The sequence below is a fragment of the Micropterus dolomieu genome, linkage group LG18, assembly GCF_021292245.1.
Source record: "Micropterus dolomieu isolate WLL.071019.BEF.003 ecotype Adirondacks linkage group LG18, ASM2129224v1, whole genome shotgun sequence".
Taxonomy (NCBI): Eukaryota; Metazoa; Chordata; class Actinopteri; order Centrarchiformes; family Centrarchidae; genus Micropterus; species Micropterus dolomieu.
Genome location: NC_060167.1, coordinates 31,233,175 through 31,368,058, shown reverse-complemented (window position 1 = coordinate 31,368,058; position 134,884 = coordinate 31,233,175). Strand labels below are relative to the sequence as shown.

Here is a 134,884-nt window from a genome sequence, read left to right as displayed (position 1 = left end):
ATCTTGACAGAAAAAAACAGAAATGTAGAAATTTTTGCAAATTTATTAAAAAAGAAAAACTGAAATATCACATGGTCATAAGTATTCAGACCCTTTGCTCAGTATTTAGTAGAAGCACCATTTTGATCTAATACAGCCATGAGTCGTTTTGGGAAAGATGCAACAAGTTGTTCACATCTGGATTTGGGTATCCTCTGCCATTCCTCCTTGCAGATCCTCTCCAGTTCTGTCAGGTTGGATGGTAAACGTTGGTGGACAGCCATTTTCAGGTCTCTCCAGAGATGCTCAATTGGGTTTAAGTCAGGGCTCTGGCTGGGCCATTCAAGAACAGCCACGGAGTTGTTGTGAAGCCACTCCTTCGTTATTTTAGCGGTGTGCTTAGGGTCATTGTCTTGTTGGAAGGTAAACCTTCGGCTGCAATAAATAATAAATAAAATGGCTGCAATGAAACAGAGTGAAAAATTTAAAGGGGTCTGAATACTTTCCGTACCCACTGTAAGCATACTAAAATGCTTACAATTACAAGGTTGTTCACGTGTTACCATCTTATTTTGGCAACAAATTAAAATTGCAACCTGATGATGCCACTGATTCTCAGTCATCCAGGTCATAGTTATCCGATTCCTGAACAAAGAATCGGACAGCTTACACTACAAACTGGAAACACATCTGCCCGCTAAAGTACTGGAAAAGGTCAGTGATTTCAACAAGAAAGCACAGCTATCTTTTAACCAAGTCCAGTTGCTCATGATTCTGACCTTCCTTGGAGAGATGAAATGTCAAGTTATTACAATTAATCCTCAGGGGAACATGAATATCTATACAAAACGTCATAGCAATCCATCACATAGATGTTGAGACATTTTATTAAAAACTAAAAAAGCGGCTTTAGGAAATGTCAGGGATCACTAAAGCTATTAGGATTCATCCACTGAGAAACATGAATGTCTGTACAAAATTTAATTCCAATTATTGTTGAAATATAATTTACTCTGGACCGAAGTGGTGGCCTGACAGATTGACTTTGCCATCAAAATGTCAAATATAGCAGTTTTTATTTTTGTAGATGTCCCATACATGTGTTTATTCAATACATGTTATTTTTGAGGCTGTAGTTTGTGGTGACGCTGTGCTTGGTTGCATTATATTGTGTCTTTTATTATTAATCAGGTGATACAGCTGATTGTTAACTGATTTTAACAGTCTTTATAGCTTTTACAAGGCAAAAAATAAGTGGTATAAACACACTCAAGTAAAACTGCAAATAATTTTAAAAAGCAGCAGTCCAGTGGCAGAGAGGAGAAAGTGAATTGTGTAAAGGAACATACCGCCCACACGTGGCTGAGCAGTGGCCTGCAGCACTAACATGTCTAAGCTGTGCAACAACACAAGTTGGTGGCCTCTGAGTTGTAACCCAACAAACTCTGACCTCAGCCTGTACATCAGGTGTTGAGAAACGTTCAACTGTCCAATCGCTGTGGGAACCTCCCTTCTGCCTGAATCCCATATGTTTTCACCAGAGATGCTCACAAGTTATTTTTTCTCTCTCTTATGATTGTTATCATCTGCTTCAGGAATTCAAGCACATATTATATTATCATTACTCCTTCATCTATTAGCATTCAGAATCAGCATTGATTACTTGTTTGGTATATGAGCACTTTAAGCAGGCTATTGCAGTGCAATATGAAAAAAACACACAAAGCAACTTTTCCTTTGAAGTTAATAACTGTGTTTCACTTTGTAACCTCATCATACAGCTCCATTATAGGTCAAGTATTGGCTTAAAATGGATATAGACTAACGTAACTTGGGGTAACAGGAAAATATTGCTAATATTATTAGGCATGCTGAAATAATAACGGTACCTATTTTTAAATTACAGTTAGAGTACAACCAAATTGAGTCTCGAACTTATGACATTTTATAATCTTATAAATTAATCTGTAAATGAACACATCCCTCCAGCCTCTCAAACCCAGTGAAATGGTAACCTAATAAGCCTGTAACATAACGGGGTAAACAATAAATCTGTAACCTGCCTGTAGCTGACGTTAATAATTAATGTGTTCCTTCTCTCGGTTTAACATTAGCCAGCAGATAGTGGCATCAGAATGTGGATGATTACGTTACCCGAATATTTTTATAGTCATGGCAAAGCCAGCATGCAAACACTTGTGGTGAGCAAACCATCACTGACTCATCTTTTCAAAATATTCAGCGAACGCCAGTCTAATCAAAATAACCTCCCTTAGCTACAAAGCTAGTAGCAAGCTAACATTAGATAGCTGATGCTAAGCTAAACATATTTGCTAACCGTTCTGGTGACTCACCTGTCTTGATGCGTTTTCAGGTGCCTGATAAAATTTGATGTGGTCGTTCCGGCATCCTTTATTTTGTGCATTTAGAAATTCTTTTGTTTGGATCTTGAGTTATTTTAGGCAATTATGACAAATGGCACAGCAGCTGGTGCGCTAGCCATGCTGTTACGTGCACCAGATGCATAAGGTTATGCATGATAATAAGTGAGGGAATGACAATCAGCTCATCAGACATAACCTAAATGTTAATGCTCAAAAAGAAAAAAAAGAAGATCACTAGTCCCAAATCTGGAGTCCGAGTCAAGTCTCAAGTCTTTTCAGGACGAGTCTCAAGCCATGTCAAGTCTCAAGCAAGCGGGAACCCCCGGTTCTGAAAAGTGAAGCCTTAAACCTGCATTTGTTTCAATGGCCAGCAGGGGGCGACTCAACTGGCTGCAAAAAGGAGTCCGATTCCATTAGAAATAACACTAAAATGACCCTACTTCTCACTTGATTCTTTTACCTATGTAAACACTTTCCTTATGAGTTTATGATCTCAATCGTTAGTTTCAAGTCTTCTTCATGTTCATTTTATAAATTATGGTCCCATTGAGAGGAAAATAGATTTAGGGCAGGACTTTCTTGTGATTGACAAGTCTCCACTGTGGCAATCTGTCAGTCAGGCTAGAGGCCACTCCTTTCCACTGCACTGTGTAAATTTAACCAATCCCATCAGCTGTTGAATTTTTCTGGTAAGTACATTTTGTTTTGCTTGTTTTTCGCTAGCCAAAATTAGCATCCAGGTTAAAATCACATTTAAGGTGAATTACAGATGCACCATGCATTTCTTGCCCAGGTGGCCCACCTAAATCGGTCGGACACCCCTCACCAATACACCATCCTTCCATTTAAGGGCTTAGATTAGGGGTGTGACAAAACACTTAGCCCATGAGATGTTTTTGAGCATTAAAAACTTCATTTCCTGCATTCTGGGGACATTTTTGCACCAGTGAAGCACAAAATTCAGGTGGTAGGTGACAATTCAGAATATAAAAACATAATAGAGTAAAATGCAGTAATCAGTAGCTTGTTATTGTTTTTAGCTTAAGTTACTTCTTTTGGACAACAGTTTTCTCCTATATTTACAATGCATAGCAGGCTTATTGTGCAAATAAACCTTTTTCATAGCATTTTATTTGTTAATTAACAGTTCTTGGTGCAAGCTATTTTTCAAAACATTTTTAACAAATGCTTTCCAAAAGTGGTGGGTAGGGTGTCCCCAGCGTCCCCAGTGTAAATGACCTTACCTCCCTGCCCCCTCCCTACAGGTTAAGCTACTCCATGCTTACCGCTTCACCTCCACTCTCCTCCTGCTCACTTTTCTCACGCAGCCCTGTCACTTTGTCACTCGCTAACACAGCCTCATCCTCTGCCTGGCAGCGGCCACAGCTCTTTTACTCCTTCAAGTGCCTGTGCCTGTGCACTACGCAGGGTACTGCAGCTGATGTTAAAGCTACTGTAGCCCTGGTAGCAAACATAACTTTTTTTTTTTGGCCCGCAATGCAAGCAACAGAGCGCAGAGGGGGTGGGGGCTAGTAAGAGATGTGATTGTGCCGGCCCAGTGTCAGTATAGAAAATTACCCAATGGGCCACTGTCCAAGCTTTATGGGCTGATCGTTGGCCCGTTTTTTATAAACAGTTATTTAAATACATAATTTACGTTACACCGGCCCCAAAGGTGCGTCGGTATGCCAGAGTATCAGTCCAGCTCTGTCCACAAACCAATGGGGGACGTCACAATGACTTCCACTTCTTTAATACAGTCTATTGTCTCCAGTCAGTGTGTGCGCGACGTAAGTCCAAGTTGCATACTTGAGCCCCATCTCTGGTCTTTTAGAGCACAGATGTAACTTCAGACAAAATCAGTGTTAGTCTTTTTAAAATGTGTCTCCGCTTCTGGTGAAAAACATTTAGAGTGAGTATGTCAGCTTGAAGTCTCTTTTGTACAGGCGAGGTCAAAAGGTCACTATAAGTCTGTGAGTGACAGCAGTAATGGTGAGTGGGGCTATATTTAAATCCCGGGGAGAGGAACAGCCTTGACTCATACGTGGACTCTGTGCATCCTCTTTCCACACACAAAAATTGAAACTGCTCTTCTAGTTATGTTGCCCTAAATAAAGCTGCAGCATCCATTTGACTGGATGTCAATAATTATTTTAAGACACAGCTTGTGTAATCTATTGCTGAATTAAAAATATTTTCAAACTGCAACCTTTAACATAACAGGAAGTCCTAAAAGGACATTTAAAAGAAAAGAAATCTGCATTTTGGAAAATGTTCTCATGTCCCCTGATAAGTCAGTAAGTAGGTTGCATATTATTGGAAAGAGTAAAGTATCACTGCCTGGTAACAATAGATTTTATTGAGCAATGTGATAAAGCGAACCTTTGTTTAAAGATTCTTTCCCAATGTCCTGCTGAGGAGTTCAGTTGCTTTGTTGTCTGGATAGATCTGGAGGCTAACTGTTTTGATTCGCCAGTGGCAGCTGAGATGTTTAGTAAAGGCTACTGTGGTTGATTGGTGGAAGGAGTGGAAAACAGGAGCATTGGGCTTTCCCACAGAACCAGAGGAGAAGACTTTGAAATAGGAGCAGCTTCTTCAAAGCTTTATCAAGCACTGATAACCTAATAAATCTGTCAGAAGCTGCAGTCCCTCCATAGGAGCCTGTTATTCATGGTATGTGCTAGTAAAACAAATATTTAAAGAACTAACCCTTTAACTCTCTCTCAGTGGAAGAAACACTTATGTTTGCTGATTTGGGAAGCACTGTTCTCTCGAACAGTGCTTCCTAAATCAGTTTGAAGTGCCACATAAAAGTTTAATGAGGAAAGTGTGGCAGGTGGATTATATGTTGTCCTTTCAGTCATTGTGTTTTCAGACCATTTTACCCCCAGGGCTACTTTGACATGCACATGCATACCTATCTGTGCTGCTATCTCTTTACAGTATATCTGTGTCAGCAGCAGGCTGAGGCAGGAGCATGAGAAATGGAGGCGAGCTCGGTCCTCAGTCCCACAGATAGGGGCTGTGCACTCAGCTATAAACGGTTTCTGTGTGTGTGTGTGTGTGTGTGTGTGTGTGTGTGTGTGTGTGTGTGTGTGTGTGTGTGTGTGTGTGTGTGTGTGTGTGTGTGTGTGTGTGTGTGTGTATGTGTCTCACGAGTCTTTATTTCCTTCTGTTTTCATCACTTCTGGAAAGGTGGCATGACGAGTCTTCCCACAGGAGTGGCGTTGCCATCCCGCATCTTCCTCCTCTCCCCACCTCACTTGATGATATGGGCCTTATCACTGCATCTGCCCGGCCAGTTAGTTATTCCCCTTTGTAGGAGGATTAGGGGATGCTGCTGCACCCATTGTGTGCTTCCGACAAGGACGAGGCACTGATCTCTTCTTTGAGTCTGTATTTACATTCAAACGATTATTTTAGTTAATCATTTGCATAACTGAATAATCTCTGGGGCTGCAATGGTGGACTCTCTCTGGACAGACAGAATTTAAATATGCAAATATCTTCTTTTACTCTACACTGCATTAAATCATCGTACTGTTTGGCCCCAAGCTGTGTGGGAAGAAGGGGCTTGTTTAGATCCACAAGTCTGTGATTTAACTTTGCTCCTATGATATAATAAACTATTAAAATGATTCCTCCATAATATTTCATACCAATATAAGGTCAGAATGTAATACATTTTATTCAGTTTCACTTTAGGAAGACTCAGAAATGTTTCACAAAAGTACTGACAGCGTCTAAGAGGTGATGCCTTCACTCCATAGTGAGCCACCATTACAAAGAGAGGTTGACCTTGCCTTTGGCCTCTTGGCTGTCTGACAAAGCAATCCCCATGCTCTAGTGCAGTACGGCTGTCCTCTAAATGAAAGTAGCTGAGAGGCGAAGGGCAAAGAGGCCTATGGAATATCAATGTGCGATGCTCTCAATTAAGATTAAAGCTTCGAATGGAATCCTATGGAGCCGCTTCCCTAAGAAATGCATGACATTTTACCCTTGCTGACTCTGGATAAAAAAAAAAAAAAGTCCTGCGCCACCAGTACCACCAGCACCGCCACAGCCGCTAACTAGCTGCCCCTCCTCGGCTAACCCTCCATTCGCTGAATTCATTCTGTAGATATTGACTTAGGCTACAGTCACACTTCTAAGAAATAAGTGAAATGGATCATCTTACTGCCAGTGGATGATAAGAATACTGAAATATGAAAAAGCGTCTGAATCAGCAAAAAATGACAAACTGGGGGGGGGTATGAGGCAGTCATGATAAACCCTTAGAGACAAATTCCCTAAAGCTAGACGGAGAAATGAGTAGACGAAAGAGAGGGAAAGAGAGGGAAAGAGAGGTACGAGAGAAAAGAAAAAATACATCTGCGACATGTCCATTTTAAATGTATGTTTCAAGAGAGAGTGCCATTAATATACAATACGTGCATCCCCTCTGAATGCCAAAAACATGACTAACATGGCTTTTAAATGCATTAAACACCAGCCATAGAGTTTTTGATTTAATATACTGGCAAATGTTATCTGATCCGAAACAGATTTATTAAATGGCAACATATGAGAAGTTTAAGGATGTTCTTTCTGTATTGTACTTTCGTTATAATAAATACATCACATCTTTTTCTGACAATAACACACAGTATTGTCTGTATATTTTCAAACCACTAAAAACTCCTCCTCTTCATTCATTAGAAACAGCCAGTTACCAGGCTACAGCTTGGTGCTTTATTCCCTATAATTAATACAGTGTTTGAGATTTATTTAGCTGTTTGTTAAGATTCAGCAGATGTTGTTTCTGGGCCAGTGGCTTCAGTTTGAATATGAAACACGAGTCGGTATTTACTTGGAATATGCGGCACCTTTCCTGGTGATTTACAGAACATGATGTCAGTTGTTTATATCAGATTATGATGATGTATACAGTATGTATCTGCCAGTATTGTCACATCTGAGCTGTGCAAGCATTTCTAGTTGCGTCTTTGGTACAAAAGAAACTGGGAAACACATCATGTGGCCATTTAAATCAAGGTATTAAATTAGTGAGAAACACATATCTGCTCATGTTATTAAACACATGAACCTCCAGGTGGGGCTAAGCTATGTGTATAAAGATTATCTTGTATTTTATTGCTGAAAGTAAGAGAGCAGGGACTTATTATGGATGCGATGTAGAAAATAAGATCAAAATGGAGCCTATCGTGTAAACTCCACCCTTGATAAACAGAATTCCACATCACGCTCCAACTCTGCAGTTAACTGAATCAATGCAATTCCACTTGTGCTGATCTTGCAGACTGAGGCCCTTCCCCCATCCTTCCCCCCTCTCTCTCTCTCTCTCTCGCTCTCTCTCTCTCTCTCTCTCTGTGTCTCTGTGTCTTTCTCACACACACATACTCGTCTCCCTCCCCGTGCAGGTCTACCCATCGTAACACATTAGCAGTAGAAGCCATCACACAATCAAGACAAGGCAGTGTATGAGACGTCAGGCCAATTTGTTTCCTTCTTGGAGCTACATCACATTAGCAGGGTGGCTATACCCTTGAGCTAAATCCAAGTTCACACAGACAGAGCGGGCTGCCGGACAGGAGGGCAGCGATGTCAGCACTTTTCAGACGGCTGCTGACATGTATCCAGCAGACTGACAAGTATGAAAAAAGCTTGATAGTTTGAAATATGGTCCTTTGGATGTTTCTTTCTTTTTTGTAAGCTCATAATGGCATTTCCTGAGACCTGGAGGAGAAAGAACGCTCAGTCAGAAAATTAAACCAAGAAGTTCTTAAGTCAGAGGTCAGGACATCAAATGATTCTGTTGAGTACATAAAAAGGACTGGATTTTATTTCCACTCTCATCAGGATCTCATGCCTCCAAACAAATCTGATATGACTTTAGCTGTGAATCAGAAGACATAAACCAATAGTTCAATTATCTGATCTTGTCTGTCTTGCTTAATTAAACATATAATTGACCACCCAAAGACTAATGATATCCATCCCATTACCCATGAATCCAAAGAATTTGGCGTAACCACAACTTGACCCCGTTGAGGGTCAGGGTGTATCTACTGTTCACTGGTGTGACACTCCTCGAGACTGTATTCCCCGTCGCAGGTCTCAGGATGTGGCTCTCTGCTCTGCCAAAAACAGTTGGAGAGAAAAATGCAATTACTGCAAGATTATCATACTGCTTCCGTTTGACTTTTCTGACTGAATTCATGAATATATATGAATCCATCTTGCATCTCAATCTGGAAACCCCCACATCTATGTTTGGCTGGTGGCATTTTCTTTTGTTTCCTCAAAGTGTGTTCTTACAGGAAGATTAAAGTGTTACCCTAAAGAACCTAGACCATAATTTAAAAAAGTATGAAACATCAAAAATCTGAGCACAATTTATTGTCTGTGTAAAAAAATAATCCCCATAAAATACATTTCCAGAACTGGAATGATGTGTTTCTCTTAAATATCGCTGTTGTCAGGTGAAAACCTCCAAAATGGCAACTTTTCAGGAACTAAGAAAAACAACCTGTTTTTTGTTTTTTGTTTTTTGACTGATGACCAAGCATTTTTAATGTTTATCCAATTGAATTCTAAAAGGTATTTAATAAGCTTTAGGCCTGTAGAATTTCTTCAAACCATCAACAATCACTTAAACTGCTTAAACTGAATTTCGGAAATAAGCCACGTTAGCCAAGAGTTAGATGAGAAGATTGATAGCCTACCACTCTCATATTTGTCATTCGGTATGAAGGTAGAGCCAGGAGACAATTAGCTTAGCTGCAGCAAAGTCACTGCGCTCCGGCCAAAAAATTGTTTCAGCATGTGGCTATGTAGCCCCCTGTTAAACTATAAATCGTTGTTTTATCATATTTCCGTTTGTGTTAAATAAACAACACATAACATGCTAATTAGTGAGTTGTAGGAGTTCTGGTAAATGCATGTTTTAGCTTTTAATGGAGCCAGGAAAGCTGTTTCCCCGCTCTTTAACCGTCTACTTGCTTTAGCTTCATAGTTACCTACCTTTAAAATTAAATAAAAATAGAAAAATCACAGTCACCTTCAAACTCTTTAATAGTGCAGATTTGACGCCCTTTTTAATTTAACAAAATAATTTCACAAAATTAAATAGTCTGAAACTGGCAAAATTTTTATTTAAATCAACTATTAATATTATGAGTCTGACTAGATATTTGATGCCAGCTATCAGTACATGTCAGCTTTATTTTTGATAATTGGTATAATATATATAATGTAACCATAGAAAACAATGGTACAAAATAACTGACTTAAGTTAAATGAAATTAATTTGGACAAATTTGCACTTTTGGCAGAATACTCTACCCTACATTTTGATGATTTTACTTTATAATCACTTGTGTTTATGAGGTCCACACCCATATACACTGTAGATATTATATTACTTTGGAGCACACCTGTAGGCTACCCAGCCCCCAAACACACACACACACACACGCGCACACACACACACACACACACACACACACACACACAGAGTACCCCTCTTGCCCTGAATGTATCAACAACCTTTGGACTTCCCCACGACTCCCCTTAATAGCTCAATCTGACGAATCATTTAAAAGCCAGCTGAAACAGACAGATGGGTAATGGATTGCATGGCAAATCGATGCTGGGATCAATGGAAGACATGCATCAATAAATGGATAGAGAGCAGCTGAAATAGACACCAGAGTCAATGTGGAACAGCGTAGAACTAGAACATCATTGTGTGGAGCACACAGTGGAGAAGGCTAATACGAAGTGCCCCGGCTGATGTGTCCTCTTGAATAACGGAGACAACAAACTGACAGTGATAAGCTAAACCTACGCTTAGCCGCTGTAGTGAGGCTAAGGGGGTTGTGTATTTAGTGCCCATCCCCAACACACACACACACACTCTCTCTCTCTCTCTCTCTCTCTCTCTCTCTCTCTCTCATAAAGGCAGCCACCATCAGGCCAATTTTTCTGCCTACTGTAGCTCCACAGCAGTTTCCTGCCAATTTACACGGCTAGAATCAGTTCTGGCCAAGCAGAGGCTGTGGTGAACTGGACAGTAGATACAGTATCAAGTAGACAGTTAAGGTAGAAAATTAACAAAAGGACAAATCTGTGTTGTTGTTTTTTTGTACAAAACACAAAGTCCTGGGAATCTTTTCTCTGTCCTCACCAGGGACGTATACACAGAGTCACTTTCATTAGGAACAAACTATTTTTACGTTGTTGTTTTTTTCAGATGTAAGACAGTATGCTGAGCCAACATACAGGGACACATGGTGCTGTGGGGGAGCAGCTCACCACAAGTGTTGAACTTGTGTTGGACCCAGGTGGCGTTGTGACCAGAGTCTGACTCATCGCTGCAGCACCGGACGCTCCAGACTTGTGGTTTTAACGTTCAACAGCATGAGTTATCCCACTCACTGATAACTACATTTAATAGTGGTGTCAGCTGTTGTGAATATGCATCATAGTAAACAAAATAAATATAGCCTAATTCTTAACAGAACTCAGCTTGCACTCTTTGGACAAGCAAGTGGCAAGACACTACAGCTGTTTCTTGTGGGCTCACGCCATAAATCTCCGGTGGATTGCTGGTTTAAGGGTGGGTGCTAAGAAGCAGCTGTACTCTTCTATAAATAGAGGCGAGGCTGCTGCCGGACAGCGTGTTAAAGCTCAACGTGCAGTTTAGCACAAAAAGCCTATCAACAATACCTTCCACCTGCATTAGCCTAAGTGCGGCCTGGCATCAGCATTACAACGCAGGAAGTGACTGACTGTTGTACAAACTGAACGTTCGCGCATGTCACTGTGCCTGACTCACACACCCAAACAACGGCTAGATTCCAGCCACATAATTCAGACACACTTTATTTTTCCAATGAGCTGAACATTCATTATCAGTGTGTCGTAGCCTGAGGCAGAACGCACCCTCCTCGGTGTAGTGACAAGCAGCGGCCGCCCTGATGGAAAACAAAGCCAAGATGGCACAGCAAACACGAAATCATTATGACAGGCAGAGTTCAACAAAGTAGGACTCAGCACACTAAGCACATTTTATCAGTGTTTTCTTTTAGTCAGGTTCTTTCTCTGATTTAAATAACAGACTGAAATGCCTACATTCAGCCCTGCTTGTTCAGCTAATAATAAAAGTGTGAGTGTACATACATGCGCCTGTTTGTGTGTGCGCGTGCGTGTATTTGGCCACACGCACCTGTTTGGGTGTACTGTAGGGTAAATGTAATTGCTAAACACAGAGGCTGGCAGCGTTTAGAGATGCCAAATTGCGCCTCTGGGAGTCACTATAGCTCACAATCTGACTAATGAAGGCCAAGTAATCAAGCTTCAAACTCATCAACCATGTTTGCAGTAATTAAAAGGTTTATGTTCAGCAGCAGGAGAGCCGTTTGACTCTGTCAGTCAGTGTCAGAAGCCAAACCTGATGTTTGTTATTTCCAGGAGCCAGAGCCAAAATCTGAACATTTGATACAAATTCCACTGCTCATTCAGTTTATATGAGAATATAATGCCATTACACATATTTAATGTCACAGGTAGACGTCCAGTCTGCGCATTCACATCCAGGCACAGAGGGAGCCTAAATAAATGTACATGGTGATGGATAAATCCATTAATCTGTCTGTATCATCCTGATCCATTCTTTCCTGTGGGACTCTGAGTTAGTGTAAAACACTGCAGTCAGGATGCACAAGTCCTGGCCTTCAAATCTACATTTCATACGTTACAAATTACAGGGTTTTCCAAAGAAAAACACATAATAAGCATACAAACCTGCATGTGCAACGAATACATAACAGTTTTTGCAAAGAAATCCACATTTACATCTTTTTGACATTCAGTGTGTACTATAACCTCCTTAAACAAAACATCACTATTGTTGTCCCCGGTTCTACACACCTGCAATAAAGAGGTTATTTCCAGTCTGGATGGGTGTGATTTGTCATTATGCAAAATAGCATATGCGTGCTGACTTACGGGATTAGGCCTTAACACAATATTTGGTAGGATATAATGTTACACCTTCTATCAGACATGCTGACATCCACAAGGATTTTACCCAGCATGCAGCGGGAAATGTTCTACAAGTCTCTAGGGATTATAAGTGACCTGAAGGGGACACCAGACGGTGTCTCAAAATATGTTCACCCTAAACTTGAAAATAAAGATTTTGCAGTTTAAGACAGTGTGAGGCAGCCATCTGAACTGATACATGATGAACAAATATTTAAAAATACATTCAAAAAAATTATTAAATTGTGATAATCCAGCAAAGTTTTATGTTGCAAAAGACTGATACTGTGCTGTCCCATTCTAAGAAGTAAACCATTGGTATTTCTAGAGTTCCAACACTTCTCCAAAAGGGGAGTAAAGCAGGGTACATGAGAAAAATGAGCCAGCGATCATGTTTTAGCTAAGGAAAGAGCTCTCTCTGGTGGATGAGTCCTGCTAGTGTTGCAGCTAATGCGCATCACAATTGGAATCCCAGTAAACAAGTAAAAATAGGCACTTTCTATCCAGGAACAGAAAACAATTAAAATGTTGATCATAGATATAGTTTTTTAATTGTCACATGTGAAGTGGAATATGTTAGCTTCTCTGTTTACCAGTGAGCCAAGCCTAATAGGTACAGACTGTTCTGTTGTGGATCCCCCGCTGCTTCCTTGATTGCAGCCAGTGGTTGCTTTGCAGCAGCCAATTAAAATCAAATACCATTCTCTCACATATTACCACCATTGTATTTACTTGTAGATCAATTCCCTTCAGCTGCGACATTATACATAATGAATGCAGAGGCTTTTGATGTGTTTGCCTGGTAGGAGATGCACATGCCACAGGAGGAGCCACTGAAGGGCCTGCTGTTCTTACCTTACTGTCATGTAATAGTGAATTGTAGGCTATGTTAAGTCTGGATGGTAATAACGTGGTATCTTGTAAATTAAACAATGATGTTTTTAAACAGTAACAATATATAATTAGGGGTTATAACCATAATTTAGTCTGACCTTTTAGTACATTTCTCTGCAAAACACAGTAATTTTTACACAATATCACACAAAATGGGTGAAACTACAATTAACCAATCAATGAACTGATTTTGGGAAAGACATACATGTGTGGCCCTTAATAGGAACAAGGTAAGGAATAAAACAGTGGTGAAGAAGTTTGTTTCTTTAGTAAAAGTGTATAGCTAAATTAATATTATGAAGGCAGAATGGCTCCTATCAAGATCATTTAACCATCCCCTATCACTCAAGGTGGAGCTAAGTTAACTACTTTATATGCAATAATTTTTTTATTAGATTCTTCACTGTGGTGATTTGCTGCATTATGGACACTGGGAAATTGTAGTGGGTGTTTTTTAAGAAAATGATCTTTAGGTTAATGGGCAATAGACACAATCGTTAGCTGCAACCCTTATTTGTTAAGATCATCTCATATGTTGTATATAAAATCTTAATCTGTAAAGTGACTGTAACTGTAAGATAAATGTACTGGAATAAACATTACAATATTAAGTATAAAGGAGCATACAATTAATATATTCAAAGTAAAGTACAAACACCTCAAAACTGTACTTCACTACGTTATTTGAGTAAATGTACATAGTGATTTTTCACCACTGGAATAAATGAATAAGCCATTATGAATGTAATGACTGACTTGATTTTGAGATGTACACTTAAGTACAAGTACTGCTATACAACATAGCAATAAAGCTTTAATGTTTACACAGTATGAAATATATTAAAAATACATATCCTATATGTTTTTGTAAGTGTCAGCTTTTAGAAAAGCAAGTTTATTTATAATGCAACTCGTCATATATGCAACTATTAGGTTCATCTTAGCTGTCTCTTTATGTCTAAGTTTTACTCCGTGTCTCTACTGTACAATAAATCGAAGAACAGTTCTTTCCCACATTTGAATCCACTTCACTGCAAGAAAGAAACTCATTAGTTAACTCCAGACTTAAGTTGAACATCTGTAAACACAATCCTACTGCTTCCTGCTCTCCATCATAATAACTTTATTATGTATTATTACTATTATCATGTACTGAAACCACATCCAGCAGGTCTCCTTCCATTGTGAATAAAGCTATCAGTACATCTTGGTCTCAGATAGTTACACCTCATCTCCTCAATACAGTTAAACATTAATCACATCAAGCTCAGGGTAATACATTTATAACTCAGGGCCTTCTGAGAACACCTCTCAGTGACATGTTTTGATCATTTACAGTGGGACCTTTGTGCTTCATATCTCGTGTAAATGTGAGATATGAAGACTGGAGCACTGTTTGTGCCAGGCTCAGCAGCACATAGAGCCCATGTAAAACCATGATTCAGTATATGTGTAGATTGTTGCTAATATGGAGCTCTGCACAAATGCCAACCCTCTGCTTCGCTGATGCATAAAAATGTGCAGGTTGTTTTTTTTTGGGCTGTTCAGCCATCTGAAATCCCCATTTCCAAGAATGATGTTGACAGAGTCTGTGTGGAAAATGAATATAAAATGTAATATAACAGCAAGGAATCAGGAGTTGTAAAATCCCATCTGTGTGTGTAAAGAAGCGTTCATTTCATCCTAATCCATGTTTGTAATCTGTGACAGAGCTTCTCCTCCAAATCCACCCTGGATAGCAACTGCGATTGGCTACATAATCAGCGGAGGTGCCAGTATCACAGATGCCGTCTCAACTAATTGCATGAAGGCACCGCAGTGCTTAAGGCGCAGGTGCTCATTCTCTTTGTGAAGTCACTTTGGCTTGGTTTACTTCCTTGTGTATCCTGGAACTTCTAAACAAAATTAGTTTTTAGTTTTTTCACATGGATTTCATTACAGTTGTTAACTGCAATGGAAGAAAACATGAACACAAAGGATGGATAAGTGTTAGAAAAGACCAAAAATAAGCACTTATCTAGCAAACTACTACTTTGTTTATTAGCAAAGCACAGTGAGAGCCAGCTGCTCTCTGGAATGTTGTTAAGATGCAGTTACAGCAGCCAAATGTGATTAAATAACCAAAACAAGCACTTCAATGCATTTTCACTCATACTACAGCAGACATTATCCAGTGTTAACCGCCTCAGCAAATGATATTTATTAAACTGACATGCTCAAAAAATGATTATTGCACCGTGTCTTTGGTTAAAATAATAATTTCTGCAAGATGTTAGTGTCAATTACAATTCTGCATTATTACCATTACATGAAAAACCGCTCTGACATGGAAAGGACCAGCATGAAAAGCACAAAAGTGGGCACTGCAGAAAAGAAGACAAATAGAAGAAAGCTGGAATTCTACAGCATAAGCCAAAACCATTTATTTGAAACAGAGCATTCTGAAGAAACCTTGCCACAGATCTTCCCCCACTGCCCTCCATCAGTGAAATCCCTGAGGACAAACTAGTGTACACATCTGGCTCTTGGCCATGTGCCCATGCCCGCACTTTCAACAAGCAGTCTGGGGTTTGGTTGCTGCCCGCACTCTTTGTGTACCCTCTTCCTGCTGTGAGCGCCAGGCCCCTGAGTCATGTTGGTGACGTCCGCTAACTCTCGCCTCTGGGACAGGGCGGTCACCATGTGCTCCAGTTTGGAGCGGATGGTGGAGTAGTGGTACTGGCGCTCCTGGGCCAGCCTGTGGAAGCAGTCCCTTAAGGTGCCGTCTGGAGCTACCTGGGTGGGCGAGGTCTGCCTGGGAGACGGGTTTGGCACTGTGCTTGTTGGTGCGATGAGGTCGGTGCGTTGTGTGAGCTGGAGGTCAGTCTGGGTGTCACTGTCCATTTCTGACCGGCTGGTCTGAGTGGAGGCGTGGCAGAAGAAGGTGACGGGGGTCACTGGCTCTTTCTCTGCTAGCTGATCTGCAGGGAAACGCTGAGTGGTGCTCCCAGCCAGGATCTCCTCCTGCATGTGCTGCTGCTCCGTCCAGTCCACACCTATGGTGGAGGAGTCGGACACTGGGTCGGTTTTACGACAATCTGGAGATGAGGATTCACATGAGGGCTGGACAGCTGAAGTTTGGGGCTTGCGGCTGGGTGTGCTGGTCAGGCACGCTGGCACCACAGGTCTCTCTCTGGCCAGGCGAGGGGAGGCGGTAACTGAGTGTTTGATCAGGAGATGCTCGTATATGCCACTGTTTCGGACACTCGGAGGTCCTCGAGTGTTTACAGGCAGAGACTGGGCGTAGAGGATGCGGAACTCCTCGTCAAATTTCTCCGTTATCTGACCGGAAAGCTCGATTAGGTTGCTGCTGTTTAGTTTGCCATCAGTCCAGTTGAACCTGCACAGGAACGGGATTTAACAACATGCGTGACTCAAAGTAAGCAGCTGCAATTATCCAAAGCCAGCATGAACAATGTATTACTATTATATAGCTACATAATAGCCAGCTAAGACATTTGAGTTTAGGTAAAATGGTTAGCAGGCTGTTACCTGTAGGAACCTGTAGCCACTCTGTTTCCATCAATCAGCATGAACCTTTCATGAACTTCCCCAGTAATCCTCGCTCCTGATCTCATGTAATACGTTGTACCAGTTATGGTTCGTACTCTCATTTGCTGTGCACATTAAAAAAAGAGAGAAAGAACAGGAGTTAGAGATAAGTGCAGCCCCGCCCGGTCATATCAAGTCTGACAGGACATATTTTAATTTGATGCCATCTGATGTTCGTAATGTGCACACAGAGCCACACCCAGCTTTACTGAACCAAGCACATACCCTGAGGTCATCCAGGTGAACCCCAACATTTCTGCACATACTGAGGAAAGCAGGAGCACACGATTGGTCGAGCAGGATGTAGACAGGGACTTTGCGGTGGGTGCATGCCTCCTGAAGGTCCTTAAAGATATCCAGGTCTGTCAGGGAGTCTGTAACTATGGCAATCACCTGCGGTGGAAAATTACAGAGGTAATATAATACAATTCCTTTTAGGGCTGCAGCCGTGCTCTCCCAGATGTAGCACATGATTGTGTTTTTTATTATTGTCAAATGCAGGGCCTTATTCAGACAGAGCTGTGAATCTCTGTCAGACACGCGCCCAGTAATGTGCGCGCTGATGAGCTTTCTATTGACTGTGGTCTGTTACCATGGCAATCGGCCGTAGCGCTTGGTCAGCAAACAACTTACTTTTATACAGGAGACAAGTAGGTGCACTGTAGGGATTGCCTCCATTTCGGTGAGCTTCGTTTTGCACCGAGATGTCTCTTTTTCACAAGGAGGAATGGAATTTCACATGCTGTGGTAAAGGTTGTGTGTGGAGGATTAGACACGGATGTTTACATATCTCAGATTTATTGCTTCAAACTGGTGTTATCCACATGCAGCTCTGTCAGTAGTTCCCCACCTTATTTGGGCGATAGTGTGTGGGAGCTTGTTTTCTAGGAAAAGATGCAATTTAAAATTTCACTAATATAGATGCATGGTGTATTATTATAGCCAGTGGCGGCGTTATACAATAAAGACCATGTGCAGCAAGCGGTTCAACATTACAAAAGGACAGAGGATCTAATGGTTAAACTCGGATGAAAATATTTTTCTAAAGGTTTCAGCTGGTTGACAGCACACTATGTATACACTACCACCTTTTAGCTATAAACCAGAGAGGAAATCCAGTATTTAAAGCACTCTAATGAAAGAGGGAACGCAAACTTTCATGGAGGAGAGCAAAGCAAGTCGAGCCACATCTGGCATGCAGGCCCTACACAGGCCTGAAGTGCTGCTGAAGCCGCACACTCCCCTTATGCTGGAATGTTTCTTTTCAAAACCCGAGGATGGACTGACAGCTCCCGTCAGGAACATCACCATGAATATTCATGCTCTGTTTTTTTTTTAATCCTTTTCGTCAGCGCTGTCTTTTGGATCAAGATTTCAAAAAGCTGAACTTCCAAATTTTAGACTGATCAAGGGAATTCCATGGGGACAATCTGGCACATGTTTCAAGGTACAAAGAAGATTTCCCCTCCAAAAATGTTTTAAGTGACAATATATGTATACACACACACACAGGCTTTTTTTTTTCTTTGGAATATGACAAGCAGCCAAAACAATAATCCTGTTTCAAGATGATATGACACAAATCCCAGCTGTCATGGTATCACCATGGCCCTTAGGCCTACAACATACTATATGAAACATGTAGTTATATTACAATGACAGTGAATAATGTGGAGCAGAAAATGCAAAAAAATATACCACAACTAGATATTATACAATATGTGCTTTGATGAATATCAAAATGAGAAATAAATACTGACAATCTGAGATACCAGATACACTGATTCTTTAAAGGAAATGATAGAATCAGATGCTAAATAATAAAGAATTATAAAAGGTAATTTACTCGCTGAACCAGTATGCAGCTGTGTTTTTAACAACCTTTCTACTTTCTTTGAGCATACCTCTCTGGCACTTTTAATCATACGCCTCGCAGCCTCCTTGCACCCATATATGCACTCCCCGTAGCTGGGCTGGAAGTGCGCCACGGCCCGCGTGACTCCTCGGTAGGAACCGGCGGTGAAGGCGGGCCAGCCGAGCTCCAGCAGTGGCGGCTCCACGTCCGACAGCTCGGGGAAATAGGTGAGAGAGCAGTCCAGGGAGCTGCCGAGAGACTCCTCCAGTGCCTGGTCCTCCCCGTGGAGGGACACACACCGCGGGGGCACGGCGGCGCTCCTGATCCGCTGGATCTCATCGTCCGACAGAAAGTTGGGGATTCTCTCTTTCCTGAGGAAGTCCAGGAAGTTGTCGTACCCTCCCGAGAGCAGCTCCTCCAGGGCCAGCCGGTGTCTCTCGTTGTACACCTCCTGCAGGTTCAGGTCATCGGCCCCGGTGTGTTTTGGACCCAACCGCAGAGGCGAGTCGTCCAGGAACTGCGACAGAGCCATTGTTGGATAGTTGTTCCCCCACCTTTTCCTCAAACGGACTCTGCCGCTCCTCAGGTGGCAGGTAACGTATCACCCACAGGAAGCCAAATTCGTATTTTGTTTTTTCCCTCCGTTCCTGTCCGTCATGGATCCGTATTGGCTGTCGGACGGTTGTCAAACCAGAATGGCGTCTCCGGGCTCGCCGAGTCAGACTGTCAGTCTAATGTAAAGCCGATTTCATTGGCTCATTTGGAGGCAAACAAGCCTCCTGTACGTCCCTCTGCTCTGCCCTGATCCAGTTTCACCGCAGAGAGCAGGGGAGAGCACAGAGCTCCCACTCTTACGCTTTCACCCGGTATCAAGGACGGTGTCAGTCCTTGGGACCAGTTTCCTCAATCTCAGTAAAATCAAAAACGAAACTAAACACCCGCAAGATTTCTTTAAAAACTCTTGCTTTCTGGCAAGGGTTTCTCTTTCACTTTAGAAGAAAATAAACATGTAGAAAGTGATGTCCCCCCCATCTGTCCAATATGCTGCTGGCAGTTAAGAGGAGCAGCGCGCTTCTGTTTTATGGTGTGGAGCATCTCACTAACTCTGAGCCCTGGTAAAATACACGAAGCCGGGAGCTCGTCAGGAGTTTTGTTTGTTTACAATACTAGAAAAAAACTGTTGCATAATGATTGTGGTTGGTGTTTATATTGTAAAATGTTGCCTACACTCAGGCACAGTAGGCCTAACCATGATGGATTTCAATGTGAACATGTAGGCGTATCACAAGAACAATAGCCTACAAGTCTTTGGGGAGTTATTTGAAAACAAAAATACTTGTGAGACTGTCACTGTCAGCTATGCCAATGTCACAAAAAAAGAGTTTAAATTTAACAGGTAATATCCGGTCCAGTTTACCACCTTTGTAAACCAAAGTGCGCGAGGTGCATACACAGCAGGTAACCATAGCAACATGATGGCCTATACTTCTTAACTTAATCTGAATTCAAACTACAAAAAATGGGTTTTGATTTGAACACTGGCCACCTTGTTTAACGATGGCACAAGTGCGTTACCACACGAGTTGTCCTGATACCTGAGAACAATGGATCCTGCCCGATCAAGAATTCACGCGATTGACACAAAAGCCTGGCACTTGAGGAGCGCTACAGACCATCTAACCCTGAAGAGTGCTCAAGATCTGTCAAGTGGATTTGGAACACCTGTCGTAGCCTTACTGTTGGCCACTCGCATCGAGTGTCCTTATAGCATCTAAACCCTTAGGCCTATCTGTAACATCTAGACGTCCAGAAAATTCAACGCACAGTAGCCTAAATCAACTGTAAACCTACAAACTTAAACAACCCAGCATGCCTTTTTAATTTAGAAGATTCTCAATTGAAAACGTTCTGTGCAATGTCTTGGGAACCTCTAATCTCACACGGATAATGTCAAATACAAATAGCCTTGGCCTATAGGGAAAGACAGACCTGCAAAAGAGGAGATAGTGCCAACAAAACCAGAGGAATCAGACAGACACTTACTCCCCGAGCTGCCCAACAGAGTGCAACCACTGTGCAGCAACAAAAATGCTAAAAAGTAAAAAGTCTTACATTGTATTGAGACATGACTGTTGGGATCCTGTCCTTCACTTGATCACATATCAGCGTAAGTGCACCGAATGTATTGCAAGAAAAGTTACATTTTTGTTATATTTGAGGCAGAGGTCGTTTAACTATTCCAGATCATGCACAACTACACGTCTCATACTCCTGTAAACCGGAACTATGGGCTAGCGTTTTTTGTTTTTTCTGTTGAGTGATTCATCTTCCTGATAGATCATCTTTGTTTCTCCTGACTGTATACAGCCACAGCTACAGGCAACGTCTGAATCCAGGACAAAGTGGGAGGTAGGTTTCCTAAATATCAGAGGCCTAGCCCTATATGTTCATACTTTACACCAGACATCGCGGGTGTTGCATTTACGTTGCATATGCTGTAGGCCTCCAGTTATTGTGTCCTTACCTGTTACACACAATAAAGTGTAGCCTTCACACTAAATCTGTCATATAATTATTTCTAAGGTTATATAATCCATAATACTCAGTGGTTTTAAAGTGACCTTATCTACTTAATGTTGTTTCTGTACTATTTCTACGGTATTCAATGCTATTTGACTAGCGGTTATGTTTTCTCAGTATCCTCCCAACGTACATAGTTATTCTCAGATTATATTTTTTTCTATCAGACCCTCATTCCAAACTGGTCTCTGTCTGCTTTGGGCCTCTGCACTTTTATCAGTGCGCTTTTACGCACAGAAGGCCAGCAAGGTCACGAGGGTCACAGCCATATAGCCCCTATTCTACACAATAAGACATAACTAACATTGGTAACGTGATGAAAGGAAAAATGTCTTCTTATGTTTAACTATAAAAATGGTCATGAACAACTAGGCTACATTTACTGTGCATCTGCGTAAATTGGTCTACCACTATTACGCGTGTGCGTAAGAGTCTATTTTAAGCCGGAAGTCTAATAGGTCTGTGCTTTAAATGACAATTCCCACAACGATTAATATTCATAGAGATTTTTTTTCTAATGACGGAGAGCCATCTACTGAAAAAACATGTGACCTAATTAAGAGGACCTTTTGGGTGATAAAGCTGACTGAAACGGCAGATCACTAAACTCCTGTGAAATCCCAAATGTACACAATACAATCCATCTGTTCAGCCTGCTCCGCGGCGCCATTGTAGCTATGTATAACCCAATCTGTTAGAGCTCTGCCTTACTCCTATAACGACATACCCAAATGTGCACTGGGCTCAGTATACGTACCCCCCCCCCCCCCCCTTCCCCCCCCCCCCCCCCCCCCCCTTCTACTCACTCATGCACGCATACATACACACACACACATCCCCATCTCATCCCCGCCCCTCTCCAAAATTTTAGATGAAAGGGCTTTTGGATTTTGGATGACGCTCCGAATCACGTGTTCATAGGAAATACACTCGCTATAATTTTTTTGGAGCTGCCTCGTCCTGCACCGCCGACCATAGTTGTTTTGCCGTCTCCATACAGTGTGGCAGAGGGGTGGATAGGTAATGTAATGTAATGTACCTTGCCGTGGTCACTGACGGGTTCACGCCAGTTCACCGGGTTCACTTGAGGAGAGCTCCCACCCCCTGCTCGCCTCCTCTTCTTGTTAAAACGCAACGATCGGAGCTAATCCAATATTATTCATTTATATATTAATGTCGGATTCCATTTTTCCCCACCGACTGTTGAGGTAAGGACACATCTACTCTTCCAAAACGCGAATGCTTCGCATTATTGGCGAGGTGCGATCTCCAAAGTTGTTTACTGAAATTATGCCTCGCTATTGAATATTGAATTTTCATCTGCTGTTGTAGTCAAGGCAGTTTATATGAAGTCGCCAATGTATAAAATGGCGACAGTAGGTGGAGGAGGGGGGTGGAGGATTTTTGGGAATATTCATAAGGTTATATAGAGTGCCAGATCGCCTTTGGCAATAGGCTCCGAGGCAGTGTGTTGCCCCACAGCTTTGTGAATGGAGTGAAACGGGTTAACTCGTCAGTTTGTTACAGTTACAACGGATCCTCCGTCTGGCTTAATTTGCGCTCCTTCTCGCGCTATACAATGTGGCGTATCTGCTTATTTTATTGCACAACGCGCTGTATTTCCCCACTGTGTGCTGTGAGCGTGAGTGCTTTTAGTTGTGAAAGACTTCTGAACACAGTGCTATAGCAGGCTTATCGACTGGTATAAGAAGCCTCCGAGTGCATAGATGTTCAAACTGCACGCCAAGTATCAATTTTCATCTATTGATCGCTCACTCTCTACACATTTCTTCCTCTAGCCTGAGCAGAAAGGTAGGCCTTTATGTCTATGCACAGGACTCTTTTTCTTTCATTTCCTCCTCTTCCTCCTGCCAACATGTGCTGCTGCCCTACTCTCACACACACATACACACACACACACATACTGAAACATATACAGTAGGCTACAGAAACAAGAGCTGCTCATTTGAGGAGCACAAAGATATTTTGCAAACTGGATTAACAGTGAGGCATTGTATTAAACATATCAGTTCCTCTATGGTCACATTTTCTATCTGTACATAAATATTGACCGAGCTTTGAATGCCATGTGTATCCCTCTGCCTTTAGGGGAGGGACCTCTGTGCTGACTAATGTTGCCTCTGTGGATCATGTGTGGGCCCATAACACAAGAGACAACCCCATATTATTAAAGCAGCCAGCTAGACGGGCATGAATCATCGTCAATTTTTGGAATGTATTTTAATTATTTAACCGTGTAAGCTTGTTACATATAATGTAGGTCATAGAAATGACTGCGCAACACTTAAGCCATTGAGGTTTTCCTGAGAGAGTAGGTGTACGGAGAGTCACTCCAAGTGTGGAGCAGAGTCCAGTCTCCAGTGGATATTACTGCACTGCAATAGTTAATTTTCAGGCGTTTGTGATGACCGGCTAAACAAAGGTAAATGAGCTCTCGCTGTGCGGATTGGGTTCAGCTTGGCCCAGTGAGTCTAGTGTGTGGAGGTTTTCACTCCAGTAGGACGCTTACACTGGGGGAATGTCAATTCCCTTTGTGGATCCCTGGGAACGGTCTTCCATCTCCCTTCTCTGAACTGCTCTAATGAGGCCAGGCATATTGCCTTTCATCCCTCACTCCCTGCAATTAGGCACAGCTCACAGTTTTGGTTATGGCCACAGCGGAGTGTTTGTATACACAGATACAATGTAGTGGGCCAGGACTGCCCACTCCCCCTCCGCAGAGCAGCAGCGTCTCTGCACATGCCACCCTTCATATACCTGGAAAACGGTACTTTTGAGGATTTAGTGTTCTGTTTTCTAACAGCAGTCACTGTAGATGTTATGTTTGTGTGTGCCTCCCACAGCTCAAAATGAATCCCCTGCCAGAGAATACAGAGGAAGGTCATATGGTCATGATTTGCAGATTTAGCTGACATGGAGTGTATAACATTCCTTGAGTTCAGAGAAGAAAATCTAACTAAACTATCTAATGCCAACCAGATCTATTTTCCAGCCATTTTTATACAAACAAGCATTCATGATAGCAGCATACCTCATGATCCTCACAGAAAATTCTCAGAACCACAACGCAGAGCCCTATTTTTCCCACCGGAAAGCACAGCAGTTCTATACAGGTTCACTTTTATTTGGGTCTTTCGTCCTTTTTGGTATTGCTTTTGTCATCGGACCAATGCCGTATCGAAGCCCAGACCGCTGAAAAGCCTCACTAAAACAGCATGTTTGCACAGTTCCAACCAAAAGAAACGCCTGTGCGCTGACGGGGGGAAAACCTTGGGGCTAGTGGGGAAAGAGCCCCTGCCACTTTCTCTGTCCCATGCAAGAAAGGTTTGGTCAGCAGGAGCTGGCATTTGCCAGGCTTTGGCAGTTAGAGGAGGCTATGATGTCAGCCATTTTAGGATGGACAGTACAATGTGCGGTACGCCGCCATCTTTCTTCTTTTTCTACTTAAGTTGCCAAATGAATGCCTGTAGTCTTGGCTACAGAACTAAAGAAGTTATTCATCAAAAGTGATGTAAAAAGATGCATGACTCAGATTTTTTTCTCTGTGCACCATGGTTTATTTGTCCGTCATTCATCTGGGCCACAGATAGAAGGGTTCGGAGAACAATGTAAGATTTCATCAGTGATCGCTCACCCTAACACAAAACAGGACCACGCAACAAAGATGCTCAGATGGGCAGAGTGCAGTAGGTATGTACTGTACTGCCACAGTCTCCGAGCCTCTGCAGTGATTTAGCAAGACAATAACACTGACAGGAGGTCAGTTGCAGCGTGTACGGCTGCGATATTTCTTTCATCAATATCTATCATAAACAGAAGAACAGTGGAGCTGGGATTTATGTGTTGCTACAACCTGATTGAGAAAGAAAGACCAAAGTCGTTGTTGCGGACCTCACCCAAAGTTATTTGAAAGAGACTTGAACCATGAATGGACTTTTCAAAGATGGCTGGCGGGGCATGTGGATTAAGTTTGTCCTGCACCGGATGCAGTCCAGGGAATTCAGTGTGTATGTCTGAGTGTGTGTGTGTGTCACGAGGTCGGTGGGTGTGGGCGAGTGACTCCACTGTGTGTGTGTGTGCGTGTGTGTGTGTGTGGTGGGCAAAGGGAAGACAGAGGTTGCCATGGCGATGTTAACACATGAGTGGCACCACCGACCGGTCTCCCAGTGGACGAGGCTGCAGTCGTGGAGGTGAGGGGGGGGTGAGGAGGAGGAGGAGGACGAGATGGCTGACAACACCTGCATCTTACACATTCAGACACTAATACGCACACAAACACACCCATGTAGAAAAAAGAAGAGCCCGCCGTGGAGATTGAGACAACACACTGAAGCCACAGCCCGTCCTCAGCTGGACAGGCGGTCAAGACTGGGTGGACCCACGTGCTGTATTATCACAGTGCTAAGGACCCTGATGACTCTGAATTGTTTTTCAGCACACGTAACACTGGAGCCCGACACTTATTCATGCTGGCATGCGTACAGAGCCATTCACGCACAAAGATGTCCCAAAACTGAAACCCGTCCACCCTTGCTGTCAATAAACCCCCCACATTAACCCACACTGGTAGCATGATGGACACAGGAGACACACAGGAAACAGAACAATCGCAATTTGACAGTCAGCCGTCTAAAGGCTCCAAGTGCTGGATCACGTTTCCCTTATAAATGAGGCGCCATTGTTCCCAATCTCTTCTCTGTGCAAGACAGTAATTGCTCTCTGTCTCTGGCTTATATTTGGGTGTCCAGCTGATCCACTCACATGACGTTAATCTATTTAATGGACATTTGGCAGAAAATGTTCCTGCTAAACAGATTTTTCGATCATTCAAATGTATCTGTCAGGAGTTCCCCCTCTCTGCCCCAACCCCCAGCGGATGGCAGGTCATTTTTTGGCAGATTTTTGAAGCAGAATCTCAAGACAGCCGCTGGATCACTGTCATAGCAAATTACATGCAGAATAAATATTGTCATACGTGAGAGAATTTATGCCGGATTTTTTTTGTTTGTTTCTTAGCTTTTGTACGACTGTCGCGTCAAGAGACTCCTTGCCAGTTATTCAGTTCAAAGAGAAAGATTTTCAGAACGGTGCAGGTGCTAAATGTCGCGGAGGTGAGGAGGGAGTGTGTGAGGAGTGTGTGTGGAGATGTGTGCCTACAAGGTGTCAGCGGGGAGGAATATTGAAACTGCAGAGCCTGTCATCATCATCAGTCATCCTCTCACTTCACTCCCAAATGTCTGAGTTTTGTCTTCCTTTGTCCTTCTCCCTCGTCCAGCCTTCACATTCTCATTCATGTGACAGGCAGCGCAACAAAATCACCAATCTCTGTTTGTTAATGTCAACTGTAGGTGACCCGACAATCTGGGAGTGTCTGAATCAGTGGACTGTTTTGAATTAAATTTTAATGTTTTGCAACCACTTTGCAGCCTCGCCTCCCTTTCCGCTGGTAGCAGCTCGCTGTGGATTGGGCATGTTTTTCGTGTTGTAATATTGTAATTACTGCAGCAGTTTATGAGGTGATGAAAGGGAATACATGCTGCTTTCTTTCAATGGGTTTGCTGAAATGGGAGCAGCACACGCTGTTTGCCATGTAAAGTATGGAGAATATAATTAAATATTAATGAGATGTAAATATAATATTGTAATGGAAATAACAGTGTAAGAGCACATAAGGGAGGCCCTCCTGTAAATCTTAAAGCTGCTATTAAATCAAGCGGAACGTATAAACCCCATCAGAATTCAAACCTAGCCTAATCCCATTTGTTTTGAAACGCTTGTTTTTTGAAAAGTTAAATGGTTCAAACGTGGTTTTAGTTCGGCGAACAAGGCCCCTCTGCTTACGCTGAGCGTGGGTGTTCAGAAAGGACGTCTGAGAGCTCTGCCACTTTCCCTCACTTCAGATACGATTCCCCTGGTCCGCTGAGATGAAAAGAGTTTCCTCCCCCCTGTGCCACAGAGCCAGTGCCAGTGCGAGGACATACGGCACACTGGGGGGACAGTGATCGTCTGAGGGTTTTCTACCTTGCTGCTGAAACACGAGGCCTGGCTTTTCAGAGGGAACCATTCAATGGCTCCCTGTCTGGGAAGCCCTTGTCTTGTGTCTGATCGCACGTCTTGCTCACCAGATAAAGCAGCCCATTCTTTTGATAGGTGACCTGATTCTTTATGTAACCTTTGTCAACTTTTGGCTTGTCTTGGGTTTTCTCATGCAGGAAGTAGAGTGTTTTTCTGAGGAGGGGAGCATCTGTACTAGGCCGGCGTCTTTTTCATCACAGACCGGCATCCCCTCTGAGTGCTACTACACCAGACCAAGCCCACCGCCGCGACCAAGTTACCTTCTCCATCACTGTCTTTTCTGAAACATCCTGGCATGCAGTGTGCTGTCTGTGGCACAAACAAAATGAATCACTACAGCACAGCTAAACTAAGCCAAATTTGATTCTGAAAGTTCTATAGCATAGTGTCATCGCTCACACAGAGGTTGCAGATGTGCATGACTACATCCCCCTGTTGCATGAAAGCTGACTTCTAAATCCCTCATTCAGTGGCACAAACTCAATGAACGCCATGTCCTCACCAGGGGTTAATCGAGTGTGCCGTCAGAGGATATCATGACCTCTCTGGCGGCAAAACATACAGCACACGCCTGCGTCTGGATGCAGTGAACCGGGATTACTGCATAAGATGCTGGTGACCTAGTTTTTTTTTGTTGTTTGTTTGTTTTGTTTTGTTTTGGAGAGGGGTGGTGTCTGTCCGAAAGCCGTCAGTAGAAATGGGGGAAAAAAAGGTAGTTACAAGGAGGACGTTACAGTCTGTCTGGGATCAGTGTGTACTGTTGAGCAGTCATTTGAGGGTTTTAATTCTGGAACAGGTTCATCTTTTATTTACCATCCAGCCGGCCATGGTGAACATGCACGTGGATGCAGTAAAATGAAAGTCTGTGAAAGTGCTTTTCCCCGTGTACAAACGCAGCATGACAAAAAGAAAATCTGTTGAAAGTAGGTGAAATTGTTTTCTTTGTAGCTAACAAAATGCAGTATGTTGAGGTATGCTTGACAGTATAGTGGTCGAATTTGTGCAGCTGATGTTCTTTCCAGAAGGAAAAGCTTGTTGGAGAAACTAAAGCCTGAGATATATGGATAGATGATGATAGGATGAGACTAGTTTTCAGCAGCATATCACACATCAATGCTTTCCCAGTCTCAGCTGTGTGTGCGTGTCAGTGTCTGTGTGTGTGTGTGTGTGTCAAAAGTTCATGCAGAGGGCAGAGGGTGCAGAGCTGCATTTACGCTGATATTTTTCTCTCATCGTTTGTTTTGCTTGTTTTGTACTTTCCAGTGTTAAAATAACTATAAAAACCAGCTGTATCCCTAATGAAAGACTGGCGGGAGCGTGTCCATTGTCTTGTCCTACAAACTGTGGTAAATATTTGTGGCTTTGTGAGAGAACAGAGGTATGTTTCACTTCATAATGCACAGAAGAAAGCGGAGAAATGTTGAAGACTGCAGAGACAATCCGTATCTATCCTCACGCCTGGAGTGTCATAGGAAGGGAAAGCTTGTGGATGTGGTGTGCTAATGGATTTGTGCACCCAGTGATCTGTGTATTGTGTTTGTTTGCATGCATCCGACGTCATGCTGCTTGTTGAACACATGTAGGATGAGATGGTTTGAGCCTGCAGCTTGTGAATGGCTTCAAATGTGTTTGTAGTAACCTTCTCCGACCTTATGAGAATGTTTCAGTGCTGTTGTTGGCTGACTGCTGGGACACACACAAACACATTAGTCACTTGATTTCTCCCCTTGACACTACATTATACCAGGAAGGTACACTGTAACGTCCAATGTAAAACATATGGCTCACATCCCAGTGTAGCAGTGAAATGCTCATCCTCACCAGCAAAGCCATTCAACCTTCATAGGTCTGCTTTACAAAATCAAACCAAAAAGGAACAGCACGACAGAGCGTGAGATACATTTTTAACATGTCAAATAAAAAAGGTCCCTATTTCCCCTTTAAAGTGTCACATAATTTAAAATGATAATATCTATACTTACAAGACAGCTTTACAAAATATTGTCTGCAAACACAAACCGGTGTGCATATTTTTGCATATTTGTGATCGCTGCAGACAATGTGAAACAGCTGGTAAGGTTAGATGCATCCAGCACTATCAATTCGGAGTGGTGAAGTGTATCCCACTCAATAGGTATAAAATCCCCAAGGTAGTCTGTGGATGATATTTTTGTACTAATATTACACTTTCCTGGAGGGACACAGGTGGCATCTGGCATCTGGCAACAAATATCCTTACACTGATTCAACACTGCACATCCCATTTATGTGATATTATTCTTTAGCTTTAGTCTTAGTACCAACCAGCATTTTTATTACATGTTTTGTTAAAAGTTAGCACACATGCCCTCAATAATTAGGAGAGCCATGCCTATGGCCACAGTGAAGAAAAACAACAATTATCATAAAGATTAGACATTTCTGGCTCTGTTGGCTCTGTGAAATAAAAAGTGACAGCTAGACAAAAGCCTGTAAATCTAAGTAAATAACCAGAATACTGACAGGTGTGTGTGTGTGTGTGTGTGTGTGTGTGTGTGTGTGTGTGTGTGTGTGTGTGGTGGTTTACTAATGAAAAGCCTTTTTCTTTGCAGATTTGCTTGATGTATTTAATGAAAAATATGTTTCAACATTTAGGAAATGTAATTTTTTTATTTTGTTCATGAACTCTGATGCCAGTTTTAAAATAATGTGTCTTGTGAGCGAGATCCTCTTTTTGTACAGTAATTTAATGTAACCTTCATTTTTGATTATGAGCACAATGCAAAAGGCTTTTTTAAAAGAAAAGACCTAGACCAACTAACTAACATGAATTGCTGATAAATACCACCTACACTTTTCACACTGTATTTCCACCTACACTTATTACCCTGTGTGGGGCTATTAGCTTCCTCTACATCCTGTACTATAATATTTCATGCTAAAAGATTTCATATGTTTTTAATTTTTTCAAAGCAAAGACTATACATCTACTATCCCTTTACGACAGTTTCTCATTTCATTTCATTTTGATGATGTTCAGGTGCCATACTGCCATTTCCTTTTCTATAATCACTAAATTAGTCACAGGTCCCTCTTTTTTTTTTTTTCCTCACAGGTTCCCTGGGAGTTGTTAAATGTGTCCATGTGACAAGAGTCCTAATGTGGCAGAGGGCATGAAGCAACACTGTGATATCATAGTGGCTGGTCCATGACACTAAACTCCATTCAACCCTCTCCACTCTCCATCCGCCCTCTGTTTTCATCATACCGGACAAGCAATCACTCACTCTCCCATCTCCACAAAGCTGCACAATGGCCAGCAAGAGGAAATCCACTGTACCCTGCATGATACCATCCAAATCCAAACACGTGCGTGAGGAAATCATACTGGGCTCCCTACCAGAACTCCTACCAACAATCCCAGAAGATAGCATACTCAGCATCTCTGGAGAACTGTCTGGCCATTTCTCTCACAGCTCCTCCAAATCCGAAAGTGGTATTGAGATGCAGAAAGGAGGTACATACAGCTGTCCAAAGTGCCGTTTTGAGTCCAGAGATCTAAACTACTTTTTGGATCACATGCACAACTGCCACTTAGACTTCAGAGCGCAGCCCACCTTCTACTGCCTGAACTGTGGAGTGTCAGTCGTCCGCTTTGAGGCTCTGGCTCTGCATAATGCTAAAGCCCACCCTAAGATAATGGAGGGCTTGGTCACTGCCTCCCTAACTGTCAACAAGAGGGATGGAGTAACAACAGTGGAGCAAAGCCTCTTCACAGACAGCGGAGAAGACCACAGAGAATCTGGGATCTCCCTCACCAAAACACCGATTGCAAAGATGATGAAAGCCAAGGGGGAGCACAAAAAGATTGTGGTTTCTCACACCGTGGAGGTACGGAAGATAGATACTGGGAAGGACGTAGACCCCAGCATACTGACAAATGTGCCTGAACTCCAAAACGGGGCTCTCAGTGTTTCTGGCGCCCCAGCTATGCCGAGGACCACTGTCACTCATTTGATTACAACAACAGTGTCCAACCAAGTCTTTCACCAGCACACTCCCTCCCTTTACTCTCCCCCTTCCTCCGATTCCAATAAAGACCTTCCAAAGGTGATGATCCCTCTCAGCAGCATCCCCACCTATGATGCCGCCATGGACACCAGCAGCTTTCTCAAGACATCCTTTGGCAAGTTCCCCTACCCGACCAAAGCCGAACTCTGCTACCTAACAGTGGTCTCAGAGTTCCCCGAAGAGCAGATCAAACTGTGGTTTACTGCCCAAAGGCTCAAGCAGGGCATAAGCTGGTCTCCTGAAGAGATCGAAGAGGCCAGAAGGAAGATGTTCAACACCGTGTTCCAGGGTGGAGCGCCTCAAAAGCAACCCGCTACACAACGGCAGGTCAATCACATTGTATCCCACCACACTGTCACTGCCCATTCAGGCTCAAAAGGACCAAACGTTCAGATGGCCAAAGTTCCCTACGGCAGTATAAAAACCAGGCCTGTCGGCGTCATGACCACACAGGGCAGCATGTCAACCAACCCCCATGTCACTAGGGTCTCGTATTCTACTCCAATCGTCCCCCCAAAGTTTCCATCCGCAGTCAGAGCAACAAAGGTACTGGCAAAGAATGCTCAGCCCACTGTGGAGCCGGACAAGAGCAATGGTTTCGGCCTGGACATGGCTGGAAGCAGCGGTTGTGTCAGTAGCACCAGCAGCAGTCGAAGCAGCAGTAGCAGCAGTAGTTGCAGTAGTAGCAGCAGCATCAGCAGCTATTCCAGCAGTAGTAATGGTGGTGAGACTGTCACCAGAAAACCGGTGCCTAACAGCAGCCCGACCAACAGTATCAACAGCATTGCCACTTGCTCTACCAACATTAGCAATAATGATGAGCACTGTGTTGGTGACACCAACGGGAAACCAAATGTCAAAAGCAACAGTTCACCAATTGGATTGGAAGGTTCAGTACCAAGTACCAAGAGTCAAGTGATCATCGATAACACCAGCAAATCCAACATCACCTGTAACAATCATAACAGTGGCATCATCAGTCCACAAGAGCAGGCCCATGCCGCAAAGCCCGACGACGAACGCAACAACTACACCCACAAGACCAACAACAGCAGTATTAGCAACGAATACCCCAGCACTACCTGTAATGACAGCGTCCCTAACCTGAACCATGCCAGCAAATCCCCAACTGAAAGCACCAGCACTACTGTCATTACAAAAAGCAGCTCATCTATTTTAGATGAGCGTAAAGGCAACAAGGACTTTCCCATCAAAGGCATGTCAATCTTACAGCAGCTCATTAAGGAGGAGGATCTGTTTGCCAGGGACAGAAGCTGCCCAGAGCTGAAAGTTGACCCCATGAAGATCAACTTCAAGAGGCTGAAGATGAACGAACCAGAGACTACATCTGAGATTGTACATCAAGAACATAAGTCTGAAATAGCCGAGGTGTCTGCTTCTCAGCCGTCTTTCTCACCCCCCCGAGGCAACAAGACCCCCCAGCAGCTGCACATCCTCCGACAGGTTTTCTCCAATACCCGCTGGCCCAGCAGTCAGCAGTACGAGGACTTAAGCGTCCAGACGGGCCTTCCCAAGTCAGAGGTGGTGCGCTGGTTCAGTGACAGCCGGTACAGCCACAAGAATGGGCAGTTGAAGTGGCTGGAGACCTATCAACGACCGCCCGCAGACTCGGAGGAAGCGAGGGGCCACGAAGACACTGAAGCCGAGTCACTGAAGGACTCTCCAGTGGCCAAAAAGAAACTTGTTGAGCAAGACATGAACAAGCACCTTGAAGGAGAAGCAGGACTGAACTCAGGGCAGCGGGTTGTGTGGCCGGATTCATACTCGCCACTGCTGGGTCTGATGGGGTCCGAGGGGAGCGGCGAGCGTGGCCGAGCTGAGGAGTCAGCGCAGATGGGAGTGCAGGATCCCTGGTCAGAGAGAGCAGAGGACCACCAGCAGCCAGTGGCCAGTCAGTCACTCATTGAACAACAGACTGATGCCAATCAGGCCAGGTACTTCAGTCATAATGCTTGAATTACAAAGTGTGAAAAAAAGCTCCTAAAGTAAGATACACTTCTTATTCAGAGTGCCTTGTGATATTTTACAAGCTTAGTGCTATTTACCAATCAAGAAAACAAAACCAATGAAAGCCAGGTAGAATGATGAAAGCATGACAGCTTGTTGTTTGTTGTCGTTGCTGCATGATGTACAGTAAAAAGGAGGCAGGAGAAGTGTGTACAGGTACTCATGCTGAGTAGCTTATTCAGGCAATCAAAGGTCTGTGTTTAAGAAGCTATTTTTAGATAAGTAGGAGTCTGGGCCATTGAATTATAGATTGAGAGCGCATGCTAATATATGTGAATAAATCATGAGAATTGTCTTTGGTGAGATGGATTTCCAAGAGGCAAGTTAACCTGTACACAGGCATCTTTTTACAGTCCCCCCCCCCCCCCAACAAGAACCTCACTTGTACTATAGTAATACAGCAGGACCTTTCCAATCACATCTTCACAATTTGTGCATGTTGTGTTTGCCTGTTCATGTTTGTGTGTTGCTGATAGGGATCGCCTGAGGATGGAGTTGCTGGAGGTGTGATGAAGCAGGCCCAATCTCGCCAGAGGAACATGATGTTTAAAGGCTGGCTTGCTCCCCTGGCCGTGGTCTAAAAAGAGTGTTCATAATGACAGCAGATGTGATTGTAGCTGGACCGTTGGACTCTGACTGTAACTGTGAATACCCCCCACCCTTCCTCCTCCTCCTTCTCCTCCTCCTTGTCCGCCTCCTCCTCTTCCATCTGCCATCACTTCCTGCCATCGTCAAAAGAAAGAACTTCTCACCTTTGAGTCCTGTGATGTTTAAGCCTTTCATGCTTCTTTGTGGTTGTGTGGGGAGGGTGCACAATGAGGTCAGTACGAGGGATCAAAGAAAAGAAAGAGAAAAGACGCACACTGACTGGAAAACTGACTTGAATGAGCGAAGATAGGATAGGATAGGGCCGAGAGATATTGTTTTGGGGTCAGAGGGAGAAATATATATATATGATTGAAACTGCACTATAAAAGAGGGTTTGTACTGACTGGACAAACAAAAGATGTGTCAAGGAAATGTTATTGTTGGCTTTGTGATATTTTTTACTTTTTTAGCAACCAGTACTTCAGCACTGCCTTGAATTTTACTTTTTCCGTTATTTGGTTTTTCAATTCTATTTACTCCTCTATAGTCACTGTAAGTCCAGATGCAATCAAACATGGTTTATTAAGATCTGTATAAATGTTGGTGATCACTTTGCAGTTCAGCTACACGCAAGAGACTATATACAATGCACTAATGAAGACAGCAATGCTAAAAATCACACTGCCCCACAGTAAAGGTATTGACAGCTCCGTCAAGATCAATACACTACACTGCCCTGCAAACTGAACAGAGAGAAGCCTGTCACGCTAACGTTGCCTTACTCAGCTCTGTCCATGTGTTTATATGACCTGTTTGTCCATCACCTTGCTTTCCAGCTACTGTGCTGTCCTGAAAAAATTAAAAATAGAAAATACATGCCAGTGCATCGATGGTCACTGTTCGTCTATATCTGTGAAAAAAAAAATCTTGTGCTGCTTTCTGTACACTTGGAGATGTTTAACTTTAAGCTGTAATTGTATCAAATATTGTTACTGGCAAAATGTTGTTTAAAGCAAAATTATCAATTTGATCCCTAGACACTGACAGAGTGAGATATTGTGCTAGCTAGAGAGCCAAATGAGGAGATCTTTGCTCTCCTCTGAATTTTCTTGTGTTTATATAAACATACAGTCACTACATGAATCCTATTAAGCTGCATCTTTGTCAAGCTGCTAATAGCTAAGAACGGTGCTATACCATCCAAAGTGAAATTGGAGGTTGATCTCCTACCAGCAGTGTATGCACTTGTGTCGAATGTTACAAATTTATTTTGGTTTGAGATAAATGGAATCTGGACTTACGGTGTTATGATCACTTAAAAACTTTTATGAAATAGTCTGATCATAAAGCACTGTTGTATCATCCTTTCTACACTTCTGAATCTTTACAGAATAAACTGAATACTCACCAAGCAGTAACGTCTAATTATTTGCTCAGTACCCTTACACCAGAAGTGAATATGAATTCTACCAATGATACCAGTCAAATTATTCAGTGGGATGAAGTTAACAATGAATGCGCTGGGATTGGAGAAATGCATACAGCCTCACCTGCTGGAGAGCAGCTGACAATACAGTTTGTGCTGAGATCTGGATTACAAGTTTTCATGGCAGGCAATCATAGCAAAATAGATTATTTTGCCTGCAAGGTGTAATGGGGTGTACTTACTCTTACGGTATGAATGCAAATGGTGACCAGAGCTTCTCTATTAAATGACTGATGTGCAATGAGGGCGAAGAAAAGGGGCACAGGCCTGCCAGATGTTGCCAGAGAAAATAAATCCTTGAGAAGGGCACAAGGGAAGACTCGAGGAACAATACGCAACAGGAATGTACCAGGTTGTAGCGAATCCAGTCACACCATGGTTGCTTTTCCAACAAGAACGGAATTTGTTTTAATTTTTAAGAGATTAGATTTAGACAGTTTTTGGAACTGTTGATTTGTCTTTACCTTTTGTTAAACCTCGCATGTAAGGTGCCACAGGCTGTGAATTTTCAGAGAAAGTCAAAGCTTGTCTTGCGATTAGAGAAGATCAAATGTGTTTGAAGCAAATGTGATGACGCAGAAACTCTGGTAAGACCTCCACCATGGCTGCCAATCCAAAACCAACAGGCAGCTGTGCTACTTGTACTTTGGGGCCACTGCTCAGGGAGCAAGGCTTTTTTTTTTTTTGAAACTGAGAAAAACAAGCCATCAGAATTTCCTAAAAATGTTCGGAGAATAAACAAGAAATTTAATAAAATCACAAGTACACAGTAGAATAACTTGTAGGGTTTTATTCATTTTTCAACCTACAATGAGCATAAACTCAAAAGAAAACATGATCAAAAGCTATGACAAAAAGGTAAAACAGGAATAAGATGTTTACTTTACAGCTACGTACATCAATTTTCCTATCGTAAGAGTGGAATAAAATGAACAGATAATTCACATTAAATGTTACATTACTTAATCCTCAATCTTTACACAATTAAAAACTAGTAACAGATTGGTGATTTTTGGCAAAGTTGATATCCCTCACATACCCTTCTGGGAAGAAAAACATTTTCCATTAACTGACTTTAAATACATCATAGCATTATCTTCAAGTAACAGATACGCAAGGTTTTTTCTTGGAACAATTGTTAAATTAAGTTAAAATCAGATGTAGACAGGGCTATGCAGAGAGATTCAGAGGATGCTTGCAACTCAAAGATACAAATGATTGGTTCACATTTACACTGAAAAAGAAGTCCCTGATGGAGGCTGTAAAACAAAATATTCACATTCCGCTTGCTTAAGTATTGACATGGTAGCAGTATTTTCCCCTTTGCTCGCCCAGGCATCCTCTTTCATGCTAAACAATTCAACACAATCCAGTTTAAAATATTCACCCATACAACTTCCTTGGCTGAGCCTCTCATACGCACGCGCACACACACACACACACACACACACACACACCTCAAAGTCGAGCTCACATTTCCATCTCCTCGAAAGGCGCGTGGGTGTAGTTAAGGAATTCATTCGATTTATCTTTGTCTATCAAAATATAGAATTCATTAATAATACATGGGAGGGCTAAAATACAGAGCAAGTGAACAGAAAACAATAAAAAGCATTTTGTTTTTTGCTGAATACAGTAGCTATAGGACCACAGAGTTCAAAGTTCAGGCATTGTCAGGTTTTGTCCCCAAGGAGGGGGAGAGAAAGATAAAAAGGGTCTTCCATTTAATGGGACTACGCCCTGATTCTCAGTTGTGGGTATAGTTCAGTCTTGATGCCCGATCTCAGATCAGATGTTTAGACTACCCATAACACCCTTCTGCCACTTCATTATGGCCTCATCATCCCATCTTATTATGTCGCTGCTTTTCCGCTCAAACTGTCTGAAATCCCTGGCCAGGTCATCGAGCAAAATTCAGTTAAGCTAAAAAAGAAAAACAAGTATCCGATAAAAATGTGTATCATAGTTAAAACCACAAACTGGGATTTTAAAATTCAAAGTCGTCATCCGTCATGTCGATGGCCCAGGCAAACTTCTCACGCTGGGTTTTGTTGTAGATTTTCTCCACAGGGATGCCCCACTTCTTACACCTAGGAGACAAAAACAGAAAGAAATCAGGATGGGCAAAGTTCATTGTTTGAGCACAACACTCCTCTTTCAATAGCTTTTGCACAAGAAGCAATTCTGTTCTCCCCCCCCCCAAAAAAAATTCTAATATATTTTCAAGAATATTATCCTACCAAGCCACAGAGATGCGAGGGTCCAAATAGTTGAGCTTGGAAGTGCCAAGGGCAATCTGCTTGTTCTCTTCACGGTCAGTCGCCTGCACCTCCAGCTTCATCAGTTGCTCCTCTATCCTCTGAACCGCCTTCTTCTTGGTCTCCACAGCCCTACAGAGGACACATAAGGTTAGACATGTGGTGACCAGGGAGACAACAGTAGTCTATACCAAACCTTTAGATACTTACTTTTTGGATTTTTCATCTCTCCGCACTTTGGCATCAGCCTTGGCGCTCTTCAGTTCTCTCTTGGCATCAGAAAGCTGGTCCCTTTTAGCATCAATCTAAGAAATAAATGACAGCAATTAGTCTAAAGACAAAAGTACAAATGCTGATTATACTTGTGTAACATTAATAATAGGATAATTCAACAGCACCTTTGACATAGTCTGTCAAGTGCTTTCTAATCTGTAAATCATTTTTGGTGAAACCGACATGAAAATCTGGAGTCCGGGCATTTCATGTAAAATTTTTGGCATTGTACCACACTTTTTTTTAATATATATCTACACACACACGGCTACACTTTGTCTTGAATCTCGTTATAGGGAAGTTATTTTGCTTCACACAACGACCAAGATTCAAGAATTTGGAGATGCAACGCCAGTAATCCACTGACTCAGGCTACGGCACGTTACGGCTGCTCCACGGTTTTGATGCGTCCATAGCCCGGCGTCAAAGTCCACTGGAAGCATCTCAGAAGCATTTCTGCAGCGGAGCGTGCAGCCTGCCCCACATTTACTTGTTATTTGTCCTTTTTGTGCATCTACTAACTTCTTCACAGCTCTATGTAACCCCGCTTCGTTCCATCAACTTCAGGCTGCATTTCAGAATCAGAGCATTTGTTTAGATTTTGCTTTTCGTGCTTCTACTACGATTAAGTAGGCTACGTAGTTAAATGATTTGTGTGTGTCTGTTTTAAGTCTCCACAGGGTGTTTTGATTTTAAATTGACTCGATTCTCTACGCTTGATGCGGCTTGCGTCAAAAATAGACCTGCTACCTATTCTCTGCGGAGCGGAGAGTCGCAGCTTCAACCGCGTCTGGTGGACTCAAAAGCATAGACTATAATGGCCGCGATTCGCTCCGGCAAACGCGGTGTAGCCGTAATGTGCCATAGCTTGAGTCAGTGGATTTTAGGGGTAAAAGTCAGCCGAACGAGCACAGCAAACAGGTTACTGACAATTCAACATTAAGTTTTACTTGAACTTAATATTGACATTTCCGAAGCCTACAAATGAAATGTGAGAAAAACCTGAAATGGACGTTAGTTTAACTAAAGAGGAGTTTTCAAAAACAAATGTTCACCTTAGTCTGCAGGTTCTGCATAGACTTCTCAAAGGTCTTCGGTGGAGCCCTCTGATGGTTACACAGGATGGCCACAGCCCTGTTGGCCCTGTTGTAGGACAAGATCTTGGCTGGAATGTTCTCCTCCGCTAGAGAGACGGTGAGTATAATAAGTTGTCTGTATGCAGAATTATTCATTACAGCAGTCCCACATCCAAATGTAATGCAGATGTTTGCATCTTCTACTTAACACTACATGCATAAAAAAAATAAAATAACCAAGCTGGAAGTGAAAATGTGGCGACAGATCCCTTTGACTGCGGGTGTAGACGTACCACTTGTGAGCTCCTTCAGCTGCTGTTGCAGGGTGATTGAGGCATTGTAGGTACGGAAAACTTTGGCTGTCAGACCGTCCATCAGCTCCTGAAGATGCTTGTTCAGAACAGATGTCTGGGGCGAAACAAAGAGCGCAATCATTAAACACTGAAATAAAATGTCATTTCAATTTCCATTCGCATGTTGTGTTTTGCTTACATTCAGGCGATCAAACAGGTCGTCATCAGGCTCCTTGTTCTCCATAAATAACTGAAGGTTCTTAAATACCTACAACAGACAGAACAAATAAATACAGAGGCAGTACACTTACAATAAAATACTGTTGTACAGTCCTTACCCTTTTCTCTACAGGGACTTTGTTGTAGTAGCGGATGGAGTCTTTACCCGGGAAGTCAAACTCCACCACATACTCTTGCCCTTCGTTCTCCGGAAAGAGTTTGATGTGTTCAACTCTCAGCGAGCAGCAGCCCACGGTGTCAGCGGTCTCGCCTTCCTCCTTCTCGTTACCCGCTCTCAGAGCCAGCTAGAGCACATCAGCACATCTGGATTAAAGCCGGCTTACAAAGACATTACCCTCGCTGCAGCTAGTGTTCAAGCACTCACTAAACCCAACTCACAGGTTAGTCATTCTTAAAAAGCAATTACACTACATTAAACTCCCTCAAGCTATCTACACTCGGGACACTACCAATAGCAGTCATGCACCTCACCTTGTCGATGAAGTAGAGTGCCACAGCCCTCTGTCTGATCCTCATCTCCTTAGACTTCCAGTCTTCACGGTACTGATTTCTGATACGGTCCACACATTTCTTCAGTCTACGAGCTGTTTCATACTTCTGCCAATCCTTCTCTCCCTGCAGACAAACAGCATGTGTGAATGAGGCAAGAGTAACTAATGAATTAGATTGAGCTCAGGGGTTTGTCAGAAATGCAGTCATATGAACTCTGATGTTGCATAGTACAGCATGTTCCTGCACAGCAACATACTGTATGTAGCCACTCAACTGTTTGTATTTCAGCGGAGCAACAGATCGGGCCTTGAAATGTCATGATGAAACCAGGAGACAATATGTACAGATGCTACTTCTAGATGAAATTGTCGTCCCCCACACAGGAATGACTAAAGACCCATTTTGTTTTAAACAGGTCAAGAACAGCACATCAGCCTACCTTGATCCTAGAGCTGGGGTTCAGCATGATGTATTTGATGGAGCCTTGAATGTTCTCCGTCCACGACACAAGCCAAGTCACCTTGTTGTCATGACGAACTTCTTTCCACTTAGTGCCTGGAGGAGGCACAGGGTGCTTGGAGTCCCTATGAGGAGCACATTAATAAAACATTTAATCAATATACTCACTTAACACATCATTTCATCAGCATTGTTTTGTTTGTTTTTCCTCCCTAAACAATCATTCACTCACTTGCTGCAGTTGATGATGATGTCTTGAGGCCTGATGCGACGCTTGAGCATGCCCATCTTAGGATGGTCTCCACGGCCACGGAACAGGCCCGGGGGCTCAATGCGGAAGTTAGCAATACGTTCCCTGTGGTTGTCCATGATGCAGAAGCCATACTCCTGCAACAAGCGCTCATTCTCCTCCTTTATTTTCTGCAAAGTGTAGGGGATAAAACAGAACTCCATCTTGTTAGATCAATAACTTGAACAGTGTAAAAACTCTTTCCTGCATCCACTCTGACACCGTTGAGTGCAAAGAGGGTCAAGACTTTTTACAAGTTCTGTACTTAAGTGTGCCAGGTTTTCTTGTGTTGCCAAAAGGCTTTTTGATTGTTATGTACCACGGTTGAATTGCTACTTCAGGGGATCTTCTTTTTGAGTAACTGATTTATTCAGATCCATAATGTGTGGGGATTAGGGAATGTTGAAACGGGGCCTTGGGCTGATGTAGCTCACAAGTGACATTAACCAATGTTGTAAGTTTAATCCTCCTGTGAGGCTGCTAAGTTGGTTTGCAGGTTACATGTAGTAGCTGACCAGTTTATCATCCTTTGTCATGGCCTTCCTGGCTTCAGACTGTGCCTTGAAGTATTCGCTCATCTCAGAAAAGTCGCACTTCTTCAGGTCTGTGATCTTAGCCCTTTCCTCTGAAGTCATTTCCTGCAACAGCAAGCACAGTAAGCTCAGAAACAAATCTTTGAACAATTACTTTACAAGAACACAAAATTTGATATTTGTAGTTGTATCCAGGAAGGTTATTTTCCTACCTTCCGCCAATCTTTAAAGAAGTTTTTGCGGAAGATATCCTTTGTTGTGTACTCATGGTCCAGCATTTTGGCGAAGAACGTGGCCACCTCCTCCGCTTCTGGGCTGAGCTTCATGTGCTTACCTAAAATATGCAAAAACAGATGTTTCGCATGCCGCTGACATGCCATCACGTGGTTCTACAATATAGCCCTTGACTGACGTAAAAGTTGCATGATCCCGTGGGGAAATACAATCTTTACCATCATAGTAAAATTTGACATTGCTAGGAAGAGGCTCGTATGGTGGTGCAAACACCGGTCCTTTGTGTTCCAGAAACTTCCATTTGACACCATCTGTATATCTCTCTTCTTCCCACCTGGAATCAACCAAATAACAATGCCATCCAATGAGTTTGAATATTCCAGAGAAACAAAACATAACTCGATCCAACAATAACACGCAATACATCCATACTCGCCCCATCGCCACACTGATGTACGTGTAGGTATGGTACAACTGGCTGGCACAAATAACTCACCATTTCCACTTCTCCTCTGGCTCTTTCTTTGCTTTCTTTTTTCCATCAGTGACTTCCCCTTTTTTGTTTTTTGTCTTTTTGGACTTCAAGTCCTAAAAAGGGGGAAGAGAAACTATTTGAGTTTCGCTTGCAGGCTGGCAAAAAAAAAAAAAGAGTCAGTATAACAAAAAGAGTCTAGCCTCCCTAGTTCTTCAGGTGCTTCCTCATTTTGTTCTTTCTAAAGTATATTTGAGCGAGGAGGCTTATTGTTTAGAGAAAATCTAAAACCCCAAGTTTGGATTCACCTTACAGCCTTTGCTTACCTCATCTTGTTTCCTTTTCTTGGCCTTCTTGTCATTTTCAGTTTTTATTTTCTTAGGCTTGAATTCAGAGCTGAAAAACACAGTGACCAAAATTGTAGCACAACAACATGGGTTGAGTGAGTACTCTGCTGAAACGAGTATCTGGTACATAAAATGTTTTACGAGTATCAGTAAAATATCCAATTTCTAAACACACACGGGAACCTTAAAGAAAAAAAAAAACGTTCTTACTATTGTAGTCAAAAACATTGCTCTGAAGCTCAATTCTGAGGCTGTTCTGTAAAAAGTTTCTAACAACAAGTGGTGATCAACGGCACCCAATTTCAGGCTTAAATAACTTCCCGTTGGTCCCACCTACGTCCGAGTTACACCCCACCCATTCCGAGTACAGATCATTTAATTTGTTGAACACATAAAGAGAGTGGTTTATTTGTTCATCCCTACTGACAATTATGCAAATACCTTAACCCTATGAAACATAGAAAAAGTGCAATCATATAGGCCACTCACTCATTATCATCATCCCGTTCTCTTTTTAGAGACTTCTCGTGTTTAGGAGAGTGGTAAAAATTATCCTCAGGCTCAGATTTCACATGTGGGGGGCTGCAAAAGAAAATGCACTTAAGATCAGAAACAACTTCATATAAAAATGCAATTGTAGCAACAGTACAGTACTTAATAGAAACGTGGAAGCGAATACATACCTGGCAAAGCCATTTTCCTTTTTGACTTTACCATCAAGGGACTTAATCTGAAATATTTAAACAAAATTGTTAAGGGGGAAAAAAAAATAAAAATGTTAAAGTATAACCTCAATTTGTTATATGAAAGCTCATTGGCAGTCCAGTTGTTGCCAGATATTGTAATTGTGAAGGTTAATAAAAAAATCGTAGCTTTTAAGTATGGGGGGTGGGAGGTACTTTCCTGTAGTCATTTTTTAAATGAGTGGTAGAAGCTAGAGCATCTAAACCATTTATGCATCATAGCCCAGATTGTTGGTCACTCCCATCATACGGTGCTATGCAATAGCTTCGGTCTATGTTATAGACCAGTTGCCCTCAAGATCCACCGTACTTACATACCAGTTGAGTAGACATCAACCCCCCCACCCCAACCCCACAAGCACAGCTTTCTGGCTGCTTGAAGCCATCTGAAGAGATGGAGAAGATGAACCAAAAAAAAGTCAACACATGTAGTGATCCATTTTGTTCCTGTGGTTACGAACATCTCCATGTCCTGATTTTAAAAAGGACAAACCTAACATAAAAATGCATAACCAAAAATGAATAAGCAATACATTTTGCTCGTTCGAATAGATGAGAGCCATGAACATGAGCGCATGATTCAACAGAGTTTATTATTGCAGCTTAATTCATAAAGAACCCCTAAACCACAGCCTTACATGGACAATCATCCTACACAACCACACATGTATTCTTCCACAAATTTGCATGGTAATTCACCTTCTCCTCCTTCCTCTTCTCCTTGTGCTTGTCCTTGTATTTGTCTGTGCTGCCATCTTTGTGCTTCATCTTTTCCTTCTCCTTGTCTCTGTGTTTTTTGTCCGAGGAGTCCCGGTGATCGCTAGAGGGTTAAAAAATAAAATATTAAATTTAGGAGATTTCAGCATTATTATTTATTACAGAAAACACTGCAGTAATCAAGTGGTATGCTTTGTCCACTTTAAGGAAGCCGTACATTTACGAAGATTCTGGAAGCACACACCATACCTGTTGCCATGCTTGGATTTCTCCCGTTCCTTATCCTTCTTGTGGTCCTTATGTTTGTATTCCTTGTCTTTATACTTGTCTTTATGCTTGTGAGAGTCTGTGAAGAAAACAGTGTCACATTCTTAAGTGAACAAGATATTGACTGAAACAATTAATGACTGCCACTTGTGTACAGAATCATACTGAACCTCATGTAGGAATCAAAGACAAAGTGCATTCCCCTCAACCAGGTGATAATGTGGACAGGCTAAGAAAGGCAATGATCCACATAATATAGGAAGTCCACCCACATAATTTTAGTTAAGTCTAGCTTAAGTAAAAACATGACGTAAAATAGCTACACAATGTCTGGCCATGCACCACAATCTGAATGTCATGCCTTGTGTAGACTGAAAATCTATTACACAGTAGCACAGCACCTCCTACTGTCCGTATCAGCCTCATTGTTTGAGACAATACGAAACAAACAGGTTGAAACATGCTAGAGCACAAAGTAGACTTTCACCCTCTTTAAATATGACAGACACAGCTGAAGAGAGAGAGAAAAAGACTAAGTGTATGAAAGAGCAATAACCCAAATTTAAAAGACGACACCTAAATCATTACAACAAACACCAAATCACATCTGTGTGATAAAGTGAGCCCATGGCTATAGACCTGGTCTTAAGCATAGCCGACAGTCCTAGAAACAAGCTGCATGTATTCCCCTGCCAGTGTAAAACACACAACTCTCATATTCACACTGAAAAGGTTCGACTTACTCAAACAATCGCTAAACCCACAACAGGACTTGGAGCTTTACTTTGGTTGTTCCATCACTGTAAACTAGTTGTCTTTGTTCAGCCATGATGACAATTTGATTTGTATTGTCCTCTCACATGTAAGCCGAATCACTGTGCGATACATTTAAATCACCCTGCCCTTTTCCACTCCATTAAGTTACTGAAGACTCAAGTCAGTTAACAGCCTGTTATGTTATTGACTAGTGAACAAGTTGTGCTAAACAGTCCAAAATGTTTGCATATAGTAAAGTATGTGCTAGTTAATGGTTGAGAGTGATGACAAATGCCAATCTTGCTTGTTAATCTTATGGAGTCAGACTGTTCAGTCCAGTCTGAAGGAAATACCACTCGGACATAAAGGGCCTTGGCTTCACTTCCAGTTGTCAATCAGTAAATGTTATCCCATTGCTAAAGAATGGAAACCAAATAAGTGGCCTGGTATAGTTGTCTAGATAATCTTTAACAATATGGATGCACAGGAAGTCAAACTCAGATAATCAACAACAATCATCATCATCTTCCATGCGTGGATACGGAGTATCTTATAAGAAGGCTGAACAATTTGTCTGAAATCTGGCATATTTAAGATTTTGTACTAGGTAGTCAAGTGTTTACAGTGTATATCATAGTAACTGACTTAAACAAAATCTAATTTTTGAGGTATGGATTATTGTCACTGTGTTATATGCTTGATATAGGTTTCTAGAGCTTAAACAGACAAATGATAACTTTGTACTGTCTACTTTTAAGATATTGTCCAGACCCTCTAATATTTAATACCTCGTTTAACTTACAATGTGACAATGAATTAAAGTTAATGACTTGTGTTGACTGTTGAAATGTGGATCCAACTTAAACGGTCCACTTTCTCCTAGCATGTTGAAATGTCAAGTCCCTGTAGCTATAATAAAAAATAACTTTAGCTATGAAAAGGCGTTTAAGACCGCGTATAATAAAATCTTTGTCACCACATGGGATCTTTATGAAGCACTATGCTTTCGCATTTCTCCACCACACAGCCATCTGCACTTCACAGCCTGGGTTCAGCTTGCAGTACAGTCAGGCCGCTACACCGAAAAAGAAAATGGCGCAGAGACTAAGTCCTCAACCCCCAAACCCTCACTTTCAGATGGGAAATGTGGTATTAAATGCGAACCGAAGAGAATTTTTAATACGATAAACTGATAAAACACCTCAAGGTGTGTGCCAGTAATGATTCGAATCGAGAAAATAGTAGGCAGAACAGCTTTTATTAGACCTCCCTTTTGAACAATAGGCGCTTGTGAGTGAGACAGAGGACTTAGTCTCTGGACGCCATTTCTGTCCTCTACTGAGAACTAACGTAACGTTACATTTGAGCAGTGAAGACATGTCAGAGTTAGAGGAAAATCCTCCTGTAAACTTGTTAGCTTCATGTCATAAACTTACCATTGAAACGGGAGCCACAGTCAATCTGAAAAATGAAAAACAGATGAATGTTAAATTTCGCAGTAGCTAACTAGCCGGCTAACTAACTTTGAACTTGCTGGATGGCACAGCGACAGTTTGTTAGCTACCCAGCTAGCTAGGCTAGCTTGCTACGCTGGTAATATGCCTTGGCGACTGATACCGAAGCCGCTACGGCTAACGTTGGCTACAGCTAACGCCAAATTAAATGTAGCGTTACCCCACTTTGTCTTGGAGTTTGTGCTTAGCTAATCAACCCTGAAAGCTAACTAGACATCGCCCTTGCCGTAATAGTACATATACAAATGTAATGAAACGTGTCAGGGGGATGTTAGCAACAAAATTAGTTGAGTTACTGAGTTGGGTTACAAACAGACTCGGCTAACGCGCGCTAGCGGGCACTATTCAGTTAGCCAAGTTACCTTGTCACACCAAGCAAATAAAACGTTAGCAAAAAATGTACCCGTTAACCACCAGTGATGACATGACTAGATAAATTTAATATTACCTGGCCCTCGCTGTTGGAATGGTCCCCACTCATTTCCTACGCGTCTTTGATTAGAAAACCAAAACTGACAAACGTGTAGGGTTACCACACACCGGCTAGGAGATGCAGGCAGAATGAAAAAGACACCGTTGTGTAAGAGATGTTTAAGTCCCAGTTGTACACTAATACGCATGCGCCATAATTTAAATGGAAGCGAGCAGTGTAGCTCCTCCTCTTCACAAAACGTGTTGCTCCGTAGGCCCATGATTTTTATATACAGTCTATGCATGATGAGACACACCGTTCAGTGGGAGGTACACGTTGCTCCAGGATCACTGCAATACTTGTTTATCCGTTTATTTGTATTCACTTAATCTAATAAGTGACTGAGAGCAAAAGGAGAAGCTCGTATATTATTAATAATAATCAGATTTTTTATCATGTCTGAGGAGGTCTGTCCTTTGAGATACAGGCCTATGCTCTTGTGAACTTACCCTTATATCATTTAGTGAATATGCATATCAAGTAATTCGACTGTCTAATGGCATAGCTGAAACAAATAACAGAAATTGACATACATGTTGAGTGAGCTTAGTCAGCCTTCAAGACCTTGGAGTGGTGTTGTGCTTTTAATTATTTCAAAATTGGTGTAGGCCAGAATTTGTGGTTCGTAAGAGACAGGAGCCCATCCAGCCTATCATGAAACAACTCAAAGGCTCAGCCTTAAGTTGATAAGAAAATTCAAAGTAGAATGTATGGTTCAGAATAACCACCTGAAATGTCCTAAAAAGTAGGTTTCTGTCTCATGCCAACTGGCCTTGGTGATTCTTTCTATATCAATAAAAATGTGTAGTCTTTCAAGGGGATTCCCAAGATGGTTGACAGGTGACCACTGAACAACTTAAAATCAAATCTGAAACACAGGAAAGAATCTAATAACAGCAGTGGGTTTTTTTATATGATTCTTGTTATAGGCTATTATTGAACACATTAATATTTCTGAATGTTTTTCCATCAACATATTTTCCTCAGAGGTTATGAGTATAATGTACATACTGGTTGATGGGCATGCATACATACATACATACATACAGGTAATGAGAAAAAAAAAAAAGTATTTCTCAGTTAGGGATGCAAGCGACTTGATGGTAGATCTGATTGAATAATGCTCAAGGCAAACTCATTTTGTCCACAAGAGGGTATCGCAATCCAAAATATTACCTATTAAGATTAACCTGTTCTCACAGAACCCTAAAGCACTACTGTTGACTCAGATATAGTTCTTAAACTTTATCTTAAAGAGTTTAGATGTAGTTGATTAAACAGATCAAAATGCATTATTCCACAATGTAAAAAAAAAAGGCTGCTAAGAAACATGATAGATGGTGGTGTACCGTAAGGAGGTTTCGTGTGATTAAAACTAAAAGAAATATTGTGCCACATCTAAGCTATAATTGTGTTTGCCTGATTGTAGTAAAATACAGTTCTTTTTATTGTATAGTACTATATTATAGATCTAGCAATGTACAACTGACAATCCAGTTAAAATTTTCACCACCACACAAACATGTCACCAAGTGCTTCAGTGGACTTCATTTGTATGTTGCCTGGTAAATTAAATTAAAGACAGGAAAACAAGTGACAGGCTACAATTTCTTTTAAAACTCTTAGTATAAATAATCAGTGTAATAACAGCAAGACATTCAAGAGATAAAGACATTTCTGAACTACAATATTCTTTTGCTCTTCAACAATACTTTACAAACATCCATTTCAGTTCCTGCTGTTTAGATGTCACAAACACAAAATCTTGCTGATTAAGCAGAGATGCAAGGTTACTAAGGCACTGTTATGGGAACATTGTCTCCTCGCCCTCACATGCGTTTAAGACTCCTGATGGTTTGGCTTTGAAAGTGGCGTGGCTGGGTTCTGGTATAAAAACATGTAGGAGTCACACAGCAGCCTGCGCACTAGTTCAGGAGCCTGGGAGGGGTTAGCCCGAGCCAGCTCCTCCTCTGGCTGGGACAGGAAGTCACCCAGCTCCGGGCAAGCTCTGATCTCGGGAATGTTGTAGCCACGTTGATCACCACCTGTAAGGAAGGGTGGCCCTAAAGATTAGACATCAGCTCAAGAAGAGATAAAGACCAGTCATAGACGTCAGAGTGTGGCTTTATCTAATACTGTCGAGGCTTCACAGTTAACACAAACATCAATAAGACTGTTTGATAATGCTATAATGCCATTTAGACTTCTTACTCAAGCCAAGAAACAACCTATCGATTCAAATAAATAAGACAAGGTGAAATCTTTCTTACCACATCTGTCAGCCATGCTGTCAAAGAAGAGCCAGGAGTGAGGATTAAGGCCATATTTGACAAAGGACACATAGTGGCTGGTTTGAATGCAGAGCACAGCAAACAGCTGCATCGTGTGCCTGGGCACAGGATTATCAGAGGATACTTCTGCTGGTACTGCTAGAGGTTTGGGGGAGTGACCCTGCCGCGAGGAATGAGTGTGCACCTTAAAGTTAAAAAAATAAATAAAATAACAATAAAAAATTGTTTTATACTTTAGGTTTAGTCCGCGGGATATTTGACATCTAAAATGGCCATCTGGCTCACCTGTGTGTTGCAGACAGTGCAGTACTGTTTGATTCTCCCTGGCTGCAGTTTGCGATCTGTTAGACACTGAAGACACTCGTATTCTGCCAAATGCCCACAGACGAAGCATTCCCTTGGAGCTGAAAAATAGGTGAGCCGTAAATATCTTTAAGCTCTGCAAAAACAGTGTATTAAAAACAAGTATTCCAATAACAACCAATAGGATTTAAATCAGTGCCGATTATGCCTGTTCCTCACAGTTGTAAAGGAGATCTGTGATGTCTAGCTCAGTGGAGGGAATGATGTGAGAAAACATCTTATACTTGTTCCCAAACCTTGGCATCTGAACCATGAGACAGGACGGCATCTGAGGGACAAACAGGAGAAGCAACAGTGGGATTACATCATTGAACCGAGGAACACTTGGAAAAAAACCCACTAGGGCCTTTTTTTTCCCCCCCTTTTAAGAGGAGCACACGCTCACCTCTTCAAACTTGAGGTCACTCGACAGACAGGATGTGTCCAGCAGCTGTTGCACGGTGGGCATCTGTCCCATTTGTTCTTTTTCCAGAAAGATCTGGAAGGTGTAGGCGCCCTGAGATGTTTCTTGTCCCGATCTAAAAAGAAAAAAAACAAACAAAAACTTAACTTCACACAGCCAAATAGGACAGGATGTTTAATAATGGGTGGCTCAGCGTCTTACCTGAGCTTGAGCAGCGGCTCCACGCAAAGCACCTTCTGAAAGAGGAGCGTGATGAACTCCTCTGGGTCTGCAATGAAGCAAAGCAAATGAAAACATAACTGTAAACTGGGATTCAGTATATTAATGTTGCAATGACTAAAATATCTATTGAAATATATTTTAAACAAAGTATGTTTCAATGTATGGGTGAGCACCTTTTTCCTCTGTTCGGAAGGTGTCGCAGCCGAGCTGTTCACGGAAATTCATCACACTCTGAGCAGGCACAAAGCCTCGTCTGCAATAAATACATTAGCTATCAGTAAGCAAACAAGAACTCATACACTGCATACACCAGAACAATCAAATGTTCAAATAATGTTCTTGATGATAATACAAAGCAGTAGTAAAACAGTCTTGAAGACAGACTTTATACCTGCGTAAACAGTTGACTATTTTTCTAAGACTGCAGGTTATGGGTTTCTCTGTGTCAGCAGGCTTCTGGCAGATATGCTCCAGGGTCACAGATGAGCTGAACAAACTGAAGAGAGACAATCACATTGTTTTATCAACTGAACACTTATCTGAATACAGTTCACTGTGCTCATTTAGTTGTACATGAACTTCCCCAAATAAAATTACTTTAGATAGATAATGTGAGATTAAAGTCAATCGGAGTTGAGTTTTCAGCGGCACTTGAGGAACACATGCCCTGAGGGGACGGGTTTTACCTGAAGAGTGTGGCATCAAGGTAACAGGAGTTGAAGTGACCCTGAATCCCTTTCATTTTTCCCACTAACAAAGACGAGGCCTCTGATTCAGGGATAGGTGGCGTATCTTTGTCTGAGTCCTCAAATGGAGAAACTGAAAACAGCAAGCAAACATCCAAACACAGACATTGCTGTTAAATGATATTAACACATTTCACCTGTAGCATTAGATTTGAGAACCTTTGTATTCTGCAACAGCTTAAATCACACAGGCATTTAAGGATAATGATTAATCTGCTTTTCTAAAGCAGGAAGTTCACAGGACTGTCAGGCATGTTCCTCTGTGTCATAAACCGTGCATTGTTTGAGGTGTCATTGCAAACTTCTCTTCACTAAATCCAGAAGCAGAAGGGTGTGAAAATGAAGTCAGTTAAACTAATTAGAAAGCATGATTTGTGCAAATTTTTTGGCCACTTGTACAAAATCCAAGTGTGACACTTCAACAGGATGCAAAGTTCCTCAAAAGTGATGCAGTGAAGTTGTGTTGAATGAAGGAGTTAAGAGTGTCTTCAGGCAAAGACTTATACCCCCAAGGTGTTCACTGAACGACACAGGAGATAATTCCTGCTGGTGGCAAACTCATCCTCCTTTGTTGGAAATTTACATGTTGTGTAACTTCTGACATATTGCAATACAACCCCCCCCCAAAAAAAGTTCAGATGTTGCAAAATATCCTGTATCAATTCAATTTTGTGCAGTGTACTGCTCAGTCCACCACAGTTCAGAAAAGATCATTCTAAAGTTAAGCTAAATGCTTACTTTTATTTTGTACAAGCAAAATTAACACTGGTAAAAGTTACAAGTTACAATTTTACATGACTGAAAAAAAACACTTCACATTGAGCATTCATTTTTATAAAATGTGTGTAAATTTGAAATGCTTGTGCATGCGCATCCCACAAAACTAGGAGAATTGTCTAACCTGGACCCGCTTCAGTGGGTTGGTGGGTCTCACTTCCTGTAGAGGAGCAGAAGAACCTGCTATCGGGGCTGCACTTTGTGACAGGAACAAACAACCCCCTGTTCCCTTTGCAGGTGAAATACCTCTGGCTTCCGTACTTCCCATCAGAGCAGCCGTTCACATCATAGTCCTGAAACAATGAAAACCAAATCAGATATGGAGGTGTTTTGGATACCTAAAGCAGACACAAAACTTAACTGTACAAAAGATTAGTCACTCACCAATTCAATCCCAGCCCATTCATCTGTCTTCCCTCCAGGGACCCCCAACCACCGGACGACTCCATACACTGTGATCCCTGTGTTGGACACCACCTCCACCATGGATCCCACCTCAAAAGATGCATGAGACGTGCTCGAACTTTGGCTCTGAATGACACTCTGCTCTGTATGGTTCTCTCTCACTTGTCGTGCACGAGATCCTACATTTGGCATGGAGTTGATGCGAGTCACCGCTTTTCTGTTCAGACCTGCGGAGAAGTGTGGAGGGTGTGTGAGGACGGGGAGGTTGGTGGTTAGAAAGTCATGTGACATTTTTTGAGGGTTGTCACATGCATCAGATCAGATTGCAGGTGGCAACATGGCACAGGTGTACACATGAGGTATGTGACAGCTCAGAGAGCACAATGTGCAAAAATCACCATACCATAATATTTTACATTCCAGAGAAATGGGACCAGTTTTTCCAGTTATGTACTAGGACTGCTTCTTCAGCGCCCCCTCCGTAGTCACAAGTGTTTTCTCAGAACTATTATTTGGAGGTTGGAAGGGACGGGGGTTGGAGATTATGTTTTGAACCCCCTCCACCAAAAAAAAAAAAAAAAAAAAAAAAAAAAAGGATTCTCAGTAGGATTTTTTTAAAAGTGATTTAGTTTTCATCAACCTGGGACACCACCACCAAGTACCTTGTGGTTCAGAAATGTCACACGCTGACTTTGAAAGAGGCAGGTGAGCTGTGACTTTGACCTGTTTACTTACTCCCACATTGGCTGTCTTTCCAGTGCAGTCCGAGGGGAACGGAGTAAGATGGGACCACCTGGACGATGTCAGCAGCACTGAACAGGGGCAGAGGAGCAGGTTTCTTGGATGACAAATTGTCATCAATGTCCTACAAGAGAAGACAAAGAAAAACATGTAACTCTATCATGTACTGTAACACAGATAAAAGCTCTTGTGCGTGTGTACATTTTGCCAAGTCACGTATCTCTGTGGCAATCTTTTGACCGATACTGTAAATACACAAAGATCACAGGAGGTGATATGATCACCCTTGTCTGATTTTTTCAGGTTCTATTAGGGTGCATGGGTAATTATTATATAAAAACCTGATAATTGCGCTATGCCACTACTATCTTGTTCTTTACCCTCACCCCCCCACCCACACACACACACTTTGATACTGCAAGAGCCATACAAACAACTCTACCCACCACAAATTCCACCTCAAAGCCAAGCATGTGCAAGTCGTCTTTGTTCTCCTTCCTCCCAATTAGCATCATATTCTTCACCAGCCCGGGCAGGTGTCCCTTCTTGTGCTTGACCACCACCAGGTCATCCTGAGACAGCTCACAGATGGCTGAGAACAGCTGCGGGTTACACAGCAGCTCAAGGCGTTTGCTTGCGGGGGAAACGAAGAGCAGTAGCTGGGCTTGGTGGCGGGTCAGAGGGTACGTGTCCTCCCTCCTCACGATGCCTCCGGTCTTGGGGCTCCCTGCGTTGCTGCAGCCAGAGTACAGCAGCCCCATCAGCTCTCCGCCCTGCGTCTCTGCCTCCACACGGCCGACGCATCCTCGGCAGAAGCCTTTCCTCGCCTTCCCGCGTATCACGATGAAGAACTTCTCCTTTCCCACAGTTTTGGGCTCCATTGAAACCCTTTGTAAACCTTCACCAGTATAGTCTGTTAAGTCGTTTTGAAACAGGTACTGTGCTTATAGAAGCAGTTAACCTGTGGAAATACAACAGGAGCACATTGTTACATTGCGGACTAACAATAGCTCCTCGCGAAGGTTGCTTAATGACAAAGTTGGGAGAAAAGAAATTACACAGGAATTTCGAATAAAAACCTGATTTCCAGTTTAACAGTAGGCTATTCACCATGCCTCACATATATTGCCCACAATTAGCAAAACTGGAGCAACTTTAAGAATGCAGCCAAAAGAATGTGTGTTGTAAAACATAGTTTCCCTTAAGTCCCTGCAAGATATAGTTTCAATATGGAAACTCCCCGTTTAAATAAACACCTGCTATGTAGCAGTACTCTTAACTCATTTTGTAATCATTAACATTCATTAGAGTTGATTTTGCCTTTGAAACAACAGATACTGCATTACTTACTGTTTTTATTCGTCAAGAGCAATAAGCCAGCTCCGCGACCAAACTCCACCGTTTCCACACGTATTAATTGCGCACAAAAGCATGGGATTCCCGCAGCTACAGATTTCTTCCTCTTGAATTCTACTGAATAGGTGAGGTAACCTGCAATCATTTAAATGCTGACCTGCCATGTGACCGACAACGCCCACAAAGTAGCCCAATCTCTCCGCCCTAAAACTGTCCTCCCAGCGAGATTTCCGCATCCACACATAACTGTAGATTTGATAAGAAAAAGGGGAGGCAATTGTTGGCTGTATCACTCAGCTGCAAGTGGAGGGCTAATTTGACATGCAACACCTGCACACCGATAAGACCACTGCACAGTTTAAGAGTAAACTCACGCTAAACTTTAAATTAGGGTCTAGATTAAATTCATTCTTTTTCTTTAACACAGCTCAACATATTCCAAATATCCTCCCTGTGGATTTGTTTAGGAGAATGTATGTAGGTCTCTGCATCAATATTCAGTGTGTATTTACATATCCATATTTGCCTCTAAATCGGTCTGCCTTTTACATTATTGCAGAATATGTAGTGACATGTTAGTATCCATCTCATGACCTTTGACTCGTTTTCATAAACTGCTCTGTGTCATTAGAGGTGACATTAAGCCGATCCTCAGCCTAAAAACTCCTGCGGAGCTTAAATTTCTCAGAATATGGTTTGGTGAATACAACCAGTCTGTTTTCTGCTATTTGAGGCTTCACTGTAATCTTTTAAAAATTACACGCGATGTCTCCATATCCTGATGATCATTTATCCCTGTAATATTACTCACCAGTGGCTGCAAAGAAACTGTATTAACGCATATTTAGCAGAAAGTAGCCAAGGCCTAGAGTGCAACGATTTGAGTGACATGTTTGTCTGCATGCAGTCTTAACACATGTGACAAGTCATACCCTGTGACGCAGTTGGCCTGAATGTCTGGCTTGAGTATCCTGACTGCACATCGGCTTTACATAACAGCCCTTATTTTCTTCAGCATGCATATGCACAGTGGCCATGCATTCTCAACTAGCATGAAACGTTTGTTCTCTCTCCTTTATTAAAAAAACAAAACAAAAAACAACCACATGACAAAATATCAGATCGGAGCTCTATTGTTCATTTAATCAGTTTTAAAGACACTTCATATGAATAAACACGTTTGCCATCTTTACTAGAAGGTACTTGTTGCAGGACTGCCCTCTGTTGGCTGGTGACCACAATAACATGAGCTGCTGGAGAACAACAATCCTAAACATAACTTCATACAGAGCAACAACAGCTCATCCAGATACGACTTTATAATATGCCCTTGAAAGATATTTATGGAAAAAATTCACGAGAACAATAAAACTATCATAAACTTATCAGATTATTCTGGTACTGTTAAGGCCGTGATGCCATCTTTGTTCCTCAGGATCCCGTGGACAACAGAGTTTGTCTTCACTCTTTGAACTACGTGGCCCTTTTCTTGCAAAAACTGCAGACTCTCTTCTGGAAACTCAGCTGACGAGGGAGAATTCAGAAAGCAGGAAATGGCCAATATGAAAGAAAATGACTAATTTAATAGCAATAAATGCAAAGGTCAGCCACTGAATACTGTTTTATACGTACGGTCAACAAGAAGCCTGTTGGGCTGCAGTTGGGGATAGAGTCTTCTCAGGGGGAGGCTGCCATTTTTCTCTTTATGTAAGGACAGCGCAGTGATCAACACCTACGGTAAAACACACAAAACATCTAAATTGTAAATGATTTTGCATTAAAAAAAAAAAAACATCTTCCACTGAATCAGAATCTAAATCTTCATAATGTGAAGTGATCAAACCTGGGTGATCACACCCAAACTCTGTTGTCCATCTGAGCTGCCTAGTGCCATGTGGATCCCACATTTGTGCCACGCTGGCACCACTATTGTGGGCATTAGAGATGATAAAGGCCTCTTTCCTGGCTGGACTCGGTTTCTCTATGGCACAAAGGGCAAGCAGTGAGCAATGTTTAAAAGAAATACTTTGTACCTTGTGTGAGGTTTCTAATGGTACTGCACCTGGTTGGTTTCGAGTTGCCCTCTGGTTTTGTTTGGCCAGGAGAAGTCAAGGATGAGGCTGTTGAGAATAACACCGGACCGAGTTATGATTCTGCTACCAAATGGCCTGCTCAAGGAACTGTGAGATCATAAAGACAAGAGATGAGATAAAATAATGTCAGCATGCCCTGCAGCACATACCATACATATCTTCCTGGTGTGATTATTTCAGACTGCAGGCAGTTACATCATCACCTTGCAACTGATACCACAAGGTCATCTGGTCCCATGACTACTACTTGGCCAGCCATCACGTCTGTCTGTAGGGAGTGGACAACCGAGTAGGACTCGGGTAGAGACGTATGGGAGTAATTGATCCTCTGGCGAAGCACTTCAGCGTGGCTCTTGCTATTTTAGCGAGAGCAGTGAGAAAATAAACAGGACGTTAACTGAAATGCCTGATGTACTGATTAGTTAGTTTGGTGTTGTGCAGTAGAGATGGCAGTCTACTATGAACATGAAAATATGATTTATGATCTCAGTTATCTGTCATGAAGTAGAGATGAAACGCCAAGTTGCTTAATTGAGTAGTTGATGGTCAGAAAACTAATTTTGATCAAACAATTCATCATTTCGGGTTGTTTTTTAAGAAACAAATCCCAAAGTATTCTCCAAGGCTCCAATGTGAGGATTTGATGCTCATCCCTGTCATATATAAAAAGTAAACTGAATATCATTTGGTTTTAGACTGTTGGTCAGATAAAACATGACATTTGGAGGTAGTCTGATTAATCAATAATGAAAATAATCTTTAGTGTCAGCCCTAATCACAAGCGGGATTCTTCAGTGTAGTTTACCTCAGCATGTCAGAGAGCAGCTCACTCACTGAAGAGTTATATTTAGGGTCACCCAAACCACTCGCCATAGCCAGTGCTGCTTTCAGCGCCTTAATAAGGAGAAATGAATCCATTTTATGCAACTACCATTTCAACCAGACCATATTACAATAAGACCATATTTAGGCTTTGCAATCCAGTACCTCAGCAATCCAGTGGTATGTTTGATTATCTGTGTTATTGTTCTCGCTGAGATGGAAGCCTGCCAAAAGGTTGAGCGCTGATATCAATGCTGCACCAGCCGATGGGGGAGGAGGAACTTGAATAATAAATTCTAAGACAAGAGTAACACTACATAGATGAAGGTATCAAGAATACATACGCATTGATTTGGTCTATTGTTAAGTTTAGTTTTTACCATTGAACAAGCCTTCCACCGGCTGCTCCACTTGTACGCTGTAGTTACTGATGTCTTCTGCGCTTAGGACCCCACCATTAGCCCGCACCTTTGTATGAAAGCAGAGGAAAGGCTGTTACATCGTTGCTAAACCCAGACAAAAAGCAACTTTCACCCGATAATTAAAAAAGCCTACTCCATTTAATGTGTGGATGCCATTAACCTCATCCTCCATCTCTTGTGAGACGTTCCCATCGTAGAAGTTCAACAGACCAGCCTCTAGGACGAGAGCCAGACTGGGCATCCTAAGAAATGAGCCAGGAAGCAGAGCCTGGCCATCTGGGAAGAACGTGTCCCGAAAACGTTGCGATAGCTGCTCACCCTTCACCTTTGATATAGCCTCAGCTGTGGCATTAGAATAATGAGTCACATCGTGGTATTTCACCCTCTGGTGACATCATCATGTTATATTGTGAGTGGCTGAATGAGAAAAGCTAAAGAGGGATGGTTTGACTCACCAAGAGTGAAAGACACATTGAAACCTTCTTTGGCAACAGCGGTGGCTCGAGCAACCACATCCTCCCATGGTAGACTGATGGACAGAATTTGTGGTAAGAGGTGTTAAAAGGTAGAAAATAAAGACTAAACACCAGATGAATTGCACTTCAAAAAAACTCTTACCTCCCATACAGGCTGTGAGCATGGTGTAACCCTCTGAACATACCTGGCACTCCCACATGGAGACCTGCCTGATCAAGATTATACATGCTAAATGTTGGTAAAAATGATTCATGATAGCCACCTTCCCACATTTAGATTACCTTTACTTCTGAAACATTTTGCAGCATCTCCTCTTTGAGTGTTTTAGGTGCACTTCCCAGAAAATGTATCACCCTGGTTTCATTCCTATGGATGTCATGGACCAGCATCACCCCACCTCTACAGGAAGAGGAACAAGCAAAGGAGGAATTTATGATCAGACACATCTATGAATATTTTACAGCAAGCATGTCAACATGAAATCAGTCACATACCCACCAATACCGGACACATGTGGATGCACAACACCCAAACACAGGGCGGCCGTGATGGCTGCATCCACACTGGATCCATGATCCTGAAGGACTCTCTGGCCGAGTGCAGTGCAGCGCTCGTGATCCGACACCAACACACCTTTTACAAACACCTGAGAAGTAACTGTAATGAGCATAAATAATGCACTTGTGGTAATCCTTGCATATGTAACATAGCATGACATACCAAACTTTCCCCCAGGTAAATATGCAGGATCAGAGCAATGGTCACTCCAACGGCGAAAGTGATAGGTACAGCACATACAGGTATAGGAGTGTCCTGACTGGAACAGTCCTTGTATGTCACTTTGAGGTTGGACAGGTTTTCGTCCAACACATTTGAGCTACCAGAGGGCAGCTGTTTCAGAGGGACCTCCTTTGGGAGATCTGTGGCAGCAGCAAGGAAACAGAATTTAAACTTTTACCACAGTGTAAATGTTTTAGTTTTGCAAGCCACTGAAGAGTTTTCAGCCCAGGCAATCAAGATTCTGCCTGTTTTCTAACTTTACATCTAACCAGGTGATTTACAACCAAAGTGTTGCAAATTAGCATCATGGCAGGATTAAATCAGGACAGAAATACAGCAGCATCTTGTTTGCTGAGCGCTAGGATTCTAAGCCATTAATGCTAAGTCTGTTTCCTCTCACCGGGGTATTTATTCAAGTCACAGCTGGAGTCACTTGGTGACGAGCCATCAGTCAATTCAGATGAACGAGCAAAGCTTTTGTAACTGAATGTTAACTGCTGGATAAGTTTAGTTTCAGGAGAAACATCCATCCTCACTGTATTCACTCAATGACTAAGTTGTTTCAAGACCACAGTAGGCCTCCTTATTGGGAAAGTCCATAAAGTGCACCCTTCCCTCAGCTTAAGCAATCAAAAACAGCAGGCGCAATTACCTCCCAACCAATGACATCTCAACATTTGTATCCGTCAAAATGTGAGGAGTTCAATGTCATTTGGACATTTTAATTTGACTAATAAATAAAGCACAAGTTGCAATATTTTTTTATTGCCATTAAAAAAGGTTTTAAACCGAGTACATAGAGGTAAATGCATGTCGATACACAAATTACATCACTTTGTCCAAAGTGTTAGAGGATACATTTTGCACAGGCTGCACCACATGCACACACAAACAAGAAAACATGGTGAACATGAGGTGAACATCTTCATACCAAACTCATATACAGTACGAGTTACAGTGTAGCTGCCTATTGCCAGGTAACAGCTGTCAAGTGTTATAATTGGTTACACCAAAATTAGATGTATAGCTTAAATCTCCACGAGACAAAAATGTGTGTATATGTGCGTATTAGAGTATGTGTTTAATAAGTGTGATGCATGTAAGATTATTTCCTGGTTAACATTCGCAGTTGAACAGCCAGAGCCTCAGTGGCTGAGGTTGCGATGTCCTGGCTGTTGGAGGTGGAAGGAATGATGTTGGACTCCTTGGCGAACGCGGTTCTGGCGTTCAATCGCATTGCGAGACGTGTGGTGTCGGTCCGTCCAGGCCTTAGCCTTCTGGATGCAGGTTAACTGTGTCACTTCCGCTGAAGCTTTCGGCTGAGAAAAGGAGCCTGTGATGGCTCGACTGGTGGTGCTGGTGCTGCTGCTCTGAACTGCGGGCTCTGGCTCTAACACACTGGAGAGAAACACAAGAAAGTAAGTGAATCTAACAACCTTAAGTCAGTATTCATCAATATAGGTTTATGTGAAGTTACATGGGATTGGAATAAAGTTGTGCATTCATTTCCCACATTCAAATTTAATATGGTAATGATGTTGAAATTCTACAACATCCCTCACCTTATGTCAGTTTCCATGTTTGCAACTGTGTCCCCATGAAGAGAAGAGTTTGATGGTTGGGTGTCAATCAGCTCTGCACCCTGGTTCTCTGCTGAACCCGCCTCTGTGGACACAAAATGGAGTTTTGTCATATAATTGGGCAATTATTCAAATAAAACATTCTTTTGATATTAGGCTGCACAACAGCTAAACATGATGTATATTAAGCATTACCTTTTTAAAGATGATCATTATTTGTGTTTGTTTAATTTTTTGGCTTAACTGGCTTAAAGGCAGGTCCTCCATCATGAGTCTATCATGACTTCACATTTGATTTGCCCGTGCAGTTCGGTGTACACTTGATTACATGGCATGATTTTCCATACAATGCCAGATTATGATTTATGAATAATTTTAAAACAAAGCAAACTGCCAGTGACCTACTTAGTCAAAAAGAATCTCTACTCATCAACATGGCCAGCAGTGGCAGATTAAAGTTGAAATGATAAAAACACCAGAATGATCAAGAAAATATGCCAGATTTTATAACACTGTATATATGTTGATTGGAGATATCTAAAGGACATGCTCCATGACTGACCTTGATGACCGACAACAAGCCACCCTTCTTCCACAGCTTCTACAGACTTGACATCTTCAGGGGTCTCATCTTCGCCCCCAAAAATCAGACGGCTGATCGTCTTGAACATTACAAAACTTCTCTTTGTCTTCTCTTGAGGTGTTTGTCTTTGTTGCTCCTGACTTCCTTCGCTTCTTTGTTGAGCAGAACGCTAGGGTGTTGTGAGAGTCTTTACCTGCTAAAGACAAGAAAAATGCATACAGCATCACTGCCACCTTCAGTAATGCTAATTAAAAAACCCTCTTTAACTGTTAACTGGGTGATGCCAGTAGACCCTTCCTGCATTATTATTTTTCAAAATTCAAGAAATATGGGTCAGCTGACAAGAATGTCCAATGAGATTTCTTTTAATACAGTGATTTGAATAACGTTGCCCACTCCCCTAGAATTTCATTGTTAGGGTCCATCTGTCTGTCTCTAGACACATGGGGGAGGGGCTCCTTTTATCAAACATCTTGTCAGCGCAAAGCCTGGTCTGCACCTTTCAGTGAACAGAGATGGCTCTATGATAAGCCACTGTATTTAATCAATTATTGACAGTGAACTGTTTCCTGCAGTGCACACTACCGGTGTTATGATGCCGTTTTGTTTTCAGTCACTGTGTGAGGTACACGTCACAGAAGTAGCAATGAGAGAAAGAATATATGTTTAAAAATACCACTACAGCAACATAGATCAACTTTTCACAGACTGTATCCAGTTTGTATGTATTTTATACATGGTTTCAAGGCTTTGGGTCATTCCTCGCTGGTTTGCAGTAATGTCTCGCTAACGTTACGACAGCCAGTAATACACATCAAATCCAATTTTGGGAAAATAATCGAACAAAATTTGTCGCTAATGACCACAACTATAATATAATAATGGTGGCCTGATTATTTTCTAACGTACGCAGTGGCATATCTCTGTAAATTAGCCGTAGATCTGCTGTGACGTACCTGCTCTTAGTGTTTCTCAGTTTCAGCAGCAGACCATGGTGGAGTGTTAATTTGCACAGCTGCAAATGTTGATAAGCCTATGAAAGCGTATAACTGATCCACCCCTGAACAGCAAGAGTTGTTTTTTGTATTTCAAATCTTCAACCGATCAGAGACAACACAAGAACCCGCCCATGTCCCCGCCCCTCCGGGAGTCTACCACCAATCAGAGGCCGCAGACTGAGCCCGTGGTTTGGTTTAATTCTGGGGCGAGTTCAGCGCCGACTAAACGTGGCAAAACGTTTTTTTCCAACAGAAACGGCGATGCCTGGGTGGTGTACGCATGCGCACTGCATTTTCTTGCCTTTAACGCCGTTGAGTTTACAAACTTGTTGCAGCGGATTGGGTTGCACCTGTGACACGCCCACTAAACAGAAGAAAACATACCTCGAAGCCCGTTGCAAGGACACATGTCTTTCTGTCCGAAAACGTTGGAAACCCGATGCAAAACGTTTTGAGCTTGAACTCGCCCCGGTGACGCTTAATTTCAATTAAAACTGTCTTCATAATGACCCTGTCCCTGACAGCAAATCACAACAAAAGACAAAACAGAGCAGTAGGTCAGTGTACTTGCTGTGCTGCTTAGGCAGACTCACTAAAATTACATTTGTGCTCAATGTAGAGAGATTAACCTTTGTTTCTTTGTGAAAACTTGATTCAGACCAACAAACTCAACAAAAATAACCAGGGCAAGAAACTGGACCTTCACTTTCTAGCTTTGATGCCATTGTGATTATTACTGAGCCATTGTGCAGCTTGTATTTCAGCCACACACACACACACACACACTTTTCTCTGGTGATTTCGGAGTTGGCAAGGCGAGAAGGTTTACTATGAGTGGCTGTCAATCAATCACTCCACATCAGACATAATTAAACGGTTGTAACGCGGACAAAAACCGTGTAAATTAGGCCTATAGAAAACATCCGACACAACGCAAAGGAGATGCTGAAAAGTTAAGGGAGAAAAAATACGAGTTTGCTGAAGGCAGCTAAGTGCCTCAATATTACAGACTTTTCTTCTGTGCTGCTGTTATTACAACCTACCTGAAGACAGCAGTGAGGGCGCCTGCAGCAGGGTGGGGAGTAACTTGTTACAAGTAACTTAACGGAAATAAAAATAAGCCATTGCCTTTTCACATTGCTTTATTATTTATATTTTTACTCTTTAATCCAATATTTTCTTTGGGCTAGTAATCTACTCTTAATTCCGCTACATTTTCAATTCATAACTTAACCAGTCTGTGATCTGCATTTTGCTTCATTAACCGAAATGAGCTGTCATCCGGGCTGTGTGCGCTCGGTTACGCAGGAGAGCCCGGTGTAATTTGCTCCTCCTTTTTTTATGATCAGTCATTTCACAGGTGATCGTAAACCTCTGTAATAGCGCTCCCCAGGGTCCATTGGTATGAACTGCTGATATTGCATTACTCACTTTATACCAGGAGATGGTGCAGCTACTCTACGGAAGTTGTCATGAAGAGCTAAGCCTGAGACAGCCTGCGTATCATGGTGTAGCCTTATTAAATAAAGTGTGACACGTCTGGCACACCGGCCAGTCTGAGAGCAGTGCTTTTAATTATAAAAAAAAAAAAGGTCTCGGACAAGCCCCCTTAACTCTGATGTAATGAAAATTAGTGTTTAGGATAAATATTATGCTCATTCATTCATAATGGTTTTGTTTTTAAGGCCATATTCCCTTCCAAATACCGAAATGAGGAAAACACCGGTGACTGGCAGAATGAGAACAAGCCAGTGGCCACTGCCCAAAGTGATCCAAAGACATGCAGATTAGGTTTATTTATCTTTGCTCTGTGGTAGACCTTCTACCTGTCCTGTAGGCTGCAGTGGGCAGTTTGATGGTTGTTTCGCAGCACACATTAGAAGCAGCATGCCGTCAGTATTCACACTAGAAGCTTTCGTGTTTAAAACCTGGATTCAACTACGCCGTAGAACTGGCAAATTATTTTTCTTCACATTTCCAGGTATCTGCCTCTTTGATTATAATTTTGGACACTCACTTAGGCTACATACAGAATTCACAATAATTTGCCATTGTTCCTTCACCTCATCTTGTCTGCAGGTTAACACCAATGGATTCCCGTGTGTGAGCGCTGCGAGGCTCGTGTTTTTGTTGTTGTAAAGTGTGTGAGCATGAAGGCTTCATCCTGAGCATTTGAGCAGTGATTTGGGAGGTGGGGAGGGCCCTAGGGGCGAGCACACCCCTATTGCCTGTGTCAGAGTATTTCAGAACAGAGGCCAGCATTTAGCCATTCTGCATGAAAGCCGTACACACACTTGTCTGCTCAAGTCCACTCTTAACTTGTGGATTTAGGAGGATATTTCTGTGTTTCCTGCGGATCCGAGGACCACGATTTGATTTCCTTTCTTTATTCTTGCTGAAACTGTGCGTCGCGAGGACACTTTTACGCACAGTTTGCACTCACAAGGACAATGCCTCGATCCTTCTTAGTCAAAAAGTACTTCGCTAAACAAAAGCCAAACTACAGTGAACTGGAATGTCAGAATGGTGAGTTGAGAAGATTTTGGTTTCTTGTATGATTTATGAAATCATCCTTAGATGAGTGCGCAAACGAGACAGAAAACCACCTGTTTTCTTACGTGCAGTTGCGACATTTTAGTTAAATATAGCTACATTTCGGAAATACACTGTTTTTGTGCTTCTTCTTTTTTTGCCCCGGTTCAACCACAAACCTGACTACTCCCCGTTCAAGTCGGGGCCCGTTAGTTAGGCTACACGTTCTCCCTTTCTGCAACCAGACAGAGCTCCATTCATGTTACAACCCCTTGTGAATACGTGGGAGGAAACGGCCAATAGAGCATTCCCATGACTTCAGCTTTATGCTCAGTAATTGCTGAGAAAACAAGAATTTATCACCTAAATATAAATACAGATGGTAAAGGTGTAGTTAGTGAAAGCAAAAAACCACACATTTTAAAGGGTGAATTTGTATTGCTCTTTAATTAAATCAAATATCATTGAACTTTTTATGTTCTGTCTGATACTGAGTGTATGTTTGAACCGTCCTCTCCCTTCTGTCTCAGACACTTTACTGGAGAGGTATCCTCTTGCTGAGCTCTCATCAGGAGACAACACCTCCACTGCCACCTGCTTCACAACAGGTCTGGTGTGGGACCTGAGCGTCTTGCCCGCCCTCTACCTGCCCACCTCCCAAACAGAGCCCTCTGCCACACCGGGCCCCCTGGACCTCAGCTCCCCATCCAGCCTCAGCAGCAGCGCCAGCAGTTGTGGAGAGGAGGATGAAGGACGCACCTCAGACCCCCCCAGCCCCGAACCTGTACACACATATGCCCCTCGCCAGCGGATGAAATGCACCGGCGTTATGCCTCACATCAGTCCCCCTGAGGAGGAGGAGGAGGAGGAGAGAGAGGCCCCCGTCACAGCAGCCAGGCCAGCCTTCCTATGCAAACACTGCCCCAAAGAGTACACCAGCCTTGGGGCTCTGAAGATGCACATCCGCTCACACACCCTGCCCTGTGTGTGTACCACCTGTGGAAAGGCTTTCTCCAGGCCGTGGCTGCTGCGCGGCCACATTCGCACACACACAGGTAGGAACCATTTCTACAGACAGTCTACATTATTACACATCTTATGTGCTACATTTCCACTTAAGTGTTGAGTCATGAGTGAAGAAATCAGCATACGTGCTGTAAAACTGCAAATCTCCATTTTAGATGTTGTTATTGTGAGTCAGCAGGTCACTCCTTCGGGCTGTGACGCGAGGGAGCAGGGCATACATGACAATCAGTTTGATGAGCTCAGCACTTGATCAGCAGACATTATCACATAGGGAAGCCCTCTGTAGACCCTGCGCTCATTGATCAGTCATTGTGTTTAATGTCCCAGCAACAATGACTCGTCAGGTAATTATCTTATCACGGCTGCTGGGGAAGACAGCAGATTGGGGACACAGGAGAGACAAAAGGTTTAAAGAATGCCTGAAGGCTCTTTTCTATCACTGAGCACTTAGTACCTGCAGCAACTTGTTAGCAAGCTAATCTCATTTGGCTCTGATTGAATCATGCTAATTCAGTCAGGCTCTGACCCCACCAGCCTACCATGTGCCTCTTCATTATCTTTAGAATGTGTGTGTGTGTGTGTTGTGTGTTTGTGTGAGGTGTTAATGGCAGGCTCTTGTGAACTCAGAGACGCCTGACTGTTGTCACTGAATGAGGACTGCTGTTATAGCCACATCTAAAGTGACTGCCAGTTAAGTTATATGACTTGTGTTTCCTCCTTATCTCTGTCCAGGTGAGCGGCCATTCTCCTGCCCCCACTGTAACCGGGCCTTCGCTGACCGCTCCAACCTGCGGGCTCATCTGCAGACCCACGCCGAGGTGAAGAAGTACCAGTGTGGCATCTGCTCTCGCACCTTCAGTCGCATGTCGTTACTGCAGAAACACAGCTCCTCGGGGTGCTGCTCCACCACGGCGTGAAACAGCACAAAGAGAGACAGAGGGGACCCGCTCAGGGCAGTGGAGGGCTAGTGGCCACGGAGATGGAGGTCTACACAAGCCAAGCCGGCCTGTTGATAACCTGTAAGGCCACAAAGAGCTCGAAATGGCCTGCTTTAAGAAACCTGGAGGGAATCAAGCCTCATTATTGGATCTGACTTTACAAGCATTTTAGCTTCTCTGCTCTGTGAAAAAAACATCTGAGGAGCAGATTTTTTTCTTCCAGTCTAGTTTGAGGTCTTGAGGCTGGATCAAATCTGAACAGTACAATGCCGTCAATCACTTGATATCAGCCCCTTTGTTGCTTTTGTGTCCATTCCAAAGACCAAATATGTAGTGAACTCATTGGGTTAAGAGGTGTTCTTTCCTGTCTCTGTCCTGGTGCCGGCCAGCTCAGGATCATGGCCTAGACACAGCTGCTGAGAGGTAGGGGTGCGTGGGTGGAATAAATCTCTCAGCGTGGCTCAAAACACACACACCACACACACACACACACACACACACACACACACACACACACACACACACACACACACACACACACACACACAAAAGCAAATGCATACACAGCTGTCCCTGGTACTGTGGCGTAGATAGACGAGGTGCTAACAGGTGCTACAGCCATGACCTTCACTAGTTGATAGCAGGTGACTTCCACTGCCCTTGGTTTGCTTAAGAAAAAAGAGGAAGCATGTCATCACAAAAGAATGGCATCAGTTAGTCTTTTCACCAGTGGGGATCATTTTAAGCCTCTATTTTGACTACATCCAAACCTTCTCTTTAATCTGATGATTTATAGAGATAAGAAAAGCCTTTCTGTCTGTTATGTTCCAAAGAAGCCTCACTTTGCAGCACCACTGCAAGGTTGATGACAACGCAAGCCATGCACTCAAGGTTACCACAGTGTTAATAATGACAGCCAAAGCCATATTTTGTAACTTAAATGAATTCGTGCCTTGAAATTTTATTACTTTTGAAACCAAAAATGTGCCTCTTTTACCTCAGTTAGTATTTGTGGATTTAAAATAAGCAGTGATTGCAGTATTAGTAGAAACTATTGCCAAACAATTTGAAAAACAAGAAGGATGGGACCAAAGATTTTTAAGGTTTACGCCATGGAGACATGGTTGCCTATCGTGTGATCAGAACCCTGTAAATGGACAGTACAAAGATGAATTTGTAACTTTCCTAAACATTTTATGGCAGTGTTTATAGTGCAATGATGACGATGTGTTATTTCAATTTTATACCATGCTTGTGTGTTCACTTGTATTTCTTGTATGTTGTAACTGATACATTTTCATTCAATAAAGTAATTTATGTTTATTAAAACTTGCTCCGTCATTTGCACTAGCACAAACTGATCCAGACTGACTTCTTCGATACAATGTGGAAATGGGTGCAGTCGATTTCATTGGCTATAAAAGGTCTGTTTGATCATTAACTGGGATGATTTTTGTTCAGCATCTTGATAATGGGCGTGGAGAGTGAACAGACCATTGCGGTGAAGCTGATTTGCAGATGTGCAGGTGAACACACTGTGATGGACGGGAACAACTGATTGCACCTGCTTCCAGTTTCCACCTGCCATCTACTTCTCACTGTCACTGTGCAAACACTGCTGGACATTTGAATGTGAGTCTCTGTTTGCCGGTACAGTTGAAAGATAACTTGAGTGAAAGTGAACTTTTGGTTTCAATCAAGCCCAAGATTTAACATGACTTCATATGTGCTCACTACAGCTCTTGAAACGATCTTATGGTGGAATTCTAGTAAGCTATATTGTAGGGTGTGTGTGTGTATATTTCTTCCTCCTCAGGGAGAGTATAACATTCTCCTCTTCCTCCGCCTAGACAGTGAGTCAGAGTCTGCCCAGACTCGAGCTTTAGGTTCCCATGGCTCCTCCGCTCTCCGTCAGTAAGTCAGGCCACTAGTCAGTCAGTTAGTTGGTGTGCGTGGGCTGAGGCCCAGCCGGGCCAGCACAGAGTGAGGTAAGCTGTTCCACGGCACAGTTCCTTATTTCCCTCTGAGTCAGGGAAATGTGCTCACAGCTACCAGCCAGGATGGCCACTGCAGCATGTAGCAGTGACTCACCTCACACACTCAGTACTTCAAACTTGCTGTTTACAGATTCTCCAACATCTGTGCACAAACACCAACCAGGTCAAATATGGAACTAATGTGAGAGTCCTTGATTGTGGTTGCTTTGGCCCTCATGTTCTCACATCTTTTACCCAGGATGCTCTTGGATAGAAGGGCTTTTAAAATCTCAGCTGTTGGGAGTTTAGCTCAGGACTATTTTGATGATGTCAGCTGGTATGTCCTGAGGTGGTGTGGGTGTGTTATGCTAGCAAAGACAATTGAAACAAGTCCCTCATTTAAACTTCTCTTTATTCTTGTTTGCTTGTTGTTTGACTTTTTCCGATGGTTTTCATCTACATAGTCTCTCTCATCATCACCTCATTTTTATGGGCCACAATGATGAGATGCTGTGTCTACAGAGTAGGCGAGGGGCTTTACAATTAGTTTTATTTTTAAAAAAGTATTCTATAGATCCACTTTAGCATATCTTGCCTTCTTCGATTTTTCTAGTCTTATGAGGTCACCATTGCTGCGGTGGCACAGCCTCATGTGGCCAGCATAAACTCATACATTTCAGATCTTTGCTGCATCACAAGTTACTGTACTTATTTCTGCCTTTTTATAGAGAAATGAAAACACAACATGCTCCCCTTCTTGTTCCTTGGGGAGAGTGGAGGGCCTGGATCTGAAATCTGAGAGCGTTTTCCTGCTGTGTGCTTTACAGTGCCAGAGCACTCACTGTAATTTACCAAAAGTGGCTGCTATTTATGCCATAAAGCATGTGTTTAACATTCCTGAACCCCACTGTGTTTGTGTATTCCTCGCTCTCTCACTCGCTTGCTCTCTCCCACTCACTCTCTTGCCTGCCTCTATGGCTGTATTTCTATTTATGTGTGTGTGTATGCAGTGAGTGGAAACGGTCCCTACAGAGCAGCAGCCCTTTCCCTCTTCACAGAAGAATCATCTCTCCCCCTCTGAGACAAGGCCAACAGGAAGTGGGAGTTTACATTGGCCTACTTTACCCCCAAAAAAAGCAGCCTGGGTCGAGGAGCTGCAGAGCTCAAGTGCTGTTTCTGCTTCTGCTGCTGCTGCACTTTGCCACTACCAGCGCAATGTCCCATCCCCCATCAGCTGTCCCACCCATGGCTGTTTTTTAGCCAAGTTTTCGGGGAGGAGTTGGGTGGCCAGGAACTACAGAATGGCCTTCGGTCCAGCAGCAGTTTGGGCTCATGGCCTGGGAGACAGGAAGGAGCTGTCAGCATCTCATAAACAGGACTCATCCTGCACTCATGACGCACAAGACCTAGAGAGAACTCTCCCAGGAAAAGCCTTCAGACACCCACTTTAACTTCAGACTGTGGTTCAGTCTGGTGCTTGTCAATGACCTGCTAAAGATGTACCATAACATAGACACTTCATATGCCTAGACTTGTGACTATCACCTGAGTACCAGTAGCCATTTTACATGTTACAGTCACTTGATAGCAAGCTGATTACCAGGGGCAGAAATAAATGCAGTGTGACCACATTGCCATGTTAAACGGGAATTGCAACGTGTAAAATATACCACAACAACAGTGGGATCAGTGTGAGTCAGAGTTGTCTTGCTTTGCGCTTAAGAATAGAAAGTCTGTGTTGTTTTTATAGCATTCAAGTGATCATCCTATCCTCAACTGTACTCCCCAAGCACCTCTCACCTCATATATTATTTCCTTGGCCTCCTCCACCAAGCTTAGCACCTCTCAGTGTCGGTCACCTTGCTCTAGAGCACTTCATCACTCTCTAATGTTGTGGCGTTAATAACTTTCCCTTTCTAGGTTTGGTGGGAGTTCTTGTCCCTGGAAGATCTTCTGCTGTGTTGTCTCCCTCTTAACACAGTAACATTCAGAGCAGTGATGTGAATGTCGGAACACAGAGCTAATACCTCTCTGCTGAGCTGCAAACAGGCCAGAGACACAACCGCTGCATCTGGTAAATAAGAAGGCCAACAGCGGTAACACCACAAGTATGCTTAATGATGGATTTGATCAGGCTGTGGAGTTGCCCCAAGGCTGGATTGGAGAAGTGGTTGGGTGGGTTAGGGGATGGGGGTAGGGGGGTGCATATTAAAGAGTAATGAATCACACACTCAGTCACAGGGTCGCCGGCTATGAATGTGCTCTCTGTTGGTTTTCCTGGAGCCTGGAGTTTACTAACTGATGACGCAGGCTGGACTTGATCAGAGACATGTGTTGCAGTGGACTCGATGCCAGTGAGAAGCAGAGTGAGAGAGAGGAGAAGGGGGAGAGGTAGAAGGATGGATGGCGCCTGAGCTCTCTGCTTTTCCTCTGTGTGTCCTTCTGGGCATTGCCTCACACTGGGGCTGGTGGGATTGGAGAGGAGGAGGAGGAGGAGGAGGAAAAGGAGGGAGAAAATAAGCCCAGCTTCTACCCTGGGACAGGAAACAAGAGATTCTCAGAGAGTATCCTGACCCAGCTTTCTTATCATTACTTCAAAATCTCACGTACATATTTTGCACATCCCTGCACAAATTGTCATTTAAATAACAGCCAGTTTGTAGACAGATGTGTTTATATGCTATTGTCAGTTTAGCTTTATATTTATGATTCTTGACCTGCAGTATTTGCTTTATCTTTCTAATATTTTCTATCTACTATGTTTATTGTTATGCACCAAAATCCCAAAGCAAATTCCTTGTATTTGTAAACTTATCTGTAATCAATAAAGCTGATTCTGATTCTGAACTTCTTGTGTGGCATCTCAGCGAGCTGAGCATCAGTATGTCTGCTGAACACAACAGCAACCAAAGCAGATTTTCTTCTGACCTTAACAGAATGAATAATAAAGATGGTCGTAATTCTAATGCGACTCTTCTTAATCATACAAGACAATAATCTACAGCCATGCTAGCAGCTCTGCGAGGCTGCAGTTACAGCAGGCACAGATGCTAAAAACATCAGTGTGCTAACCTGCTCACAATGACAAAGCTAACATGCTGATGTTTAGCAGGTATAATGTTGACCATGTCCACCATCTTAGTTTACAGTGTTAGCGTTCTAACATTTGCTAATTTGTACAGCTGATTGGAATGTCTTTGGTTTTGCAGGTTATTGGGGTTAAACCGAAGTAGCCAAATAAAAATTTTGACTAAGTGGTGGTGCTAGGTGAAAAGTTAAGTTGTCATCAAAGTTACATAACATTTATCTGACACTTTTATCCAAAGTGACTTACAATTGCTATATATGTACGCCTCTGGAGCAACTAGGGGTTAAGTGTCTTGCTTTGGGATCACCAAATCATACAAATACATCATCTGGACACCATGAATGTCTGTACAAAATTGAATGTCAATCCATCCAATAGTTGCTGAGATATTTCAGTCTGGACCAAAGTGGACAGACAGAACTACAGACTGACATTTCCATCCACAGAGCCACGCTGCTTGCATTGTTAAAAACAGAGAAAGTCACCCTCTCATGTTAAGCCCATACTTTAGACTCCTCTTCAGCTGACAGTGGAGGAAGTATCACCTGTTTACCACACTAAAATGCACCTGCGCATAATTTCCCAGACAAGGTGCAAAAGGACGTTGAGCTGTAGCCGGAGGCACTGACAGAGTATTATGAAAGATGTAATGTAGATTTGTCAGGACATGTCATGGTGTAACAATGTGTAAACAGCGTCAGGTGGTTCTATGGGAAACAGATTGTCTCCTCACTTGTTCCTTACTTTACATGGTTTTGATTTGTTGAAACTTAAGAAAGCTGTGTGTGAAAGGGAGAAGCACCTACTCGGGCAAGCTGCATCACGCCATGACTGATTGTGTCACACACACGAATATCACTGACAGGAAGAGAATTGCCAATTTAGTCATTATAGCATCTATAGCATGTCATTTCCCATGAACAGCCTCACAAGTTCACAAAGTCTTAAAGCCACAAGCATATGAGGGACGGGCATGTTCGGAGCAGGATTAGGAGTTTGGTTTGTCACTGTTGAAGGCTGAGGTGTCGAGTGCCTCCCATTTGTTCCAATGGGGATCAAAGAAAGTGAATCCTTGAGGCAGTGAGCACCAAAAACAGATGTATGGCATTGAGACACTCCTACAGATAGTAAACACTAATAGTTTGCTTCATGTTCATACACTCACACACAGAGTACATACGACAACAGTCATATTGCCATAAATCACCACAAATGCTGTCACACTGTCTCCAACATCCCCAGATACAAACACACAGATGTAGGTGAACACACACTGAGGTACTGAGTGCTCTTCTGTGTGGGAGGCCTACGCAGCAGCTGGGTATGATGGAAAACACCCGGCACTCCCACTGACACCCCACAGGCCGTCCCTGTCACTGTGACGCACCGGGGGCTGCTGATTCCCCAAAGGCTCCAAGGCTCCAGACCTGGAGGAGAGCAATCTATTCACCAGCGGTCCAGCTTTCAAACAACTCCAACCAAACACAGAACCAGTTGATTCTTCACAGTTGGTTGCCAAACAATAGAAACACACACGCACACAGGCGAGTAACGCTCGCGCTGTCCCAAATCTATGCACGCACACAGGCAACCCAGTCCTGCGCATGTTGAAGCCATTATCCTGTTGCTTGTTAAGTCATTACTCTATAGCTTGTTATTTTCTCAAGCAAGAAAAGGCAATCTATCCACAAAGGAGTGCTGAGAGATTTGCCACCCGACTGAGCCTTGGGATGTGGGAAGTTACCCTGAAATTTGAGGAATGTGGTGAGGTCTGAAACCTAAGGAATAGAGAAAAAAAGTCATCTTCTGGAACAGTGAAGCTTCTTTCCCCGAGTCTCCAGGTCGTAGCTGCAGCCAAGATTGTACGAGATGTCCACGGGGAGGGAGTATTATAGACATTACTGATGACAGTGCAGAAAAGTTTCAGTCCACCAATGGGACATGGAGGAACTGACTCTCTAGTCTGAGAGCTTTGACATATTCACGGTGGATCTCAGACATCTGGTTTCCATTTCCCTCCTCTCCTAAGACAGTGAGTGCTGGCAGCAGGGCTTTTCAATGAAATCGTCTATTCGACTTCCTGTGCTATCAGTTTAGCATAAGTGTGTGCACCACAAAGGGCAATGAAAGCAATGCTCAACACATATGCAGTTATTAATGTGAACTGCACTGCTTTCCTTCAGGGTTTTTTATTTTTTAGATCCCCACCCCCAAGCCCTGACGCCAGCCACCGGATTTATTAGCAGGAACACCCCATGAGCAGCCATTTTCACAGCATCCTCTCCACTCTGCCCCACACTAGGGAAACTTGCAAACCAGCACACTCTCACCACACTGCTAATGAGTGACACATGCCCCCTAGCTCCGCCGCTGACACCTAAGATCAAAGCCCTGGAAGAGAGGGGGACTGGTTAAAACATTAAACCCAGACCCCCTCATCCCTATTCACCTCCTCTTTGACACCCACGCGATATGTTTGATGGCAGCCAAATGGTGACCCACCTGTCCTTTCTACATTTAACACAAGCAGCAGCGGTGTGGCTGTCTTGAGCTTCCCTTCACAGCACCAATGTCAGGGCGAAATAATGTGTATTCCAGCTGCGTGTGATAAAAGATCAGATAACACCATCCAGATATGTTGCATGTCAATGTGAGAGACATGAACGAGACATTGTGCACAGTCAGAACTATTCATGTGCACTAAAGATTGTAGGTGGACAGATTAAAGGAGGAAATGGATAAATGGAAACCTGACACGGAATCTCTCGCCCCATGATCCTTGCAGTCCTTTTTGTAATTAAATCAATTGCTTCACCCATCTGAAATATTGTCCGAGAACTTTCCATACTGCTGAAGGGCGTCGAGAACAGAGCGGGTAGACAAGAGAAGGAGGGAAGGGGTGGGGGGGGGGGGGCTAACCAGGGCAAAGGCAGGAAATCCCAGTGCAGCATGAACTATTTTCCTCCATAGTTCCACCAGAACAGCTCTTTGTACCAGTCCCCCACCCCCCTCCATCAGGCCACTCTGACAACCATCCACTGCTGTTCTACGAGGCAACCGCACACCGCCACCACCGTGAAAAAAACAATCCAAACCTCTGTCACACACACACACATACATGTACGCAGTTCACTTGTGGGCTGTTACTCAGCAGTGCTGGGGTTGTGGAGTGGGGATCAAAAGCTTGGGGTTCCCCTCCATCTCAGTCCGAAGTCCCACTGTGGTTAGGCCATAGACAGCGAGGCACCTTATTTTACACAGAGCCCCCAAATGCCAAAAACACTCAAGTGCACAAAAGAAGAAGTGGTCTTTCCTGCTAAACAAATACAGCACAGGAGGAAAACGATCTGTTGCAAATTGAGGCCTTTTTCTATCTCGTCCTTTTTCCTCAAACATTCCTTGGCAACAACTCTCAATCCCCTCACAGTATCAGTTGATCATGGAGGACGCACATGCTGTTCATGTGACTCCACTGAGGAGATGGCTCTGCAGAGGCATATCGCAACAAAACTCAATTCTGTCCGGGACTCGCATTTCACAGTGACACACATTCCACTTCATTAAGGCAGAACGGTTAGAGGAACAAGAGAAATCCAGGTCAGTGACACTCGTGAAGGACCAGGAAAGCAAAGATCAGAGTTTGACTCCCCTGCCACACCACGATACCCGCTGAAAGTGTGTTTCCATATTGCAACATCAAATCCAGACACTGCTGATTTGTTGCAGAGCGGGAACCTGGCCTGTGATTGACTTGGATTTATTTTATGCACCAGTGAGACCCCATGCAAAGACTTAATGGCCTCCAAAAAAGCCCACAGCCAGATTTTTTCAACTCAGAACTGTAGAAGTGGCAAGTGTGAGTATAGTGGGTGGGAGTAGGCAAGGCACCTTGCAACAGCTGGTCTGAATTATCCGTGGGGTCGGGGGTAGTCAGCTCGGGGAGGCGAGGAGACTTCTGGCGCCAGGATCGGGCCAGCAGGTCAGGGAGGATGACGATTACCAAAATACTAGCAGGCAGCCATAGCCCTGTAGAGAGGGGGTGTTCCTGGCTCACACCGCTCATAGCTACAGGATGGGCAGGCGAGCGGACGACCATGGGGGAGTGTGAGTGTGTGTGTGTGTGTGTGTGTGAGTGTGTGTGTGTGTGTGTGTGTGTGTGTGTGAGAGAGAGAGAGGGACGCTCCTACTTCCACTTCCTATGAGATAGCCCCTTCCTGTCATTGAGAAACATACAGAAACACCTTGTTAATGACTTTTAGGTGCATTGTTTAGTCAATACAACAAGGCAAGTGTATCAGGGTTTATATAATATATTAATGTACCATATGTTTTATTTTGTAAAACGGAGCTTTTGTTTTGTTTCAGTTTGCCGTAAAACCAGCTGCGCGCAAGGTGCAGTTCACTCACAAGGTTCCTTTTGTGCTTCCTTTCAGAATGAACTGACCACATGTGGACAGATTAAAAATTGTGAGGTAAGTGGTCACATAAAGGAACATAGCTCCCTCTGCTGGCGATGGTTCAGCACTGCACGCAGACGGATAGAAGGAGAATTAAAGGATAAATAATGTCACCAAAAAAAGTGGAAATGTGTGCCCACGGTAGAGTTTATAAAAAGGATTTTAAAATAACAACTTCTCAAGCTTCAACAACAAGACAAAGCAGCAAAGTGCACTTTTGTCATCTTCAGCTACACTGATAACATCTCTTTGTCCAAATCTAGAATTAAAATAATGCACTTATGTTCAACCAAACACTGTCTGAGCCACATTAATGATAAAATATGCAGTTCTTTAATTTATTACTTTGTCTTTTCTTAAGGTTAATGCAAAAGCTATTAAAAATAGTCTCAATGAGGCAGACATCTTACTAATGCATCACGTCACTTCTTATTCTTGATTCACTGGCTAGTGTCACTGTGATGGGTTTAGTTATTGTGAACAACCCAATTTTAGCTGGGGAATCCAGTTTTCAGCAGTTCTTTGGTTGCTGCAAACAGAACTTTTACAAGATACTGACCCTGCTGTATGTTTTCTTGTGTCAGGTTTCCCCAGATACAGCACTACTAGATACACTGTGAGGCCACACCTCAACCCAAATAAAAGACTGACCTTTGTATGCGTAATACATTAAATTACTGTGTTTTCATACAGCTTTACAAAATCTATTTGACACATTTAATTACATTCAAAGAGTCTGACTGCTGTTGTATAAGACTGAACACAGCAAATTACACCCCTCAGGCCATGTCCAATGACTGCACGCCAGTTTCTATTTTGAGAAATAACTGGAAATCATATTAGTGGACATAACAGACTCTAAAGGCAAATCACTTCATTATACCCAGAAGTTTGGTCTGACTTGTTACCGAAATGAATAGTTGAAGTTGTAAAACTTCAGAGATTACTGCTGTAAAGTATTCTTTAGCAGGCTAACGGAAAGATGTACTACAGTAAAGTCAGAAATTCACCTCAGCTTCCTCTCTTTTTGACCAATTTTATCAGGCATATAAATAGTCCTGTTCAACCGCATCTTCAGGTAAAGCATTTCATGTGAGACCAGTCAAAACTAATATCATACAGGCAACAATGTAATATGCACATTCAGAGAAAGCGTATGTGATTAATCCTCTGCAGCACTAGAGGGTAGCATTGGTCACCCTTGGCCAGGATCACAACAGTTTCCACCAAAATGTCAAATTGGCTTCACATTTTCAATCCTGTTTTCACTGACAGTTGACTCAATGACCTGTAAGGGAGTGACCCTTTACAGACATCCATAAGATTTTCTTTCACCTCTGTTCTAGCGTCAGCCACAGGTGAGAAGACTGCTCCTGAGACTCCAGCCTCTGATGTTCACACTATTCAAGTACTGCCAATTAGGAGATGACCACAGACTGCTAACACACTTTCGTTTTGTGCGCTAAATGCAGTAAGAGAGAAGAGGAGAGCTGAGACACACTCAGTGCCAGCTGTCCAAGTGTCTGGCCTGCTGCCGAGAAGTAGCACTTCCCTGAATGCCAAGCTGATCCTTCTGTTACGTCTAGGAGAGTGAAGCAGGAGCACAGGGCTTTCCCTCAGGACTCTCTTCACCTGCTCCTGCTCCAACTTCTCACTGCTCAACATCCTGGGGCCCCACATAGCTCCAACTAGCTGTTAAATGTTGGCACGATTTCTCAGAGGCCTGAGAAGGAAGGTTTAGGTGGGACAGAGGCCGATGCCATCTGCTGGTAAGGCTACTGATACCTATAGAGCCAAGCAACACATCACTGCTGTTTTTGCACATATTCATTTTTCTTTATACTGTGAACATTTGCACATTCTTTAGTCAATATTTTGCACTTTCCATCCTTTTGTTTTAATACAAAATTTTGTATTTATTGTGGTGTTTATGACTTATGGTATAGGTTGTATTTTTTTCTTTTACTTTGTTTATTTTGACTGTTATGCACCACAACACCAAGGCAAATTCCTTGTATGTGAAAACATACTTGATAATAATGATTCTGATCACACATTTCCCATAAGTCATAATTAGACCTTCTTTTTAAACTTGCAGGTATTATTTATTTTCTAAATATGGTAACAAGTACTGATATTGGTATTATCTGCAACACAACAAATATGTATATATGGAACTATTGTAGAAATGCTTTTGTCTGACCGTACCATTTCATCTGCCCCACAGCTGATGTCCAACTAAAATCTTTTATCAGCAGTCTTCTGTGTGACTTTGCCGTTATGTCCTTCCCTCTCTTTCACTGTGTCCACCTCTCCCCCTGACTAAGCACATCAAATGCAGTATACTTTATCTTCCCTCTGTACGAGAGGCCTGTTGTCTCTCTTATGTCTGGCTGCTCCATATACATTTAACTGTGGTACCTATAAAATGCAGCTTCCACTCTATAGTGTAAATTTGATATGATTTTTTTTTACCTCTAAACTAAAATTAACAACATATATTACATACGTAATAATTCACACTAAAATGTGAGAAGGACAAATTAAATTTGAAGATTCATGCGTTATTCTTTTTCTGACGACATGCCACATGATCACATGTCCCTCTTGGACACAATAAATGCTGGATGCCTGTATCTGCAGGGCCCAGCTTTTCAAAAAATGTAATCTGGATCAAATTGATCTGGATTTGGAAATCCCATGTTTTGCTATCCAGGATCACCTGATCCATTTTACTTTTATGCCAGTTTTTTAAAGGAACATTGGATTGGATCACTGTGATCCCAATACCAAATTTCAGGATTACCAAATCCTGTTTACCAGAGCCTTAAATAGAACCAACAGTGTAGCCTACTGGCTTAGCAAAGAACAACAGGTAGACAACATGCTGGTGGCCGCAAATAGCCATTGTTTATTTTAATTTTAAGAAACAGAAACACTGTAATAAACAAACATTTTACTTTCCTTATTTTGTTATAATGTTAAATAACAAAACAAAAACAATACTATCAATAGTCAAAAATCATTCACAGGACAGATACCAGCTCTTTCCATCTCTGCCTGTAGGAGATGTATCTCCATCTGCACTTTTTTCTGCTGCAGTTGGGTAAGCAATATTTGTTCTTTACCCAGTTCAATTTGTATTTCTCCTCTTTCAGTTTCCCGTTTCAGTAACAACTCATAGCTGTCACCATCCTGGTTTGTAGCGCTTTTATGTGGGACTTTCTACCAAGTCATTGGTGACAATATGGGAGTGAGAAAAGCAACCGTGAGTAATGTGGTGAAGGTTATGTCAGTAGCACAGGGAAGTCTGATCAATCAATTTGTTTCCTTTCCCAAGGATGGCCAGACAGCTCAGACTAAGCACAAGTTTTTTCAAATGGGGAATATGCCTAGCACTCACGTGCATATCCAAGCACCTTGTGAAATGGAGTGGGAGTATGTCAATTGAAAGGGGAGGCACAGCATCAACATCCAACCTGTGTTCAATACCGACCTGATAATAACCAGCTGTATTGTGAAATGGCAAGGGTCTGTTCATGATGCACGTATTCTACGAGAGAGTGCACTATACAGAGAGCTTCAATCCCACCGACCAAATGGCATAGTGTTGGGAGACAGCGCGTATCCACTCCTGCCATGGCTAATGACCCCTTTTCCAGTTGCAAACACACCTGAGCAGGCACGCTTCAACTCTTCACATTGCAAAACAAGATGTGCCATTGAGGGCTTAAATGGAGTCCCGAAGAGACGGTTTGCGTGTCTTAACTACTTGTGAGTACAACCCAAGGTGGCATGCAACATAATCCTTGCCTGTATTGTTTTGCATAACATCGCCACCAGGCGTCATGTCCCTCTTGATGACAATTTTGATGGACCTGAGCCTGATGTAGAACCAGAACAGCTGCCAATGTTCTTACCTAATGAAGGACACACTGGACATGCAATTAGAGATGCAATAGAGATGCTACTGAATGACTGAGTATATTTGTTGTTGTCATTGCCATTAATTATAGAGCTGTGAGCAACAGTGACTTTAATTTGACAGCTGATAGCTTTGAGATTTTAGATTTTTTTGTTTTTGTTTACCATATCTCATTAGATGTGACATGCTTTATATATGCTTCAAATATGAAAAAATGTATATATCATCAGTATAGTAACATTGATTTTGTGATCATTCACTTCAACTCTCTGGTTTTATTTGGTTCGAGAAATCACAACTGAATCCACCCTTCTGATGGGATCAGGATAATCCTGTTTTTTTGGATCAAATAGATCCCAAACTGAGTTCAAAGTTTTGAAAAACCCAAAGGGCAGGTTTGATCCAGATCAAATGTAAGATCGGATTACATGGTCTGATCTTATTTCGGAATCCCTCTTTTGCTTTTGAAAAACCCATTTCCAAGATTTGATCCAATCCGTGATCCGAAATCCCACTGGATTACTTTTGAAGAACTGGGCCCAGAAGATTGCAAAGGATGGATCAGACACGTTTCCCAGGCGTATTGCAGGAGAGGATATAGGTTGATGTGGATGAGAACACAACATGGATGACTGGCACTGTTGTATTTCTATATTTGTAGCTATCCTGTGCATGTATGTATAGTGAATATGTATAGTTTTGTATTGCATTACTGGAATTATTTTAGTTTCATTCTGTGCACTTTCAGTTACTCTGTGCATGACACTAAAAAGCCTGCTGAAGCCTATTCCAGCATTTCTGATTCATTTCTGGGACATATACTCTAAGGTAGCACAATCCATGCAATGTTGAAGTGATTTTTGTTCTAATGGAATCTTAGTCTTAAACAAGAGATACGTAAATAAATACTTTACAAAGATAATAGTGACACTAAATGTTATTCTACAGTCAAGTGTTACATTTGTTGTCAGTGTTCGGGTACACAAGTTGATCCTGAGATGTGTATAAAGTGTTTTGGTTGCATTTGTGCATTTTGGATGTGAGATTGACTGATGTGTTGAGCTTCATGTTGCTAAAGAGAACTGTGGAAAGCCTTTTGAAAACGTGAACTCCTATAGAGAAATTACTTTTGTATTGTAAAAGAAAACAGTAATGAACACATGCAAGAGTAAGCAGTCATCAGAGCGACTAACTCAGTTTGTCACTGAATCTGTTGTATTCACACATTTGAAAACAACAATAAATCTACATTCCGTTGTAACAAAATGAACTGTGATGTTTATTGTGTTTTGAGAATGAATATTTAAAAGATTTAAAGATATTACAGAAGTAGTAGTGGAGCAATAATCAATTAACAACAAAGTATAGGGTTGCTACTAGCCTATAAAAAGTTTGACTTAGTAGTCATAGTTGTACTTTCTCTTATTAGGCTCATATTTACTACAGAACTGTTTGAAAGCTGAGCCACAGGTCTGCTCAGGTCTCTGTTCTGTGTTTGCTCACAGAGTCTGTCTCTCAGCTTCAGCTGATATTTCCCCTGAGTGATCTCTGTCAGTTTGCTTGCATTCTGCCTGACAACCAAGTGAACTAACATAATTTCATTGTATAACACATGTGCTGCCCGTCGGCTGCTTCTCTCTCTCTCTGCGTATGACCAGTTGCCACAGGCGACAGGTGACAGGTTGTCTTCTGTGGCAGAGGTGGTGATGGTGTTTGTGTGTATGCGTGCAATTTAATGTATGCGTGAATGCAGCGCACGTGTGTATAAAGGAAATATACGAGCGCTCAGAGCCTGTGTAAACTGTGAAAGAGCTGCCACGCGGCTCACTGAAATGCCTCTCATTGTGAGAGCAGCTCTGTCTAAACAGCAATTATGGTCAGAGGCCGAACACTGCCACCTGCATCCCAGGACGTCTTTAACAGACCCCCAAAGCAACTGACGGTAAATTAGGTGAAGTTATGTTCACCCTGACAGTGAGATGCTGTAGGTCACTAACTGAAGGTCTTTCCAAGCAGCTAGACAGGTTTCCCTTCCAAGTCTATTTAAAGCCAAGGAGAGCATCTGAAGTCATTGGCCGCTGTTAGAAACAGGGATTTCATTGGAACCTGATTGCAAGAGATTAAAAACATGGAGGAGTGTCTTTGTGTGAAGGGAACTGTATTTACTGTAGCAGTGACAGTTGGCACAAATCCACAATGAAAATGTTCAGAACAGTGGTATGAAAGCGTCTGACATCAGTGGTGTGATGGTGAATGGATAAACTCACCATAATCATCTTATTTTCCAAATTATCATCATCATGCAAATAAAAAAATTGAATTTTCATTAATGCATTACGACACTAATTCTAAATTATTTACATCAGTTAACTGCACCCTAAAAGACCTCCAGCAAACAATTCACATCAGAAAGATCTGTCTCGGCATAAAAACCTGTTGGTATTCTACAGATTAAAAGGTGGATGAACTGAGTATGCCTGTGTTTACTCATCACTACATTCCCGTCTATTATTACACACCACACAACAAATGTATCTCCCCTTTCAATGGATAGCTCATCGTAGTGAGTTTAAAGGAAGCCTTCGAGCTCCTGAGTGATGTGTCTAAGTGTCTGTGCCGTCTTGTTAACCCTTTACTTCTGCTTTATTGGGCAGGAGGGGCTGCAGTGGGGCTCTCACTGGGATCCTGGAGTGCGTCAGATTGTCTGCGGGCCTGTGTTTGGATAAGGCAGCATGCCCATTGTCTCTGATGCCCCAGCTGGGCCGAGGTATGCCTCCATGCTCCTGAAATAGAAAGACAGCTGAGGGCTGCCATGCATACTGAAGGCAGGGCTGGCCGGGCAGGCCGGGCCGGGCCCACTGACCCAGACCGCAACTTAGCACAATGAGAGACGGGGTATTGTCTGGAGCCAGAGGCTAATAGCTGAGGTATCAAACCCCACAAACGGCTCGCTAAAAGACTGATTAACTCTGCTGTGTGTTATTGTTGCCTGTGTATGGGTGGATGTCATGGGGGGTGGAGTGGGTGTGGAAGAGTAATTGGGGCTTTAGAGTGTGTTTGTGCCACGCGTCAGCCTGTCTCCACTCTGATGAACCGATGGCTAAGACCTGAGCCCACACAGTTGCTGCAAGGTATTGTGGGCAGGCACGAGGCGATTACAGAAATATCCACCCTCGATGAATGCTTTGATCCAAAATGAAACAGTGCTTCACTGCCCATTTTTAGTTTCCTGCTATAGAGCAAAATAGGGATCTTGATATTTGCTCTCCCAAGCAAGGAAGCAAGGAACTTATACACCACATTTTACAGAAAGGGAGAAAAGAAAGAGTGCACGGAGCACAATGTGTAGAGTTACAGTAACAATTTTAAGGTGTTTTTTACTCAAAACTTTTTTCATGAGGCAAGAAATTCATCTTAAATAGCTTTAAATTACGAGTAAACAACTGAAAAGAACAATATAATATTAGGATTTCCATTTTAGAGAAGTAACACTGTGTATAGCGATTCTGACAGCATTGTTTCTGATGATCAGTCCCACCTGTGCAGGAGCAGAACATGGAGAGAGACGCGACTGTGGCGTTGTGTGCGATTAAACACTGCTGAGAATGACTGCAGTCATAATTCCCAATCTCTCTCCATCTCGCTGCCTAAGCCCGCTGGCATTCAGTGCATGATGATCTAAAACAACTGTGACCGACCCCCAGATCAAGTCTTGATGCCCAAAATGTCGGCTCCTCACTCACACATCACCAAACTGTCGGCTGGCCAATTCCCCAGAATGAACTGAGGACTCCAGTCCCAGAATTTTAGGGCTGAGGCCTACAGCTGGGTGTCAGATTGGGAAGGAAATTCAAAGCTACACAAATGTCGAATAATCAACACATGAGCATTAATGGGCCTGGCCACATTAGGGTCTAAATGATTTTGAGGAACACAGGGGACGTAAGGAGAGCTGTTGCTCTGAGAAGTCAGCTGTCGCAGAAGGCTGCAGTATAGCAGTGCAGATAGATGTGCTGGGGGACTACGCTAACGGTGCATGCACTTTACTATGTCTTTGTGTGTGTGTGTGTGTGTGTTTACGTGCCGGAGTATGTGGACTTATTTAAAGCCAGCAGCTCTGGGGACTTTGGGATTCATCTCCTCCTCATGTGTTATCAGCATGCCAGCTTTTCAAATGGTGCAGCAAGTGACATAGTACATAAACCAGCCTCTGCCTCTCTAAAGAGCCCCTTGTCCCAGAATAGCTCCGGCCCGCTCTATCTAACTGATGCCCAAGAAAGTTTGAGCCATCACGGCAACACCTCTCAGTCTGCCACAGCAACAGATAGCGGCATCAACAAAGATGGCCGCCCCTCAAGTCAAGACATCGATTTAGGAGTTTGTCTTTTTCTGTGTGTGTTGGGAGAAAATAGAGCAAACAAGCAGGCCCATCGCCTCTTAGGGTTTGTAAAAGTTACAGTGTCTCGGTTGGCAGCAGATGACCGTCTTCGGCTTATCTACAAGGCTTTTGCAGAATTCGACACAGCCAACAGCTAACAGTCAATCTCCCTATCAGGAATGCTGGACTCTGGCTTTGTCTATTCTGAGAAACTGTGGTCCTCTTTCCCTCCCCCTCTGTGCTGCACTGTCACCCTGCTCTCATACCAGGCACCAACCTCTCCCCTTGCTCTGAAGGTCAGATCTGGTGGAGCCAGAGTGTGAGAGGGGCAGTGCTTATGCCAGAATTACTGGACATACAAAATTACAGAGGTTACGTGTGACAGTATAACGCACTGTGCTGTCAGTGATTAGTTACCAAGATACTTCACATTTTCATCTGAGGCCCAAGGTGCTAAATCTCTGGACCATGCTGCCTACAGCGTCGTAGAAACAATCTGAAAAACTGAAGTTACATTTAGAACATTTCACCACATCTCTTGGATGAGTCGTCACTCGTGTTTATTGCTTTAAAATTCGTCTGAGGCGCTTTATTGTGTGGTAGGAGCCGTGCGCCATGTTTCTCTCTATTAATATAATGTTGTGTATTTATAGTAGCGTGTTTAATGCCACACAGCTCCTGAAATAATCTCTTCTAAGGTTGCATCCTCTGTGGCCACACACAATAGCAAACATCCCTGTTGGCACTTAACAGCACAAAAAGCAGCAGGGCTATTACTTAGAGGCCAACCTGAGTTCATAAGCATCACAGTCACCTAAAGTGGGAAGAGTCCATTTCAGGAGGCTGAGAGTTAATAAAAGCAATTACTAAATGTGTGATATGTTCTTAAGACTACTGCCGGTAACTATAATTTTAATATCCCATGCATATTATTGTAGTTAGCTTTTTTCCCTGAGAATATTCCCTTAAATTTCCAGTTTATGTTTCTAGGTGTGGACACAAATCGCTGTCCTGGTCGAGGCAATGATGCACTGCCCTTCAAAATCTACAGAGTGAAAAAATTCCACCCTACAGGGATGCTCCTAATGCAACTCTCTCCCACTCCCTCGCAGTGTGTACAGTGCATAAAATAACTGGGATACAAAAATAGCCGGCTTGGGTTTAGCGCTATGACAAAAACGTAGCTTTCCTTTTGTGTCAATTGAGACAGGCGGTCAGCACCAATAGGCGTCGGAGGAGGTGGCATATGCTAATGAGGGACAAATGTCCACTGACCATGACCTTGGGAAACACGGTATAAAGGAAGGCACATCTCACCAAGCAGTTATTTCGTTGTGGTCGTCCTGAGGTCAGTGGACAACTTTTTATTGGTAGGTTGTGCATTACGCATTTTACGCGCGGGTTGGCACCCCTTTAAAGCGTCTTGTAGAGTAATAGTTACATTTTTAATACTGTTTACCTTCACGGGCACATGTCAGTTAACGCGGCATACGTTTCCACAGTTTCGTTCTCGTTTGGTGATAGTGGATTTGCGCTCTTGACGCGCAAGCAGTGGTTTCATGGCCACATATTGTTTTCATCAATAATGGAAGGCTGAAGTAACACAAACAGCTTTAATATATAAAGAACTACTGACCCTAACGCAAAGCTTTGTTTTCTCACCAAAGGAATTCCCCACCTCGTCTGTGTCTCTGGTGCGTCCGGGTTTTTGGGAACCGGCGAGGAGCTGCCACCATGTCTCGCTTTGACACGAAGGAGTTCGGGGAGGCTGCACCGTTTTTACGCAAATCTGACCTGGAGCTGCTGGCGGCGCACACCGTGGCTTCTGATGGTAGGCCTAATAAGGAGAGTTCAAAGAAACGGAACCTTGTAGGGCAAATCACATTCAAAATATGCATCTCAGAAATTAATTCACTTTCGATTCAATTTGAAATTCGTGTCTGTTTTTAAATTAGGCAAATTTTCAGCCCATGTTGGGAGATTCTCCAGTGTCTTTGCAGTTTCAATTGTTGAGCAAGTGGAAACATGGTAAAATTTGTATAAATAATATTACTATATAGATAATTTATTCTTGGAAAAAATGAAACACTATCACCTAACTGTTTTTGAAAGCAAAAGGTTACAATGTTACAATACTCCATTTGTGATAAATGTTTTTTTGAAAGGTGCTATATAAAGTTTTAAATAACTTCTTCAGTAACACACTTGTTGAGTAGAGTATTTTGCCACAGATTAATTTGACTGACGTTTAGTTAGTGATGACTTGCTGTACTTTCTTAATAATTAATTTTTTTATTGTCTCCACCAACATTTGTATTTTAGAGAGATTTTCAATGCACACCCTCTTCTGTACTGTTAGGTAAGAAGCGAGCCTGGGTCCCTGATGAAAAAGAGGCGTACATTGAGATTGAGATCAAGGAGCTCAGCGGTGACAAAGTCATTGTTGAAACCAAAGATGGGAAGGTAAGTGATCATCCCTCTGTATGCAGTCATGAATGAAAACCTAAACTATTAGACACCTCTTTTTTAACACTATATGCACAGTTGAGTCCCATGTTCCCCTCCTCATGTCTGCCTGCGTCCATCCCTTTAGACCCTGTCAGTGAAGGACTGTGACATCCAGCAGATGAACCCTCCTAAGTTTGACATGATTGAAGACATGGCCATGCTGACACACCTCAACGAGGCCTCCGTGCTGTACAACCTGCGCAGACGCTACTCTGCCTGGATGATCTATGTGAGTATCCCATTAAGGACTGATAGTATTCCCCGCTCCCATGTTTCCACATTCCCTTAAGAGACATGATTATCCAGATTACAACTGTGAGCTTGAGCAGTGTCAACCTGTCAGTAGCAGAGCTGGTCATTTTGGTTACAGGGGCTGTATCATAGTGAGTTATTATTGTTTCATGACCTGTTCCCTCAGACCTACTCCGGGCTCTTCTGTGTGACTGTGAATCCATACAAATGGCTGCCAGTCTACACAGCCCCTGTGGTCGCCGCCTACAAAGGCAAACGCCGCTCTGAGGTGCCGCCACACATCTACTCCATTGCAGACAATGCATATAATGACATGCTGCGCAGTGAGTGAACCCATACATCAACCCATACAATATTATAACAACATACAGTACACACAAGTACATGTGCACTGATACACACACCAAATATAAACGCATATACTCAGTCATATGTTTGTAACGAGCCCTGTGTTATATTTTCTTCATCAGATCGTGAGAACCAGTCCATGCTCATCACGTAAGTGCTTCAAATTAATATAGTTTTTGTTTTTTGTTTCATGTGAAGAGCCAGACGGCATGTAACTGTAACATATAGACTGTCCACACACACAGCCACTTTAAAGATTTGATGTTTTTTCTTCCGTTTTTGGTTTTCACTGAAATCTATACCTCCTCTTTTTTTTCTTTTTCTTTCGGCTTTGTGACATGCAGTGTAGTGATTTTGATTTACACGACCATCACCAGTTTTGTGACCAGTTTTTACCTGTTGTATGTACACTTTGTTATTTTTCACACTCCTATAGCGGAGAATCCGGTGCTGGCAAAACTGTCAACACGAAACGTGTCATTCAGTATTTTGCCATTGTGGCAGCTCTTGGGGACACACCTGCCAAAAAAGGAGTAAGGCTGATGTGGCAACCCATATTTTTGTTTCCCAGCTTTTAATTGCTGCATTTTATTTTTGTTTTCTTCATTTTTTGTGGTCCCAGGAATCCTTCCCTTTAAACTGTGTCCATACATTTTCCTCACTGTCAAAATGGTGAATGTGAGAACTGATTACATTCATGTGTGCGTCTTCACCCTAATTTGTTGTGTTGCCCTTTCCAGCCAATTTACTCGGCTTTCTTATTGATTTTTAAACTATTTTTCTTTTTCATTTCCATTTTTTCTGCTCCAAATTTTCCATTATCTTCCCCTTTGCTTTGAGTTTTGGTTTTGACTTTTCTGTGTATGTTCATTTTTTTCATCTCTCCCCTGCGTTCACCACACTTCATTCTATAAAACAAGATCGCCATTGGTTTTTACCACAGCTTTAACAACCAGTATCTAATTTTCCAGTTGGTTATGATGTTCCCCTTTGGTTGTAAAATAATTTTTTGATCATGCTTAATATGATATGATACCTTCTCACCTTTTTCTTTTGCAGCAAGGTCCTGCCACTAAAACCGGGGTGAGTTTAAGTTGGAGGAAACGACAACTCAGCTACATTATGTTTAACAATGATTTAAAACTGTAAATTGTAAATAATAATGTGACAGTGCATATTTACATTTTACTTTAAATTTCTCTCCCAGGGCACTCTGGAGGATCAGATCATTGAGGCAAACCCTGCCATGGAGGCGTTTGGGAACGCCAAAACGCTAAGGAATGACAACTCCTCCCGTTTTGTGAGTACCTGCATAATTCCCAGTCTATAGTATACAGTGTGAGTTTGATATTCCCGCTGGAGCATTTAAAAGACATTAGATACATTTTCCCACAGGGAAAGTTCATCAGGATCCACTTTGGACCTACTGGCAAACTAGCCTCGGCTGATATTGATATATGTGAGTTAATGGTCAAACATGGTATAAATCATCATGTTTCTCTTCTTGCTTCACTTCTACTATGAACATGTTACGCTCTATTGTCTGTCCTTCAGATCTTCTGGAAAAATCCAGGGTTATATTTCAGCAGCCTGGTGAGAGGAGCTACCACATCTACTACCAGATCATGTCTCAGAAGAAACCAGAACTTTTAGGTTAGTCATTCTGGCTGCTTTGTGACTTTTATTTATTTATTTTTTCATGAACCACTGCGGGACTGTGATGTGATCCTCTAAACTCTTTGTTCAGACATGCTGCTGGTGTCCTCCAACCCGTACGACTACCACTTCTGCTCCCAGGGCGTGACCACTGTGGAGAACATGGATGACGGAGAGGAGCTGATGGCCACTGATGTAAGTGCTTTTATTTTTCCCCACACGAACAGAAATTCCTACATTTTAACACAGCACATTGAGCAGATTAGCTTTTTCCGGCTTCTTTACAGCATGCCATGGACATCCTCGGCTTCCTGCCCGATGAGAAGTATGGCTGCTATAAAATAGTGGGAGCCATCATGCACTTTGGCAACATGAAATTCAAGCAGAAGCAGCGTGAGGAGCAGGCGGAGGCTGACGGCACTGAAAGTGAGAGCCAGTAACAAGACACGTGGCACAAAAACAACCATTTGACTTTGGAAGCAAGATTGTGATTTTTGTCCCATTTGGTCACCAGGTGCCGACAAGGCCTCATACCTGATGGGAGTCAGTTCAGCTGACCTCATCAAGGGCCTCCTCCACCCAAGGGTGAAGGTGGGGAATGAGTATGTGGTGAAGGGACAGAATGTCGAACAGGTGAGGAGATTCTCTCTCTGTGTTTTGTTTCATTATTTTAATAATCTGAAAGACAACGAATGAGCTAATTTTTCTGTAATATGAGTGTTGACATTTGAACAACAAATCTGATACATCAGATATATAAAAGCTCAACTGTGGTACAAAGCTTCGCTTCATACTGCTGGACGAGTAGTACGCTGACATAAGCTCGCCACTCCATACACACTAGAATCTGGTATCCAAGCAACAGAGGCTAACGTGAATGACAGCTGTATTCCTCCTCTGTGTGTGTGTGGGTACGATAGGTTAACTACGCTGTTGGTGCTCTGGCCAAAGCCACGTATGACCGTATGTTCAAATGGCTCGTGGGACGGATTAACCGGACCCTGTACACCTCCTTGCCTCGCCAGTACTTCATAGGGGTCCTGGACATCGCTGGGTTTGAGATCTTTGAAGTAAGTTGATCCAGATTAAATTTCAATTCATTAAAAACTGCAACCATCACACTGGTTTTCTGTTTCTATCGTCATATTTTGGCTGAAAATCAACAGGTGCTGTTTTTGTGCCTCATTCTTTCCTATTGTGATGAAATGGCTCGACTGCAGGATGATTCTCCCCACTGTGTTTTTCATGCTGTTCACTTCTAATGCTCCCCCTGAACACCTGTTCCTCTTTCATTGCAGCTGAACAGCTTTGAGCAGCTGTGCATCAACTTCACAAATGAGAAACTGCAGCAGTTTTTCAACCACCACATGTTCATCCTGGAGCAGGAGGAGTACAAGAGGGAGGGCATCGAATGGACCTTTATTGACTTCGGGCTGGACCTTCAAGCTTGCATTGATCTCATTGAAAAGGTAAACAAAGCATTTTATCCATAATAGATCAAGTTTAGTTGGAAATGAGTGTTAGACTAACACTCTGCCCTCCCTCCAGCCGCTGGGCATCATGTCCATTCTCGAAGAGGAGTGCATGTTCCCAAAGGCCACAGACAACAGCTTTAAAGCCAAGATGTATGATAATCACATCGGCAAGTCGCCTAATTTCCAAAAGCCACGGCCAGACAAGAAACGGAAGTACGAGGCCCATTTTGAGCTGGTACACTATGCCGGAGTGGTAAGTGTGTTCCCAATAAACCTGTTGGACAGTTTTACATCATTAATTATTACATACAGAATTCCGTCATTTGGATGTCCCTGCTGGTTTTTTTACAGGTACCGTATAATATTATTGGCTGGCTGGACAAAAACAAAGACCCACTGAATGAAACGGTGGTGGCCTGTTTCCGGAAGTCCTCCAACAAGCTGCTCGCTTCTCTGTATGAGAATTACGTCAGCTCAGACACAGGTACAGTAAACGGGATTCTGGTAGAGGACCATAGCATATAGGGAGCACCTTAATGTGGTCAAATTAATCACTCTGCTAATTACCTCGCAGTGCCCGACCCCAAGCCTGGCAGTAAAGAAAAGAGGAAGAAGGCAGCCTCTTTCCAGACTGTGTCTCAGCTTCACAAGGTGAGAATGGCACCGCAGGTGAAAATGGGCTATTACTGATGCGGTTGAATGTAGGCAGAGATTTTTTTTCAAATAGCTTTCAGTGTTTTGTGTGAGAAGTTGTGGGCATCACTGGACAGCTGGGACGGCGGCAGTTAAGACTTGCAGTGATGTTTAGGGCAATGTTCACATGAACATCACTTTAAGTCTGTGCTGGCTCCTTTCTCCTTTACATCAAGGATTCCACACACATCCTGCAGAATATAACGTTTTACATGAAGTGTTTGTTGTTATTTTCTGCAATGAGTGCTGTTTCAATTGTGGGTATTTTTATTCACTCATCCAAAAGACTTAATTTCGTTGTGTTTCCCCTTTTCCTCCAGGAAAATCTGAATAAGCTGATGACCAACCTCCGCAGCACCCAGCCACATTTTGTTCGCTGCATCATCCCTAATGAGACCAAGACTCCAGGTAACATACAGCGCAATCATCACATATCATCAGGAGCCAAACAAATGGGACTAGGCTCATGTTGGTAACCTGTTCCCCGCAGGGATCATGGATCCATTCCTGGTGCTGCACCAGCTGCGCTGTAACGGTGTGCTGGAAGGCATCAGGATCTGCAGAAAGGGCTTTCCCAACCGCCTGCTCTATGCTGAATTCAAACAGCGGTACAGATCACATTCTTTTTGGATATCAGGGCATTGACTTTGAGTCACAGTGAAAATAAGTCCTGAAATCTTATATTAATTCATCCAGCTACCGCATCCTGAACCCCCATGCAATCCCAGATGATAAGTTTGTGGACAGCAGGAAAGCTGCAGAGAAGCTGCTGGCCTCCCTGGATATCGACCACAACCAGTATAGATTTGGACACACAAAGGTAGGAGTATAATGCCGCATGAATGGTAAAATAATCAGCCAACACGCCCCATGTGGTTATTAAAACCTATTACAAATCTGAAACACTGTGTGATGGTCTTTTATTTTTAAGTTTTTTAATAAATCTAAAGTCTTCTCTGGATCTTATGTGATGGATTCTCAGTTTTCAGGATTTCATTACGTTATTTTTGGTTAGGAGTTTTTAATTTTAAAAAAGGAAACCGAGCCTGAGCCCCTTAACTATTTTACAACTTCCACCAATGGCTTCATGTAGGTGTTCTTCAAGGCAGGCCTGCTGGGTCACCTCGAGGAGATGAGGGACGAGCGTTTGGCCAAAGTCCTGACATTGATGCAGGCAGCCGCTCGTGGCAAAATCATGAGGACGGAGCTGCAGAAGATGATGGAAAGGAGGTAAAAACCTTTAGCAATAACAAACCCTTTTGTGAACCTGAATCAATGTAAAATGTATTCAAAGGTACAGGAAAGCCTTTGAGCTAAATACCTCACAGGAAGGTGAGGACTTGAGGACAAACCTCCCCCAACAGTTGCTTCTAGCAACACGATCAGCCGCGAGCCTTTCAGCCTGTGATACACTATACCTTAGTGTTCACTCCCTCGCTCTGGTATGCATGGCATGCAAGGGCAGTGTTATCGGCGTGTGTGAGGCGTGTGCGTGCCCTTGTATGGTTACCAGGCATGTGTGTGGCCCTACTGTTAATGGGGGCCTCATTGCCCCCCCCCCCCCATCACACACAAACGCACCCCTCTCGCAGGTCTCAGGCCATTCTCTCCATCCACTCTCTGTAATTTAAACAATGCTGACGGTGTCCTCAGAGCCAGGTGGCGACATGTGTCAAGTGGCAGCTGCTCGGGCCCTCCCTAAAAATACAAACCCCGGCCCCCTCCGTGCCCGATGGCCCCTGGCCCCTTTTGTCCACGGCGCCTGTACTTCTAAGTGAGTGCATTGGTGGGATATGTGGCCGGTGACAGAGGATTAAAGTCGGCCATTGGACAGAGGGCTTTGGTTTCTAAATAAACACAGACGCTCACCTTTGAGAGGCACCCGGCATGGAGTCATGTCAAAAATGCAATCAGCTCCCTCCACCCTCATTCACTCACCTCCCACCCCGGCATGTGCACGCTCACTCAAACTCACCCTCTAAACACTGACAGGAAGTCCTTGACCAGTCTGCTCTGGGTCCATATTTAGGCCTGTGAGACGCCGTTCTACTGAGACTAAATCAATCTGGTAACCCAGTTTGGTCCCAGTCGTGAAACATCAAAAACAGCATTAGGTGTATGATTTCATGTCGCATCCCTCTGTATATGATTAGATACAAGGGAGTGGATAGTTGCAGGATTAGTGCCAAAAATTAACTGCCAAGGAGAAGATAAATAGACGGGGAAGTCCAGGATAAAACTTTTTGACCTTCTTCTCTTCACTTGATCTGAACTTGACTTCTACTGCTTTTAAAGCACCATGTGATCCCCGTGCTCCCCATCCTTGTGTGTCTGATGTAACCCCACAGCCGGGTCAGATGAGCTCTATCGACACAATCACCGATCATGGTCTAAATAAATCGTTCATTTGTATTTAAACTGGAAATTTGTTTAACATTTATGAACTATATAAAAGTGGATATTGTTACAATCTTTTTTTCATACAACTGAACTGTCAATGTTTAGGTTGGTTTGGTGGCAAAAGCTAAATATTCAACCATGTATTTCAATCATTGTGGCATACTGTACCTTTTTAGCTAAATATTTCAACCCATAATCAGCTACCTTTAGCACTGCATTTATCCTATTAGCTAACTATTTATTGCTTTTAGCTATTTTCAACCATTTATCTATGTCTATGGACAGTCAATGCTGTTCAGGACGTTTCAGTGTCAATATGTGGATATATATTTCTAAATCAAACCATTAAAAAAAATTCAAATTAGTTGAGGTACTCCACAATCATCACATCACACTTAACAATTGCAGGATACCTGGGGTACAAGCATATCTGATTGGGAATCAGTGATCTCTGTGCCATTTTAGATTTATTTCAACCTGACAAGAAACATTTCAGTGGTAGAAAAAAAATCCCCACTCTTCCATTCCCTCCTTTTATTTTGTTTTCAGGGAGGCTCTAATGATCATCCAGTGGAACATCCGGGCCTTCAACACTGTCAAGCACTGGCCCTGGATGAAGCTCTTCTTTAAAATCAAGCCTCTACTGAGGAGCGCCGCCACTGAGAAAGAGCTGATCTCTCTGAAGGAGGAGCTGGCCAAGCTGAAGGAGGCTCTGGAGAAATCGGAGGTCAAGCGCAAAGAGCTGGAGGAGAGGCAGGTCAGCCTGAACCAAGAGAAGAATGACCTCTCTCTTCAGCTGCAGGCAGTAAGTGGTAGTCCTAATGTTTTCACACATTCGGCTTTTGGGAAGACAGACACTGTAGTAGTGTGAGAATATACTGAACACATACTCTTTCTCTCCTGTCTCCCATAGGAGCAGGACAATCTTGCAGATGCCGAGGAACGCTGCGACCTTCTCATCAAAACTAAGATCCAGCTGGAGGCCAAAGTTAAAGAAATCATGGAGAGGCTTGAGGACGAGGAGGAGATGAGCGCTAATGTGCTCGCCAAAAAGCGCAAGCTCGAGGACGAGTGTGCTGAGCTGAAGAAAGACATTGACGATCTAGAGATCACTCTTGCAAAAGTGGAAAAGGAGAAACATGCCATTGAAAACAAGGTAAGAAAATTGGACAAGGAGAGCAGTGACTTGCCTCCAGAGGGTGCTAAGAAGTCACAGAAAGATCCACAGCAGATTCAGTGGATTGTCAATGAAGGGGGGGGGGAATAAAAAATAATGTGTTTTTTAAATGTCAAATATATTTTCCTCTTCTGGCTCGCAGGTGAAGAACCTGATTGAGGAGATGGCCGCTCTGGATGAAACCATACTGAAGCTGACCAAAGAGAAGAAGGCTCTCCTGGAGTCTCACCAGCAGACTCTGGATGACCTGCAGGCAGAGGAAGACAAAGTCAACACTCTGACCAAAGCCAAGGCAAAGTTGGAGCAACAAGTCGATGATGTAAGTTTATTTATCGTCTGAAAATATCAGAGGAAAACATTATACTTTAAATCATTTATTCCACAGGGGTGACACATCATGTACATTATGTGTAACATTTTTCAACCTTCCTACTGCAAATCAGCTGGAGGGCTCACTGGAACAAGAGAAGAAGCTGCGTATGGACCTGGAACGGGTCAAACGCAAGCTGGAGGGAGATCTGAAACTCTCCCTGGAGTCGGTTATGGACTTGGAGAATGACAAGCAGCAACTTGAAGAGAAGCTGAAAAAGTGAGAATTTTTGTATATTCACAGGGGGAAAAAATGACATCCTGCTGTTTGAATTAACGATCAACAATGTGGTACCAATTGTTTTCTGCCAGGAAAGACTTTGAAATGAATGAGTTGAGCACAAGGATTGAAGATGAGCAAGCCTTGGTCAATCAGCTCCAGAAGAAGATAAAGGAGCTACAGGTAGAAACTGGCATTTGAATCTCTAATAGAGCAGTTAAGAAACATATTTCTGAGGAAATAACTTACCATTGCTTTCCTCCAGGCTCGTACAGAGGAGCTGGAGGAGGAGCTGGAGGCTGACCGGGCTTGCAGGGCCAAAGTGGAGAAGCAGCGTGGCGATGCGGCTCGTGAGCTGGAGGAGCTGAGCGAGCGCCTGGAGGAGGCTGGTGGGGCCACCTCCGCCCAGATCGAGATGAACAAGAAGAGAGAGACGGATTTTCTGAAGCTGCGGCGAGACCTGGAGGAAGCCCTGCTGCACCACGAGGCCACCACAGCAGCCTTGCGGAAGAAGCACGCTGACAGCGTTGCAGAGCTGGGCGAGCAGATTGACAGTCTGCAGCGGGTCAAGCAGAAGCTGGAGAAGGAGAGGAGCGAGGCCAAGATGGAGGTCGACGATCTGGCCTCTACTGTGGAGCAGCTCTCCAAGGGCAAGGTAGGCAGTAGAAAAGAAGATAAGCTCACTGAAAGATAGAAGTAGTATGGGATCAAACCTGAAGAAATTTACCTCTTCTCTGCAGGCCACTTCAGAGAAGATGTGTCGTCTGTATGAAGACCAAATGAACGAGGCTAAAGCAAAGGTCGAAGAGCTCCAGAGGCAGCTCAACGAAACCAACACCCAAAGGGCCCGTGCTCAAGCTGAGAGTGGTAAGGAACTTTCATTTTATCATAAATCTCACAAACAGATTTCACAGACCGGTTAGTAACAACCTTTTTCTTCTACCCATGTAGGCGAGCTGAGCAGGAAGCTTGAAGAGCGGGACGCCATGGTCTCCCAGCTTCAGCGTGCCAAGAACTCCTTCAGCCAGAATGTCGAGGAGCTCAAGAAACAGCTGGAGGAGGAGAATAAGGTCAGCTCCTTATCGCTGCATCAGCCAGTGGTTGTTGTTTACAATGACCTCTGCAGAAATTTAGAGCCCCTCCGGTTTGACTTACTGCTCTCTACCATCACGATCAATCTCTATAGGGGAAGAACGCTCTGGCCCACGCGCTGCAGTCATCTCGCCACGACTGTGACCTTCTGAGAGAGCAGTACGACGAGGAGCAGGAGGCCAAGGCTGAGCTGCAGAGAGCTCTGTCCAAGGCAAACGCTGAGGTGGCTCAGTGGAGGACAAAGTATGAAACGGACGCCATCCAGAGGACAGAGGAGCTGGAGGAAGCCAAGTGAGAGAGATGTATTTTTCACTTCCAGCATCAGGTGGTACGTAGTGGTCATTTGAATGCATGAGCGCCAAATGTGTTTGCGTCTCATTAGGAAGAAGCTAGTGGCACGTCTTCAAGAAGCTGAAGAGACAGTGGAGGCTTCCAATGCCAAGTGCTCCTCCCTGGAGAAGACTAAACACCGGCTCCAGACAGAAATCGAGGACCTGGTTATTGATCTGGAGCGTGCCAATGCCGCAGCCTCTGCCCTGGACAAGAAGCAACGCAACTTTGACAAGGTATTAGCTGATGGCTACTGTTACAGAGAATTGTTTTTGCTGTCCTCAAGGAAATCTGTCTTGTAACCTGATCACTTGGTAGGATTGGGTTCTGGTATCATGTACAAAAGGCCAACCCATGACTTTTGCTCCAGTGCAAAAATGCATCTTATTGTTTCCTCCAGGTGCTGGCTGAGTGGAGACAGAAGTATGAAGAGTGCCAATCAGAGCTGGAGACCTCTCAGAAAGAGTCTCGCAGCCTGAGCACAGAGCTCTTCAAACTCAAGAACTCCTACGAGGAGAGCCTGGATCATCTGGAGACCATCAAGAGGGAGAACAAGAACCTCCAAGGTACCTGTCCTTGTAGCTCACATTATGAATACCCTGTTAGAAGGTTGCAATAAAACAAAGCATTAGTTTTACCTTGAATTTATAAATAATACAAAACAACTTTTCTATCTCTGCTCCCTCAGAGGAAATCGCCGACCTGTCAGATCAAATCAGTCAGGGAGTGAAGACCATCCACGAGTTGGAGAAAATAAAGAAGGGACTGGACCTGGAGAAAAGCGAGATTCAAGCTGCCCTGGAGGAAGCTGAAGTGAGCGTTTTGCTGAGTTCTCTCACTTTCTCCTTCTATTTTTCTTCAAGCATTAAGCGTCTGTCTGTTTTAGGGCACTCTGGAGCATGAAGAAAGCAAAACTCTCCGCATCCAGCTGGAGCTTAACCAGATCAAAGCTGACGTTGACAGAAAGCTGGCGGAGAAGGATGAGGAAATTGACAGCCTCCGGTGAGATTAACTGATACTTTTGTCCTTCTTTATAGCAGAAACGTGATTCTATCCCATCAACCACTCCATGCAAAGGGGCACCACCTAATCTTTCCCTCCGTGACGTCTTTCACCTTTTTAGCCGTAACCACCAGAGAACACTGGAGTCCATGCAGGCCACCTTGGATGCAGAGGCCAAGTCTCGCAACGAGGCAGTGCGCCTGAGAAAGAAGATGGAGGGCGACCTGAATGAGATGGAGGTGCAGCTGAGCCATGCCAACCGGCAGGCCTCAGAGTCCCAGAAACTCCTTAGAAACCTGCAGGTTCAGATCAAGGTGAGTCCTCTAGCAGCCGGTCCATGAGCTTTCCTGTTGTGTCAGATTCACATGTACAGTGTTTAATTAAATATTTTGCTTCTACACGATCCGTGACTCCAGGACATTCAGTTGGAGCTTGATGAGACTATTCACCAGAACGAGGAGCTGAAGGAGCAGGTGGCGGTGACAGAGCGGCGCAACAACCTGCTGGCTGCTGAGGTGGAGGAACTCAGGGCTCTCCTGGAGCAGAACGACCGGGCACGCAAGCTAGCTGAGCATGAGCTGCTCGAGGCCACCGAGAGAGTCAACCTGTTGAACTCTCAGGTAGAAAGATGGGATTTAAAAACACCCTGCAATACATTTGTGATAAATAAACTGACTTCAAATAAATAAATGTGCTTGTCAAAGGATGGTCATTTGCTTTCAGTCGATGGGCATGAAGACGGTATGTCGTTTTCCACGCTTGCGAGTCTTTTTGGTTGTTAGCAGAGAATATTCTGCAAAAGTATACTTTTCTAGCCTACATGTTGCTCTGGTTCAGCTGCTCTGATTCCATTGAATCCCAGCGAGTGGTTACCAGTTTTAGAAATGAAAGAAATCTCATTTGAAAACAAACAAAATGGCATTTTAATCCTGAGATGATTCTTGAAAATTACTCCTTTTCCCCAGAACGCTGGACTGATCCACCAGAAGAAGAAACTGGAGAGTGATCTATCCACGCTGTCAAATGAAGTGGACGATGCTGTGCAGGAGTGCCGCAATGCAGAGGAGAAGGCCAAAAAGGCCATCACTGATGTAAGATAAAATAAAACAAAATGAAGTGCATAATAGAAGATATTTACACTACTAAATAACTCAACATGTATCTACAGGAGGTTTGATAGTGATCTGGTTGACTTTCCAGCCTTTGTTGTGTTTGTAATACTCTGTAATTTGATCTCTGCTGTAATTAACCAGCTTACGTAACGTCTTCCATACAGTCCACTGTAAGCTGTGGCAGAGGCCTGTTGATGTTGCTGCTGTTGGTTCCAGTCCAGTTAGAGATTACTTAACGGTCATTTAACACTGATGCTCTGAATTTGTAGGCAGCCATGATGGCAGAGGAGCTAAAGAAGGAGCAGGACACCAGCGCCCATCTGGAGAGGATGAAGAAGAACATGGAGCAGACCATAAAGGACCTGCAGATGCGTCTGGACGAGGCTGAGCAAATCGCCCTTAAGGGAGGCAAGAAGCAGGTCCAGAAGCTGGAGGCCAGGGTGAGAGATTTCACAAATTAAATGACGCACCTGATAATCCTTGTAATGGGGTAATGCGTTTTGTTTGTAATGAGTGGACTTGTCATTTCTGGATTGTGCTGCCAGGTCAAAGAATTGGAGAATGAACTGGAATCTGAGCAAAAGAAGAGCCAAGAGTATCAGAAGGGAGTACGCAAATATGAGAGGAGAATCAAAGAGCTCTCCTACCAGGTAAACACCAGTCTGTTTGCACACAGAGCACACTGGCATGTTTTCATTCTACAAAGTATAGTAAGACTGCCTGTGCTGTTTGTACAGGCTGAGGAAGACAAGAAGAACCTGGTCCGTCTGCAGGACCTCATCGACAAGCTGCAGGCCAAGGTGAAGAGTTACAAGAGACAGACTGAAGAAGCGGTGAGTCCACCATCAGTGGTTTGTACTTGAAAATGATCATCTTAACCACATCATTAACTATAGCTGGAGCAGTTCAAATAGTGGAAAGATAACTGAAGAACCTGGTTTTATTGGTTTCCTCCTCTCTGCAGGAGGAGCAGGCAAACGCCAACCTGTCCAAGTACAGGAAGCTCCAGCATGAGCTTGATGACGCAGAGGAGAGGGCTGACATGGCCGAAACGCAGGTCAACAAGCTCCGGGTGCGCACCCGGGACCAAGGTAGCAAGGTAGGTAAATTTAATACATAATGCATTTCATCTTACAGTATGCTGCCGAACTGTATGACCTTTGGATGTGTTTATTAAAATTAGCCAGCAGGCTTCATAACAAGAACTAATCTTAGAAGGGACTGGACGTAATCCTCTGTTGAAGATGACCTCTCATGTGATCTCTAGTGCGGTCATGAGTAACTCTATGACACTGTGTATGTGGTTGCTAATAAACATCCCTGTCTTGTGTATTTCAGCTTGCTGAGTGATGTGGTGAGGCTGAAAGCTGTGGCCAAACATATCACAGCCAACCAGCTGCAACAGCTGTTCTTGACTGTGAAGACGTACCCAAATAAAGACTTTTAAACCTTTAAATATGACTGTTTTGATGTTTTTTCCCCCCCCAGTGTCAATATGTGATAGAGATAGAAATCCCACAAAGAAGGTCTAAAGAAGAATTTATTATAATTAATCTGACAAACAGCTGTTAAATCAGGAAAATTAAGTTCAATACTAGCATCAGAGGAGGTGGAACATGAGGGTGAAAGTTGGTTACAGAAGTAGTACTGAAGAAAGTGAAACCAAACAAGAATCTTTTCCGTTTGATGGTCTAACAAGGTTAGTGAGAGATTAAGACTGAAGTGTGCAGAGGTGAATTTATAACAACCATGTGAGATTTTATACATTATTCAAATGCAAATGAAAAAATAAAGATGGGCTGTTATCTAAAACTAATTTATCGATCCTGGTAAGGAGAGACAATCATTTGATTTGAGTTTTGAACCGGCTCAATGTGTCTAATAATATCCTCACTGTGACAAACATTACATAAGTCGCCAGTTAACAAAGTTTAAAGGGATCTAAAATAAAAACCAAATAGTGTTATATTTAACACTACGCAGCATGTTCCTGGCCCAGGGTTTAACATTTCACCATTTCCTATACAAACTAATGAAGTCTTAAGGCCTACTAGGAGCATGACGCCACATACAGCACAACTGTTGAGAACCATTTCTCATCATACAGAAGGATCACTCTCTGAAATTCAGATCACAAAGCTACAGAAATCAGGGTTCAGAGATTGATATTATAGTTGCTCCAGAAGAGCGCTCACAACATTCATGTTTTTAAACCAACAGCCTCATGGACTTCCATGGTGGATGAGTGGAGTGATATAAGGGATTTGGATCAATGATAACACATGATCAGTCCTAAGAATGCAACATGGCTAACAATTTGTCCAGTCACATCATGTTATCAAGAAACCAATTCATTTATCTCAGGAGTCCCGCAGAGACACAGAAGCACGTGTAAAAGTGTAGTTGCATTAACGTCACTGCAAAGCACAAAAGATGAACTGATTTAAAGTATGTGCACACGCCCATCAAGCTATATAAGACATGCTGAACGAAAGCTAGAAAGAAAAAAAACAAAAACAAAAATCATCATTTCTGGTTAACTAGCTTTAAAGCAAAGAAAAGGCTTTCAAAGTGTAAAGGACATTTGTGGTTGCATCCCAAGGCGGCATAGCACTAGTAACTCATGGCATCAGGGGCCAACTGTAGAAATGCCCTTATACATTCACATGAACATGTATTGTGACTCATAACATGCTGGGAGTAAAACTGTACACCTGTCATTAGTAGTTTGATCTGTACGGTGTCGGGATAAAATATGAGGTAGCTCATCTATTTGTACTTATCTCAGGTTAGGTCTGTTTCATTTAAAACACCAAATATCTGTTCAGCTCTGCATCTTTCATTTCCACAAAACAGCTGCATATTCAGGCCGTGGACACGTCAACATAGCTGAGCCCACTTATTCATCTTTATGCAAACTAAAGATCAAGTGGTGCCATGCAAAAGAGTCTTCACATAGAAAGATTGTCAGCTTGTAGTCAACATCAATACCAGAAACCAGAGAGTGGTAAACCTTCAAACCAATGCTGATGGCGTTGGGCAGAAGGTTAACTCACATAAACTTTGAGTGAACTGGAACAATAGTGGTATCTTAATTCTAGCGCCTGCATAGTTTATTCTCTTCCCCAAGCATCTCTCACAACACAGATACAAATTCAGTTACAAAACAAAAGACATTTTTAAAATCAACAAATGAGTTCAAATATAACAATAAAAACAATTTAATCTGTGCAATGTTTTATTCTACAGTTTATCCAGAGCTAAAAGCATTGTTTTCAACAAGACAAAAGTAAATCAACAAAAATAACCTGGTAAAGACACGAGTCCCTGGGTGACGCTTCTGAAGCCACAAGAGTGGATTGGTTGTAGGTGATGAGCCCCGTGTGATTTGTGAAACATGTCAGCTGGCCCACAAGCTACCTAAATGTGCTGAGTAGAGCCAGAAAGCACCAATCAAATATAACCACCTAATAACACAGGTTAAATGAAAATGCTGTTCATTGAGAAGACACTTGCAAAAAGTCTAATATCACCAGTTTCCCCCACAGGTCAGGCAGTGGAGTGGCATGAAGTCAGAAAGCGGGTAGGTAGTGGAGAGTGAGGCCGGTGACTCCTGCCCGTCCTGTGACGCACCATCAACCTGCACATCTGGGTGTCTGACTGTTTGATCTGTGGCCGTTTCCAAACCAGGTTTCATGTGAAAAGAATATTTCTTACATATAATTTGTTGAATCATACATCTTTTTTCATAGAATTTTGTGTAGGTTATATAAAAGGATCTATTTGAATGTCACCTAAAGCAAACAACCAATGCAGGTGACATTTTGCAAGGTCCCTTTATTGTCTGTTAAACGATGTGGCCGATCTGGGGTGGGCATACAGGTTTCCACCTACTTCCTTTGAAGAAGAGGACGGTAACTTAGCGAGGAGGTGACAGCCAGGCAAATTAGGTCCCCTCACATCTGTGATCACGGCCTCCATGCGAAGGTACAGACAGCAAACAGGCGAGTCTTTACATCCAGAATGCAGTCACAAAGCAACCGGAAGGCTCAGCTCAGTGGAGTCATCACCAGCTTTAGGTGTCCATGCTCCCTGTGACCCTCTGCCCTGTCCCACCCCCAGCGCACTGAGTGCACACACTGGAGGTCAATCTTCCAGCAGGTCTCTGTCCAGATCCATGAAGGGCTCATCAATGTAGCTCGCTATGGCGCACAGAGAAGTCCTGTCTGAGCCCAGCAGCACTGACACCGTCTCCTTCCAGTAGCTGAAGGGGATACAGGAGCTCTGAGGAGGGAAACCAGAGAGGATTTTACACAATAAAACTCATTTTGATTTAGTGTTCGTTATGGGCAGCTTCTTAATTAGATTCCACAGTATGTGGAAAAGGTTAGAAGCCGCAATTTCTCGTGTACGGGATAGTTCTGGGGGAATTTCACTAGTTTGCTTGCTCAGCAGAGCAAACGGCTCAGCTGTATTCCTGGATGTCTACTGGATCTGTATATTAAGTTGATCATTTCACCATCAAATAACAGTAAAAGAGATTATATCAACGATATAAGATTGTTGTGTTTTCATGTGCCAACATTTACAGCAATGTAACCTGAAGCTACAAACAATAATGTAATGGTTGGGTTGTGTATACATACATACATACATACATACATACACACACACACACACACACACACGAAAATATTATCAAACACTGGTGGCGTTGAAGCATGGAGTGACATTTCTGGCCATATGAGGGCAGCAGAATGAGCAAATACACAACTTGTTAGCAAACAGTTGCCTATTTACACATCCAGCAGTTGTGGAGCAGCATTAACATTCATTCATGTTTCAGGCCAGCTGGTGAATGTTTTGGTCCTACCCAGCTCTTGAGAAATATCTGGCACATCACAGCTACCTAACTATCTGTCTGCCCTTTGGTGCTGGGCCAGTACCACACAGAGGATTTATCTGAGCTTTTTACTGAAACATTAGCCTGCTGCAGCTGGGGAAAAAAACAAAACACTGAAGAGGTGAGAGTGAACAAAAGCAAAGTCATGGGCGGTAAAAGCCAAATCAACAAGCAGAAAAAAGCTAAAATGCTTCGCAGAGCTGAGGCGAACTGCAGAGATGGTGATAACGCGTGTGTTTGTCACTATGAGAGAACTCTTTCACGTTACAGATATTCATTTGATTCATTGACAATATCAGAATATAGGTTAATGCAGCTTTAATGTAAGGCTGAAGAATACAAAAAGTATGAAAACTTCCCCATTAGGGAATGCAGACTACCTTACCTTTAGTGAAGCTGCTACACCTCCTACACACAGCCAGCTGCACTACTTTCAGGCATACTTGAGTTTTATTCAACTCAAAAACTAAAACATTATAACAGCTCCATAAAATGTATTTTTAAGGTGACTGGGATTACTGGTTATAAGATACTATTTGTAGCAGGTGTACAGTACAAGGGGGCTGGACAAAGTATACTATCACAGTAACTGAACATATATGACAACAGTAAATATCCGCCACTACTTGTGTTACTGAACAGACAAATGAAAGGAAAAACATATCTAATGCAGATGCTTCAGTGCACCAGAGCGCACAGAATTGTTTGGCGAGTATGAAAGTGACCTGAATAAAATGCTACGGCCTTTACGGCCACCAGATCTCAACCCAGTTTCACACCTATGGAAGATTTTTTTGATCAATACATAAGACAATGCTCTCCTCCACCATCACCATAAGACCGAATGATATAAACATTTATCTTCAAATCTATTTAGTAAAATGAGGGAATATCTTGTGGAGGAATGATGTTCATCCCTTCAACAGAGTTTCACAGACTTGGCAAGGAGCCCTGAAGCTGCTCGTGGTGGCCTGACTCCATACTAAAGACACTTCATGTTGGGATTTTCTGTATGTTAAAATTTGTTGCATTTGTCTTTTAAGACCTATTTCAAGTATACTGTATGTAGTCACTTTGCCAATGCACACACATGGGTAGTATGAGCCCAGTGATTTGTAATTATATATATGCCTCACCATATAAAATATACATATTAATATCTGATGAAAATGGGGGCAAAATTTTTATTAATTTTGCCTGCATTTTAACCAATACAGGAGGTCTAAACCAGTTATACATGCTTGGTTTCAAGCCCTAAAACAGTACTATGTGACTGAACGTGAGCAGTGGACACTGACTTGCTGCTTGTGCAATGTAGCAGGTGTAGACTTTGGTGAAATAAAGATATTTACTGATGCATCAGTTATGTATAGGAAAGAGTGAGAGTTACTCACGTTCTCCAGACAGGTGCTGTCTTTGTCCTTGTTGAGGTAGTGGCGCTGCCAGAAGCGCAGTAGGTTGTGGAAGTTGTTGAGTAGGCAGCCCGGGTACTTCTCAGCATACTCCTTCTCCCGCAAGGCGTTGAGGTAGAAGGGCAGTTTAGCCTTTCTTCTGGCCAGCATCAAGATCACCAAACTGGTGTTTAAACAGCTCACATTCTCCTGCAGGGAAAAAAGGGATGGGACGGATGCAGAAAGGAACCAAATAAAAGTGATAAACTACTTTGCATAAAAAAAAACCTTACTGACATTACTTTAAGTTTACATTAAAATAGTCTTCAATTTATTTGGCTGGATTTGTGAGTCAAATCATTTCTAATTTTTGGTTTCTTTGAATACATGTGACAAAGTGAAAGTGAAACGAGACCTGTGTGAGTGTCTGTACGTTGATGATGTTGATCAGTCGGAAAAGGAAGGACAGCCTGTTCTCAACTCTGGCCATGTAGGACAGCAGGCAGCACTCAGAAAGTACCTCCACCACTGGGAAAAATACAGAACACAGGAATCAATGCTTAATGTCCTCTTATCGCAATAGCATTCATGATCTTGAAAAACAGGAGAAAGAAGTATGTTTCTATTGTCTGGGTTTTTCAGTGTGGACACAGCACTAATGTAAATGAATCTTTATTTAAATCTGTATTAATTTTCACATTTATCCAGTACATAGGTTGGATGAATGTTTTACACAAATCACTGCATTTTACGTTTTTCAAACACCATTTAGCAAAATGTATCTATACTTCTGTATGCTTTATCAAATGTAATTCCCCAAAGGGCTCAAACAAAACAGAAACAACTATTCAAAATTCAGCAATAAATTCAAATGAAGAAATTACTTCTGTAACTTCTCTTTTGAATAGTCTCTAATGAACTAGTCTACACATGTAAACTTTCCATCCCCGTTTACCTTTGACATCTTCAGTCTGGCTCTCAAAGCGGTCCAATGAAAGGACAATGCAGCGCACCAGCATGTTCGAGTCCACCAGAGAACTGTTGATCTGCGTCAGGAAGGTCTGAAACTACAGAAGAGAAATCAAACTGCACCATGTTCATCAACCACCATTATTATTTTGTCAGGCCAGCATATACATTTCTTTTTTATAAAGCATATCAGGTGTACAATTATACCTTCTCGGGAGTGTTAACATATTTGTTGAATCTTTTGAAGGCATCAATGTTGAACTTCATGAGCTCTCCAAGCAGATCAAAGTAGCTCTGTAGGACATCTCGAGACGTACACCCACTGTCTATGATGCAGAACAGGATGTGCTGTCGAGGGATGGAAGCAGAAAGTCAGCATCCATTCATTAGAGAGAAGTCAAAAATCAAGGACAGGTCTGTGAAGTGTAGACCGTCTTCGTGGATGTTGAGAAAAACAATCTGTGGTTGTAGTTTCACCTCTAGCAGTCCCCTCTTCAGGAGGAACATTTGGTCTGCATAGGAAGTGGCTCCTCTGAGAAAACTTTCCACTGCCCTCGCCTGCCAGAACCTGCATACGCAACACAAAGCTTGAGCAAAGCTATAAAAAGCAGAACTAAAGAGACAAATCTTGAGAATTTAAGTGCATACAGACTGGTAATCCAATATGAGGAGTTTTGACTCTTTCAAGAAGGCAGACCCTTAAAATATCAACATCTTTATCTCCTGCGTCTTGATCTTTTTCCTACGTGATGCAGACCTGAAGGACGAGTCTGGAGGCTCCCTCTTCATGACGGTGAGGATGCGCGTGAGGAGGCCCTTCTTCCCATCACACACTAGGCTTCTGTCTGTGTTGACCAGAGCCTCCACCTCCGGGATGTTCGCCTTCATGGATATGGCACTCAGTTCATTTAGCTCCTGGCTGTTCAACAGGAGGTATTTGTTCCTGAAAGACAGACAAAACACTTTTAAAACTACAAGCATAACTTTAAAGGAGAGGTCAGATCCAAGCTTGCCGAATCAAGAGTCACTTACTCATGATGATCACTGAAACTCTGAAGTAGCCGCAAGAACTGGATTTTGAATGATATTTCCTGAACGATGAGAACAAAGCATGTTAATGGTTATGTTAAACTTTTGAAGAAGTGCAATTTAATTGACCAGTTTCCAAGGATAGTGTTGGGGTTAAAACCTCATACCGGACTACAGTCGCAGTTCTCATTCTGGCCATGCACCACATGATTTGAAGCAGTGTATTTCCTCCAGATGAGCTTGTCAAACAGGTTATTGAGACCCGGGATGAGACGGAACTCAGCCAGCATCTTGTGGACCTGCGCAGGCACGCAACACAGGGCAAAGAGAAACGCACAGTTTAACTCTGCTTGGACCAACGCTCCGGCTGAAATTTCAAGGAGTGAACAGGTGTGCTGTCAAGTACCTGGTTCCTCTGTCGGCCCATAAGAAGGACACATAGCACATAGAGCACTTCCACTTTATACATTATCTCATGGACAATCTTCATGGACTGGGGTAGTCTGTGTCTCAGTGGGCTGGTGGCCAGGGAACTCTCATCTGATGACTCTGAAGGTGAGGGGTCAAAAAAAAAAAAAAAAAAAATCTAACAGTTCACACAGCAGAATTTAAGCAGTGTGAGGAACCAACAGCACCGTGGACTGTTCTCTCACCTGTACTGCTTTGTTCAGCCTCCTCAGTTGCCATCTGCATGAGGGCGTCCAGCACCAGAGCATTGTCCAGCCATGTGTACCAGTCCTCCAGCTCCTGCAGGAAATTCGCTCCAGTGGCTTCAGACACCTTTCTAGTGGCCAGCTTACACAGCCGCTCAATGAAGCCAGGGATGTTCAGCAGGGTTACTATTGGAGAAATAGTATTATAGATAGATCACAATTTACTGAGCTATTCTTTTGCAATGTCACAAAATACATTATGTAGTCAGTCTAACCTACCCTGGTTGACCTCTGCCCGTGAGGGGCTAGCATTGCGCTTCTGCTGGGCATTTTTGGCCAACAGTGTGTGCTTGTCGTCGTTTCCTACATCAGGTTCTGAGATGGTGACAGATAAGATGCGACAGAAGTTGGCAAGCTGCTGTTGGTCAAAGCTTTGGACCAGACCTGACAGATTAGGAATGCCCTCTAACTGGATCATCTCCTGAAAAATGCAAAAATATATGAACTGATATCAATCGGAAAGCAGACAGAAATCAGACAATCAATAGCATTTACACACTAAACATACATATTCATTTACAAAACTAGCAACAAACAACCAGCATAATGGATAAAGGGTTAATTGTGTCCTGTACGTTTTCTCCACCATGATTGTAGCAATGTTTTTTTTTTTTTCCTTCAAGGATGTTTTGATCTATTCTGATCTGAAATAACGAAAAATGTTCAGGACAGGTTACTGGAAGTAAGAACACTTTGTAAAGATGTGTTCTTTAGAGCTGGTACATAATCCTTGCAAGGTATGCATACACATACATTAGCTTCTGCTAAGATTGCTTGTGCTTTCACACTAAAATCTCCATTACAACAAAATGAGTTTCTGCAAACAAGAATTGCCTTTGCTTATTAGCATATTTGTCCATTTACCACCTCTATCTGAAAAGCATGATTAGCTTATATAAAGAATTATATTTGTCATGGCGTTGCAGAGGTCATATCATAGGTGTAGCTTTTTGAAATAAATGCAAATGCCATCTGTTGTAAAACCATCGCAAATAATAGACATGTTGTGCGTAGCAATAACGAGGTAGTCTTGTGCACTATGTAACCTTGAACAGTAAATACGTTTGCTAAATCACATCATATTAATGTATCTGACTGAGCAGGAAAAGCTTTCATCAAACTGCTCCTTGTTGCCTTCAAAATCAATTAACACTACCAGGACCAAAAATATGAAGGAGACAACACAAAGCCACCTGATCTTTGCAATGTAAATGAAGCTATGATGTATAGTTAATTGAGATAGATATAGATAAATACGTCATTGTAATTTCTTTGAGGAGACACACAAGCTACAATCGCGTCTACCAAGCCTCCACATCTGAGGAGTAAATCTGGAGAGTCAACAGGGCCATAAACAATGTATACATGCTTGTCCTGAGGATTTAATTCAGGTACAACTCTGACCTTTTTGACTCCAAGAATATCTTCAATTAGGGTAGCAGTCTGTAGGAAGGTCTTCTTGTTTGTCATCAGGGTGAAAAGGAACAGAACAAAGTCATCCCTCGCTGCCAGGCTCTTTGTGACCCCCTCTGTCTATGTTTGGGAAGGAGAAAATGTGCACATCAATTAAGTCTTTGAACTGGTCCACCAATTCCTACACTGATATATTTGCTTATTGTGATGTCATTTATCGGAGTACAAAGACATTTAATTTGTGCAAGTGCCATATGTTCACATGTGGTAGTTGTGATGGCAGTTCCTGTCAACTACTACTACGTTAGAGCTACTATGTTAACTATGACTTATATACTAAACTATGGACTCTTAGCATTTCTCTTAACTTCTCTCAGACGTTCCCATCAACCTGCCTCACTGCTCCTCTGGCCACCACGCATTGTCGCACGATTTTTGCCGCATGCAACTATGTCATGAGCGTAAAACGTGATGGCCTGAATGGCTAGAGCAGAAGCCTTAGCTTTCTGCTCTAGCCATTGCATTTTTTATTTAAGATTGGTTTAAACAGGATCCTGTAAACAGTGGTCTGTCTGTTTTCAAAAGGGTTAAATCATGCCCATTCCTGTCAGAAACAAATCTTCTGTTCTGAGACAGCCACAACCAACTGCAAGGAAAATACTTAAGAGTTATACATGTGCTAAATTGAAACCTGTTATAAGGAACATCAACATTTCTCTGGTACGGACAAATCCTAATAGGATACTTACACATATACAACAGTTGTAGAGAATACTAAGGCAGTCCTTGACCAAGTCATCATTCACTGCTATAACAGAAACACAGACATTGGTCTAATTACCATGATATCAATTATCATCATGTAAAAACATTAACTTCCCAATAAAAATCACACACATTCACAGACGTGATGTCAGTCCTACTTACTTTTCGGGTTTTTCTTCTGCATAGTTAATGTGGGTCTCATTAAGATCTCCACAAGCAGCTTCAGGGAAACAGGAAAATGAGCATTGAGTCTTTCAGTAAGAGTTGTACCACACATGACAACAGATTCCCCAGAGATCACAAGCTTCAATGTCCCGGAGTCCAATAATTAAAGAGCACTGAGCACCAAGAATGTCAAACTTACATTGACTCCACCAAAGAGGTCAAAGGTGTATGTGTTGGGGAAGGTGGATTCCTGAGCGGTCTTCCGTTCCTCCGTAACAAAAGACATGGCCTCCATGGAGAGCTGGGATGATAATACCTGACAAAACCATTGTCCACATGTAATTTACATCACCAGTCCATCAAAATGAAACTTTTAGCAACAAGTGGCTAAAACCATTAATTCCACTTCCTCATTGTTGGGTGGACTAGTGCTGTGTGGTTACCTTAAGAAAGTTGTGGGCATGTGAGAGGTCACTGTTGGGATGGCTGCTCTCGTAGAGCTTCTGCAGCAGAGTAGGGATGCCATGCCACTTGGCCCGTTTCTCTCGCTCTTGGAGCAGGCCTCCTGGGAGCTAAGGACACATAAACAAAGGCAACCTTAAACACTATAATACACATGGTGAAAAAGTATCACTGCTTCAGATAGAAACTTTATTTTGGCCAAAATAAAAATTGTGAATGTATGCATATGTGGCTGATCAACTTGGCATACACCCAACTGGTCCTTAAGTGCCTTTCAAAGTCATGGAAATCAATATGACCAAAATATAATCTTGCACACGCCTCACTATAACTCTTCTCATTCAAGATATTGAACTTTCATATGCCGATACCGCAAAGCTAAGAATTCAGAGGCCCCATAAACGAACCAAAAAGTATCAATCTACAATCCATCCATTTTAAAATTGAAAAATGCAATGCTGACAACCACTGCAGCCCAGTGAGCACTAAAGACAGCTTCCTTCGCTTAAGACTCTCACTTGATTAACAGAGGACGCATTCATATTTTTGTAACTATTAAATTGGGTTTATTATGCACATTTGATATTGATTTAATGCAGAGGAATACTGTGTGTCAAGAATAGTTCCCACTCCAAGTAACAAACTCTGTTGCACAGAGGAAGTAAGATGGCCTTCTTGAGGAATGTTCTTAACAACTGCTTTTGGCAAACTAAGGATGACCTACTGCCTGAAAAGCACTGACTTAACAATAGTGTATGTTGCATAATGTTTAGGTTATGGCAGATGTCTAAACACTCAACACGAACTTGTCAAATTCCATATTTCCAAGGTTATCAGGGATATTCGAATTTGATTTCACTTCACCACTGAAACACACTATTACCTTGAAAACTGCAAGTCAGCAAGGAATATAAAAAGGCACGACACTGACTGCACAAGAATAAATTGGTTTATCAGCTTTGCCATTTAGGGGTTTGTGCAAGGAACAAAGTGCAACACATTCAGTGGCTGAATGTGTCTGCGACGTTCATGTGCATGGATATCCGTCAAAATCAAAACAGTTTGCGTAAACCAACCGAACAAATAAGTTATGCGCTCCAAAGTTACAAATATCGGGTAAATGTTTGCTTGTGTGGAAATATAAATAAAGTTGCTAACGTTAACTTGTCCAAACAGCTGTTGTGGCGTACCCATTTATGGAAAGGATAGTTATTGTGGTTAGTGAGTCGTTACGTAATCACCTGAGCTGTTCAGCTGGCTTAGCAAGCTAGCTGGCCGTTTGCTAACATTAGCAAATGTTACTGCAGCTGATTCTGCAATTTAAGCGGCCCCGAAATTAAACTACATGCTTTCTAGTAGCCGTGACACCCCGAGTCCCGATAGAAAGAAACCACAGCAGTCCGTCTAAGGTTCAGTTTAAAGCGTTTTATATCGTAGTTAACCTGGCCTATAATGCTAAGCTAACGTCTGGCTAACAACAAAAGATCCACTTCAAGCGTCGCTTGCTTCTTACACTTTTGAAGAGCTAGCTAATGTTATTTGCCTTGTCAGCTAGCAAATATTATTTTTGCGCAACTCAGTGGCGTTAAAGTGTAAGGTTTGCGTTTTAAAAACACCCCGTGATGTTGTAGCTAGCTGTAAAGCCACAGCGACTGCATCTCCAGTCAAGTCTCCAGGACAACGTCTTCATTTTCAGGCTGGATTCCAAGCGCAAGTCCCTGGTCTCCGTATACCAACTTTCGGATGTCTTTTATTGTCAAAACAAGCATCGTTTCTCCTACCTGCGTCCCTCGACTGAAACCCTGGCCAGTAATTTTACTGGCCGTGAACTTCTTAATGATATTGCTGGTGCAATGTCTTCGTTTTCCTCCAGTACAAGGGGACCCGGACCCCAGAAGCGTCGCCATTATTTCTTCTTCCTGAACTGAACTGTTCGGGCAGGAAGTGGAAGGCTTTGATGAATTATTGGAGGTAATTAAGCGGCATCTGCTGGCAGAGACGCACAGTCTGCAAGACTCAAATGCCTTCAGTGGTATTTAATGTATATACCATTGAAGCTACTTGATTGTTTATTCTTGCATAGTGTGCGTCTCTTATGATGATGATGATGATGATGCTACTTGGTGCTCAAACGAGGTCAAAGTTGATGGACACTGTTTCCCAATTGTCATATTTTTTATGTGAAGTTGAAAACCACATTATCATCACCATCTTGTTGCTACTATTTACATTCTCTCAGACGCAAATAAAAAATACACTGCAGAATTATTTCCTGGGTGTATAATTGTAGGTATATGTAAGTAAATAACTGTAGCCTATACGTTATATTGTTTTATTTTATACGTTACCATATTTGTGTGTAGCTTGACGGGATTACTAAACTTTTGTTTTGCTGGACAACCTTGTGTTGGATAGAGAAAGAAACTACCTTGATACTTGATACTGTGATACATTATTATACCAATAAAATACAGACCAGATTTTTTTTAAATGTATTTAACCTTTATTTAACCATGTGATCTCTTTTGCAAGAGAGACATTGTTAAGAGGCAGCATAAAAGAACATAAAGGACACGTTTCAAACATATAAAAGACAGCAATTAGACAGACATAAATAAACACAAGCCTCCTAGTTGACTGAATAAGGCAACATTCAATTTTATAAACAAAGGCACTGACAAATATTCACCTGATCCATATACTTAAGATTTGAAACAAACTGAGTTTCAATGAGTTTTGAAGAAGGTCCCAAGCAGAAGGTACAGCAAACTTGAAGGCCTGCAATTGTAGGATGTCCTTAGAGCATAATCCATAATGGCCTTGAGTTGACTTTTTTGTGTGAAGGTGTTTTATATGTTTGTTTTGTTCATTTATCACAGAGCTAACATACTTCATTGGATTCCAATAACATAACCATGACAATAATCATATTACAATATAAATAACACATTGCATATTGCAATCAAACATATGAGGTTATAAATTAAGAGAAACATTCAACTTTTGAAACCAAATGAGAACAAATGTCTCACTGATTTTCAATTTTCAGCTCACACCTCCGCCTTGTGCCTCTTTAAATACACTCTTCTGGCTGACATACAGTATGTCACATCTCCAAACATCTTAGTGTCTCAGCCCTCCTCCTCCAGAGCGTCCAACGAAGACTACATTTGGGGCGTGCTGACAACCTTTTCCAGTGGCCAAAACTGCAGATGAGACAAGACAGTATTTGACAGCAATCTATCTGTCTGTCCGACATCATAATCTCAGACTGATCCACTGTCTTTGTTCAAGTGTCCCAGCTGTGATTGGTGCCCTCTGTCATTTGGAGGTAGGAGGTGATGGCCTCCCTCAGCCCCTCGCTCACCAGAGAGTTGTCTGACTCTGCTCTCTTCTTCCTGAAGATCACTGACCTGGAGACAGAAAAGGATTTTCAAAGACGTGGAGGAGTGAGTGAAGTGATCACAGTATTGGTTATAAAAAGTGCTGCAATTTTCTTTTGCCACAATGTCCCAAACATGTATGCAGTGTCTAGGACTATTTTTATCTAGTGTGAGAAAATGGACAGAAGTTGACCTGTATTTAATAATTAGAATCTACTGTAGGCAACACAGTCAAACCTGGCAGATACCCAGTGCAACCACAGGCTTATCTGCTGGTATTGTATGCTCTTCTCACTCACTTAACTCAGCACTGAATGAAAATGACTGTAGAGCTGAATCAACAACTTTCTGACAGTGTCAACAGCAACTGAAAATAATATGCTCACAAAGATGGGATTTGTCAATTGTTTTCTGACCAGGATGCCACCAGGTGCTGGTGCTCTGCTTTACTACAAGTAACAGAGTGACATCTTGTGGCAATCCTCAGTAGAGACAAGAGAGAGACATTAGCAGAGAGTCTGTCACACCTGCTAATGTCCTTCCAGTTGATAGTAGGCCTCCTGATATTTGTGGGCATAGGCATGGCCTCTCTAGCGTCGTCAAAACCCTGGATGAAGCAAGGTTCTGTCAACCGACAGCACAATCCATTTGCAACCCCTGGGGAAATAGGCAGCATTTTAATATCATCCTTTTGGAGTTGTCTCTGATATGTTCAGGCAAGAAAACACAATCGCATTGTCACTACAAACCTGTATAGTGTTCCACCAGGTAATGCAGGGAGGGGAAGGTGAGTCCTGGAGATATGTAGACCCAGCCATTTGGGAGGTGAGAGATGCGGTAGTGCTTTACACCGTCCAGATATGAAGAGTTGGACCTCTTCAGGACAGACAGCGAGTAACAATCTGAACATCAAAATAACACACAGATGCAGCAGTTAAACTACAGAGATCCTGATTCTTAATTTTGCAAGTCATTTATTGCAACACTGATTCATATTCCTTATGCTTCCGAATCCATAATCCCAATTGTTTCTAAAGCAAATTAGGCCATTCCGATGATCTGGCGCATGAAAATATTCTGTCACTTCTACAAAAAAAGTCTATTGACTGCACTAGAAACAATGAAAATGATAACATAATATTGTAAAGGTCATTTTACGTGCTGATGCTACAGTGTTGGGCTTGAATCATTATAATATGTTTATTATGCAATTCATAATGAAAAAGACAGAACCCTCTCACCTCTGTGTGTCTCTGACTCTCGGATCAAAAAGGCTCCACTCTGGTTATTGGGCTGCATGAGCAGCTCCACTGCTTTGTACCTGCCAATGCCTTTGAACAGCCACCTAACAGAGAGAAGACAGATATTGAAACAATAAGGCAGTGTTGCTATGCAGATATATATATAAATATAGCTGTTGTTTTCAAGTTTGGAAAATCCACTGGAACAATATCAGAGCACATTCCCCACTGGAGGAGGACTGAAACTACAAGAGGCAGAGGCTGATGTCATGCCACTCTTGTTCCAAACATCTGGTAAAGTTTACCTACACAGAGACTCCTCCCACCCAACAGGGAACTCCCCGTCATTCATTTCACTTGTTCACATTTTCTCTTTTCACAACTCCTCCGCTTTCTCTCTCTGTCTCTCACTCTCCCTCTGTCTCTCTCTCTGTCTGTCTTTCACACACACACACACACACACACACACACACACACATAGAGTAAATAGACACATATTCCTATGATCTCGACTTACCTGTGTGTCACCTTGGCTGTGTAGTTGGTGGGAATGTAGCTCTCACGGCCTGTGGTTGTGGATCTCACCATCATAAAATCACCATCGCTGTTGGAGAGAACAAGCAGTCATGACCAATCGTATCTATCTGTCTGATAATAGGGGGGACGAACAAACATCAGGAACTACATTGCATACTCTGATATGATGGTGAGTCTCTCCCCAAAGCACATGGTCAGTTCTGTATGCCCAAAGGATGGGTAGTTGCAGAGGGATACAGTCATGCTCTCCTGGGGGGCTGCAGCAAGAAAGAAGGAGATTAATGTATTTAACCAAGTTTGGTTTGTTACATTTTTCTTATCTTTATTTTGATGTCTTAGAGATGTAACCTACCTGGTGACACAGGTTCAGGTGGATTTTCTAGGATTGTCAGGTTGGATTGACATCTGATGGGGCAGGTGCCCATGTTCTTTGGCTTCTTGCTGATTTCAAATGCCTCTTATGGCTGAACAGAAACAAACAAAAAAAAGAGTGAGATGGGGAGCAAAATTAGAAAATGGTCTGTGTACTAAGGCTGTCATTAACCTTCACATTCATAACTTAATTATCTCCCAGTTATTACATTATAACTGCCATCGGTAAAACAGCTTACAGGTGCTGCACATAATTGTGAAACCTGGCAACAAAACCTAGATGATACAGGAAGGCGCCTAACCACAACAAGAGGCATTGATATCCTGTGTTAAATTTCCATGCAACATGTTTGCGAGGAACAAAAGCTACTTCCTATGAGTGTGACAGATTCAAATAATGAAAAGATTAGATTTTATTCTTATGATGCATAATACTTTTTCAGCAGCAGCTACTTAATTACTTAAATAATCAAAAAAAAAACAACTGTCCTCATCCATCTGTATTTCACGATGACTGCTATAATTTACATTATTTTATTTTATTTTATTTATTACATATCAGGAAATTCATTAACTATTATATTACATACTACTATAATATTCTGGAGGTAAAACGGCACTGTCTAAAAAGAAAGAAAATCCTCAGAGCAATTAACATACTCACCTCCTTCAATTTTCAATGTTCAGCCAGAAATGGTCTCCTGCACAAGTGCTGATCCAGATCCTTCCTCAGATCAACTAACTCCAAATCTTGATTAAAATGCCCGTCTGCCTTCAGCATACACACACATACGCATGGATGCCTGTTGTATATGTCTAAGCTCACATCTGCTGATCAATCAGAGTGACTGTGTTCCCTCCTCTGCTCTGTTCCCATGAAGACTGCTGTGTCTTTGCAGCTGTTTATAGTGGGGGCTGACTGCAGAGACCAGAGTTCCTGCATGGCCTTTATGTATGTCACTGCAGCTTCCTGTGACGCTCAAGACCTTGACATCCTGACTCAGAACAGCTTGATGCTGAATGTTTTCAAGTGGGGCTAATAATGCATCACTTGTTTATGTAATGAGCTGCATGTCTACGTAAGCAGCATTTGCATGTACATGTACGTGTACAGCTCGCAATGTCATGTGGTGGGTTGAAGCAGTGACATCATTTCACACAGACAGTTGTGTAAATTAGTTTTGCACAGGTTTAAACTACATTTTATCTGCCTTTAGCTTTTGCAGCTGAACCGTGATGTCTGGTTGGTGGGAAATGTTGGCCACATTTTCCCTTTCAGTCCAGAACTCTCACATTAATTTACTGCCAGTGGTGTTAAAATGATGCGAACATCAGATAAGAGTCAAACCTCTGCAGAAGCATGACAGAGGTTCTCCTGTCAGCCTTCTCCTGCCCTGATTTATCAGCAGTCACAAGTCCATTCACCATACACTGCAGTCAATGAAACAGAGCAGTAGTGGAGCAATATGAGTGATTGGGTATGAAGAGGTCAAAGAAAATTAACAATAATAGCCCAAAGCTATACAAAGTGTATGTGCATCAGAGATGGCAGAAACGATTTGAATTAGAACACCTGTATCGTAAATGGAAACAATGAAATAATCTTTTCCAGAACAGATCAGATTTCTGCTTCATAACCGAGAACCACATGTTAGCATGGACGGAAAAGAACTTGTTATCAACATTAATCAACCCATATCACATTCTCAAATGGTTTTCTAAATTGATTCACCAAATACTACACATTTCCTATTTCTAAATTTGTTATCGATCTCCACTTTTCTATGGTATAGGTTTTGATCAGATTGAAAATTAAATACAAGCGTATTAACTTAAATGGTTTAGATTTTAGTGGACACAGGGGGTTAGACAGTAGTACACTGCGAACCAATCCAGCACCATGAACTCAAGTGCCAGCTAATCACCAGCGTTAATTCAACAACAAAGATCAATACGAACAGACAGTATTCATTGCTGGATTGTTGCATAGCATTGCACCAAACCGTACAGATATTAGTGTCCACCGCTGTATGTACTTAGTGAGAAGCTCATTTCTCTTTGCCATTAACTGAGGAAATTTGTGTCACACAGTGAACAACCAAGAACGATAAGAGAAGCCTCAGTGGGACATATGAACATTAGATTAGCATTTAGCGCTTTGACATCCTGTATGTTTTTTTGTTTGAAGTCAATCTCATCTTATGTCTCAGTGCAGCTGATCGTTGTTTTTTTAGTGTGCTAAATATAGACTACATCATCTGTGTCACTGTGAAGAAAAAAGAACATGTGTGGGCTGGAAACTAACTCACCACAGTCACCTCACTTTTCCACTAACAGAAGAGGAAAAACAGAAATGTTCGTCTCGCTGCAGATATACAGTACTCTGCTTTCTTTCATTCAAATATTCACACCACTGATGCAATGTGATGATAAATGAAAACACCAGACATGTCATGTTGTAGCTTTATTCAGTACTAATATAAATGAGTTGAATCAGCAGACAGTGAGAAGCACCACTGGGCCCCTCAGTTAAAGGACTCTCACTTTTCACATCAGAAGTTGTTAAAGGTTGTTAAAACATCTGAATAAACTATTTAACTGAACAAAAATAACACAAAGCAGAAAGAAAAGGAAAATTACAGAGTCCAATTACAAAAAACAAAACATTAAATGAATGCATGTGACAGAGTTAAACATGGTACAGGACTTTTACTTAACACTGAATGTTATTTCATAATGTTCAAAAGCAGCTCTCAACAACAACAGCTTCAGTGTATTTTTACTTTGTGTGCTACAGTCTGCAATGGTTCTTCCATGTATCATGCACATCACATTTCTGTAGCTACAGCAGTTTTAGTGATCCCTCTGTATACTTTGTGACTAATTCAGCATCACAGTGCAGCAAGTTTGTGATTAAAACACAAAGATACTGTGACTCACAATCAATGCAGCCCACACGAGTTCACAACAGAAGAGAAATAGTAAAAGTGTTGTACCGTGCAATGAAAAGTTATTTTGAACTCATGGATTTCTACAGTGTGTGTGTGTGAAGACATTTAAACAAACAAAGACAATGTGAAAAAAATAAATACATAGGGGTGAGGTTGGACAGACAGAGTCAATCTTATAGCTTGACCATTTGAATGTACAACACATCTGAATGTAGTTATGGTTTCTGGTAGGAATGTGACGTGTATTCAATACTCAATAATATGCATCTGTTAATATATTTATTACATCCTCTTTTCTAATCACATAGTTCATTACAGATCCTCCTCGCGGTGAGTTGTTTAGGAGCAGGATGAGAGAGATAGATAGATAGATAAGATAGATAGAGGGACAGAGAGAAAGAGAGGGCACATAAATTACTATGAGAGTGTGCAGGGGATGGGGGCGGAGTTTAGCAGGAGACCTCCATGGTCTGGGGTCCAGCATGGTTGTCCAGGGCCCCAGTAGCACTGCCCTCCAGCAGGCTGTTGAGGTTGTTGCGGCTGCGACTGCTGTCCATGGAGGTGATGCTGGAAGAGGAGGCGGTGCGTGAGCGAGCCAGACGAGTCATTCCTGCTGACGGCACTGAAAAAGAGAGAGACGCTCATTAATATTCCACTCACACAGCACTGAGACTTACTGTGGGAACATTTGGGTACCCAGATGCAAAAAATCAACAGAGTGCTTACCATGCAAACCACAATTCTCAAATATGAAAACTCATCAAATAAAAGAAATGCGAAAGAGAAAATGACTGCATGTGTGTCTACTTTAAACTGACAAAAAAACCAACAACATGAAAACAATACAACAGCATTTGCAATGCAGCTAAACTGACAGGAAGCAACACCAGCAGGCCATGCAACAAAACAGGACACTGAGGACTGAATCCATGCTAACAGGAACAACTCCTACATGGGGATGAACACGTGTCAAAGTATGCAGAATGATCTCACTGTGCATAATACTGACTGTATCCACCACACTGAGCTGCTGTTGAATACCAATATGAAACAGTGCTCTCTGGAGAATTTCTGCATACATTGACATTTATCCACTGAGGAGTGTTAAAGAGGCCATTGGGTCCAAAGCCTTCTAGTCTGGCAGCTGCTCAAAAACCTGGTACCTGATTCGTTGCTCAGGTGACTGAGAAGAACGTAGGGAACTGTAAGCAATGGTTTAAGGAGGAAGAAAAAGGAGAAAGGGAGAAATGTTGAAAAGGTAGTTCTCATGTTGCTTTATCCCACCTCAGTGTATTTCTGATTCAAACTGAGGCTCTGCCGCAGCGTAGAGGTCGTTGAGGACAAAACGCTGGTTGCCAACAACAACAGGTAAGAAATCTAGCACGTGTGCAAACTACGATCTTGATTTCCTGTACTCTTTGGCTGTTTCTCTTTGGCATTTCACACGGTGGCAACGTGTTAATGAGGGAAAAGCAGCTTTCTGAAACATGCTGAGGCGTTAAGATTTATTTTCCACACTGTCTCCGCGTGAAAACACTCTTTTTAATCTGTTCTAATCCTGCAGTGGCATTTACTCAACAGGGGGACTTGGTGGACTTTAAAGCAACACTGAGGCACTGACATACACTAGCTACACCCATGGGTGCGCCCCACAGTGAAGGGTTTGGGAACGGGGAGAGCAAGAAGAGAATTAGCATTACAGAAATCCACACACAGAGATAGGCATCATCTGTAGGGCCAGAGCAAGCAAACCTACATTCATGACTTCATCCATCCATGGAGCAGAGTCTGGTTGGTACACTGCTGGCCAGTATAGTCTGATAGAAATGTGTTGTGTGTTGTTTTTCCTTGCAGATGAATGACTGTAAAAACCTGAAGGCCTGTTTAAGTATGCACTTTGAGTCTCTCTAGAAATGAGACCGCATCATTAAACAGTGGTGGATAGAAAACAAAAGCACACCAGGCCACACAAAAGAACAAAAAGGGTATTTTTTGACGCCCACTCCAAACTGCTGTTGAGCATATCTCGAGTGCCACTGTCATTTCAGTCATGCTACGAGCACTTACACCTCACCTACTTAGGGTTGTGGGGGCCACACACTGCAAAGAGCAGAGAGGAAATGGTGTTAGCGTCCACAGAGCCGCTCGGGCTGCCTCTCCGTGACCAGGCTGACAAAAAACTGTGTCTTTTCATGCACTGCTGGCTGCAATCCAAACCCCATCAGCAGGGGTGTTTAGCTACAGCTCATAGGAGACTGCAGTGAAAAAAATACTCATTTAGTAACTTTTGTCATTGCACTCGCATCAACAGGAAATTCAGCGAAACCTTGACCACAAACGCGTCAGACCAAAAAGCTGTTAATCTGTAAACAACACTTGGACACTCAATGTAGAGTCGACTAGTTTGAACCAGTATCATTTTATGTATAGATGTTTTTAAGTAGCAAAAGTCGTGTGAGCATGTTTACTTACTGTAGCCCATTCCCTGAACAAAGTACTTGAAGGCCTCAGCAAGTTTCCCTGGCTGTGAACAGATAAAGGGTAAAAGTTAGAAGCTGATTTAGGCAAGAAAAATGGCTAGATGTGTTTCTCAACAAACAAAAACCCACCTGCACAACCTGGGGCAAGCCTCCACAATCAGCCATCTGAGAGAAAATGATCAGTCTCATGAAAAAATTCTTTGTACAGTCAAAACATTTTTTTTCATTAACAGACGTATTACATGAAGCTTCACCTTTAACAGTGTGGTCTTGGTAGGATTTAACCTGGAATTGCACTCCACCTGAATATCAATGAGGGATAAGTATGGAGCTCAGAAAAAGATAAATAACTGCAAATGCTTCCCAAAGCTGCTTCAGCTCCTGAGATGATGAAGTGTCACTCACCACAGCCTCCACTGCAGGTGATGTGTCACCAACCACGAGCAGCGCAGGGCACCTATGTGTGAAAAAGAGGAGCTGTAAATATTCTCAAACCCTCAGAGACAAATGTTTATTTGGGTCTTCTTAGTCTCAAAACTTACGTTAGTGTGTTGACCGTGTCCTCATTTAGGCCTACAATTGGCCTCTCGATCTCCAGGTCCCGACGGCTGGTGCAGGGAGAAACATTATGTTTAGTTAGTGGAGCTGGATCAATGTGATTTGGCTAAAATTTTGAATAACTTGGCAGAAATCCTAATTTTTGGTGCACCTCATGATTTAATATTTTACCCTTGTTGTTTGTATTTTGTAATGCATTGCTTCTCCCTACATGTATTCAGATCGGGCTTACTCTAAGTTCCAGATACTGGAAGCAGAATTTACATGCCTCAGCTGTACCCATAAATGTGATCAAGAATGCTAGAAACTGCTTAGAAAATGTACAGACAAGGCGTATACTTATATACTGCATCATACTATTGGTAGGAGCCACAGAAGAGGGCCAAGTTGTCCTGGTTGATGTCTTGGGCAATGTGGAGACGGTAGGTCTGGATCAGCTCCTGGTTCTCTGCCAGTTCATCCTGGTGAACAGAGCAGAGTGAAAAACAGTTAGCCACAAAGAGCTGAAATTAAATAGAAGCAGACTCCACATAAAGGGAACGTAAGTAGCATGTATGGAATGTACAAGGAGCTACATGAATTTGCATTAGTTACACACAGAAGCTGTGTAGCAGTATAGTTAGCTTCAGCCCTCAGTGTGTAATTTAGATGCCACATGCTACCAGTCTACGTATCCACGAGGACAGAAGTAGAGTAATTAGTAAATGTCTGTAATAAGAGTGAGATGAGTTTACGGTATCCAGGGAAATCAAGAAAAGCCTCCTGAGGCTCAGTTACTTTCGCACACCGTCAATGAAAAAGGTGTACAATACAAAGGAAAAGCACAAGCGAGCAATGTACTGCAATAGAAACTCACAGCGCTGAAGTGGTGAGACATGATGATATCCACCAAATTACTGGTCCATCCAGACAGCTGCACACGAGAGGAAGAAGCAGATCCAGTTAAGAGACAAGAGACTTTTTTTATACACTTAGAACCATATGCCTATGCCTGTGCCTGCATGTAGTGTATGTACTGAGAGATCAAATGAAAAGGAAGAAACTACACAGAAAAGCCATATTTAAGTTTTAGAAATTGTGAAGGATTGGGCGTCCTGATGACCAAGTAGTTCAGTGATTCACGCCAGGCAGCTCTACTGCATAACCCTCCCTCTCCCTCTCCCTCTCTCTCTCTCTCTCCCCCTTCCGCCATCACTACTGCCACTATTCAATAAAGTCAAAATACTAAAAAAAAACACACACATTAAAATATACTGTGAAGGATGTCTCCTCATTTTCATTTACAGAGTTTGCTATGTTGAGCAAAATAATAACAACAGCGCAGATGAAGTCTAATCTATATGGGACAAAGGTCATTTCAAGCTCCCCATGGTCCCGTAACTGTAACACTAACGCGACAAAGAATGTTCTCCCTGAACTATCTTGTGCAATACACAAAACAATACAGTTCAGTTGAACAGTTCAGCGTGCAGTAGTGCACTACAGTGCTGTGACCCATCGTGCCCTGTACGAGAAGCCAATTATTCCAATCAAAATGAAACTAATCCAAATGAATGAACACCAGAAGTGCTGTTCTGACAAGTTTGTCCAGTAAACTCTGAAGATTAGTTTTAATTAACTTTGGCGTGCCCTCAACCCAAAAGCTGCAGGTATAATCAAATTAACACAGGATTGGAGCCCCTGCCTGTGTTTTTAATGCCAATAAGTCAAACACTTCTAGCCAGAAAATAAATCATGTTTATCTTTTTTAGGTTGGTGTCACCATTATGATTGTATAACTAGTAAACCTTTTTAATTCTTGCATCATACAGAATAGATTAGAATAAAAGGCATAAATAACATAAAGTAGTGATCGTAAAATATTATGGTTAAAGTAGAGATCATAAAGTAGACTGATTGAACTCCAAAATGCATTGATTATTTACAGCCTAACATAATGCTGGAAACTGAACTGGAATGGCTGGTAAATGATTTAACTAATATCTCTATGTTGCGAAGTGTGCTGAGGATTTTCTAGGTTTATACTGCAGTGGTAATACTGACCTTTGAAGCTGCCCAGTCGATCCAGCCTTCAGCACACGGGTCGACATCAATCAGAACCAGCCCCTCCACTAGGTTGGGGTGGTTCAGCTGGGAAGGGAAGGACGCATGTCAGTGCTAACATAAGAGTAAGACTTTTTGACCACTGAGATAGTTCTACATAGGTGTTATCTTGCATTGTATTCTTTGGTGTGCTTACAATTCTCAGTTTTCACTCATGTGCAATCCTAAAATGTGGTTTAGTCTTGACAGCATCCATTGATCCAGTGAACTAAAGGAATCAAGCTTATGCATAGCTACATCTTGACAATGAAACGTTTGTAATTGTTTGCCCAAGATCTGGTGTATTCCCTCAACAGTGCAGGCTAAAGCCACTGCACTGTTCTCTAACGTGATAAAATATGAAGCTTGTCTGTTCATTTAAAATGAATGAAAATATCCTGGGCTTCGAAATGAAGGGATGTGGTTTTCGATTGCCTGAAGACAGATGAAGAGGAAGTCTAGGGAAATCTAAGATCCATCTTGCCCAGTGCCGATGGGACACTGCGGATGCTGCTTTCAACATGATACAAATGCAATGCAGCAGCAGCTGCCGTGAATCCATCATGGGTAACACACATTTTGTTCCAAGCCGGTTAAAGCAAATGCATTCAGAATCAATTTTCTTCTAAACAAGAGCAGACGCTCCACAGTGAGTTTGGCTAATTCCAACACCTTCCATTTTTACCCCTGACCATCATCCTCCCTTTTCATTATTCATCTTTTACTGCTCCCTTGCTTCTCTCTGTCACTTACAGCTCTTTATGCTCTACTGTACACAGATCATGCCTATTTTAGCTCCACTGCGTTGTGTGTGGATACCAGATGAAAGCAACTGAAAAGGAGAGAATCACCAAGGTGATTCATAATCTGGGGAATGGCAGCGTATGCAGCAGACTGTGGAGAAACCTGATGCCCTGTGTGGGCTGGATGGCAGGCTTTAATATTCAGTGTAACAAGCTGTGTGGCCTGAAAACCTTCAATTATTACCGGCGAGACAGAAAGGCGGACAAAAAAAAAAGCGTGTGGAGGAATACAATCAGAAAAATAATGACGATGAAAGTGTAGACGCTCTGGTCCTGATGGGGACTCACTGCAAAGCGGGTGAGGATGTACGCTCCTGCTCCCACACCAATGCCGATCACACTGTTGACCCTGCAGAGAAACCACTGGTTACTGTGGGACTGGAGATGAAAATTCAATTTATTTACATATACTGATCAGCTATGGACTCACTTGAGCTGAGTCATTACAGAAGGCAGCATTTCCGCCAACTCGTCCATGGTCGGGTAGCGATAACTAGACACAGATGAAACGCATGTGAGTGTGTGCGAGTAGTAAGTTAAAGGTCATTTCCTTATGTTTGAATTAATCAGAGGAACTGAGCTTATCACAAATGTAAATACCTTTCGACTAACAGATTGCATGATGAATGTGCTTCCATTAGCAAATGAACCAGCTCACTTTACATTCTAACTGAGTGAAACGATTAAGGCTCCTCCATCAGAACTGAAATAAATGTGCTCCCATTCATCAGTGCATGTGAAACCAGTCCAACACCCACCCGCTGGGGAATGGAGGTGCACCCTCCTGCTGACCGGGCGCGTCCACGTGAACCACTGCAAAGTGCTGCGTGATCTCCTGCATGTCCTCATAGTTGAACAGGGTGTTGAAGCACGACTTGTCTAGAAAGGTGTGAACAGAGGACACACTCAGACTGTGAGAGTTCAGAAGTGAAAACTCTGCCGAGGACCTGAGGGTGAGGCTAAACAGAACAGTTTCATTACATGCAGGACACTGTGTATTGATGAATCTATTTGTGGCTGACTCACGGTTGAGGCCAATGTCGTGATAGGTGAGGATGACAGGTCTGTTGCCCTTGGGAACACCTCTCATTGTGACATGCAGAACGCCATGGGGAGTCTCAATGTCATGCTCCTGGAGCCATAGAAAAGACAACAGAGTACCGTTGAAGACTGATGGAACGATACATGGTATATGTAAAGAGAAAAGACCTGATAATCCACTACTTTGGAGTGACACGTGTGTTGTCTGTCTGACATGACAAGGCTGTCACAATTTAAAAGGACAATTCTGGTGTACATTTATAAATAAACACAAACAACTACCGGTGTTCTGTCTTGTAGCTAAAGCCTGGTCAAGCTTTTACCTCAGAATCTCAAAATTTCTGTTGACGTGTCAAACTAGCAAAGATGTTCAAACGGGGAACTACATCCTCGCTCAGTAACATCTGTGCAACACATAGATTATCACTACAGATAGAAAATGCAGTCGCAGAGTTGTTTTAAAAAGAACTACACGGTCCATGTTTGTTTAAGTGTTCATCATTTTTGTAGATCAGTGGAGTTTGGCACGGAGGCATAAGCTACAGATCATCAGGCTGTGGCTACACAGACAATATTTATTAGTAGGATTTTTTATTCATAGGATTTTTTAATAATAAAACTACTAACTCTGGCTTTATGATTCAAGCAGGTGAATATTAATTATATTGTGTGGGCCTTTTCTCTTTACATAAACATTATCTTAGCCAAGCACAAAGTTTGGAGGTTATCCATGTGAAAATTCAATCAAACCTTAAACACAGAAATTATGATTTTATTCTCAAAAATCAGATGTAGGACACACATTTTGGCACATATAGTAAAGTAAACCCCCAATGACCAACACAACATTTGGGGTTTCTATCTTAGATTGAAGGTGCAAAGCACGCACCTCTTTTCCACCGTTCACCCACTCGGACCCTTGGACCAAGCATTGAATGGGCTGTCTGGGAAACAGACCTTTCATCTGAGAAATTTGTGTTTTTATCCGAGGCTATGTATGACTTTGCAAATACGAATGTCTTTGCAGAAAAACCCTTTCAAATTCACCAGCTTTATTTTCTTTCTTTTGAATGTCTTTCTCTATCAAGCATGAGCAAACCCCACATTAGTACTTATCATTGCTTTAACAAAAAAACCCAACATATTAAATGGCTTAAAGGTAGTTTCAACTTACACTTATATGACTGGAAGACACAGCGATGTGATTAAGACAAATGGTGGTAATTAGTTTTAGGATGACACAGCAAAAACTATCATGAGTGTTAATGAGATTCAGAAAGTACAGAAAGTGACAAAGCTAGTTTCCTCAGAATCACAGCATCATTTTGTAACACACGCGCACACACACATGCGCACAAAATTCCCAAGGTCAGGATGACTTAGTGCTGCATACAAGGTTGTGCATGACGTAGCTATGTGCATGCGTGTGTACTGCACAGAGGAGGAGCAGCGGGCGGGGCCCAGAGTATGCCTGGTCTCAAGGCCCACTGGTCATTAATAATACAGAGAGCGAGCCTGGACGGATGAGAGACACAGGTTATGGGTGATAGACACAGAAGGAGCGTGCAGTGTGCATGCTACTGTTTCTCCTCACGGGTTCCCACTGCAGACATTTGGCAGATGGATATGTGTCACAATCTCTTGGGCGTGAAGGTTAATTCTCAATGACGAGGCTGCAGTAATTTGCATCTGCAATCTGTAATGGACACAGCAACACGAGGGAAACTACTCATGCTGTCAGCAATGGAAGGAGAAATTTGTGTGGGTGTTGGTACAGAGATTAGCCTGTCGCACAAAACACGGAACCAGTGCACACAAAAACAACCCGAAGCAGCCTTCGCTGACTTTGTGCTACAATCTGCTGATACTGAATATATCCTCTCTTCATGAAATGGAATAAAGAAGAAGAAACTCTTCAGCTGATAGGAAGCCTTGCGCTCATCTGAGGCCTTTTCTACAGATAATGAGATTATTCTGCAACTTCAGCCTGGTGGGGAGACAGAACAACCTGTTAGAGATGGAGAGGAAACTCTCCATGGCTGTGCTGCTGCGGAATGTCCATTTTAGACAAGGACAGAGTCAAGGACACCCAGCGTAGAAAGAGATGCTTTGCTTTAAGAAACAAGGCAAACACACTTGTTCAAATGCCTGCCTTCTGTCATGTGCATGTGCTGGCGCCAGAAAAAAAAACAGGCATGTACGCCCCACCAGTGATGGGAAATAAAAATGGTGATGGGAGGGGGAACAGAGAATGAAGAGGAGATAGATAGAACAAGAGATAGAGACAGTCTGGAAGTGGATGTGAGGAAATAGAGCGTGAAGCAAGCAGGGACTGTGTGATAAAGACAGCAGAAAAGAGTGAAGACCAGGGGGCGTCCTGTATGACTAACAGAAGGGTGTGCCTTAAAACAGAAGGGGCGCAGCGGTTAAATTGATTAAGCCTTTCCAAACATGTTCTGGCACAAACAAGGGTGAAGAATCATGTAGAAAGTGCTGTGGAAAAGGAGTGAACCTTTTATCTGTCCATTTAGCTCTTGACGTGGTCGAAAAGCTGTATTGATCTGGGAGCTCTGCCTTTCACCATTTCCTATCACACACACACGTATGGCAATATATGTACACACGCCAGCATCTCAAGAAAACTGACATGGGGCGGTGCAGCTAGCCTGGAGAGCTAGAGGGGGAAAAAGAGGGAGAGCACCGCAATGACTGCAACCCCTTGACTGCTATAATACATTCATGATGGCTAGTATTTGGACAAGTAGTGTGTGTCGATGGTTGAGAGGTTGAAGTTGAGACAGGAATACTAAAAAGGGGTTTGTGCTTTGAAGAGAGGGGTTTGAGGAGGTTGCCCGGGGCAAATGGGGAGGTAAGCACTTGGGTTTTGGTGCCAGAGTGAAGGAGGATGAGGGAGGTGGGGTGAGGTGAGTAAAGGAGAGCAGTATGTCATGCTTCCTCTTCCCGCAATCCGTCTCTTATCAATGCCTCCTCTCCCCCTCCTCCCTGTTTTCCCCACCCTTCCAGGAACGGCATCAATCACCTCTGAGAGCGACATTACAGGGCAGAAACACCAGCAGCCTGCAAATGACTTTAGTGTACACACAAGAACATCACGTCCATGTCTCCTGTGCATGTTCTGCTGTGGGATTCTCTCAGGTACATGCCATTGCGTACGTGCCATTCTCTTGACACAAACACAGCCCTCCGCACCTGCAGCACACATATGGTCTGTGTCATCAAAGCAGCGGGTCGAGCGGGTCTCTGCAGGGGAGGGAAGGTGATGTATTGTTGTGTGTGAGTGAGTGACCTCCCTGTTTGTTTTCAGTGAAAACAGAGTAAGTAACACAATTATGGCACTATGCACCATCCACAGCTGTTCACCAGGCAAAACATGGATATACACTAAAATGCATATTTGAGATCAACCGAAACATGCACCCTGAAACACACAAATATCCACCCCCCTATTGATGGACACCCACATATTGACCGCCACGTACACATCCTCCGGAGGTGGCATTGGCAGATTCAGAAACACTTGGGCTCTACATGCATCTTTCATATCATCACATTAAAATGCACCATTGTATGCAGTGTGTAGGCTGTGCAGACAGCACACATGGGCACTGTGTGACCTGTAGGGGCACACACACACTCATACACACACACACTGAACAACTGTTCACCCCACAATAGCAGCTGCTCAGAGAAAAAAAGCCCAATGTCTCAGGGTCTGCTGAGGGTAGTGACAAACAAGCCAGGAAAGACCCGCACCAGCTTTTCCCTTCCACGAGCCAGCTGCTGTCACCCGGTTTTTGGGAAAACCGCACAACAACCCCGCACCCTGCACCCAAATCTGAACCAAAATTCCCTGCTGCAAAGACCCAGCCAGGTGTGTCAAGGCAGGCAAGATGTGTTTGTCACTCACCACTCCATTCCCAGAGCATGCAATCTGGTCCAGGTCCAGAATAGCTGACATGTTTTTCCCACGCAGGAGAGGAGTGTGTTATGTTATGCCCGAGTGTGTGCTGGTCAGCTCTGAAGATCTCCAAAAGGAGGAGGAGGAGGAGGAGGAGGAGGGAGGGAGCGTTAGCAGGAAGGGAGGGATGTAGGGTGAGGCGGCTAAAGCAGCAGCGACAAGGAAGAGAGGAAGAGAAGGAGGAGAGAGACACAGCAGAGGGAGCGAGGAGGAGACGGGTAAATAATCTGAATGAAAGCAGAGGAGGGGGTGTGGATAAAATGCAGCGAGAACAAGAGTGAGAAGCAGAGACAAGAGGTGGGAAAAGAGTGCAGGAAAAGGGACAGAGGGGGAGGAGAGTGAGACTGCAGTTTGTGCTTGGTAGTCACAGCGCGTCCATACATCCAGCCACCGGTGCGTCTAATTGGATTGCGGAGGGTCAGGTGGGTAGTGGGAGAGGGTGGGGCTTGGAGGAGAACAGAGAACAGGAGCGGGGAGTGGGAGGAAGAGAGGAACGTGCGCGTGGAAGAGGGGTGATGGGGTGCAAAGAATGCAGAGGCAGTCTTGGTAAAATGGGCAGGCTGCTGACGTCACACCATGATACTAATAAAGTGAAGAGAGTGGAGAGGAGAGGAGGCTGACTTTGATCGCTCACCCTGGACTGTGTTCTGCATCAGCAAAATGGCTGCTCATCACTGAGATCTACCAACAACCATCTCCAGAATCACTTTAGCTTCACCTTGCTGAGGGAGAAGAATGCGACTGACCTCAGCATCCAAATCAGAAATAGTTCAACATGAATATCCATTATCAGACCCTGTTAATGACTTCCAACTGCAAGACTTAGTCCCTCAGCAGGACTAGTGTAAAATGCTGCACTCAACAAAAGCTTTGCCGCAAATCAGTGAGTTCATACTGGAACACTACTTTATCATGTATATCCTCTTGCACAGCTCCAGGATTCATTTCAGCACTGACACTCAAAAGATAACCCTCATTATGTTCCAGTCTTTGCAGAAAATTAACTCACAACAAGCTGTTCTTTTTATTCAACATTCACAAACCCGACATCAAAGGACCTATTTCCTCTAAACCTGCCTTTGAGTCATTTGATCCGCATAGTTTATTGATCTCTCCTTTTCTACTCTCTTCTGTCATCTGCACAACTGCCAGCAGTGCAGGGCGTCACGCTTTTGTTTGAGACAGGCTGCTCTGTGCAGCCAATGGCACACATGCAAACAGCACAGCGGGGGTGGGATTACAAAGACAGGAAGCACTCCATTGGTTAGTCAGTGTAGCAGCATGTTTGGTTGTAAACTGCTGTTTCTCCTCTAAATACTTACTGTCCTAACCCACAGAGGGTGCCACTGACACACATGTTTATGTACATTTAAAGAAATAAACACCTGATATACAGACAGGACAAATAAAACAGATATTAAATATCTGCAAATGATCTGTACAATATGATGCCACAAGAGAGTGGCCGTAATTACAGTGTTAATTACTGTTTAGTTCCATCTCCAGTCATTCAAGCCAGACTGCAGTGGGAACATGACTAATGGTGCTAATGGTGTATGCACTATGATGTTCAATCACTCATGCCAGATTACGGTGTACATGTGACTGGTCACATCAACTCATGGAGATCATGTGTGTGACCCAACACACGTATACCCTTTCCTTGTCAGAGCGGGTGCCTCTTTGTGTCATACACTTAGTCACTGCGTGTCTCAGCAGTCATACAGGCACGCTCTGGTCGGCATAGCTCACTTAAATGTATGCATCAACAATCTAAGGTTTGATTTCCACGTGTCCAAACATACTAAAATCACACAAGCTCAGAAAAACATTTTGTATCAAACTGTCCACAACATGACATGGTCCATTTTATCCTCTTCTAAGATGGTGACTGAGCAACATCTGTGCAACAGTTTCTGTCATGCCTAAGCCTACCTTTGGGACATATAGGGCAAAAAAAGTCGCACAAACCAAAGCCCTCCAGCCACACATATCAGCGGGCTAATGGCGCCCTCTGCTGAGCATAATGAGCCAGTGAGGATTTGAAAAGCCAAAGACATGACTTGGCAGCCATTTGTCTGAAAAACAAATACATTTTTTTGTGTTGCAGTGGTAACAAGGTCAAGATGAGAAATGGTATCAAAACTGGACATAGACATAAAATACAAAGTCATGATGTATAGACTATATGGAATGACTGTCAAAAATAACAATACTACCAATAATCTAATAATATATAAGCATTTTTAGACAATAAACTAAAATATCACAATGCATTCAGTTTCCATGGATACCATCTCAACCTTTTGCTCTCCACAGCAAACACCATCAACCCTACAATGCTCTATTTTTAAAGTGCACCATCAGCCATTTCCACATCCATGAAGTAACTCTGTATTCTTAAGTATGCACTTTAAAGCACAGCATCTCCCATGGGTGGAGGAGGCTGACTCACACCTTCCTCCCCCCCTCGCTTCTCAGTGGCGTAAGCGGGATTTCTTAAGGGACACAAGACTGCAGCACCACACCCTCTTGGTTCTCCTCTCTGACCCCCACCTCACCACCACCATCAACCTCCTGCAGGTGCACAGGGGCTTTACATAGCTGTTGCAGTACCTGTGGACTGCCTGTGGTAGGAGTAGCAGGGAAGTAAAGAGGAGAGCAGCTTAATTTGTCCTCCAGCTGCTGGAATGTAACATCGGCTGCTCAGAGTGATGGTGCAGCCAGTGGTGAGGACCCCCTCCCCCACAGACTGTACTCATGGGAAGTCTGCTGCTAATGCCTTGTACTGCACCTGGGCTCTGGTTGTTCTTTTATTAATAAACTGTGCGACAGTGGTAGTCAGGAAGAATGAAATTACACCCCTTATTTCAACAGACCTTTTTAATTTTCACATATTAGAGCTTATATCACTTCATCTCAAACCAACAAGCAGAGTGTACTCCCACATGTTCACATAAAAAATATTAAAATAGTGATAAATATCTACCATTTCATATATTTCCCACAGAGAAGAATTTTAAAAAAAGTTGATTGACCAATATTTTTATTAAATTAGCTTGCTACCACAACTTAGCCTAGATACTGGGCTATTAGCTAAATTTCTAGTTAGCTAGCTAGTGCTCCTTTTCTCTGAATTTCTGTCCTTGTTGTCCTTGGAAAAATACATATACTTTATTCATGTGCATGTTCTTGACAACAGGCCCGTTTCACAGCAGACATTTTGACTTGTCATAGCAGGAAAAGCACAGATGTTATTATTAACTTTAGCGATGTCTCCGTTCTGTTCAAGTGTCCCAGTGAGCCACGACAGTGTGACAGTACGCCAGTGAGCCAGCGAGTTCAGGACCCTGAAACTGAAGCAGCTAAGTGGAATTTAGCCATCATTAATTGTATTATTTACACCTGTGCTTTTCCTGCTGTGACATGTCAATGTGTCTTCCTTGAAAAATGATATAATAGCAGACCTATCACATTCTCACTTTGGCGTTGAAGTGACATTATTAATGTGGAAAACTGCCAAATAGCTATCAAAGAATCATCAGTTTAAGGATTTATCTTAATACTTCCTTGAAACTCCTTGATGTGACTGTGTAAGGTCAAAATGGCTGCCATGGAAATAAGGTCAAATACACTTGAGCCTGCCTCAATTCCACTGAGACAAATCCTGGTGCAAGTCTTTCTTTAAAGTACAACTGCAGGACCTGGACTGAATCACAAGAGGCTGAGCGCAAAGAAATATCACATAAAAAAATAAAAAAATAAATATGAGCTGCTGAGTGAGTGCAGCATTTCATGAATGTTAATGTATCAGTGACAATGCAGACATGAGTGGATGCTGGGGATGCCTGCTCCAGCTAACATGCTTTACACTCCTCCCCAGTGTGCAGCAACTATATTTAGCTCTGGTGGGATGCTGGAAGCAGCCGTGACTGCAGAAAGTGAGAGGGATGAAAGATTTAACCCTTTGTAGTGTTTTGTGAGCATCACAGCCGCGGAGTCCTTGCCTGTGGGAAGCCACTCCTCATGCAAGAGACTCATGCAAGAAAAAGTTAATTGCATAGCACAGAGGCAGATGGTAGGCAATTCCATTCCCCATGCACAGAAACCATAAAAGAAAGGGATCTGGAACACTGCCAATTCAACTTTTTCTTGAATAATAACTATGCTTACATTATCACATAAAAACACCATTGTTGAAATGATGTTCACAGAATTTTACTGTGGAAGACACTGGCTGAGACTCAGAAATATTAAAGATGCCTGAAATCACTGCTCTCATCTCTTCCTGACATTTACTAAGAAGGTACGCTCGCTAAAGAGCACCATCCACATCCATCACACAAAGACTATGCCACGAGGTGTCACATGACACAGGAAAATAGTTTAAAGTGAGAAGAAAAACCTGTGAAAAATCTGTAGAGGTGGTGCTAGATCTTATCTTGTCCAAAAAATTTTTTTATTTGACTGAACAAACCAGCACATTGTTGCCAGTCAACTTCCATGAGCTTTTATAATCGTATGTTACCTTTATTATAGGGTTTGACAGTAGAGAGTGACAAGGGGAGAGAGTGGGTTGACCCAGGCCTTGTGCTTTCCCGCTCACTAGTACCATGGCATA

At 42.7% G+C, this 134,884-nt stretch overlaps 11 protein-coding genes across 25 annotated transcripts in view; 3 read left to right on the top strand and 8 right to left on the bottom strand.

Moving 5' to 3' along the window:
* Nucleotides 1–15,322: 15,322 nt before the first annotated feature.
* On the bottom strand, nt 15,323–19,771 carry fam83d (family with sequence similarity 83 member D). The gene is made up of 4 exons (XM_046075609.1): nt 18,800–19,771; nt 17,121–17,288; nt 16,836–16,960; nt 15,323–16,683 (listed from the first exon to the last, which is right to left on the bottom strand). The coding sequence occupies exons 1-4, from the start codon at nt 19,280–19,282 to the stop codon at nt 15,810–15,812; spliced, it is 1,650 nt and encodes a 549-aa protein (XP_045931565.1). The 5' UTR covers nt 19,283–19,771; the 3' UTR covers nt 15,323–15,809.
* On the top strand, nt 18,931–35,506 carry zhx3a (zinc fingers and homeoboxes 3a). Of its 2 annotated transcripts, XM_046075608.1 has the most exons (4): nt 18,931–19,343; nt 21,118–21,159; nt 30,521–33,431; nt 33,981–35,506. In XM_046075608.1, exons 3-4 carry the CDS (start codon nt 30,718–30,720, stop codon nt 34,012–34,014), a joined length of 2,748 nt encoding a protein of 915 aa, XP_045931564.1. In that variant the 5' UTR covers nt 18,931–19,343; nt 21,118–21,159; nt 30,521–30,717; the 3' UTR covers nt 34,015–35,506. The 2 variants fall into 2 exon arrangements, with proteins under 2 accessions (XP_045931564.1, XP_045931563.1); XM_046075607.1 differs by lacking the exons at nt 18,931–19,343; nt 21,118–21,159 and adding an exon at nt 22,271–22,538.
* An 847-nt stretch (nt 35,507–36,353) lies between these two features.
* Nucleotides 36,354–47,139, bottom strand: top1a (DNA topoisomerase Ia). The gene is made up of 21 exons (XM_046076593.1): nt 46,990–47,139; nt 46,464–46,488; nt 44,254–44,350; nt 43,987–44,107; nt 43,228–43,274; nt 43,034–43,126; nt 42,524–42,593; nt 42,222–42,313; nt 41,944–42,059; nt 41,704–41,825; nt 41,474–41,596; nt 40,902–41,089; nt 40,650–40,794; nt 40,190–40,333; nt 39,817–40,002; nt 39,678–39,746; nt 39,479–39,593; nt 39,165–39,292; nt 38,047–38,141; nt 37,819–37,968; nt 36,354–37,668 (listed from the first exon to the last, which is right to left on the bottom strand). Exons 1-21 carry the CDS (start codon nt 47,020–47,022, stop codon nt 37,566–37,568), a joined length of 2,262 nt encoding a protein of 753 aa, XP_045932549.1. The 5' UTR covers nt 47,023–47,139; the 3' UTR covers nt 36,354–37,565.
* Nucleotides 47,140–48,607: 1,468 nt separating this feature from the next.
* On the bottom strand, nt 48,608–54,532 carry cyldb (cylindromatosis (turban tumor syndrome), b). Of its 2 annotated transcripts, none has more exons than XM_046028718.1 (14): nt 54,312–54,532; nt 53,408–53,922; nt 52,956–53,085; nt 52,200–52,447; nt 51,940–52,108; nt 50,979–51,111; nt 50,684–50,788; nt 50,466–50,545; nt 50,272–50,338; nt 50,053–50,185; nt 49,827–49,935; nt 49,590–49,708; nt 49,284–49,464; nt 48,608–49,058 (listed from the first exon to the last, which is right to left on the bottom strand). In XM_046028718.1, exons 2-14 carry the CDS (start codon nt 53,840–53,842, stop codon nt 48,853–48,855), a joined length of 2,115 nt encoding a protein of 704 aa, XP_045884674.1. In that variant the 5' UTR covers nt 53,843–53,922; nt 54,312–54,532; the 3' UTR covers nt 48,608–48,852. The 2 variants fall into 2 exon arrangements, with proteins under 2 accessions (XP_045884674.1, XP_045884673.1); XM_046028717.1 differs by having other exon boundaries at nt 49,284–49,488; nt 54,312–54,524.
* Nucleotides 54,533–55,434: 902 nt separating this feature from the next.
* Nucleotides 55,435–59,517, bottom strand: LOC123956502 (glutathione hydrolase 7-like). 6 transcript variants are annotated; one of them, XM_046028722.1, is made up of 15 exons: nt 59,312–59,517; nt 58,852–59,051; nt 58,626–58,777; nt 58,413–58,530; nt 58,273–58,340; nt 58,110–58,183; nt 57,788–57,996; nt 57,613–57,700; nt 57,398–57,486; nt 57,216–57,304; nt 56,614–56,766; nt 56,380–56,497; nt 56,161–56,298; nt 55,950–56,049; nt 55,435–55,841 (listed from the first exon to the last, which is right to left on the bottom strand). In XM_046028722.1, the coding sequence occupies exons 1-15, from the start codon at nt 59,439–59,441 to the stop codon at nt 55,708–55,710; spliced, it is 1,860 nt and encodes a 619-aa protein (XP_045884678.1). In that variant the 5' UTR covers nt 59,442–59,517; the 3' UTR covers nt 55,435–55,707. The 6 variants fall into 6 exon arrangements, with proteins under 6 accessions (XP_045884678.1, XP_045884680.1, XP_045884676.1 ...); XM_046028724.1 differs by having other exon boundaries at nt 57,398–57,456; XM_046028720.1 differs by having other exon boundaries at nt 57,398–57,528; nt 59,312–59,516.
* A 143-nt stretch (nt 59,518–59,660) lies between these two features.
* Nucleotides 59,661–62,217, bottom strand: tp53inp2 (tumor protein p53 inducible nuclear protein 2). 2 transcript variants are annotated; one of them, XM_046028727.1, is made up of 4 exons: nt 62,031–62,217; nt 61,054–61,267; nt 60,474–60,576; nt 59,661–60,309 (listed from the first exon to the last, which is right to left on the bottom strand). In XM_046028727.1, the coding sequence occupies exons 2-4, from the start codon at nt 61,160–61,162 to the stop codon at nt 60,057–60,059; spliced, it is 465 nt and encodes a 154-aa protein (XP_045884683.1). In that variant the 5' UTR covers nt 61,163–61,267; nt 62,031–62,217; the 3' UTR covers nt 59,661–60,056. The 2 variants fall into 2 exon arrangements, with proteins under 2 accessions (XP_045884683.1, XP_045884682.1); XM_046028726.1 differs by having other exon boundaries at nt 61,054–61,270; nt 62,031–62,214.
* Nucleotides 62,218–64,294: 2,077 nt separating this feature from the next.
* Nucleotides 64,295–67,897, top strand: snai1a (snail family zinc finger 1a). The gene is made up of 3 exons (XM_046029382.1): nt 64,295–64,598; nt 65,135–65,659; nt 66,363–67,897. The coding sequence occupies exons 1-3, from the start codon at nt 64,523–64,525 to the stop codon at nt 66,545–66,547; spliced, it is 786 nt and encodes a 261-aa protein (XP_045885338.1). The 5' UTR covers nt 64,295–64,522; the 3' UTR covers nt 66,548–67,897.
* Nucleotides 67,898–85,716: 17,819 nt separating this feature from the next.
* Nucleotides 85,717–100,482, top strand: myh7ba (myosin, heavy chain 7B, cardiac muscle, beta a). 4 transcript variants are annotated; one of them, XM_046028407.1, is made up of 44 exons: nt 85,717–85,762; nt 86,060–86,223; nt 86,752–86,855; nt 86,986–87,129; nt 87,319–87,475; nt 87,623–87,650; nt 87,937–88,044; nt 88,560–88,563; nt 88,708–88,800; nt 88,896–88,959; nt 89,055–89,153; nt 89,248–89,351; nt 89,444–89,582; nt 89,671–89,789; nt 90,077–90,226; nt 90,455–90,625; nt 90,705–90,884; nt 90,983–91,115; nt 91,206–91,282; nt 91,645–91,732; nt 91,815–91,932; nt 92,021–92,144; nt 92,418–92,554; nt 94,274–94,529; nt 94,638–94,880; nt 95,044–95,220; nt 95,345–95,490; nt 95,583–95,673; nt 95,756–96,145; nt 96,231–96,357; nt 96,442–96,560; nt 96,677–96,873; nt 96,965–97,148; nt 97,313–97,478; nt 97,601–97,725; nt 97,799–97,914; nt 98,036–98,228; nt 98,331–98,534; nt 98,880–99,005; nt 99,296–99,466; nt 99,572–99,676; nt 99,764–99,859; nt 99,991–100,125; nt 100,365–100,482. In XM_046028407.1, exons 2-44 carry the CDS (start codon nt 86,127–86,129, stop codon nt 100,374–100,376), a joined length of 5,817 nt encoding a protein of 1,938 aa, XP_045884363.1. In that variant the 5' UTR covers nt 85,717–85,762; nt 86,060–86,126; the 3' UTR covers nt 100,377–100,482. The 4 variants fall into 4 exon arrangements, with proteins under 4 accessions (XP_045884363.1, XP_045884361.1, XP_045884360.1 ...); XM_046028405.1 differs by lacking the exons at nt 85,717–85,762; nt 86,060–86,223; nt 86,752–86,855; ... (1 more) ...; nt 87,319–87,475; nt 87,937–88,044 and having other exon boundaries at nt 88,560–88,583; XM_046028404.1 differs by lacking the exons at nt 85,717–85,762; nt 86,060–86,223; nt 86,752–86,855; ... (1 more) ...; nt 87,319–87,475; nt 87,937–88,044 and having other exon boundaries at nt 88,560–88,583; nt 99,572–99,859.
* Nucleotides 100,483–102,117: 1,635 nt separating this feature from the next.
* On the bottom strand, nt 102,118–112,815 carry trpc4apa (transient receptor potential cation channel, subfamily C, member 4 associated protein a). Its single transcript, XM_046028409.1, has 18 exons — nt 112,618–112,815; nt 110,818–110,946; nt 110,574–110,690; nt 110,372–110,429; nt 110,194–110,252; nt 109,436–109,564; nt 108,251–108,452; nt 107,972–108,157; nt 107,725–107,867; nt 107,486–107,617; nt 107,322–107,380; nt 107,047–107,232; nt 106,767–106,857; nt 106,497–106,637; nt 106,276–106,387; nt 105,736–105,848; nt 105,324–105,530; nt 102,118–103,310 (listed from the first exon to the last, which is right to left on the bottom strand). The coding sequence occupies exons 1-18, from the start codon at nt 112,741–112,743 to the stop codon at nt 103,173–103,175; spliced, it is 2,328 nt and encodes a 775-aa protein (XP_045884365.1). The 5' UTR covers nt 112,744–112,815; the 3' UTR covers nt 102,118–103,172.
* Nucleotides 112,816–113,362: 547 nt separating this feature from the next.
* On the bottom strand, nt 113,363–117,257 carry sla2a (Src like adaptor 2a). Of its 2 annotated transcripts, XM_046028451.1 has the most exons (8): nt 117,034–117,257; nt 116,350–116,461; nt 116,155–116,254; nt 115,978–116,064; nt 115,461–115,564; nt 114,969–115,121; nt 114,747–114,876; nt 113,364–114,249 (listed from the first exon to the last, which is right to left on the bottom strand). In XM_046028451.1, exons 2-8 carry the CDS (start codon nt 116,420–116,422, stop codon nt 114,126–114,128), a joined length of 771 nt encoding a protein of 256 aa, XP_045884407.1. In that variant the 5' UTR covers nt 116,423–116,461; nt 117,034–117,257; the 3' UTR covers nt 113,364–114,125. The 2 variants fall into 2 exon arrangements, with proteins under 2 accessions (XP_045884405.1, XP_045884407.1); XM_046028449.1 differs by having other exon boundaries at nt 113,363–114,876.
* Nucleotides 117,258–118,820: 1,563 nt separating this feature from the next.
* Nucleotides 118,821–134,884, bottom strand: part of ndrg3a (ndrg family member 3a) — a 32,700-nt gene continuing 16,636 nt past the window's right edge. For 2 of the 3 annotated variants that reach the window (XM_046075507.1, XM_046075508.1), the window contains 13 exons: nt 126,270–126,375; nt 126,002–126,122; nt 125,674–125,736; nt 125,532–125,592; nt 124,402–124,488; nt 123,215–123,271; nt 122,716–122,819; nt 122,343–122,408; nt 122,206–122,257; nt 122,055–122,102; nt 121,930–121,965; nt 121,793–121,844; nt 118,821–119,942 (listed from right to left, as the gene is read on the bottom strand). In XM_046075507.1, coding sequence (XP_045931463.1) covers nt 119,770–119,942; nt 121,793–121,844; nt 121,930–121,965; nt 122,055–122,102; nt 122,206–122,257; nt 122,343–122,408; nt 122,716–122,819; nt 123,215–123,271; nt 124,402–124,488; nt 125,532–125,592; nt 125,674–125,736; nt 126,002–126,122; nt 126,270–126,375 — 1,026 coding nt within the window. In that variant the 3' untranslated portion in view covers nt 118,821–119,769. Of the gene's footprint in view, nt 119,943–121,792; nt 121,845–121,929; nt 121,966–122,054; nt 122,103–122,205; nt 122,258–122,342; nt 122,409–122,715; nt 122,820–123,214; nt 123,272–124,401; nt 124,489–125,531; nt 125,593–125,673; nt 125,737–126,001; nt 126,123–126,269; nt 126,376–130,212; nt 130,477–134,884 lie in introns of those variants that run through there. The other variant, XM_046075509.1, reaches the window with a different exon arrangement.

Excerpts from the sequence above, each read along its gene's own strand:
- fam83d (XM_046075609.1), bottom strand. The coding sequence starts at position 19,282 with ATGGCTCTGTCGCAGTTCCTGGACGACTCGCCTCTGCGGTTGGGTCCA. Across the intron at positions 16,961-17,120 it reads TTCACCTGGATGACCTCAGG|CAAATGAGAGTACGAACCAT; the intron begins GTATGTGCTTGG and ends TAATGTGCACAG. Across the intron at positions 16,684-16,835 it reads GTGGCTACAGGTTCCTACAG|GTTCAACTGGACTGATGGCA; the intron begins GTAACAGCCTGC and ends GTTCCTGTGCAG.
- zhx3a (XM_046075608.1), top strand. The coding sequence starts at position 30,718 with ATGGCCAGCAAGAGGAAATCCACTGTACCCTGCATGATACCATCCAAA. Across the intron at positions 33,432-33,980 it reads ACTGATGCCAATCAGGCCAG|GGATCGCCTGAGGATGGAGT; the intron begins GTACTTCAGTCA and ends TGTTGCTGATAG.
- top1a (XM_046076593.1), bottom strand. The coding sequence starts at position 47,022 with ATGAGTGGGGACCATTCCAACAGCGAGGGCCAG. Across the intron at positions 46,489-46,989 it reads ATTCCAACAGCGAGGGCCAG|ATTGACTGTGGCTCCCGTTT; the intron begins GTAATATTAAAT and ends TTCATTTTTCAG. Across the intron at positions 39,747-39,816 it reads AAGTCCCTGTAGAGAAAAGG|GTATTTAAGAACCTTCAGTT; the intron begins GTAAGGACTGTA and ends TGTCTGTTGTAG.
- cyldb (XM_046028717.1), bottom strand. The coding sequence starts at position 53,842 with ATGGAGCCCAAAACTGTGGGAAAGGAGAAGTTCTTCATCGTGATACGC. Across the intron at positions 51,112-51,939 it reads ACCCACTGAAGCGGGTCCAG|TTTCTCCATTTGAGGACTCA; the intron begins GTTAGACAATTC and ends TGCTGTTTTCAG. Across the intron at positions 49,489-49,589 it reads GCACTGTCTGCAACACACAG|GTGCACACTCATTCCTCGCG; the intron begins GTGAGCCAGATG and ends TTTAACTTTAAG.
- LOC123956502 (XM_046028720.1), bottom strand. The coding sequence starts at position 59,441 with ATGGATGTTTCTCCTGAAACTAAACTTATCCAGCAGTTAACATTCAGT. Across the intron at positions 57,701-57,787 it reads GCATCCACACATTAAATGGA|GTGCGGGCTAATGGTGGGGT; the intron begins GTAGGCTTTTTT and ends TTTCATACAAAG. Across the intron at positions 57,529-57,612 it reads GGTGGAAGGCTTGTTCAATG|AATTTATTATTCAAGTTCCT; the intron begins GTAAAAACTAAA and ends CTCTTGTCTTAG.
- tp53inp2 (XM_046028727.1), bottom strand. The coding sequence starts at position 61,162 with ATGTTCAAGACGATCAGCCGTCTGATTTTTGGGGGCGAAGATGAGACC. Across the intron at positions 60,577-61,053 it reads GCTTGTTGTCGGTCATCAAG|AGGCGGGTTCAGCAGAGAAC; the intron begins GTCAGTCATGGA and ends TTGTGTCCACAG. Across the intron at positions 60,310-60,473 it reads AACATGGAAACTGACATAAG|TGTGTTAGAGCCAGAGCCCG; the intron begins GTGAGGGATGTT and ends GTTTCTCTCCAG.
- snai1a (XM_046029382.1), top strand. The coding sequence starts at position 64,523 with ATGCCTCGATCCTTCTTAGTCAAAAAGTACTTCGCTAAACAAAAGCCA. Across the intron at positions 64,599-65,134 it reads TGAACTGGAATGTCAGAATG|ACACTTTACTGGAGAGGTAT; the intron begins GTGAGTTGAGAA and ends CTTCTGTCTCAG. Across the intron at positions 65,660-66,362 it reads CCACATTCGCACACACACAG|GTGAGCGGCCATTCTCCTGC; the intron begins GTAGGAACCATT and ends ATCTCTGTCCAG.
- myh7ba (XM_046028407.1), top strand. The coding sequence starts at position 86,127 with ATGTCTCGCTTTGACACGAAGGAGTTCGGGGAGGCTGCACCGTTTTTA. Across the intron at positions 89,154-89,247 it reads GAAGAAACCAGAACTTTTAG|ACATGCTGCTGGTGTCCTCC; the intron begins GTTAGTCATTCT and ends CTCTTTGTTCAG. Across the intron at positions 99,006-99,295 it reads CCAAAAAGGCCATCACTGAT|GCAGCCATGATGGCAGAGGA; the intron begins GTAAGATAAAAT and ends CTGAATTTGTAG.
- trpc4apa (XM_046028409.1), bottom strand. The coding sequence starts at position 112,743 with ATGGCGACGCTTCTGGGGTCCGGGTCCCCTTGTACTGGAGGAAAACGA. Across the intron at positions 109,565-110,193 it reads TCTACAACTGTTGTATATGT|ACAGAGGGGGTCACAAAGAG; the intron begins GTAAGTATCCTA and ends TCCCAAACATAG. Across the intron at positions 107,381-107,485 it reads AGAACTGCGACTGTAGTCCG|GAAATATCATTCAAAATCCA; the intron begins GTATGAGGTTTT and ends CTCATCGTTCAG.
- sla2a (XM_046028449.1), bottom strand. The coding sequence starts at position 116,422 with ATGGGCACCTGCCCCATCAGATGTCAATCCAACCTGACAATCCTAGAA. Across the intron at positions 115,565-115,977 it reads ACAGCCAAGGTGACACACAG|GTGGCTGTTCAAAGGCATTG; the intron begins GTAAGTCGAGAT and ends TCTCTCTGTTAG. Across the intron at positions 114,877-114,968 it reads CCTGGTGGAACACTATACAG|GGGTTGCAAATGGATTGTGC; the intron begins GTTTGTAGTGAC and ends CTATTTCCCCAG.